Source organism: Adiantum capillus-veneris, chromosome 12 (assembly GCF_014529385.1).
Source record: "Adiantum capillus-veneris isolate H3 chromosome 12, ASM1452938v2, whole genome shotgun sequence".
NCBI classification, from domain to species: domain Eukaryota; kingdom Viridiplantae; phylum Streptophyta; class Polypodiopsida; order Polypodiales; family Pteridaceae; genus Adiantum; species Adiantum capillus-veneris.
Genome location: NC_140942.1, coordinates 153,670,014 through 153,791,909, shown reverse-complemented (window position 1 = coordinate 153,791,909; position 121,896 = coordinate 153,670,014). Strand labels below are relative to the sequence as shown.

General features: G+C 44.5%; 2 protein-coding genes across 2 annotated transcripts; both read right to left on the bottom strand.

The window, feature by feature from the left end:
• Window positions 1-1,108: 1,108 nt before the first annotated feature.
• LOC147446708 (putative 2-carboxy-D-arabinitol-1-phosphatase) lies at window positions 1,109-74,303 on the bottom strand. Its single transcript, XM_086525875.1, has 7 exons — window positions 74,082-74,303; window positions 22,475-22,692; window positions 22,279-22,398; window positions 21,768-21,867; window positions 21,554-21,693; window positions 21,353-21,432; window positions 1,109-1,513 (listed from the first exon to the last, which is right to left on the bottom strand). The coding sequence occupies exons 1-7, from the start codon at window positions 74,260-74,262 to the stop codon at window positions 1,390-1,392; spliced, it is 963 nt and encodes a 320-aa protein (XP_086382001.1). The 5' UTR covers window positions 74,263-74,303; the 3' UTR covers window positions 1,109-1,389.
• Window positions 74,304-95,650: 21,347 nt separating this feature from the next.
• Window positions 95,651-96,470, bottom strand: LOC147446707 (zeatin O-glucosyltransferase-like). The gene has a single exon (XM_086524739.1). The coding sequence runs from the start codon at window positions 96,468-96,470 to the stop codon at window positions 95,772-95,774; it is 699 nt and encodes a 232-aa protein (XP_086380865.1). The 3' UTR covers window positions 95,651-95,771.
• Between the last annotated feature and the right edge of the window lie 25,426 nt (window positions 96,471-121,896).

The following is a 121,896-nucleotide window of genomic DNA, read 5'->3' as shown; positions in this document are numbered from 1 at the left end:
ATGCAAATCTGCTCGCAAATCGTGCTGAGATACTGTCATGACAGTATCATTTTTCATGAAAGGCATTGAGTGTTGTTTTGGCAATATCTTGCTTTTGGGAGACCATATGCTTTAATGATCAGATGCTTTTAGACCAAGATGCTTTTGAGTTTGATGCTTTGGGGATGTGACTGCTTTTCATGGCCACGGGGGCCTTTATATATATGCCATGGGCTCATTCTCTGGCATGGTTCCATGTGAAGATGCATAGGAGGGAGTATCAATGTTGTACTGAGTTGAAGCAATATTAAAAAATTTCATAAGGGACACAAGGTAAGGGGCCAATGCTCTCTAGGATAGAGCTCCGCCACTCTATGTCTCGTCTGTTGTGCATCTCTTTCAGTTCAATTATTTTGAAGTGCTCAAAAGTCTGTTCAAGCGGTTTTGCAAGATGGATGTGCATCACCCACAATGAGGTGGAGTGCTCACACGTGTGATGAGAATTTGACTTTATAATTTATAGTATTGGATTCGATATGAATAACTTTTATGGATTATATCATACGTGTGAGTGTGGAGACTATGTACCCTGATTGCCTTGGAGATCATTGTTTGTGCATATACAAAGTGATATGATATGGTTCAACTCATGTGTTATGTTTCTCATGACAACGTCAATACAAGATTAGACCACTTGCATCGCATAGCTTTAAATAAAAGGATTGATAACCTCAATTTTTCTGATTCGAGGGTGTTGCTTAAATCTTCTTTTTTGTAACGATTAGTGCATTGGAGGTTGAACGAGCTTCACGACTTATGCGTCGGGAATCTTTCCTTGGCTTGGACTAAACACCTGATGTGACACACTAGAGGCGTGTTGCCTCAACTCATATGGTTGATATTGACATCCTACTACGTGCTGGTACTCGGAAACCTTTCAGAGCTCTGGTTAAGAAAAGTTTCACTGCAATTAACAAGGTCACAAAAAGCGTCTTATGTCATGAAGAAGAGGATGGCTAGTACATAGCACAACCTTCAGAGAGAGGATTTCTTGTAGCACTCATCGTCAACTCTACATAAATGGTTGCGGAACATGTGCTAAATCAATCATTACAAGCTTTTAGACGCGTTTTGTGCTTCCATGATGTTTAAATTTTCCAAGAATCCATAAAATGGAACATTTTTACAAATGACATGGCTCCAACACGTGTAGCCATTTCTTACAATGCCATTAGTAGAAATAATACATGCACATCATACAACCTTGTAGAGCTTGTATCATCACAACAAAAGGATTGTAAGATGTGCTTAATTTTAATTATCACACTAGCAATACATCAATAATGTACAACCTTTCTTAATAGAAGCTGAGTGCGTCCCCTCCTCCAATCAGCTGCAATGACGATCTGATTAATACCTTAGAGAATCAACGTGAAGGTGTGCAGTCATGTTGAGACTCTGCAGCAAGGGCTCTCCTTTCTCATTTATCTTGAACAAACATATCCCTCCATTATTGATATCAACTGCTCGAAACCTACACAGACAAAGCATGTGACTTCACCACTCTCTCTCTCTCTCTCTCTCTCTCTCTCTCTCTCTCTCTCTCTCTATAGAATAGGGGTTAGATATGGAAGGGCTGCTTGCGGGGCAGCTAAGGGTTTTTGTGGAGGGGTGTGTGTGTGATCATACAATGGCTGAACGGCTAGGTTCTGAGAGGACTCGTCTCAATAAAGAAACATCCTGACATAGGCAAATGCAGGTCGATATCCCAATGCAAGTAGCTACACGAGGAACAATTGTAGGGGCTATGTCTTTGCGACCAGGACGATATATTTTTGGTAGTTGGTACAACCAAAGTGTGTCAGTGCCAGAAATGGTGGAAACAAATCTATGGATGCTCACAGGTGTGTGCCAGAGTGTTTGAGCATGTGTGAAGACCCATTGCAAGTAAAGGGATCCAAATGTGTACGTCTTACGTGGTTTCACAGGTCAGAGGGTATGGGTTTGGTGCTACATAATTGGAGTGCTCAAAATCGGTTAAAGTGCAAATTTTGGGGTGGATTTTGTGCTACTCGATGTGATTTTTGAGCTTGTTCAAACGGCTCGTTGATCGGAGCCGAAGTGTGCAAGTTATGACAAGGTGAAGATCTAAAAGTGTGTTACACATCTCCACCGGATGGTGCGCATATGACGAGGGCTTCCATGCTGTATGAGATTTTAGGATCAAAGCTGAGTTTTCTTTCCATGCCAGTCTTCTCAGATCCCAAGTAGGAGTTCAAACGGCCGAGTTATAAGCATTTGAAGTTTCTCAGAAGCCCGGATTTGCACCAGATTAAATCGCCTTGCGATGCGCCCATCTAAAGGTTTTCTCAGCTCATTAGGGTTTTTGGAGGTGATACTCAAAGTAAGATGCAAGCCAGAAGTTGTTGCTCGCCAATTGGAGTTGTATGCACAAAGAAATCACCAGCTGAAGTTGGCAGTGATGCATGGAGGTTGCAGGGCAACATATGTTGTTTTCCAGTTTTGGGACGCTCGGTTCAAGCACCGAGATATCTCAGAACAATGCCAGGAGGATGGGGTTGGAAGCCCGAACATTGGGTTTCTACTGGTCTTTACAATGCCCCATTAGATTTGGGAGCAGGAGTAAATAGTGGGACAAAGAAGGCATCAAAAACAAAATTTTTGAGAAGGTTATAGTCTTTTTTTGGGAGGTTCAAGCAGGCCCTCTCACCTCATACTGCCATGTGGCGAGGGTAAGATCCCATATGCGAAAATGAAAGGCCAACTTGCAAGGTATAAAGCCCAAACCGGGCTCATTGTATTGGCATCAAAGGAAGAGACTCCCCTTGCAGAAGCTCTCACCCCAGCCGGCTATGGAAGACTCTTGTGCTACTTCGTGTGTGTTGGGGGAGCTGGCGACCTGCGCCGAGCATGGCTGAACTGCCGTCGACAAACGTGACTGGCACTTGGTGTTGAAGTTGATTTTGGGGGTCCCACCTCCTTTTTCGGATGCTTGGGTGGGACAAGAAGCCAAGTTTTTTTTTTGAGGGGGAAGTTGGAAAGCAAAGACGGTGCCGTGGTTGCTCCCACTTGCCTATGCCAAGCTTGGGAGACAAGTTGAAGTCGAAAGGTAAAGAGTGTTGGTAATTTGCATGACATGCAAGAAGCAAAAATAGGAAAAAAAAGGGGAAGACCCCACGTTTTCTTAGGAGGTTTTGGATGCTTGGTGGTGTGGGGGGGAAGGAGTTTTTGGAGAGAGGAGGAAGAAAGAGCTCAATAAGGGGCCATCATTGTAATACTCCATTGTAGTGCACCGTTTTGGCAAAGCAAGCTACCATAGCCGGAATTTGGCTTCATCTCTCCCTTCTCTTCTTTTTTGCAAGCGTGTCAGGTTGTGTGCGTGTGTGAACCTGTTGTGTGTGTGCAAAGATAGATTGATAGATTGATCGATTATCGTCCTTGGGGGTCAAATATGACCTATGGGACGAAATAAAGGATGCTTAAAACTCCTCAATTGGTTGGTGTAGAGACTGGATGTGGTAATACTAGCTTTTAGGGTGATCATATTGAGGGTGATCATATTGAGAGACACGTGAGCCAACTAGCATGAAATGAGAAAAAGGGGGAGTAAATGACAAAATGAAGAGAAAAATCTAAGGGGTATTTTGCGTATGCAGAACACCAAGAGTGAGATGCAGATTATGCCCTTGGTGATGCCAGGTAATGCTAAAGCGTGGCTCGATGCTTTCAAAGGTGAGCCCATGCACGCGTGGCCAGCATTGGTACGGTTTCTGCAAGATTTTTGCGAAGATGTCTCTCCAATCGACATGGATGCTAAGTTGAAGACCCTAAGACAGGATGTAAGTGAAGATTTCAATATTTTTCTTGACCGTTTTGAAGAATGATGGACAAAATTGGCGACGACTAATTAGCTAACGGACAGTATTTAAACTGGACAACTTTATGGCATGCTTGCACCCCAAAGTGCGAGAAAAGGTGGACTTTGAAAGCCCGGTATATTACAACAGAGCTATGGCGATTGCCCGATCAAAGAGTCGTAAAATCAGAAATCGTTGCTCGTTGTGCCCCCTTCCTCCTCGCGCGTTACCGCCTCCCCTCCCTTGGCGCTGCTCCCCACTCGCCCCCTCCCTCCCTTCCCTATCGCACTGCCCGCCAGCCCCCCCTCCGTGTTTTGTGTTGCACCCACCCCCACCCCGCAGCAGCCCTATCCTCTAGCCCGCCACCCCCTTCGCCCTCGTGAGCAGTCTGCGGACTGTTTTCAGCCTACTGGTGGCCGACCTTGGCACCGTCGTCCTCTTCTTTACAACAGTAGACACAAAATGGTGGTCCCGATTTCAGGTGTGCTTGAGGAGGAGGCAGATTTTCCTATCTCAATCTTCTTCCTAGACCTGAGGCGAGAATATCTGCCCTTACTTTCCACGAGTGGTTCCATGTTTGCGACGGTCTTGGAGACCTCACGCACTTTAGCATCAGTTGTGGCCAAGGTCGCACGGTTACGCATTGTGCGGGTTCTTGTTCGGGACACACATACACTTCCAAAGGTGGTTTACTGCCTTGGTGGTTAGATCAGACAAAGTGTCGAGTATTTCGGTCTCCCGAACCAGTGCTTCATTTGCAAGGGCCTGTCCACGCAAGAGAGCTCAACCAGCTCCAAAGACACAGACCCCTAGGGCCAACCCTCCACAGCTCTGAGGTCCCCCAGCCGGGGCTTTGGAGACCCCAGAGATCCAACTCAACAACGACAGATGGCCAGAGTGAGGAGAGATGGCACCAGGTCCGTGTCCGCCATCAACAAGGCCAAACACCTGGCCTCGGTGGCCATTTTACCGTTCCTCATCAGGAGTGGGTTCCTACGGGAATCCGCTTTGGACCTTTATAGCAGGAGACTGCCTTGGACCCCTCTCCCTTTACTTCTTTGGGATCACTCTCCCCCTCCCAGCCTCCTCTAGCCCTCCCCCACCCCCGCCCTTGCTTTCCCACACCCAAAATCCCCCCTCCTCCAAACCCCCCTCACCCTCACCCTCACCACCATGAATTCCCCCCTTTCTTTCCTCCAGTTGCTCAATCCGAGCACATTCCTGCTCCATGCCGCTCCCTGGGCAGCTCTTTTGTTGTGAGCTAACTGGTTCAGGAGAGGCAGCCCTTCCTTCGACCTCCTCTCTTGGTTGAGACCTCGGTCGGGCCTCTACGGTTTCGACATGAGTAGACGGTGGAACCTCTTCAGCTACGCCTTCATGGCGACCCCCATGATGACTTAGAGGCAGCTTGCTTTCGGGTTCATGTCCTATTTCTTGCGGCACGCGGTACAGATGCTCTAGACTCTAGAGTGGGATACTCTTTTCCACTTTGTGGTCAGGACCAGCAGGTTTGGACCTTGGATTTAACACTTGGTTGCCTTCACACTCAAGCCCTTGAGGTCTCCCATCACACGGGGGACCGTTGGGATCACAGATTTGGTGCAAACTTTATGGCCATTGGTCAAGTTCACAGTGACATTGCCCAATGCCACAGCTTGCAGACACATTATTATTCACTTTTTACATATGCGAAGTTCTGCCCTTGCTATGTATACATTCATGAGGACTCTTGGGTAGAGGATGTCGCTCAAAGAATTGCACTGTCATCTTGTGCCTTTGTGGGGCATGTGATGCACACTCGTTTGTCTCAAGGTCGTTCGAAATTCGAATACAGATTACTCCCCATCCAAACCGGCCTCAAAGATTGCTTGTTTGGCTGTTGCAGCATCGATTTTCTCTCACTGACCCCATGAGGATTGTCTCATGGAATATGCAAGGCCTTGGAGGGCCACAATTTGTGCACCATCGAGGTTGGCTAAGACCAGAGCTCCAAAGATGCCTTGTGGGTGGACCTATTGATATTCTAATGCTACAAGAGCATCATCATCTGTGTGAGAGCCGCATTCGGCATTGTGGACACGTTCTGCGAGGCATATATGAGACATTTTGGTCAGCTGCTTTTGGGCCCGGTTGCAGGTAGGGCCCAATGGGCCACCATGCAGATTCAAGGTAGCCTTGTGTGCTTCTTGAACATTTATGCACCAATCATGTGAGTGCACGGGCTGAGTTTTGGTCACATATTGAGGAGTCCTTGCCTCACGCAAAGCAGCAGTGCGTTGGGGGGGGACTTCAACATGTTGTTGGAGGACCCCTCGGATAGGATGGGGGCAGCCATGCTATGGTGCACGGGGCTGAGCTAGCTGCTTGGGAGCGCCTATGTACGACGTCGAGGATTCGGATATATGGCAGCATGCAGGCTTTATATGGCCCTGAAATAGCCTTTCTCTTTCTCTTGGTCTAATCGCAGAGTAGGGAGCGTGAATCTATCTAGGATAGATCGTTTATACGCTAGTGACCACATCTGTGACATGGGAAGATTAATTTTCATTCTAGCAGGGACTACTTTTTCCAATCATTTGCAAATGATTGTTACTGTGTCAGATAGACAGAGGAGGGGCATTGTCATGCTACACATCCCAGAGAGGTTTTTGCTAGATACAGAGCTTAGAGAGCAAGTTGTGATGTTGTGGACAGAAAGTTTGGACATGCAGGCAGACCCTACTCCTAGAGCGGCCACTGGCTTGGTGGAGCTTAGTCGTTTCTTTCTTTAGGAATCTGCAACTCTCTTGGCTACGACCAGGGAGGAGGAGAAGCGACTACATCGGGGCATTGCCTCCTTACAATGGATGCAAGAGTGTCACCCAGGTAGTCCTTGGACGGACGAGCAGATGCAGCAAGCTCGACAGGAGCTAATCACCATTGCGGAGTGGCGTCACGAGTTTGCCTTTCATCATCAAGCTTCTCAGTGGACTCAGGTGGGAGACAGAGTTACTGGTGAGAGCCTTGTTTAGTCACTGAGGAGATGCACCAGAGGCTTGCGAGCCGTACCCAGTCAGAGGAGCTATAGGAGGCCCTCAGGGCACTTCTCAGGGGTAGCTACTCGAGGGAAGATGGTTTGACTCCCAGCTTCTTGTTGGAGTATTGGGAGGTGCTTGGTTGAGACCTTTGTAGCGCTTACCAACACATTCTGCACATTGGGGAGATGCCATATAGCATGAGTGAGGGATTAATCTATCTTATCCTCAATGAGAGAGGCTCCTTGGATGAGATTCGGCAGTGGCAACCCATCACCATTCTCAACTCAGCCTACAAAATCTTAGCAAAGGCTCTGAATTTGAGAATTCAACCGCTATTTGAGAGCATCATACATGAGACACAGACGGGCTTTGTCAAGGAGTGAAACATCCTTGAAAACATTTATATCTTCTGGGAGGCGACTACCCTCGCACGTCTCCGAAGAGAGGATCTTGTGGGACACGCCTGAGGCTCTGATACCATTGTCACAAGACGGGCACCACGTGCCAACGGAAAAGAACAGATTGAACAGACTTTTAGCACTTCAATAACAACTGAACTAAAAGAGAGAGAGAGACGACGCGGGGAGTGGCGAAGTTCCACCCCAGAGAGCATTGGCTCCAAACCTTGGTGCCCCTTTCGGTATTTCTTTATATTACTTGAACTCAGTACAATGCCGATACTCCACCCTCTGCACCTTCGTACTGAAGCATGCCAGAGAATGACCCTCCTCACATATAAAGGTCCTTGGCCTATGAAAAGCAGTTTACCTGAAAATCTTTCAAACTCAAAGGCAAATGGTCCAAAAGCATCTTGTCCAAAATCTGCCAGCCCAGAAAACACGAAAATCCGTACAAGTGCCACGTGGACTGCCAATGTAAAACACGGAATTCCGTACTGCTTGCCACATCAGCATGACAATGTAAATCGCGGAATTCCGTACATCTACTGCCACATCGTCAGTTGTGTATGTGCTAGTCCTCCTTTATTTTAATGCCTTCATGTCACTTGGGCCCCATGGGACGGGGTCTCATAAGTTGGCGGGAACTCCTTTTTAAAAATAGGTCACTTGGCAAGACTTTGCAAGTTGGTAAGACTTCTTCTGCTGTTTCTACTTCTTCACTTAGGGTTTAGGCCCCTCAGCTGGGACTTGCAAGTCAGCTCTGTTCTTCAGTGGCTTGACACCTCATCAATTTGTGACAAGAGGAGCTTTGAATGCTGAATTTCCTGATGACTCAAGCCTATTTTTGGAGAGTCGAGACGCCAAGTTGCACAAGTGTGAGCAATCTCTTGACGTGTTCTGTTGCACGTCGAGAGCACTGATCAACTAGCGGAAGACAGTGGCTTTCTGGGTTGGTAGTGCTCTCGTGTCCAATTGGGCGCTTGGAGAGGGCTTTAGATGGATCCCCCAATACGCTACTTGGGCTGTCAGATGGGTTTGGATCTCTTACCAAAGCAACAGATTGCTCCTCTCCTCCTCTTCATCATGAGGAAAATGCTCCAATGGAGCTCAACACGGCTTTCTCTTGCTGCCACGTTTGTGGTGGCCAACCAGGTGCTATTGGCTACTATCTGGTGCATCACATCTTGCTGGGTTTTCTTGAGCTCTTGCATCAGCCAGCTAGAGAGGCTCATTAGGAACTTTTTGTGGTCAGGGCAGGACACACAATGGCTCGGGCCAAGGTCTCCTGGCAAGTCATCACTTCACCTTGCTTTTAGGGTGATAAGGATCATCGAGCAAGCACGGCAGAGTAGAGCCCTCCTTAGGAAGCTTGTGGTCAGAGGATTTCTTCCATGGGAGGAGCTTGGAAGGAGCTGTTGCTACACTGGATTCAAGCCTGGGTCCCACAGCCCCATCGGGAGGACCGCTTTGTTGCGAGCCTGCTTAGATCTTGGGAGCACCTCTGGAGTGGCCTTGAGCAACACCAGCTCGCATGCATTGAGGAGCGCTTGAGGCAACCACTCGTTTTGAATCCTAAGGTCAACACACAGCAAGGCCGCATGGTTGGTCGCAGACCTCATGTCTCTTGGGGTCCCATGGCACAGGGTCTTGCCCGCTCTTTTTGGGACAGGCTGCAGTTTATAGTACTTTTTGAGGAGATACAGGGCACTCAGCTGTGAGACATGAGGGGGGTGCAGAGCATGTGCCAGGATATTGTAGAGGCTATACTTGCAGAGTGGCACACCCCTATGGAGCAGGCAGCCCCTTACTATATGGGGGCTTTCATGCGACTGGAGGTCCTCATTTCAATTAGGGCTTTGCTCACACACAGGTTCTTGCATGTTCTTCGAGGTTCAGGGGGAGGGCCACCTCCACAGATTCACTGTCGAGGCACCAGACGTGGCCAAGTGCTCCTTGCAACGAATCAGAGTTGTGGGCACCAATGGAAGGACTTGTTTCATACACCCCGACCCGTCAGATCTTGAGTCAGGACACTGGCGGCTCTAAGCTTGGGAAAGCCGCCCTTTGCAGTGGGACCCGGGGGAGTGGTTTTCGTAGGATGCCTTTACTCCAGCTGATCACCCAGGAACCCCTTTCTTCTAGTACACAGCTCGGCTGGATCGCCACATACTGATAGCGAGAAGAGAGGCTCGTCCTGGTGCAGCGATTCACTGGCAGGAGGAGGGTCTCACATCCAAGTTCTTGGCAAAAGTTTGGGAGCGCTTATGGGACAACATGCAATCGAGGCGAATCACCATGTTTCAGTGGCTAGTTGCACATCGAGCTCTTGCATCGCGAGTTGGTTGGCGCATAGTGGTATTTCTGCAGTATGTGCCGCCTCTGACCACCCACTTGAGACACAGTGGTATTGTCTGTGGGACTGCCCCATGGCACAACAGGTTCGGCTTCAAATTCTTCGGCCGATGCCTGCACTTTCTACGCCTAGCCAGTACACTTGGGGTGTTGTGGAGCTTGGTCCACACTCACGCGCCCATCACTTCGTTTTGAGATGGCTTCAATCGGCAGATAGTTGTAATACAGGAGAGCCGGCCTACACTCCAGCCAGCCACCAACTAAGTGCCCCAAGAGTGGAGCAGAGATAGAGAGTGGTGTCGGGAGCTCATCTGCAGCCTAGCACTGTGGTTCATCTCGTGCCCACCAATTCCACATCTTCGAGGCTCGACCCGTCCATCGGCCAAAACTGTCCGTGACATTTGGCTGGAGCTGATCCACACACATTAGTTTGAGAGACTCCAGGGCAGCTCCAACCACATGTGAGAGTGTCGCGAAGCCTTCTTGCCACTTTGGCGTCCGATGCCCTTCTTCACCATGATCCACGGTGCGCCTAGATGGCAGTACCGTCCACCAGTCTGGTTGTTTCCTCCTCCCATCTCCTGATTTAGCCATCATTGTACATAACTTGTCTTTCATTGGGAGTCTCCCCACATGTTGATAGCCCTCTCTAGCAGGGACAGATTGTAGCCCATTGGATAGTTTTCTTAACTAATGGAAGGATCTTTTTCTTGCCCCCCAAAAAAAAAAAACTCAAAAAGAAGATTGAGCACGGCACACTAGACGAAGCAGTGGCCTCTACTCAACAACAAAATTTGCATGATGAAGCTCAGATGGAAAATCAAGCAAACAGAGGTATGGTAGTTATTCCACAACAATGGGTGCATACTATTCAAGGTTTGTTGCAGTAAATGCAAGAATTGTAGCTTAGTGTAATGGACACAGGACAACCAAGAGGTGGAAGAGGCCAAGCTAGGCCTTTGCCTGGTTATTGCTACAATTGCGGAGAAGAACATCACTATGCTCCTAATTGTCGACATGCACCCAAGGAAAGAGGAGGTATGTATCCGTTGTTTGGCAAATGCACAGGGCAAGGGCCACTCAATGGTCCAAGAAGGCAACCAGCTGATAATCCGGAACCACCACCCCCTCCAGATAATGAAGAGGTTCTCCATGTTAACATTATTATAGTTGACAAACAAAATGTAGACGTGTTGGCCAATACGAGAGCTCATGACGGAAGAGAAACAGAGACGAAGCGAGAGACTCACTGTCGAAAAGGGAAAGAAAAGATAGATGCAAGCACGGAGAAGGCAAAGACCAATAAGAGGAGAAGGCACCGCAGGATCAAGCAAACAGATTTCCAACTTAGGCGTGACCACATCCAGAATACGATCTCGTGAGTGATGTCAAAAGTTAGAGAGCAAATATCACTTTTGGTCAATTGTTGGTATTAAATCTTAGAGTGAGGAGACAATGGTCTACCAATGTTAGAATCAGGCTTCGACAAGCCAAGAAGGTGGTGCATGCTGTGCAAAATATGCCGTTAAGGGTGGAAAATCCCACTAATGTGCTTCCTCTTATTAGTGCCCTCATTGATAAGAAGATTCAAGTCCAAGTATGCGTCATGACGGAGACTGTTATGAGAGATGCAAGTGTTAAAGTGGTTCCCAAGTCAAATGTGCTCATGAGAATGGCTAATCATGCTAAGGCAAGGTGCTTGGACATAGCTCATGATATGAAGGCCAAGGTTATGGAAATTGAATGGCTTGTTGATTTCTTGCGATGAAAGCAAGTGATAATACTTATCCTAATCTTTAAGGAGGTCGTGGGAGCTAAGCAGGATGAGGGGAGTGGCATGTTTATATTGCCCAATAAAGAGAATGGCAGACAAGTAGTATTGGAGTTGAAGACTAAAGAAAGCCACTTTCATTCAATAGCAACTGAAGACGAGGGAGATTTGACAATGAGTTATGAGTACGAGATGGAGATTGCCTATGACGAAGGTTGCACAAGTACTGAAGAGGGAGATAGTGATGATGATATTTTGAAGATTGATACAAACTTGTTTAGGGTTTCCATAGACACGCCCCACACAGAGAAAAGTATATCGTCTCATGTTCATGGTATGGATGCCGTAAAGAAGGCTGGTATATTGGGTAAAGAATTGACGGAGTAGGAACGAAGAGAAATGCCCAATTGCGTGCAAACTCTCCTGAGCTATTTACAACAAAGTACAGAGATCTATGAGGAGCAAAGGGTCTAGAGCACAAGATTCGGCTCAACAAAGGGTGCAAACCAAAGGCACAGAAGCTACGAAGATTAGGAGAGATTTAGTAGGACTCACAAGTAATAGGGAACGGGTGGAACGGGTTCTCGGAACGCGTTCCCAAGCCCAGTGCCTCCTCGAAACGAAAACGGGAACGGAATGCCGTTCTCTAGAACGGGGCGCGGAAAAGCCGAAAAGGCATCCCCAGGGAGGTCACCTAATAAAAATGTAACCTATCACGTGAGTTCAACAAAAGGGTATTTAAAGTTCTTGAAACTTACAGAAATATATATACAGAAGGGCATTATTTTTTCAAATTTGAAAAAAAACTTACAGATTTTAAGAGAAAAAGGTATATTATATTCCTAAAAAAATTCACAGCTAAGGGGTTTTACAAACATGTCTTGAACGCACGTGATATGGTAGTTTTATACATAGTGAACCCCTTGAGACGGCATCCGAAACGCGGAACGGCAGTATCTGGAACGCCAAAGTTTAAAAAAACGACAGTTTGGGACAGGTCTTTCGAACTTTTGGGGGGGTGTTATTTCCTTCCTCTCCTTATAAAGAAGGGCTTTAAACCCTCTCTCTCAAGCTCTCTACCTCACGCTCTCCCTCAAGGCTCTCTCCCCCTCTCCCTCTCCCTTTCCCTCCAAGCTACCGTTCCGGCCTCCGTTCCTGTTCCGTGTAACTTTGAGCAGGAAGCCTCATGGCTAAAGGTAAATAAGTTACTTGAAGCAAGTTTCATGTATCCCTTGCATGAATCAGCGTGGGTTTGCCCGGCTGTCATTACTCCCGATAAGAATGGTAAGTGGAGCATATGTGTTGACTACAAGCCACTTGATGCTGCTACACTACGGAACCATTACCCTTCGCTCTTTCAAGATGAAGTTTTAAACCAGGTTGCAGCTCATGAGAGGTATTCGATTATGAATGACTTCTCAGGGTATTTCCAGATTGGTATAGCTCTCGAGGATCAACTAAAGATCACTCCTTGAGGATGTTTTGCCTACCGTAAGATGCCCTTTGGTTTGTTCAATGCATATGCCACTTTCCAAGGCTGGATGAACCGGGTGTTTGGCTCCTATCTAGGTAGGTTTTTTAGAGTGTTTATGGATGAAATTGGGTGTGACAGTTCCAAGTTGGAGCATTTGTAGAAGTTAAAGCTGTGTTTTCAAAGGTTGAATGAAGAAGGCGGCCAATTGAATCCGAAGGAATGTAAGTTGAACAACCTCGAATTCATTTGCTAGGGCATGTGGTCTCACAAAATGGTGTAGAGATTGATTCTAAGAAGATAAAGACTCGTGTTAATGGAGCCCCCATCAACAGCTCAAAGTTTGGCTTTATTTGCGCATAAACTAAAGTATTTGTCAAGGTTTTTCTGAACGCTTTCGCAATATGTATATCCTATTTAGAAGATGGGGCAACATCCATGGACTAAAGATGCACAAGAGGCTTTTCACAGGGTTAAGGAGATCCTTTGTCAGTTGCCTACAATTTGTCCTCCAGACAAAGAGGATGATTTTTATGTTGCTATGACAGTGGGTATTGTTGCCATTGGAGTTGTTTTATTGTAGAAAGTGGGTAAGTGCTATAAGCCGATCTATTTTGACAACAGGGTAAAAAGTCTTGGGGAGATGGCCTATACTGAGGCAGAGCAGTGGGTGATGACTTTAGTGTTTGCATGCCGGAAGTTTAAAGTGTACTTTATTGTCCGCAAGTTTTATGTGTTCACTTCCAATAATATATTGCCTGAAGTGGTTCCACATTTGAAGCCAGGGAAGCGTATTATGAAGTGGGTGTTGGAGTTGCAAGAGTTCGAGTTTCAATTCAAGATTGATCATACAAGCAAGTCTAACTTGGTAGACATTTTGGTTAACAAAAGCACAGATTTTCTTGTGTACCCAAGCGTGGTAAAGAAAGAAGCAAGTGAAGAGCCAGAGACAGAAAGAGCATTTGTGATGTGGTTCGATGGTGATTACAAGAGAGTAGTGCAGACACTAGTGGAGGGGTGGTCATTCAAGATCCTCAAGGTAAAGTGGTATTTTCCAAGTCCTATGACCTTGAAAATGTTCATACAAACAACCAAGCAAAGTACTTGGCCCTTCACTTGCGATTGAAACCATGTACAGAATTTGACATTTCCAGGCTCACTACGAAAGGTGATGCTCTTTTGATCATCAAACAGCTTTTGGGGCAATGGGAGATGCATGTAGCACGTTTGTATGTGGCACCAGTCATGTATGCAAGAAGAGAGACCTTGTTGATGATTTTTAGCACAGGTCAACATTCATCCACTATGTCAAAGTTGCAAATGAGAAGTTTTGTTCAAAAAGATCGCAAGTTCAATCTTGTGGAAAAGATCTTCTGGTTTATGGTCGTGATGGACTGCTAAGAAGAGTCCTCTACGACAAGGAAATCGAAATTTGTGTCATGAAAAAAATAGGCATCAAGGCAAAGATTATGTACTTTTTAGTATTCTTCGAGTAGGTTTTTGGTGGCTTTCCGGTATACGAGATGTTCATTATTGGTGCAAGACTTGCGACGAGTGCCAAATCATGGGAGAATGAAGATTGGTAGCAGAGTTGCAAGGGACTATTATTGCAGAGTTGCATTTAAAATATGGGGTTTGAATGCTATTGGTCCTCTTCTCAAATCATCCAGTGGTAAGAAGTACCTTATTGTTGCCATCTTATCGTTTAGACTGCCATTCAAGAGTTCTGAGACTTGGACAAAGTAGTAGTTCACTGCCTTTGTTTCTCAGCACACAACACGTGCAATAATCTCCAAGCTAGGGGAGGTGCTGCCTGCCATTTTTCCAACCCAGTTTCCACAGTGCATTGGAATTATGCAGTGGCTGGATACTTAGACCCGCTTTTCTGCCATTTATATTCTCTGCCAATCCCTCTTATACATGCCCAATGACCAGGAGAGAATGGTTGAAGCAGACTGCTATTCAGGCTATATACTGTGGTTTCTTATTACTCATCACGGTACCAGACTGCTCAGTCCTTCACTCCGGGTATGCTTGTACGGGCCTTGCCACCGGATATTGATGTCCTGCCTCTAGTTGTTCGGTCCTAGTGCAAAGGCCAAACCCGCTCCAGACTAGCATGATGTATGCCCTTGTGGTGTCCCATTCTAATGTAGTTTTATGGATACCACGTAGTCACCTGGAATGCCGACGGGCTGCATCATACCACCAACAGTGGTACTTTCTTCTGAGACAGGATTAGGGCAGGCATGTAGTGGGAGATGTGCATGTACTTTTGGTGCAGGAACCCAAGCTCTGACTCGCCCACAAGCACTATGAGAGACCCCCTCGTACTAACCAACCCCTATCATATCTTGCAGCTGAACTCAGCCAGGGATACACACCTGAATGCGCGATGTGGAACTCTGAATAGAGAGAGAGCCAGAAATAACAATGGCCCAATGTCCCGTTAAAGTGGCAACCCAAATCGCGACAATGAGTAGGCAAGTTGGGGGGTGCTAAGCGAGTCGTTCTGGCGCGACCAAATTGGCACCCCGGAGCTGCTCCCTCAACAACATTAAATCGTTCACGCAACTTGAAAGAGAAGCAAAAGACGGAGGACTAGATCTCTACATGTAACGGTGATGGGGTTGTAGCAATTGAAAACGATAAGAGGACATAAACGATATGTATAGTTTTTTGGGGTGCTGGAAAGATTTGTAACTAATAAAAAAAAAATGCTTGCAAAAAATAAAACCTTGAAGAACTCAAAGGCATGTGATTGTAGAGCTATGCTTGATTAAGAGAGATTGCACAAGTGAAAGATACTCTGTTTAGTGAAAAGAAGGATGATTTATCTTATATATGTCTGTGCTCAACAGCCAACATTGAAGACCCCACAAATAAGGATGGGAGCACATTGTCCAAGAATGCCACAGAAGTGAAGATGGTGCATAAATTAAACGACCTCGGCAAACCGACAAAGCTAGAAGAGCTCCGCATCAAGAGAGAGGGAGCATCACCACTAGCATGGTCAATGGACCGTGCCGCTGAAATTCTCCAACCTCCAAGAAGATATGCAGAGGGAAAATTGAAGCAAAGGGGAGAGGCATATGCTCTGGGAGATAATGAGCTGCTTGGGTACCCCCCACACGGAAGGGGGTAATCGTAAAAGCGATGTTGAATTGACGGACTTGACTTTGCCACTCTCACGCACATGCGGGTGCCAGTTTGGGTACTGCGTTTGTTTTGCAACGCAGTTAGTGGAGGGGGGAGGGGGTAGCTCAAAACAGTTACCCCCCTAGCGTGTGGAGGTACACTTACCCTAGTACATCTGGAGGGCTGGGTGCTTTCGTATTGTGAAGAGGTGCCCAATGCCTCCTCTTGAGACTACCGTATGAGGCCAATATGACCAGTTGCATGGCCTCTCTAACAACATGCAATGGCACCACCAGACCATCAGTCCCTAGCAAGCAAGACCCTTCATAAACAAGGAGGGCTCTATGTGCTGGCATTACAGACCACTTGTTTGGGTTTTTACTCCCATCATTGCATGGCAAGCCTTTCTTTTTTCAATTGCGTGTGTGTGTGTGTGTGTGTGAGTGAGTGCGCCCTGCCCTATGTGGCTTGAGCGCGACCTGCACTTGCTGCCCCTGCAGTGTACGGTACCCTTGCGCCAGTGGACCTTCCCCGTGGTGACAGTTTGCAGCTTCTGCGCTGTCTTTTTCCAGCTCCGCGCCGCGTACAGATTGTTCCTTGCATTTCCTTTCTGGGGTTTTTCAGCTCACAGGTGTTCTACGCAGTTTTGGCTTTTTTTCCAGTACAGTTTTCCAAGCAGTGATATTTTGCAGATGTATGCCCTCTGTGTAAATAGCTTATAATAATCAAATTAAAAGAAACACAAAAAAATCAAAGCCTATTGTAGTGTAAATCTGATTTTTAATTCGGCCGTGGTCTCGTTGTTGCATGTTAGAGTTCCCGTGTGTTTTCAAGCGTCGCAAAGCCATGGACAATGCTTTGGGGATTGCCTCTGAAATCAAAAGTTGTCTGTATGAAGACTTCAAAGAGGCTCGGAAAGCTTGGAATGGTCAAGCACTTGCCCTTGAGGTGCGTATTCCAGTGCAAGACCTTATGGATCCGGTTGCGCAATACGCCATGAATGCGGTCATCTTGTTTTTCCCCAGCAAAATGCCCACTACGCAAGATGTCGGACAATGGGTTGATTTCCTTCTCAAACGCCAGGCTATCCGAGGCGTTTATTTTGGTGCTCGTGGGTTCTATAAAGTTTTATTGGCAGATACTGAAGCTAGAAACCTTTTGCTAGAAATGTCTCCCCTCTTTTTTGGCACGTAGGTGACTCATGTTCTGCCATGGGCACTCACGAAAGATTATCTAACCCTTATTCGTCACAAATGCCCTGTGTGGGTGGAAATTGTTGATTTCCCTCGCACGTGGAGACATTTCTTTCCGCTGTTGGCCGCCTAGCTTGGTAAGGTGATTTGCCCCCCGAAATTGGATGTAAACACCAACAGGTTTTGCATTCTTTGGGATACGGACAAGCATACCCCCAAAGGAATTATGGTGGATTTAGGGGACCCATGGCTGGGCAAGCGTCCTTTTAAACTCATTGGGGCAAATTTGCGAACTCCTGTTTCCGATGTGGTAAATTCGGTCACATGCGATCTGAATGTCCAGAACCAATGTTGCAGCCCCCTGTGGCGGCTGTTCCTTCGTCTAACCCTGTCCCTGTAGGAAAATCTTGTCGGTGAAGCTAAACAAAATGGAGTCTCTACTATGAAGGTGATTCCCAATGTGGATAAAGGGAAAAATAAGAATCCGCAGTCTGCTCATGCTGGGAATGGAAACACTGTGAAAGGCAAAAATGTTGGGTCAAGTGATGTCAGCTCATGGGTGGTGCCTAATAAGGCAGTGAAAATTCGTACTCCACCCTCCTCCCGTAATTATGTTCCTCTTGGTAACGCCAATAAGAATGTATCGTTCAAGAAACTTCCATACAATGACAATCGCACGTTGATTGATGCTTAGGAAAAAGCGATGCACTCTTATAAGGATGAACTTCTTGCTCAGACTTCCACCTCTCATGTAAATTTTGTGGACACGTTTCCTGCTTTGACTCAGCGCATGGATTCTGGATGGAGATGTCCATATGGGCACCTCCACTTGATCCCTGTGTTTCTTGTCGTTGTATATATGATTCCTGATGCACAATGCCATTGAATGCATTTCATACAATGTACGTGGTTTATGTAACCTTGATAAATGGCGACTGCCCTGACACTATTATGTACATACAGGTAGGGCAAACATAGTTGTTTTGCAAGAACACAATCAGCATGACTTTTCTGGTCAATGTTCTTATTTTGCTGGTTATTGGATTGCGTATGTTGGTTTACAAGATTAATCATGTTTATTGATGCTAGATCGACATGAGCTTCAACCTCTTCTGTTGTATAATGATCCAAAAGGTTGCTGGATGGTGGTTCAATGCTGGTTGAATGGTCAGGTTAATGAATTTCGAGGCATTTATGCACATACGGCTTCTGGGCAAAGGGCTGCCTTATGGCGAGACATCTCTTCTCCTCATGGACTTCCAATGCATTCCTTTGCAACGACTTTAATAATACCCCTGGTATGGATGATAGTACCACAGGTAATTCACATATGTTGCTTGCGAAAAGGCAAGAATGGGATCATCTCTTTGCTTCTGCTCAGATGATTGATTTATGGTGGTATTTGCATCAATGTCTCTCATTTTACTTTTCAGCATGTTGCTCACTCTTCTTATCGAGCGCGGTTAGATCGATGGTATTTGCTTAATTTGCAACAATATGAGGATTTTGTATGTGACATGAGCATGGATTACACCTTGCAGTTGTCGGATCACTACCCTCTTTTGTTGACCTTGAGCTTTGGGCAGTCTTTTTGTGATCGGCCTCTTTCTAGAAAACGTCTGCTGCATATTAACAATGCTTACCTCACTCATGAGGTTTTTCGTGACATGATTTCTGATGTTATTCCCCCTCTGCTTGCTCACATGCATCTTGATCTTGATGTTGCCTCGTATCCCTTTGTTATGAGGGTGCAAAGTGTTATCTATGACTATGGCACACACTACATGTAGTGCACTCCGGGGGATGTTAAGGTTGCGAAACAGGCTTGTTAACGATTGCAAGTATTGGCTGATTTGCGGCCCTTGTCTACCTCTGACACATCGGAGTTGTGTGAAACTTGCGTGTATATTCAACACATCGATAAGCGAAAACTTGCTAAATGGCAGGCACGTACCCGTCAATAGGCTTTTATGGATAAAAGTTGCGCTTCGAAGCAATTCTTTAAGCATTTGTATCATACAAGGGTCTCGCAAGCAATCAAGTGGGTTATGCTTCCCTCAGGTGTTTCGACTTCTTCGAAGTAGGAACTTGCTGATGCCATGGTTTTGCATTATCGACAAGTGTTTGCTGCTCCTTCTCAGGCATCTTCGGTTGCTTGCCATGCGCGTCAATTGATGCTCTCTTTTGTTCATCCGATCATATCCCCGCAAGATGCACGTTGCCTTGAGGAACCATTCATTGATTCTGAATTGCATAGTGCGTTGCTGGCATTGGGCCGTTGGCGGTCTCCCGATTAGGATGGGCTTACCGTGGAATTTTTCCTCTCCTTCTGGGAGGATCTTGAACAACCATTGCTTTACAACATGGGAGAAACAGGATTTGCCTCTTTCTTGGAAAGAAGGTCTACTTAAATTGTTGCCTAAGCAAGCACTTTGCGAGCGATTCTCTCATTGGCACCCTGTCACTTTGATGCCGGTGGTTTACAAGATATTGGCTAAGATGCTAGTGCACCGCATTAAGGATCATCTATTTGCAGGGCTCCATCAAGCTCAATATGGTTTCATTCCACATCGCCAGATTATGGACAATCTGGCTAATGTCATGATTGGCATGTAGTATGCTTATGCAAGTTGATATTGAAAAGGCCTTTGACACTGTACAGTGAAACTTCATTGTTGCCATGATGTGGTGCCTAGGGTTCGGTCCAAAGTTGGCCAATGTGGTTTATTTCCTGTATGCTTGTAGAACGTCTTTGGGGATCCTAGAAGGTGAATTAACAGAATATTGACCTCTTGATTGTTCGGTTAGGCAGGGTAGGAAAGCTATGTTGTTGCCTGCACTCGTGCAACAAATTCAGCCTTGGACACTGATGTTTGCATACCTCAGTCAGCATGTTGTTACTTCCTCATTTGGCCATTGGCAATCATCTATCTGGGAGGTGGTATTTGGCAAGATGGAAGGGCACATTCCTGGATGTCTGCTTGCTTCCACTTTGGTTTCTGCATGGATAGAGGTTACGATTCATCTATCATGGGATGCTCGGTAGGAAGGTGATTCACTTCGTTTGGAGAGTCTCCATTGGAGCCGGGCATTCTCTCTTACTTTGGTCGACCGCTCGCCTCGCCAGGCTTACTTTCTCTCTGGTTGTGGCATTCGTGTGGTTGAGGATGTGGTCGATGAGGTTGGATATACTTTTGACTTTCCCTTCGCCACTCGCCGTTTTGGATTGGGCATGCATTACTGTCCATCAGTTTTGGAGAGAGCTTCAACCCATGTTGCCCGACTTTTTGCCTCTTACACCTTTGCCTAATGGAGATTGTATGTCTGATTGGAATCTTCGGGAAACGCCTTTTCGAGAAATTTCTGCCAGTCGAATTTATGCTCTTCTTCTACCACAATCTTGGCTTGCTAATCATTGTAATGCCCTTTGGCACATGCACAAATTTGATCTCTGGTGGAGGAAGCTTCTCTCTGCCTTGTGAAAAAACCGTTTGCCTTTGAAGGAGCGACTATTTCTTTGGCGTTGTTTGCTTGAGTGCTCCTAGTCGTCTTTTTTTTAGGGCACGTCATATTCGCCCTTCTTCTTGTGTCCGTTGCTCAACTGCAGAAGAGAAAGTCTGCCACTTGTTGTGGGATTGCTGCATTACTAGAGATTTCCTTCGCCGTGTATCGGCTTGTCTGTGGCTCTGTTTTCTAGGGATTGTCTTTCGCAAAAGGTTTTGGGCATTTGGCATTTTCTCACCGATACTACATCGTTTCGCGGTTTTCTTTATGTGAGTCAGATATTGGGCTTATTGGACCCTGTGGCGTCGGCGTAATGCTTACATGTTCCATCGACTCATGTAGACCCATTCCCGCTCTTCAAGCTTTCTCTTACGCAATCGTTACGGTTTGCCTTGGCAGTTGGTGATATTACCGAAGAGATACATCAGCTTTCCTATGAATGTTTCTAGCTACGCTGTACAGCTGGCCACTTATGTGTTCTTCCCCTTGTATATGATCCTTTTGGTGGGTTTTCCTTGCTTTGAGGTTTCCCACTAATAAATTAATCGATCGATTTACCAAAAAAGAAAAGTGTGTGGTTTTTTTGGGAAGGGGGGGGCGGCTATAATGTGCCTAGACAACGTCTGAGTTATAGTAATATAACGTTACCTGTCAGGCCCCATGCCAAGAGCTGTGCATATTAAAGCTCTCAATATTGACTTGTGAGTCACCACAAGAACTGATTGTCCCTGATCAATAAAGAAGATAGTTGAGTTATACAGACAATTACAAGGAGCATTTAACCAGCTTTTTTTTTTTTTTTTTTTTGGGGGGGGAGGGGGGGGGGGGGGGGGGGGGGCGGGGGCTTACCTCTGCAGACAAGATCTCCTCCCAAGCCTTCCTTGCCCTGTCCCACAAATCAACAACTGGATAACCTCCTCCTATATGAAAATTAGAAGGATCCTCTCTCCATGCTCTATAAATCTCAGGAAATTGAACTTTCGCATCCGCTAAAACAAACATGTATGAATAGTTAGTGTGGCGCTCTAAAGAATACATTTTTCTAAGTAAACTTTTGACAAACCATTTCGCATTCCCTCCAAAAAGTGTAAGTGTGCTTCTTTCAGGGTGTCCAAGAACAGAAGAGGCTCCGACCTTCCTTGCCAGATCAGCTCTGCCATTGACTGTCACAACAGTTCAACAACACTAAAAGGTTTGCTTCATTCAGTGATGTAAAGCCACAATTGGTATATCTATACAAGGCACATTTTTACACTATGATATCAGGCGCTCTCTCTCTCTCTCTCTCTCTCTCTCTCTCTCTCTCTCTCTCACACACACACACACACACACACACACACACACACACACACACACACACACACACACACACACACACGAATTTTAGTCACACAAACATGCCCACACATACGCACAGAGTAACATAACAAAATGATTTGAAGATCACAGCTTCTGAAGCTATGCTCATGAAGAGGTCAACATGGTCAAGAGTCTACACTCATAGTTCTGACTAGAGCTTAGATGAAGAGATGCAATGCTCTTTACCTCTAGGGAAGCAGAATACTAAGGTGTACCTTAGCACGGGATATGGGACTTGCAAAGCATTGGTCGAAGTTCATGTTTTCCAAAGCCGCCTTGCATTTAAGAGCTTGCATTGCTCCCTTCTCAGATAAAACCGATAAATCTGAACTGCCCTGCAACCGACATGAGAGTTTACAACTCGGACTAAATACTTCTTGCATAGTGTAGTTATGTGTCTCTAGTTTAAACCTGGATCCTACTGTCTTCATTCCACGTGCTAAGGCCATGTCGCACAAGCACCACATGCTTGACCTTCTTAAGAGGTTTTTGTAGGAGAGGCTTTGCTGCACCAGTGAAATCAAAAGCTCCACCAGTCAAAGGTAGACGACTGACCAGCTCGTTTGCCAAAGACTGCTCCACAGTATCAGTTAATACTTGTGCCCCGCCCACTCTGTGATTTACAGTCCCTTCAAAATCCAAAGACAGGTCAGCAGCTCACTATCTCTCTATTTTCTTCCCTTTTAAAAAATAAAATAAAATTGTGGGCTTTAACCCATTGTATCACATAACGCCAAAACGGCAATAGAAAAGCACAACAGTAGGCAAAAGTAGATCAGTAAAGGATAAAGTATACATGTTAGTGGGGTAAATGAGGAAGCTGAGAGACAAAGACCCACAAACGACTCTCTGAATAATCCTGATTTGCTGAACTTCGCAGACTAACCAATGGCCGAACCACTCGGATAGCTCACACATTAAACCCCATCTAGTATTAAAGTTATGCATGTCAAGTGAATGCCCGGTGCGATCAAAATGATTTGAATGCCGATCTGCCTTTAAGGCATCCTTTTCAGCATCACCCTTCTTTGGATTGTTGTTGTTTTTCTTCTTACCCTTCTGCTTGTTGTTGTTGTTGTTATTGTTGGAAGAATTAGCCAACGCTTTGGAGCCTGATTCTTCCCTGCATTGAACCGCTCCTCTTGGTCCAACACCATTGGAACAATCTCGTCCCAAGAAATAGTATTCAACCTGCCACTCGTAATAAGTGAAGCATAGAAATTGGAATACCAAGGAGGTAACTGCACCAAAAGCTGGATGGCCATGTCCTCTAAACCGATCATCTTTCCCATAAGAAGTATCTTCTATTGGAGTCCTTGCATCTTGTTGGATGACTGCTTTGGCATCCACGGTCCTCAAGTGCACCTCCAAAGCTACCCGCTTCATCAGAGATATAAAGATGAAAGCCAATTCCAAATCTACTTTGTGTCCTTCATCAACCGGCTGATTGATGGTTTACTATTGAGGATAAAAAATGATCAGGTTCGAGCATTGACATGTTCTCATAGCTTCACTCCCGCAGGTTCCCTTGGCTTTAGAAAGTTGTTGGTGACAAAACCTCCAAGCTCGTAAGAGTCGAAGACTGCCATCATGGTCGCTTTCCAAATGGCATAATTCTCGCCATTCAATTGCCGATCCGTGGAAAAGTTGTCACGTGCACACTGCACTTGCGCCACACGAACAAGATTCTCCTACAGTCTATCATCAATCCTAGTTAACATATGCCCTAACCGGTCATAGTTGCATACCCTCACTTGCACATTAGTCACCTAAGCATATAGGCATATGAGCAGTCACTTATTAATAAGTGAATTTGACATAAAAGAAGCCCTTTGGGCGCTAGAGAAGGCAAAAGAGGCAGAAGACGAAGTAGTATCGACACCACCCTCTTCTCAGCAGTACCCATCAGCCATCAACGTTTTCAACCAGGCTTGGCGTTTTCCCACAGCCTCTCCCACCAGCGTTTTTCAGCTCTAAGCATCTTGAATTCAACGATCAACCCCCGCATATCAGTAGCGTTGTCAGTTTTTCAGCCATCACCGTCTTTGGCGATAGCAGATCAGCCCACAGCCTTGTCATCGTCGATACCAAGTATCTCCAGCAATACCTTTTAGTACCTCAGCAACACCGTAGCACAAGTACCCCTCGTCATCGTCGTCATCATCATCAACGCAATACCCCAACATCTAGCACCCCTTGCGTTTTGGCTTGGCTCTTGCCTAGCTTAGAGTAGGGATCATCAAGACCGCCATGTCCTTAGCACCCAAGTACCTTCGGTACCCAAGTACCCGCAGTTACAAGCACCAATAGTACCCTGGAGTACCCGCAGTATCAAGCTCCAAGTACCAGCAGTACCCAGTCCTTAACCTCGCGGTATCAAGCATTTACACAGTACCCTTCAGTATCTCGTCAGTACCCAACATCGGTAGTTTCAAGTACCCATTAACATCTCAACATTTAGCATCATTGTATCAGCATTTGTACGAGTAATAAAGCAAGCACTTGCTCTGGCAACAGAGCAAGGGGGGACCTCGAGGGTGATTGCGACCCGACATGCAGTGTCGTCTCTCTCTCTCTCTCTCTGCATTCTCATGATTGTACTACCTTGAGCATACAGACATGCATATACCCCTAGAGATAGAGCTCCATCCCTCCTCAGATACTCCACTACCTACTTTCAGCTCAGTTTTGTATCAATTTTGTTTCATTTGTCTTTCCGATAGACGGATGACATACACACAATGTACATTTGATTTGTCTCATAGGCCGATTTCGGCCTGACATAGACGTTAAAAATCTTTCTTTCTTTCTTTCTTTCTCTCTCTCTCTCTCTCTCTCTCTCTCTCTCTCTCCCCCCCTTTGTGCTTCCACGCCATGGTTCGCTCCATTGGGCTGCCCATTGACATGGTCTCCCTCCATTGGCCTACCCATTGACACCTTTCACACGGCCTCCCTAGTGGCTAAAGCCCGCCCCCCTCTCAACATGAAGTTCTCAATCACCAACAAGCGGATATCAACACTTGAGGCTGAAGTGAAGGAGTGGAAGAAAGAGATGGATACAACCTTTCTTCGAAATTTGGAGGAATGGAAAGAGGAGAAGAGGAACCTATGCGAAAGGATTTCTCGCATCGAAGAGCAAGCGGCTTCACAAGAAGCCACAATCCGAACTCTCCAAGGTGAACTTCTTGCAGCAAAAAGTAGGCGGCTCAAAGAAGGTGAAATTCAGCCATCCATGATGGAAGAATTGAATACCATGAGAAAAGAAATACGGGTTATCAAGGAAGACGAGGAGAAAAAGTCATGGACCACGGTCATCTCCACAACACAAAAGAAAGCAGAGGCGGCCGAAAAATGGATTGAGATCGCCAAGAAAGGGAAAGGTAAGGAAGCTCCTTGTACACCCACTCTTATTAACATGACCCTCGAACTTCGAAGAGGAACAAAAGAGGAGGATGCGGGCTCTACATGTAAGGGTAATCGGCCTCAAGGACATAAACAATGTGGAAAAAGAGGTCACAAATCTCACAGCCATGATGGGAGTGGACAAGCCTTCACACAAAAAAACATGGAGAGTGGGCAAGAAGAGTGATGGCCCGGGAGAATCTTCAAAAGGGAGAGCTCTCATATTATGCTTCCCCTCCTTGGAAGAGAAGAAGGAATTCTTGAAAAAGAGGCCTACTCTCAAGAAGACAAGTATTTTCCTCGGTGATGATCTCACTATCTCACAGCTTGCGCATATGAGAGAGGTAATGCCAGAGATTACGGCGGCAAGGGAGAAGGGAAAGATGACCTTTTACAGAAATGGTCCGGTGATGATTGTAGAGCGGCGCTCTACATGACGGTGTGAGACTATGGGACCACACTGAAGATGGCTACTTGGAATTGTAATGGATCTATGAAATTGGACGTTGGTGCCTTTGAGGATAGTTTCAGAGACATGGACATTGTTTTCTTCTCAGAGACTCATCAGGCCCCTGGACAGCTTATGCCACATATGGTGGGATACAGATGAGAGACAGCCCACAGAACTCGAGAGATTTGAGCATGGGAGAGAGGTTCAGGAGGAGTAGCAGTGCTATTTATGGAGGAGTTACAACCACTACTACATATTGTATGGAGAGACGGTCATATGCTAGATACATGTGGGTGAGACTGAGAGTTGACACAGACCGATTTCTGTACATTGCCATATGTTACTTCCCCCTAGTGTGTCAGTATATGCTGCATCTAGAGGACAATCACCTTTCTCTATACTAGATGATGATATATGGGAGTTTTCAGAGTTCTAGGGATGGTGATATCATCCTCCTAGGGGATTGCCCGAACGGACAATTTTCAGATAGTCCTCTCCGACACTTCAGATGTGATGCTAAGAGAGCTGGATGTTGGTGAGTTGGAGCTTGACAGATGCTCACATGACAGAGTGTAGCGCGGATAATGTGTCGTGCTCTCTACAATGTGGGTGCCCCTCAGTGCAATGTGCGTGACGATCTCACTCAACAAATGGAAACTCACTCAAACAGAATGAAACACAGAAACAATGGATAACAACAGAACAACAGACACAACAGTGGACCAGAACATGTGGACTCGACTATCTCAAAGAACCATGTACAGACTCTGGCGTGGCATCACACTCAGCTCCAGCCCAGGACTCACAGGTACAAATGGGGTGTCGAGGCTCAGATGTGCAGGGTGAGTGCGGAGGTGCTCTGTGTAAGACTCACTACCAAGCCAACTACTACAAGATAATAGAACTAGCCCAAAACGACTACTCATATGTACAACCATAAAGAGCCACCAACGGCTCATAAATGTCCAGCCAGCTAAGTCTATCTCCAAACTGAGTGGTGGTGGTGACCTGGCCACGATGTCCACTAGACCACCGTAGGTACCCTGCCACGTGTCACTCCCAGCCCAAAAGGGTCCGTCCAGTGTGAACCAGACCAACTGTAGCTATCTGTCCAACTGTCTGTCCTGTGAAGTGACGCTGTAGCCCTGCTACAGGTTGCCCGCCACAAGACCGCTCACCGTCTCGGTGAGAGGAAGACTGAAACTGTGAAAGAAAACTACTAGTATGTACAATGGTGAGCTCCTGAATCTGTCATCCAAGAGATAGAGTGGTGGCCACTGCTGCATCCGAAGTATCAGCCTCTGGAGGTGGAGCCATCAAATCGATTGTGGGGCCTTGTTGTATGTGAGCTCTCCTGTCAGTAAGTGTGCTTCCTGAGAAATGACCAGCCACCTACTGCTGGGCAAATGGTGGCACCTGTCCTGTAGTGTACTAAGGACGTCGAGTAACACAGCCATGGCGATGTGCTCCAGCAACTCCATCACTATTTTGCATCTGAGGCAATGGTGAAGACTGAAACCCCTGAGGAGGAGGATATTGTTGTTGTTGTTGATTGTAGTACTGAATGGGAACTGGAGTCTGTGAGTAAAGTCCCATAAACTGCTGAGAAGGACCCGTTGGTGCATGCTGCACTGGTGTACCTGCTCCAGTCCACCCATATCTCATACCCATCATCGTAGGTTGTGTTGCCCTATTTTCATGTAACAGCAATTCTCTAAATCCTTGTAGTTAATTCTGAAGGTCACTAATCACTTGAGACTTTAACTTCAGGGCCTGTTGGAGTGCGAAAATAGTGGCATCCCTATCAGCGATGGCGCTCTCAGCAACCTTCAGAGCTCCCTCCATAGCTGCGTAAGTAGCTGCGTGATGCTGGTGTGTAGCTGCTAAACGCTCTGCTCCCAGCTCAATGGTGGCAATGGCTTGCCTAGACTCCTGCAATATATCCTCAGATAGCCGAAAAAATGATGGAGAGTCCGACCCTGTGGAAGGTCCTGTAACAGTGTCAGGGTGAAGAGAGCTGGCAAGTGGTATAGCTGGTGGGACTGGTGTGACCAATGGCACTGCTCGTGGTGGACTAGGCGCATGCCTCTCTGTCGAAGTAGAGATGGTGGGAGTGGTTGCCGCAGGACTATGCATAGGAGAAGAAGCAACTGCCATTGGGACGTGGGAGCTAGTCACTGTGGTAGGGGTAAAAATAGCAGCAGTAGAGAGAGAAACACACACTGTAGAAGCCACATCTATGACATGCATAGTGTGATCTGCACCACCTGAACTTACCATCGAATCAGTAGCGACCGTATGCGAGGAACGTCGAACTGGTTGCTTCACTCGAAGCTGTTGGCTTTCCGAAACTCGCAGGGATACTAAAAAGTTCTACTATGTCCTTCACTACCTTTGCTCTCTTTTTCTTTGGCTTTTCAGATAGATCCATTGTCTGTTCAATATCTTTCCCTTTTCCCTTAGAGCTTTTACGCCGCATCGCCGCATCCACATCCATAGGACTAACAGGTATATTAATGACCCAAGCCAACATCGGAGCTGCGAAGCATTGAAAGCTAGATTGCACAGATTGCACCTGAGCTCTGAATCTTTTTGCCCGCGACTGTAAAGAGGTAAATAAAATTTGATGAAAGCCACACGGGATGGTGTGGATGAGGCAGTATAGGCCTTCGCAGTGCGAGAATATAGTAGGCACGTCACATCTGGCCTTGCCCTTGCCCTTGCCCTTGCCGTGGCTGACTTTAGGATCTCTGACCAAAAAGTAATACTTGAAAATGGCCCAGAGCTTTTTATTCCTTGCATAGTCAACATGACTCGTACTAAGTAGCTCTTTGCATGCCTCGATTGTCGCATCTTTCAAAAGTTGTGAATAGGTTCGCGTAGCCGGTTTTACTGCAGGAAAGGTTGTCATCCCCAAAGCGTTACCAATTCGTGTAGCAGTCAGTGGGTGTCCTTTGACTTTGGGAAAAAACTTGAGTGCATGCACCATATCCATGGGAATATCAAAAGGGAGATCGGTGTCTGCTAATGCTGACAGACCTAGCTTGTTTAGCTGGTCTTTTGATAAGACTTCTCGAAGAGACGGATGAGGCTGCTGCAGATGGAAGTTCAGTGTGAACTTGGTTTGGGTCTTGGAAGAAGGAGGCCGAGGAATTTGATGACTCAATACCTGCATGATGGCTTTCCTGTTCTTTTGGTTCTTTACAGCTTCTTCTTCTTCATCCTCTTCCTCTTCCTCTTTGCTAGAAGACTCTGAGTCAGAAACAGAGCTTGAGTCGGACGCCTTGTAATTTTCATCACTGTGATCAGTGGAAGAAACATTGGTGAGGCCATGGCTGGAGGTATCCACATCCTCTTCCTCTGCAGAACTTTGGGATGTCTCAATTGGCCTCTCTGGAGAGAGAGCTTTCTTCTTCCTTACTTGTTTGCTTGTACCAGCCATCGTAAAGCTAGCTCCTTGGCTTGGTCAATGTGCAGTGTGCAGGGTGAACTCTGGATGAGAGATGTAGCGCTGTAGTTGGAGTATACTATTTCCCAAAAGCTGTACCTGGAAAAGCTTATTACTTGGAAAATCTTGATTAAGCAAGAAGCGAGTAGCCTGTACTTTCAAAAAGCGATGGATGCAGACTGATGATCTTTCAACAAAGCGATGGATGCAGGCGGATGATGCAGGAAGAAGAGTTTGGGCGAGGGGATTAGTGAGGACGAGGGATTTGGATAGGGTAAGGGCGAGGGAAGTAAGGCGAGGGTTGGGTTGGGTTGGGGTAGGGGCGACGGGTGCAAGGAGGAGGGTAGAGATTGGATAGGGGCGAGGGAAGAGGGAGGGTAGGGACGAGGGTAGAGAGGGAGTGGGTAGGGGCGAGGGGAGTAAGGTCGGTAGGGGCGAGGGGGTGAGGGTGGATAGGGGCGAGGGGGTTGAGGGTGGGTAGGGGCGAGTGTGGGTAGGGTAGGGGCGAGAGGGGTGTTAGAGGGTAGGGGCGAGTGGTAGAGGGTAGGGGCGAGGGGGTGGTTAGAGGGTAGGGGCGAGTGGGGGTGGGGTAGGGTAGGGGCGAGGGGTTTTAGGTAGGGTAGGGGCGAGAGGGGGTGGTTAGAGGGTAGGGGTGAGAGGGGGTGGAGTAGGGTAGGGGCGAGTGGTTTTAGGTAGGGTAGGGGCGAGGGGAGTAAGGGGAGGGTAGAGTCGAGACTTTAAGGGGAGGGGGTTAGGGTAAGTTAGAGTCGAGGGGGTGAGGGAGAGTAGGGCGAGAGGTTGGGTAGAGGGATAGGGTCCAGGGAGAGGGTAAAGGCGGCTCAGATAACAGAGAAGAGAAGGATGCAGTGGTCAACCGAGAAGAGAAGGATGCAGTGGTCAGATGCAAGGAGAAGACAAGTGGTCAGATGCAAGGAGAAGACAAGTGTAGGTTCTCAAGCAACCAAGCAAGTTTTGGAGTCAAAATCCAGAACTCTAATGGCCCCTTCCTGCAGCTAGAATACTAACTGCACTGCTAATGGGACCAAAAGATTTTTGACATACTCCGCCATATTCTTCACATAGAGAGTTTTGCATTGTGAGCCTCATCAAGTCCAAGTCCTTGATTACATGTGATCCCTGTCTCAATCGCCATCTAAGCAATTACACTTGTTCAAACTGAACAAAACCACGACTTTTGGAGACTCCCGAACTGGAAAGATCTTAGTACTTAACAGCAATTAACATTGAGGATAGAAACGATTAGAGGAGTGATTGGACTGTAGAAGTTCACGACACTACCCAATTACCAAGACTTAGTGGAGAAAAGATATCTTAGAGGAAAGGCGGAAACTTACAGACATAGCAGAAACTGAGATAGTAACAGAACACCATACTGATGGAAGGATAGTGGGGATGAGAGAGATGGGAAATAAAACCTACAGATGGCGGAATAGTTGCAGACCCTTTACTCAGAGGAGTAATAGCACTTGATTCTGGAGCCATTTACCAGTGGCAAAGGAACGCCTTCCAACGTGACTAACTGGACTGCCCCCTATGATAAAATCTCTTCCACCACGAAGGGCCCTTGCCAAGCTGGAACCAGCTTCTTTGCTTTTTTCAAATATTTTGCCTGATAGAGTAGCACCAGTGTGCCTTGCGTTATTTTCGTCTTTCTGAGGTGGCGATCATGCCACGCTTTGCGACGAAGTTGCTCCGCTTGCAGAGCATGTGAAGCTAAACGGCGGCTTTCATCCAATAAGGTGAGACGGGATATAGAAGCAGATTCCATGCCCCAACTTGCACGCAGACTGCCCACCCTAGGGGATCCAGAGTTGAACTCAAATGGAGCTATGGCTTCCAAACCGAAAGCGAGTTGAAAAGGCGTGTGATTCGTTGTTGCTTTGAAAGATGTGCGGTATGCCCAAAGAGTGCCGTGCACAGCCTGAGCCCACGATGCTGGATGGAGATGACATGCTTTCCGCAGGAGGGTGATCACAACCTTGTTGGTGCTCTCGGCCTGCCCATTGGCTCTAGGGTAATAAGAGCACGACTTGCGATGAAAAATCTTGTAATTGGCCAACAAAGTTGAGATCATGTCATTGACAAAATGACTGCCTCTATCACTGGTGACTCTAAGGGACATCCAAATCTGCATAAAATATTTTCATATAAAAATTTGGCTACTGTATTGCCTGTGCAATCTACTGTCGCCAGTTCCTGTGCCCACTTTGTTGCATAGTCTGTAGCCACTAGCAGATATTTGCGATTACCTGGTCGAGCCAGGGGATATATTGGACCCACAAAGTCCAAGCCCCATCTCTCAAAAGGTAGCCACATCATCGAGACCTGCAGAGGACGGTTGGATTGCTTACTTGGCTTCGGCCCACAGCGCTGGCACACATCACAAACCTAAGAATATGCTATTGCATCCTTAAAAACGTAGGGCCACCATAGACTACTTTGTAGAATCTTCTGGGCGGTGATGTGACCAGGGTAATGGCCACCAGTGGGACCATTGTGGGCATCCTCCAGAATATGCTCCACCTCATGAGGCGAGACACAACGCTTCAGAACACCATCTGGTCCCGATTTGAGCTGGCCCCCAATCAGAGTGAAAGGCCTGGACTTCAAAAGCAATCTCCTCTTCTGCAATGGAGATACCTTCTCTGGGTACAGCCCAGTAGATAGAAAATGTAAGACCTCGCCGTACCATTCCGGTGTTGTATCTATTTTAAAAAGACTGCTATCTGGAAAGTCATCTGCAATCCTGGTAGCTTCTTCACCTTTGTGAATGCGAGAGAGGTGGTCAGCCATTACATGATGCTTGCCAGGACGGAGTACCACTTCAAAATCAAACTCTTGGAATAGGAGGAGCCATCGCCATACTCGACCTACGACCTGTGGCTTATTAAGCAGATAGCGAAAGGCATGGTGATCAGTAATAATTGTGAAGTGGACCCCTAGCAAATAGTGACGAAATTTTTGTAGAGCATACACTATAGCCAAACCTTCCCTCTCTCTGGTGCTATAGTTGCTTGCGCTCGGCTTTGGTGAGCAGGCGACTTGCATAATGTACAGGGCGATCCAAGTTGAACTCTTTGCTAGGCTGAGTAAGCACATCACCCACAACCAGCAGACTGGCATCTGTATGCACATGAAAAGGTAGGGCCCAATCCCGGGCAACTAGAATAGGCGCTTCAGTGAGGCGTTTTTTGAGGTATGCAAATGCTTCAGCCTCGGGTGTTGACCACTGGAAGGGAACAACAGCACTGGTGAGCCGGGTCAATGGTTGAGCCACCTGTGCATACATACGTATAAACCTGCGATGATAGCCGGTGTGGCCCACAAAGCTCTGAACACCTTTGGGATTTATGGGAGGAGGTAACTTCAAGATGGCCACTATCTTCTCTGGGTCAGGTGCTAAACCTTGAGTAGACACCACATGGCCCAACAGTGTGCCCTCGGTGACCAAAAAATGACACTTGTTCGGATTGAGCTTCAAACGTGCCTCTCTGCACTTGAGGAAGACTGCAGAGAGCTGAGAAAGATGCTCCTTTAGATTTTCTACTGGGGTCGAACATTGAGCACCCGAGAAGGTGGAAAAGTCGTCCATGAATATGCGAAGGTGATCAGTAAGCAGAGGACAAAAGATGAGATATACTGTGCGATTGAAAGAAGGCGGTGCATTTTTAAGCCCAAAAGACATTCTAGTGTAGATGAAAATACCCCAGGGAGTCACAAAAGCTGTTTTGATTTGGTCGTCAGGATGTATTTCTAACTGATTGTAGCCGCTAAACCCGTCCATAAAACTATACAGTACATGGCCAGCGACATCTTCGAGGACTCTCTCAGTAAAAGGGGTCGGAAATCCATCCGGGATTGTGACCTTATTCAGAGCCCGGTAGTCGACGCAAACTCGAATTTTGTTGGACTGCTTCTTTGGGGCAATAACCATAGGGAACAACCATTCTGAGTACTCTACTGGTACAATAATACCTGCTTCTTGCATTTTTTCCAACTCGATTATGACTGATTCTGCATACTTCGGATTCAGTTTGTAAGCCCGTCCTCTAACCAGCTTAGCCCCCTCAACCAGAGGAATTGTGTGGACTCCTAGCTCTGCTGGGATTCCTTCCAAATCGTGGTAAGACCATGCAAACACATCCTTGAAACAACGCACGAAAGAGATTACCAGGTTGAGTAGAGCGGGGTGATCCCATAACCAAGCGGCTAAAAAGATGGGCTGATGGTTGTCAGGGCCGCCTAGGTTGACCTCTCTGACTGGGTCAGGCGGTGCAGTGGGCGAGGCTGCGTCAGGGAGAGAAGACGTGCCGCCTCTCTGAGCTTCTGGACATTATGAGCTGGCGTTTGATCAATGTTGAAATCAGCATACTCTTCCTGCAACCATCCTGATGGAAGCTCTGCGAATGGTAAATCCTCAGATACCTCAAAGTGCTCCGGCATGGGTGGAGAGCTAGATGGAGTGGAGGCTAAGGAAGGAGCTGGGGTGTTGGCCAACTCTTGCAAGGGAGACTTTTTCCCCCTTCTATGGTGGGTTATAGGCTCACCCAAGCCGACGGTTTCCATCAAGGGACCCTCTGAAGGATGGTCACCAGAGACCGGTCCACTTGGTTCTGGCGCACTTGGTTGATTGGGATTACTGGCTTTGGTGTAGCTTGAGATGTAGGATCAGGGGGAGAGGGTGAATCTGTTGGCAAAGGTTGAAAAGAGACTACATAGCATGGCATCAAAGAGGTAGCTTCTAACCACTGCAGTAAGTCTTCATTGGACCCATTAGGAGGGACCGACTGCTCCACGTCAGGGTTGGACTCTACTGACAAAGAGCTATGCTGAACGACAGGATCCATACCTCCTTTGAGACGAATTTGTTGCATTGGAGAGCCAAGAGTATGTATCCACATGGCGTCGTTTCCCAATCGTGAAGTGCTTTCGTATGTCACAACCATGGCCTACCAATGAGCAAGGGATAACCTCCCTCTACCTGGGGAAGATTAACTACCACAAAATCCAAGTTAAAAGTGAAATCTTGTACCTTCAGAGGCACCTTGTCGACTATGCCCACTAGGTAGACTGTTCTCTGATCGGCCAATGTAACAGTGAAAGGAGCAGGTCGGGTAGGCTGTAGACCTAAGGACATCATCGTGAATTCGGGCATCAAATTGATTCCAAATCCACCATCAACGATGACGCCGGATAGCTGGTGCCCAAGAATAGATACAGTGAGACGAGGACTTTTATAATCGGTGAGGGGAGCAGTTGGATAGGAAATCAAATAAGACGCTGAGGGCTGTACAGGGAGGTGCCTGCCACTAGGCCCAACCCCCGGGTACAAAGACTGAATGACTGACAGGGTGTCACTTCTGAGTGTTGCGTCGAGCCTTAGCATGTCGTATAGTGACACCTGCTGAAAAGTATTCTTCAAAATGGCTTCTGCTGTGGGCTTGGCGCCTTCGAACTGGGCTCCCTTTGGGACCTTAATCTGTTCCAAGTCAGCCACTGCTTCCAAGAAGGCTCCATCAATGTCAGATAACAGGGAAGTTGGTTTGCTCTGAGCAATTTTGAAGGACTCGTCCTTTGGGTCAAGTAGACAAGATTGAGGAAGTGGGGACTGGCGAGGTGAACCTATGGGCAGACTGAGACCAAGAGCTGCTCTTTGTGCCCGAGTAAGGACACCAGCAAGCTCCTCCACTTGCAGTGGCTTAACCACATGAGTAGCAGGTGATGGTTGAGGCACGGTGTTCATAGTAATCAAGTTTATCTTCGGGAAGGTGAATTCTTGCTAGTTTTGAGTCGAGCCTGAAGACGTGGATGTCCTTTGTGTGGGACAATCCTTACTGTAGTGATCCTTCGAATCAGGGCAATGACGACAAGGAGGGGACCCCTCAGGTAAAGGACACTTGCTCTAATAATACCCATATTCTCCGCATCTGTAGCAGAGTATGGGCCGATTGGAAGGACGAAACGGGGGACGAGGTGGTTGTTGCATGGAGTTGGAGGCTGAAGTGTAGAAGCTCTGAGGGGTTGAGGTGGCATTAGCATTATAAAAACTTTGAGTTGGGAAAGTACTTGACATACCTTGGACAGCAAGGGTATTGAGCAAAGGTGGCATGTAGTTGGGATGGCCGTAGTGGGAAACCATGTTGGATGCTGGTGCTAATGTCACCAGCGTGTGACTACTATCTATCCTTTTTGTTGATTTCTTTCTTATTATCTATTTACTTTCACTTTTTGGAAACACCCCTCGGGAAATCTAACTGCCCTGCATTGCATAGCTAGTGTGGAACTATCCAGAGGGAGTCCAGGTCTGAGGGCAAAAGAGCACTAAGGTTGGACAAAGACTATGGTTAGCCAAAGTGGGGTCATTGACTAGCCAAAGTGGAATCCTTTGCTACGGAGGCTACATTTCAATTCTGGGTGTGGCCACAATGCACAAAGAGGGTCGGATGACCTAGAAAGATACATGGCAGCATCTCCTAAAATTTAGGGAACTGCTATTTTGGGACCTGAAAATGTGTTGACGTCATTACCTCCGGAATGACAAGGGGAACATTTTCTTACTCTGCCGTGAAGTCAACTGGGCAACCGGTTGGGATATTTTTAGACGGCAACCCCGAAACGGGAAAATGCTTATAAATGTGCCAAGTGGCACCTTCTGGTGCACTTGCCTCATGCAACAAGAGTTGGCGCTGAATTTAGGAGGGGGAGAGCCTCATTTTCAGTTTTGTCACAGGTTAAGAGCTATGGAATGCTTGCTTTCCCTCTTATGCACAGTGCGGTGCCAGGAGTGATGCCCTGCACGGTACGCACTGCCCTCTCTCTCCCCTTTGGCAGTATGTTATGCCCCTCTAGTGGGCTCTTCATTTGACCAATGTACAGTTGTGTGGGTTCATACGTGATTGCCGAGGCAAGAGCCTCTTGCACAGGTACTGGATTAGCTAGCGGCTAATCCCCCCGAAGGTACAGGTGAATTCGGAGAGGTTTCACGCCAGAAATCTCGTCCGATTCAAAGGGCAAGTAGCCCTACAGGTGCGGGAGCTCGAGGACTTGCTACGGATGCGACCGGCACGCGAAACGGAGCCCGAAACAGTGAATTACAGCCTGCTGTGTATTTTTGCAGGTTTAGGGTTTTGGCCCTAAACGGACCCTAATACCCCCAAAAGGTTCGGGGACGCAAGGGGACCGCTGTACAGGTGATCTGGCGTATTTTCGGGGCTGAAAACAGAGAATTCAGCGTGCTGCAGATTCTCGCCAAGTTTTGCAAAGTGCCCGTATGCGTCGGGAAAGTCATTTAATGCCTGGGAATACTGACCGTGAAGGGTTCTAGTACAGTTATGCTGCCGAAATCAGGCCAGAACAGTCAAAATTCAGCCAAGGTTGTGCGGGGCAGCTTGGAAAGAACCACAGCGTTTATTCCCTCTTTTAAACAATAAAGAAATACCGAAAGGGGCGCCTAAGTTAGGGGCCAATCTGGTGTCGGTCTTCTCATACAGGTGCATTCTAGCATCTGTATCCCATTCCCCTCTCTTGTGTCACTATAGCGTAGGTATAATAGACGACTAATAATGGGTGAAAGCTAAATCAAGGTTTGAAGTAAAGTCTACCGCCCTCTTTGGATTGAACAGGCCGGTTTCAGCTAACCCCTGTTGGAGAGTAGGACCAAGACTTTGTTGTATTTTGTGCAATCCCTTTATATAGTAGCAATCCTTATCTTCATGACCCGATTTTTCGCAGAAGTGGCAATAAGAGCGAAGGGGACAGTCTTGTGGAGGGTGTCCTGGAGAGCGGCATGAACTACACCATACCATAGCCTTAGTCTCCTGCTGAGACCTGAGCTCTTCTAACTCTGTTTTAAGTTGATCATAAGCCTCTTGATGTGGAGGCTTCTCCTGGCTGAGAGAGAAGGATCTCTCTTCTTGAAGGGCCCGTTGTAACTTAAGGGCTTCCAGTTCCCTTCGTAAAGAAGTCAAGGGGTCTGACTGATGGACTGTCCACAAGTACAGGGGCAGTATCTAACTGAGGAGAGGCAGTGAACTGCATTCTTGCTCCCTCTATTCTAGTAGCAGTAGCAACAAAGTCTTCCAAACTGGCTTCAAGACGGAGGCTTTCTCTGAGCTTTTGTTGAGAAGTCTTAGGCAGAGCCTTCTCTACCCACTTCTTCACCATGAATTCCCCTGGTTGCTGAGGCAGCTTGGCGACAAGAGACTTTGTTCTGGTCATGAGCTTTGCAAATGTCTCCTTGGGCTGGAGCAACAGGTTGGCCAACTCATCTAGAATCTTCTCTTGATAATCCCTTGGTCGGAAAGCTTCACAGAACTGCTGTCTTAACATGGTCCAAGTAGTAAAGTGGTTTTTAGCAAACTGACTGTACCATTTATCTGCAAGACCATCCAAGGTGGACGGGAAGAGCACCAGGTATGCGTCTTCTCTGTTGAGGCCACGACCTCTGCAAAGAGAGACAAACCTCCGAGCATGGTCGTCTGCATCCTCTGTGGAGAGACCCTTAAAGGTAGGGAACTTGATGTTCACCTTTGCCAGAACACTTGTGAGCTCCTCCATGGCCTCTTGCTCCTAAGTCTGTTGCTCACTAGCTTGCTGTAACAAAATGGGGGAGAGCCTTACCGGAGAAGGTGACCTGGAGGATGTAGAACCGGTCAAAGGAATGGAGGTAGCCATATGAGTAGGTATGGGTGATGGGGTTAATATGCTTCTACTGGGCACCAAGGGTTGACGCCGTCTGTGGTAGTACTTCAGAGGACTCAGTAGTGCACTTTGACGCTCCAATGACCTCCTTGTATGTGTCATGCAGTAACCGCCAACCCCACCAAGCTTTGGGCAAGAAGACCTTCACTTGGCTGAACCTTGGTCTAGACTCTACTAGACCAGGGCGAGTGACTAGACCACCTGGCCTGGACCAGGACGAGGAAGGACTAGACCAGGACGAGGACTGGGTGGACCAGGGCGAGAGAGGACCAGACCAGCAAGGCGAGAGACTAGACCAGCTAGATTAAGCTGTCAAGGGTGAAACTGGACCAAACCAACAAGCTGCACAGGCGAAGCGAAGAAAACCAGCTACTCAACAGAGTGAGACTTCAATTGAGGTCCCACCGTGATCGCCAAAATAAGAGCACCTGTAGCGCGGATAATGTGTCGTGCTCTCTACAGTGTGGGTGCCCCTCAGTGCAATGTGCGTGACAATCTCGCTCAACAAATGGAAACTCACTCAAACAGTATGAAACACAGAAACAATGGATAACAACAGAACAACAGACACAACAGTGGACCAAAACATGTGGACTCGACTATCTCAAAGAACCATGTACAGACTCTGGCGTGGCAGCACACTCAGCTCCAGCCCAGGACTCACATGTACAAATGGGGTGTCGAGGCTCAGATGTGCAGGGTGAGTGCGGAGGTGCTCTGTATAAGACTTGCTACCAAGACGACTACTACAAGATAATAGAACTGGCCCAAAACGACTACTCATATGTACAACCATAAAGAGCCACCAACGGCTCATAAATGTCTAGTCAGCTAAGTCTATCTCCAAACTGAGTGGTGGTGGTGACCTGGCCACGATGTCCACTAGACCACCGTAGGTACCCTGCCACGTGTCACTCCCAGCCCAAAAGGGTCCGTCCAGTGTGAACTAGACCAACTGTAGCTAACTGTCCAACTATCATGTCCTGGGAGTGACACTGTAGCCCTGCTACACAGAGAGCAGACGAAGTATTGGAGATACCTCACAGAGATGACGACTACGAATGGGTTACCCATACTTAATGGATTACAACAATTTCTCGGAGCAGCCGGTTTCACGTGCTTTCTACACACACGGGGCCAGTACAGTGGACTATGTTAAGCCGAGCTTTATACCTTGTTTCCACGATTTCATAGTGGGAGCCAGACCAATGGACGTATCAGTGGATCATGCTCTTTTGACATTGTCCGTTTCATTTTAGTATAGTACAGCCCAGACATCAAGAGGCAGGTCACATACTGTTATACATTTACACCAGAGACTGACTCGGTTTATACAGAGGAGATCTATAGCCGTCTATGCACACTTGGTCCTAGCCTCTCAGTGGAGGAGTGCACCACTTAACTGACTGAGACACTGCATGGTGCAGCATCAGAGGCATACCCACACACTCAGCCGGGTCGGAGGCGACCATGCCCCAAAAGTTGGTAAGATGAGGAGTGCAGAGAGATGAGAGCCCAGCTTCAGTGGGATCTTCTTTTAGGAGTCATCACTTACAGATAGTCTCAAATTGCTTCCGACGCCTTGTGATACGGAAGAAACGAGGTTACTTGGCCAAGATGGACAGAGACTTGTATTAGTTGTTCTTGAGGAGAGACTGAGGAGAGGCATGGCGATTCTTTCATGAGCACTCCCCTCCCCCGGTGATTACTTCTCCTGATGTGTGGGGCCAGTATGCGTCATCGTTATATATGGTTCCTGGACAGGACCCCCTTCCAGATCCTACAGAGACATGCACACCTACCAGCACCTTCTTTACCACTGAGATGGTAAAGAGCCATTGACAGGATGAAGACGAGCACGGCATATGGCCATGCTGGTCTAGTAGCAGAGCATTTTATACATGCTAGAGATATGCTGGCAAAGGTTCTAACAGTGTTGCTCGATCGTGATATGTGTGAGGAGTTACCTGAGACTTGGAGGTTGTCTACTATTATGCCTATCTTCAAGGCAGGTGACCCTACAGAGCCTGGAAATTACCGCACTATTATGGTTGGGTACACATTTGCATGGTTGTATGCATCCATTCTTGAGTAGCATTTGAGTAATTAGGTAGAGGGTGGGTGTACGGACAAAGGGCCAGACCGGTTTCAGGAGGATTCTCCACTCTTGATCATATTCTGACACTCAGAGCCATCATTGAGGAGGGCATGTCACATGGGAGACGGATTTATTGTAGCTTTGTGAATTTCCTTACAGCATTTGGCATGGTACCGAGAGCTCGATTGATGCGCAGACTACAGGAGATGGGGGTGTCCATAGTGTTGATTTGGGGGATTATGGCTCTATACAGATCGGTGATGGGACATGTAAGCAGTGCGCACCCCGGAGGGGATATGTGATTGAGTTCACTCCACCATTGGGGTGAAACAGGGTTGCCCATTGTCTCCTACTCTATTTGGTATGTATGTTGATGAGGTGTTTGATTACATGGACAGAGAGGTGATAGAGCTGCCCAGTTGGCAGGGACGTTGATCATGTTGTTGTTATATGCTGATGATATTGTGTTGATCTCTGACTCACCAAAGGGTATGCAGAGATAGTTGTTGGATACATTACACAGTTTTGGAGAGGATAGTGGATTGTCTGTAAACCTTGGAAAACCAAGGTTACGGTGTTTAACACCACACCACAGTGGATCACGAGATCATCACCGACTTTCACATATGGTCAAGAGATTGTAGAGTATACAGATGCATACACTTACCTTGGGTTTGTCTTCACTAGGCAGAGGTTTTCTTTGGGGAGAGCAGCAGAGACTAGACTGACTAGAGCTTTTCCGGCCTTGGGAGGCTTGCAGAGGACGTGTTCGCAGGTTCAGTTCCCAAAAATTTGGGTTTATTTCCTTAAATCTAAGGATGAAGCCTTTGCTGCATTTAAGAGATTTCATGCATTTGTGACCAACCAAACAGGTAGGAAGCTAAAATGCTTGCGTACGGACAATGGGGGGGAGTTCACAAGTGCTGAATTTAACAAATTTTGTGAAAATTTGGGCATTAACAGGGAGCTTACTGTGCCATACAGTCCCTCTTCTAATGGTGTGCCTGAAAGATTCAATAGGACACTTTGTGAGAGGGTGAGATGCATGCTGTCCACAGCTAATCTCTCTCATGGATTTTGGGGAGAAGCTTTGAAAACTACAGTACATATATGCAATCGATCCACTCACATGTCTATGAAAGGTGACATCCCTGAAGAGGTTTCGTCTGGCAAGCCTGATTCGTATGATCACTTACGCATTTTTGGTTGTGAGGCTTTTGTGCATGTTAGACCTCAGTTGAGGAGTAAACTAGATGCCAAGTCCATTAAAGGCCTCTACATGGGATATGGTGAAGAAGGCGAAATGGGTTATACGATTTGGTTACCTCAGCTCAAAAGGGTTGTACGCAGCCGGGATGTTTTTTTTAATGAGGCAAGGCTACTTCAAAACAATTGTGTCTCAAAGCATGACCATAAAAGGGTCAAATTTCAGCATGACCAGCCACTTGTTAGGCCTATTTTTGACCCTCAAGATGCACCACGTCTGGCTGAAAATGTAGATGATCCAGTGGTTTTTGAGCCAAATGATGTTGGGCAGCAAATTGAGGCTCCTCAAGGGCATTTGCAGCCAAGAAACAATGCTCAAAATTATGTACAGCAGCCCATTGTTGATGATTTTATCATGCCACCTGATGTAAACCCATTGCCAGATAATGTGGATCATTGGGTGAGGCGCTCTACTCGTCAATGGCCTGTGAGTAGATATGATCCCTCTTTGCATTACATTCTGTTGACAGATGAGGGAGAGCCACTTACGTAGAAAGAGGCAAAGACATGTGAGCACAACGACAAGTGGGAGCTTGCTATGCAGGAAGAGATTAAAGCTTTGCATGCTAATCATACTTGGGATTTGGTGGAATTGCCCAAAGGAAGGAAAGCTATTCCTAACAAATAGGTGTACAAAATCAAGACTGTTGATGCAAAACCCAAGTATAAGGCAAGGTTAGTTGCAAAGGGATATGTTCAAACCAAGGGCATAGACTTTCAGGAAGTGTTCTCTCTTGTTGTGAAGATGACCACTTTGCGTGTATTGTTTGCCTTAGTGGCTGCTCTTGATTTGGAAATGGACCAAATGGATGTACATACCGCTTTCTTGCATGGTGATGTGGAAGAAGAGCTTTACATGAAGCAACCCGAGGGTTTTGTTATTCCTGGCAAGGAACACATGGTATGTATGCTCAATAGAAGCTTGTATGGACTGAAACAATCATGTAGACAGTGGTACAAGAAGTTTGATCGCTTCATGCTTAAACATGGTTACAAAAGAAGCCATGCAGACCATTGTTTGTATACTAAACGTGATGAGGATGGCAGGGTCTTACCTGGGTTTTACCAGCATGCTTTGGGACTGATCATGTTGTTATGTTGTGGAGATTCATCAATCAGCTCACTGTGTTTGTGGAGGCAGGTGCGTGGCCTTAACGTTTCGATCGGATGTTTCACCTAGCAGCACCAATATACGTCAATATATGTTGATGATATGTTGATAGCTGCAAAGAAAAGAAGCGCTGTTGATGCTGTTAAGGGGCAGCTGAAATCTACATTTTCAATGAAAGACCTTGGGGCAGCTGAACATATACTTGGAGTGCGTGTTACAAGGCAAAGAGACAAGTGCCTATTGTATTTGTCGCAAGAAAAGTATATTGAAAAGGTGCTGGACAGATTTAACATGGCTAAAGCAAAGCCCCTTGGTGTGCCATTACAGCCATATGTCAAAATCTCCAAAGATGATTGTCCCAAGCCAAAGGAAGAAGCCAATGACATGCAAAGTGTGCCTTATGCTTCAGCTTGTGGTTCACTTATGTATGCTATGGTTGCTACTAGGCCTGACATAGCCCATGCAGTGGGAGTTGTGAGCAGGTTTATGGCTAATCTAGGCAGGTTGCATTGGGATGCAGTAAAGTCCATTATGAGGTACTTGAAAGGGACTCAAAACAAATGCCTCTGCTATGGTAAAGGACCATTAGAGTTGAAGGGATTTCGTGACTCTGACATGGCTGGTGATGTGGATACACGGAAATCCACAAGTGGCTATGTGTTCACTCTTGCGGAGGTGTTGTTTCATGGTGTTCTAGATTGCAAAAGATTGTTGCATTGTCTACGACAGAGACTGAATATATTTCAACCACTGAGGCTTCTAAAGAAGTTATTTGGTTAGCACGCCTATGCAAAGAGTTTGGTTCGCCTGCCAAGGCACCTATGCTTGGTTGTGATAGCCAGAGTGCCATATGCCTGGCAAAGAATGCCATGTTTCATGCACGCACAAAGCATATTGATATGCGGTCTCACCTCATACGAGAAGTGCTTGAGGATGGCCTTATTACATTGGTTAAGGTCCATACATCACAAAATCTAGCTAATGCTCTCACTAAGTGCTTATCCAAAGCACAACATCATCTATGCATAGAGATGGTGGGAGTCACGTAGCTTAAAGGCTTCATTTATGCCTTTAAGTGGAAGGTTGTTGGGTTAAAGGCCCAAATGGCCCCCTTTAATGTATATTTTAAAGGTTACTAACCTTTGGCCAAGTTCACATTGAACTTGGCCACTAACTTATTAATTGGTCCTATACCTTTTAATAAAGGAAATGTGAGTTCATTAATAACTCACTCACTTATTCCCCCTTCCAATAGCGTGCCGTCTCTCTCTCTCTCGTTCTGCTAGCGCTATCTCTCCTGCTGGCTTTCGCCACCTCTCTCTGCACACACTGCACTTCCTCGCGTGCTCTATCACTTGCACACACCGCCGTGCACTCATCAGCCCAAAGAAGCAAGCGTTGCAAACCTTTATGAAGTTCAAGTACCGCACGACCCACACATCAGAGTGGGCCAGTGAAGAGTCCCTTCCAGGATACCGAATGCTATTGGCGATCTCCCTCGACGCCATACAGTTCGGTACCAGTACCTCACTTTGAAAAGGAGGGGATGTCACGTGACACATCCAACCCTCTGTGTCCGTGGACAACCTACACCATAATAGGGTTTCCGTCAGTCCAGTCAGTCTAGATTAGAAGTGATCTGGAACTTTTTGTGAGTCTATTCGTAGGCAGTGCATGCCCAGTCACTTAGTGTAGATGCATATCCTCTGGTTGCACACAGCATGATCATTTTATTCCCACCAGAATCCATCAGATTCCATCAGGGGAATTTTCCAGTGCATTGAGCCTACTTTACCTATTTTTGGCATTTTTCACTTATTAATTTAAGTGACTGTCCAACAAAAGTAGGTAGGACAATTTGGGTAAGAAAATATATAAGCAAACCAAAGTTAGCACTAAATGGCAGATGAGCAAGGAGAACAGCAGGCTTCGGCGACAGGTTCCCTCTCTCTTAGCAAGACTCCCCATGCCTTGGCGGTTTTCAGCCTAGCGTTTCCACTCCCCAGCAGCTTGGCATTTTTGGTCCCAAGCATCATCGCCAGCAGCTTCAGCCCTAGCGTTTTGTAGCATCGCCAGCAACCCTTTTGCCTTTGCGTTTTCCATAGGATCTGGACCGCATTGCCCCCTTTGCATCTAGCGTTTTCCCATCGCAAGCAGGACTACCAAATCAGCGTTTCAGCAGCAGGTAAACCAGCGTTTTCAGCCCTAAAACACGGCAGCCATCAGCGTTTTTATCAAGGGAACTTCAGCGTTTTTTGCAGCCTAAATTCAGCCTTGAAAACCAGCCTTTTACTTGCAGCAGATTTCAGCAGATAACGTTTTTGGACAGCAGTTAGAACCATCCCCATTTCAGCCCATTGTCGTCATCACCATCTCGGTTGTCGTCGTCGACATAGCCTAGATCTGCATCAGTTTTATGCATCATCATTGTACCCGTTTGTGCGATCAATCGTAGAACACTCTCGCCAACGAGAGTGGGGCCTTCGGAGGAGGGTTTTACGTCGTCTCTGGTGTCGTAACTCTCTTCTCTCTATCTCTCAGTCTCATACACTTGCACGCACAGTGTCCACTCACTTTGTTCGTGATCATAGCACTCTCCATTAAGAACGGAAGGCTCTCCCTTTCATAAGAAATAAAAGGAACCTTGAGCAAATATGGATCAGTCATCTTGAGAAAGTACAACATTCATTCCGCTGCACCTAACAGTTTGAGCTACATGGAATCTACATGCACAGACTACCCCCCTTCCGGTACTCATTGGATGCCCCCTCTCTGACTCTTAAACACTCCGAGATCACAAGGCTCATTCACATGGACATGACTCAGCTGGATACCAAGACTTGGATTCAACCGACACAAAGGAGTCATAGCAGCTAAGGTACGGGATGGGACGTCTTATACGAGGCGTTTAATACGCGTACTAGACGTATTTTTCAAGGATCAAAATAAAATACGTCGGTTTTTTTTTATTATATATTTTTTACAAGTATTATATCATATGGATCCACACAAAGGTATATAATTTATTGAAGTCAAATGTTGCACATAATTAAAGGGAAAGTTGACATCTATCACCCTAAACTCTAAGGAAAGCCAACTTTTATTAAAGTCTATAAACTGTCCACGTTTTTTAACAAAGCAACGTTCTGAATGTTTTAAAACGTCGAGTTTTGTACTATATTTAAAAAACGTGTTTTTTAGCTGCTATGACAAGAGTTGGGCACGAAGATGGCTCACTATAGAAAGCATCTTCTTCAGCTCACTGAGGATGGTTTTGTGGTGAGGACCAGATACATGGACACCCACTTATCTCACGAGATTTGATGTGCTATTGGCCAGATACGCACATCTTCACACCAGCTTCGGGTGTCAGTAGAGGCTAGGATATGTCTCCTATGTCATACGGAGGCTGAGACAGAGTTGCACTATGTATGCCATTGCCCAGTTTACTATGAGATACGAGGTCACTTCCATTGCTTATTCAGAGAGGGTTTTGGACCGCTTTCTAGAGTCATGGGGTATGAGGACCAGAGATGTCTCGGATTGTTCTTGCTGGAGCCACGAAGACACAGAGAGAGCTTGTTGAGAGGAGAGGCTAGCCACTCTCAGAGACGGATTACAGCCTTCTTCTCTAGAGCGAATATTGTGGAGCCGGAGGTGCAGCGACAACCACAGAGCTCATACTCTCCTCACACTAGAGGCACGCTGATCCACCAAGCAACTGAGCTCGGAAGATCCAGCCCCCACGACTGAGGAGGACTACACAGCATCCACGGAGACTACATCAGCGGATTCAGGTCACGCTGGCCTGATATGCACGACGCCCGGTTAGACTATTGACCATGGAGGACATTGATGAGATCCGCTAGCAACCGATGATGGACTTCCTGTGATCCTGATGAGGATTGTATATCATGCTCACTCTTGTATCTGCCCTTGTATCATCAGCCCTGCATCAGCCTTTGTATCAGATATTGTATGAGCCCCCCCACCCCCCCCCCCCACTTACCATCTAGTAGGTAGGGGTTTTTTATATTTTTTTCAGTCAGTTTTTATCTTTTGTACCCAGACATTGTACTAGATTCCACCATGTTGTAACTTTGAGGTCCCATGGGTCATTTCTGGCACCCCGCGGACGTTAATACCAAATCAAATCTCTCTCTCTCTCTCTCTCTCTCTCTCTCTCTCTCTCTCTCTCTCTCTCTCTCTCTCTCTCTCTCTCTCTCTCTCTCTCTCTCTCTCTGTGTGTGTGTGTGTGTGTGTGTGTGCGCGCGCGCGCTGCCCATCGCACTGTTGCTGCTAGGCCTTTTGCATTACGCATCCCCCCCTCCCCCCCCCGCATCGCGCTGCTGCTGCCTATCAGCAGGCACCCCTCCTCGCGTTGCTGCTGCCCATCAGCAGGTAGCCCATTTGCACCTGCTGCCCATCCCTCTCGCTGTTTTTTTGCTGTTGTCCAGTCCATTCAGTCACACGCCCCCTACGCGTGCGCACGCGCACATGCTCGCGCACGCACACACACACATAATGGCATCCCCATTGTTGGGTTAAAGCCCAAATGGCCCCCTTTAATGTATATTTTAAAGGTTACTAACCTTTGGCCAAGTTCACATTAAACTTGGCCACTAACTTACAAATTGGTCCTATACCTTTTAATAAAGGGAATGTGAGTTCATTAAAAACTCACTCACTTATTCGTCTAGCTAATGAGTAGCGCTCTCTCTCTCTCCCTCTTCGTTCTGCTAGCGCTACCTCTCTACAGGCCTTTGCCTCCTCTGCACGCCACACATCCTGCACTTTCTCGAGTGCTCTATCACTTGCACACACCGCCGTGTGCTCATCAACTGGTGTCAAAGCCAAATTAGGGTTTTCTCCCAAATCTGCAAACGCTGATTTTCAGCCAAGAAGGTCAACTTTCACGCGAGATTTTGCAATTTCATCGCCAAAGGACTCGTCCCCGGACACTAGAGAGCTCCTGGCAAGTGAAATTGACCTAAAACAGGCTAAAATTAGGTCAAAATCAGCAAATTACAGGTTATGACAGCAAAATACAGATTTTGCAAATGATGTATTATGGTGTGGGAACACTTTTGCTAAGTCCCCGCTACCCGAAAACATTGCAATTGCCGAAAAACAGGCCCTAAAACAAGTGTTTTCAGCAGGTTTCAGATTTACGCAGGTTTTTGCAAGTGTTTTTATGATGCGACTACATTGGGGAAAGTGCAAACTGATGCAATCTACGCACGTTTGACAAATTTTGGCTATGTATGACCGTTCGTGGCTCAATTTCATGCAATTTGATGCTACAAATTGGGGCTTTTGCTCTTACATGCTTCTAAAGGCTGTGCATTAGCCTTATGTATGTTCTGTGAGCCTAAAAACAACTAGATTCGTTGTTTTTTAGCACAAATTTGCTCGCTGAAATTTCCTGCGCATAAATTTCAGAAATTGTTTTTTGTGCCCAAATCGACCTATTTTGCCCCAAATAGCTCCTGTGACCATTTGGAGCTGTAGTGCACACCTCTGTGAGGCTATACTCCCGTTTTTGTGCATTTTGCCCAAAAATTCAGCGTATTAACCCTCTCATTAGTGCAACTATGGCCTCATCTTCTTCGGATGTAAAGAATCTCATCGAGATTAGGAGGTTCGATGGAACAGGTTTCCACCTTTGGAAAGACGGGATCCAAGGAATCCTATTTCTTAAGGATTGTGAAGGGGCACTTGAACAGGTAAAGCCATAGACTATGACGGATGAAGCATGGGTTAGCCTAAACGGGAAGGCTGTTACATGCATTAAAATGGCCATGACCGATGAGACAGTCATTGATGCGAAAGGTCTCACAACTGCTTTTGATGTTTGGGAGAAGTTAAAGGGAATGTATGAGAATACAACGCCTGTCAATCGAGTGCATTTGATGCGAAAACTTGTTGGCATGCAACTCGATGAGTCCAAGAGCGCTACAGAGCACTTGTCGTTGTTCGCAGGTACTTTGTCATAGTTACAGGATTCAGGCTTGCCCCCTTTTGATGATAAGCTGAAAGCTATCTTCTTGCTTATGATCTTACCTGAGTCATGGGAAACTTTGGTGGTTTCATTGTCCAATAACCCCAATTTGACCTTTGATGGTGTTAGGGGTTCTATCTTGAATGAGGAAATCAGGGGAAAGCAAGTGGAGAGGGAGAAAGCTCTGCCAACATGGTTAGAGGCAGGACAGAAAAGAAGAATGCTTATGCACAAAGGAGTAAGAGTAAGAGTAGAAAAGGGGAAACGCCAGCAAAGACAAGGGTGATGTGACTTGCTATCAGTGTGGCAGGAAAGGTCACAAGAAACCCGACTGCAGGTACTATAAAGCCGAGTTAGAACGGAAAAAGAATGGCGGAGACAAAAAGAAAGAGAAGAAAGAAGTCGAGGTAGATGCACAGGATAGCTCAAAGGACAAAGAGAAGGCCAATGTGGCTTCTAGTGTTGTGATTGAGGAGCTGTCAGATGTAGAGGACATCTTGTGTGCCACTTTGTCAGATCATGATGCTTATGACATTGATGCCTCTCTTAATGTTCAATCACAGGACATGCAGATCACCAAGAGTGATCTTATTGATGCTTTGTTGACTGTCAATCATGCATTATCCCAGACTTGGATTGTTGATTCCGGTGCTTCATTTCATGTGACTCCTATTAAGGAGTGTTTCTCTACTTTTGATGCAGGCAAGCGTGGTCATGTATACCTTGGAAACAATCATGCATGTTCCATTGAGGATATTGGCACTGTGCATCTCTCCATAGATGGCACAAATCAGCTTGTCTTGCATGATGTTAGATATGTGCCGGGAATGAAGAAGAGTCTGCTTTCTGTTGGTCACATGGATATGCACGGTTACAACATCTTGTTTGAGAGAGGATCATAAAAAATGACTAAAGGCTCAAGGCTAACTGTGAAGGACACAAAGAAAGGGACACTTTACTGCACGCATGGAAAGGCCGTGTTGGGCAAGTTTATTGCATTGGCTGAAATTAACTCTCATATGGAGTTGTGGCACAAGAGGCTTGGCCATATGAGCCAAAAGGGTCGTTCTAAACTTTGTACTTTGAATAAGCTTGATGCTAAAGGCACAAAGCTTGACGTTTGTAATGAATGTCAATATGGTAAGCAAGTAAAGCGTCCTTATTACTGTGGTGTCTCGTAAATCTTGTGTGCTTGATCTTGTACATTCTGATGTGTGTAGCATGCCTACTAAGTCAATGGGAGGTGCATGCTATTTTGTCTCCTTTGTTGATGATCATTCTAGGAAAATTTGGGTTTATTTGCTCAAGTCTAAGGATGAAACCTTTCTTGCGTTTAAGAGATTTCATGCATTTGTGACCACCCAAACAGGTAGAAAGCTAAAATGCTTGCGTACGGATAATGGGAGGGAGTTCACAAGTGCTGAATTTAACAAGTTTTGTGAAAATTTGGGCATTAAGAGACAGCTTACTGTGCCATACAGCCCCTCTTCTAATGGTGTGGCTGAAAGATTCAATAGAACACTTTGTGAGAGGGTGAGATGCATGCTGTCCACAGCTAATCTCTCTCATCGATTTTGGGGAGAAGCTTTGAAAACTGCAGTGCATATATGCAATCGATCCCCTCACATGTCTTTGAAAGGTGACATCCCTGAAGAGGTTTGGTCTGGCAAACCTCCTTCATACGACCACTTAAGCATTTTTGGTTGCGAAGCTTTTGTGCATGTTAAGACCTGAGTTGAGGAGCAAACTAGATGCGAAGTCCATTAAAGGCCTCTTCATGGAATATGGTGAAGAAGGCGAAATGGGTTACACGATTTGGTACCTCAACTCAAAAGGGTTGTACACAGCCGGGATGTTGTTTTTAATGAGGCAAGGCTGCTTCAAAACAATTGTGCCTCAAAGCATGACCATAAAAGGGTCAAATTTTAGCATGACCAACCACCTGTTAGGCCTATTTTTGACCCTCAGGATGCACCAGGTATGGCTGAAAATGTAGATGATCCAGTGGTGTTTGAGCCAGCTGATGTTGGGCAGCAAATTGAGGCTCCTGAAGGGAATTTGCAGCAAAGAAACAATGCTCAAAATGATGTACAGCAGCCCATTGTTGATGATTTTATCATGCCACCTGACGTAAACCCATTGCTAGATAATGTGGATCATTGGGTGCGGCGATCTACTCGTCAAAGACGGCTTGTGAATAGATATGACCCCTCTTTGCATTACATTATGTTGACAGATGAGGGAGAGCCTCTTACGTAGAAAGAGGCAAAGACATGTGAGCACAGCGACAAGTGGGAGCTTGCTATGCAAGAAGAGATTAAAGCTTTGCATGCTAATCATACATGGGATTTGGTGGAATTGCCCAAAGGAAGGAAAGCTATTCCTAACAGATGGGTGTATAAAATCAAGACTGTTGATGCAAAACCCAAGTATAAGGCAAGGCTAGTTGCAAAGGGATATGTTCAAACCAAGGGCATAGACTTTCAGGAAGTGTTCGCTCCTGTTGTGAAGATGACCACTTTGCGTGTATTGTTTGCCATAGTGGCTGCTCTTGATTTGGAAATGGACCAAATGGATGTACATACCGCTTTCTTGCATGGTGATGTGGAAGAAGAGCTTTACATGAAGCAACCCGAGGTTTTTGTTATTCCTGGCAAGGAACATATGGTATGTATGCTCAATAGAAGCTTGTATGGGCTGAAACAATCATGTAGACAGTGGTACAAGAAGTTTGATCGCTTCATGCTTAAACATGGTTACAAAAGAAGCCATGCAGACCATTGTTTGTATACCAAACGTGATGAAGATGGTAGCCCTATCATTCTTGTGCTCTATGTTGATGATATGTTGATAGCTGCAAAGAAAAGAAGCACTATTGATGCTCATAAAGCGCAGCTGAAATCTGTGTTTTCAATGAAAGACCTGGGGCAGTTGAACATATACTTGGAGTGCGTGTTACAAGGCAAAGAGACAAGCGCCTATTGTATTTGTCGCAAGAAACGTACATTGACAAGGTGCTGGACAAATTTAACATGGTTGAAGCAAAGCCTCTTGGTGTGCCATTATAACCATATGTCAAGATCTCCAAGGATGATTGTCCCAAGTCAAAGGAAGAAGCCAATGACATGCAAAGTGTGCCTTATGCTTCAGCATGTGGTTCACTTATGTATGCTATGGTTGCCACTAGGCTTGACATAGCCCATGCACTGGGAATTGTGAGCCGATTTATGGCTAATCCAGGCAGGTTGCATTGGGATGCAGTGAAGTCCATTATGAGGTACTTGAAAGGGACTAAAAACAAATGCCTCTGCTATGGTAAAGGACCAATAGAGTTGAAAGGATTTTGTGACTCTGACATGGCTGGTGATGTGGATACACAGAAATCCACGAGTGGCTATGTGTTTACTCTTGCGGAAGGTGCTGTTTCATGGTGTTCTAGATTGCAAAAGATTGTTGCATTGTCTACGATAGAGGCTGAATATATTTCAGCCACTGAGGCTTCTAAAGAAGCTATTTGGTTAGCACGCCTATGCAGTGAGTTTGGTTTGCCTGCCAAGGCACCTATGCTTGGTTGTGATAGCCAGAGTGCCATATGCCTGGCAAAGAATGCCATGTTTCATGCACGCACAAAGCATATTGATATGCGGTCTCACCTCATACGAGAAGTGCTTGAGGATGGCCTTATTACATTGGTTAAGGTCCATACATCACAAAATCTAGCTAATGCTCTCACTAAGTGCTTATCCAAAGCACAACATCATCTATGCATAGAGATGGTGGGAGTCACGTAGCTTAAAGGCTTCATTTATGCCTTTAAGTGGAAGGTTGTTGGGTTAAAGGCCCAAATGGCCCCCTTTAATGTATATTTTAAAGGTTACTAACCTTTGGCCAAGTTCACATTGAACTTGGCCACTAACTTATTAATTGGTCCTATACCTTTTAATAAAGGAAATGTGAGTTCATTAAAAACTCACTCACTTATTCCCCTAGCTAATGAGTAGCACTCTCTCTCTCCCTCTTCGTTCTGCTAGCGCTACCTCTCTGCAGGCCTTTGCCTCCTCTGCAAGCCACACACCCTGCACTTCCTTGCGTGCTCTATCACTTGCACACACCGCCGCGCGCTCATCACCCATTGCCTTGATACATCTCCGGTCAACCACGAAGACAGGAGGGGAACACGGGAAAGATGGCCAAGACGAGAGAAGCAGTCGAGAAGGAGATGAGCAAATTGGACGACAAAATCAAAGTGGGTCGACCAAGATTTCTTTGCAAATTTCCTAGAGTTGTTGGCGGACTACTCGGAAGCCATGCAGCTCGGTACCAGTACCTCACCTTGAAAAAAGCGGAATGTCACGTGCACATTTAACCCTATGTGCATGTGGACAAGCTGTAACTCCTATTTTTGGGATTTAGGACAGCCTAGGAAGTGTTCTGGCACCCTTGTGAGCCTGTACGCGAGACATGCATGTCCAAGCACTTTAGATTAGTTGCATACCCTCTGATTGCACATGAGCACAGCCAGTGTCAACTACCTGTAGATACTGGGGAGTGTTCCCATACATTTGCATTAGTACCCAGCCTAGGTATTTATCTGCATGTGAATCACCTCTTATTGATAGTTAATCAACTTATAGTGACATTTTTGCATTATTTTAGAAATCATGGGATTTTTAAGTTGCATTGCCCGACCAGCTTTAATCTTATATATAAGTGACCCTAGGGGTCACTTCTCAACCATAAGTCTGTACCCGCAGTACAAGTACCAAATACCCATGGTACCTCAGCACGTCTCTGGCGTTTTTGCACCAAACCAGCCAGCGATTTCAGAATTCAGCCATCATACCAAATCAACCAGCCTTTCCAGATTTCCGCATCAGATCAACCAGGTTCACAGTTTTCAGCCATCCAATCAGCCAGCAGCCTTTTCAGATTTCCGCATCAAATCAACCAGCATTTTCAGTTTTCAACCATCCAATCAACCAGCATTTTTCAGTTTTTAGCCCATTGCCGATAGAAAAACAGCCCATAGCCTCATCGCAATTGCAGATCACAACCAGAATCCCTAGCATTTTTGCATTCCCGCCTTTAGCCTCGCAGAAGCAAGCATCTACAGCAAGATCCCATCGTCATCTCATCATCTAGGACCATTGTATAGCATTAGTGCAATCTAAAGCAAATGCCTCTCTAGTGATAGAGAGGGGGGCCCTTGGAGGGGGGGGAGGGGGGTTAGAGACCCCATCTGGTGTCGCTCCTCTCTCTCTCTCTCTCTCTCTCTCTCTCTCTCTCTCTCTCAGGAGACCAAGAGCAACTCACCCGTGTGCAAGTCTCCTTCGACGGTAAGGAAGGCAACATCCATGGTCACGAACAAGAGAATAACATAGGTGGAAAAAGAGATGAAAGAGTGGAAAATAGAGATGGAAGGATGGTGGAAAGAAAAGGCCAACCTCATCCAAATGGTCTTCAAAGAGGCAAGCAATGGAAAAAGAAGAAAGAAGACTTTCAGGCACAAGTCAAAGAGCTCCGAGAAGAAGTCTCATCCCTCAAGCGAGAGCTTGCAGAAACTAGAGCGGGGAGTGGACTTGAAGAAGGAGAAATCCAGCCCTCAATGATAGAGGAATTCAAAGTCATCAAAGAACAAGTGCGGAAGATCAAAGAAGAAGAGAAGCAACAAGACATCATCGTGGGTAGATGTAATCACGAAAACACAAAAGAAGATAGATGAGGCCGAGAAATGGGTAGAACCAACAACCATACCCACTCCCACAATCATCAAGATGATCCTAGAGGAAGAGCAAAGGAGGAAGGCTAAAGCTTTACATGTAAGAGTGACCACTCTAAGAGACCTTGATGATGTGGAGGGGGAAGTCAAAGAACTTCTAATTATGATGGGTAGTGAGGCCACTCACACAAAGGTATTGAGAGGGGGGAAGAAGAGAGAAGGAAATGGGGAGACTTCCAAGGAGAGAGCATTGATTTTTCGCTTCCCCTCCATGGAAGCAAAGAAGGATTTCTTGAAGAAGCGTCCTACACTAAAGAAGACAGGGATATTCCTTGGGGACGACCTCACACTCTCACAGCTTGCTCATATGCAAGAAGTTATGCCTGAAATAAGGACATCCGAAGAGAAAGGAAAATTGGCCTTCTATAGAGACAGACAAGTGGCTATTATGGAGAGGCCCTCCGCATGACAGCGCGAGACCTATGGGACCACACTCAAAGGTGCTACTTGGAATTGTAATGGATCTCTACGCCTTGATGTGGGTGCTTTTGAGGATAGTTTCCCTGGGAGGGACATCATCTTCTATTCAGAGACCCATGAGGCCCTTGGGCAGTCTATGCCACATGTCAGGGGATACAAATGGGAGACAGCTTGCAGACAGGAAACTCAATCAGAGCACAGAGAACAGGGATCCAGGGGAGTGGCAGTCTTATTTAGGAAGAGTGACAGCCATTGATACATATAACCTGCAGGACTAAGCAGGCTAGGTACATATGGGTAAGACTGAGGACAGAGCCAGGCAGATACCTCTACATTGCTATTTTCTACTTTCCTTCGAGTACGTTAGTATATGCACCACCTAGAGGACAGTCCCCCTTTTCTATTTTGGATGATAACATATGGGAGTTCTCTAGGGATGGTGACATTATCATTCTGGGGGACTTCAATGCTAGGACTGCCCATCACTAGACAGTATTTTATGATACTTCAGAGGAGATGCTGAGGGAGCTGGATGTTGCAAAGATGGGCCTATCTAGAATATCACAAGATGTGGAGCATACTGAGTATGGACGGCACTGGATAGACATGGGGACTACACATGGATTGGCCATTTTGAATGGTCTACAGAGATTTCCTGTTGCGGGAGGTTTACATGCTTTCCACACACACATGGAGCCAGCACAGTGGATTATGTCATGGCACAGCCGAGCTTTATCTCTAGTATCCAGGACCTCACAGTTGGACCTAGACATGTTGGTGTGGTAGTAGATCATGCCCTTGTGTCGATGACCATCTCTTTCCGATTTAGTGTAGCACACATACCACGGATAGCAGCCCCTACTCGCTACACCTTTACGGGGGAGACGGCCTCTGTCTACATAAATGGGATCTATAGATGCCTATGCATTGAGGAGCCAGGGCGACCTCTGGAGGAGCTTACCACTATAACACAAACATTGCATGATGTAGCAGCAGAGGCATACCCACACGCCTAGCCTGAGCAGAGACGATGTTCTGGGAGCATGCCCCAAAACGGTTGGTATGATGAGGAGTGTCGTGAGACGAGAGCCACACTTCAAAGGGAGGTGCTTTTGGGGGACTTCACTCATAGACAGTCATAGATTGCCTTCCGACGCCTAGTGCGGCGGAAGAAGAGGGTATTTTTGGCTCGACTAGAGCAGGATCTATCTCAACTATTCTTGAGTCACGACTCACGTGAGGCATGGCACAGCCACCTCTTCCCGACCCCCCCGAGCCATGCCCACACACACGCTTTTTTCACCGTTGAGATGGTGGAGAAGGCCATTGATAGGATGAGGACTAGGAGAGCATATGATCATGATGGCTTAGTGGCTGGGCATTTTATACATGCCAAGGATCTACTCGTTGAGCTTCTAGCAGTGATGTTCAACCATGCCATGTATGAGGGTTTACCTGATACTTGGAGTTTATCTACTACTATACCTATCTTCAAGTCAGGAGACCCTATGGAGCTTGGGAATTATCGCACTATCATGATTAGACACACATTGGCACAGTTATATGCATCCATTCTTGAGCGGCAGCTGAGTACATGGGTAGAGAAGGAGGGTGCGCAAAAGGGCAGGCAGGGTTCAGGAGAGGTTTTTATACTCTTGACCACATTATGACACTCAGCCATTATTGAGGAGGACAGATCACATGGGAGACGGGTCTATTGTAGCTTTTTGGACTTCCGCAAAGCATTTGGCACAATGCCCAGAGCTAGATTGATGCGCAGACTATAGGAGATGGGAGTACCCACAAAGCTGATTTGGGGTATTATGCATTACGCAGGTCAGTAGTGGGACATGTACACACTCCACAGGGGTTATCTACATTAGTTCACTCCACTATCGGGGTGAGGCAAGGCTGCCCGCTCCCTCCTACTCTATTTGGTATGTATGTGGATGAGGTTTCTGACTATATTGAGAGAGAGGGTGATAGAGGTGTACAGTTGGCAGGGACATGGATTCCACTATTGTTATATGCTGATGATATTGTGTTGATCTCTGACTCTAAGGAGGGGATGCAACGTCACTTGGATGCTTTGCATAGGTTTGCTCACGACAGTGGTCTGTCTGTCAACCTTGGTAAAACCAAGGTTATGGTGTTTAACACCACCCCACAATGGACCAGAAGATCAGCACCCACATTCATATACGGCCATGAGACAGTGGAGTATACAGATGCTTACACCTACCTTGGGGTGGTCTCTAGTGGACCAGCATTTTCATTGAGAGCAGCAAACACTAGACTGACTAGAGCACATGTAGCATTGGGTGGACTGGAGAGGATGTGTTCAAAGATTCAGTTTCAGGAGCCTCGGACGAAGCTCTGGTTTTTTGACACTCTGGTGGCTTCAGCATTGCTCTATGGAGTTCTGATATGGGGGCCTTCATTGGACCATCATGGGAGGTCGGGTCGCACTGATGGATGGGGAGACATGGAGAAGCCTCTAGTCTCTATGATCTCGCGGCTTATTAGAGCCAAGGCTTCAGTACCACATGACATTATTCAAGCATAGCTAGCTGCCCCCCCCCCCCCCCCCCCCCCCCCCCCCCCACTAGTGGTTGAGACGCTTACCAGACAGTCTCCTTTTTACACCGTTTGTGGGACCTCCCCAGAGACAGATATGCCCGCCTAGCACTTGAGTCCTCTCAACAGCTAGCTCTGCAGGGAGACATAGCATGCTGGTATGGGGAGATGACATCACGGTTTCAGGTACATGGGTTCAACATGGACAGATTGGCCCCCTTCCAATACTCATTGGATTCGCCCTCTGACTCTTACACAGTCCGAGATCACCACGCTCATCTGCCTAGACCTAATTCAGCTAGATACTAGGACTTGGATACACCCGGCTCACGAGTTGGGCACGAAGATGGATTTCTATAGAGAGCATCTTATCCAGCTTACTGAGTATGGTTTTGTGACAAGGCCCAGATACATGGAAACCCACTTATCTCATGGCATACGATGTGCTATTAGCCATATACGCACATCTTCATACCAACTTCGGATCGAGACTGGTAGATACAGTGGAGTACCAGCAGAGGCCAGGACATGTCCCCTATGTCACATGGAGCCTGAGATAGAGTTGCACTACACATGCCACTGCCATTTTACTATGAGATACGAGGCCGCTTTCACTGCCTGTTCAGAGAGGGCTTTGGACCACTCTCTAGAATCATGAGGTATGAGGACCAAAAAGTCTGGGTCTGTTTTTGCTCGACTTGCGTAGACACACAGAGAGCTTGATAAGAGGAGAGGCTAGCCAGTCTCAAAGACGGATCACAGACTTCTTTAGAGTGGACACTGGGCAGCCAGAGGTTCAGCTACCACTACAAAGCTCACATTCTTCTCACACAAGAGGCATGTTGATCGATCGAGCGACCGAGCTAGGGAGATCTAGACGCTCATTCCCAGCAGAAGAGGCAGCAGAAGAAGTTCTAGCAACATGCAATGCACCTTCTCAGCAAGACCGGCAGAGAGCCCTAGCATCTTCAGCCAACAAGATCAGCCCAGTGTTTTCTGTTGCAGATCAGGCCTAGCATTTTGTGATTTCCATCATCGGATTTAGCGCAGTCAGGTAGCGTTTTCAGTTTTCAGCCATTAGCCATTGGAGATCCAATCCTTAGCTTCGCAGATCTCTCCTACCCGCAGCAAATCCTCGCCGTACCGTCGGATCAGCCAGTGTTTTCAATTTCAGCCCGCTGTTTTCAGATTTCAGTATCTGCGTTTTTAGCGCATCGTCCTCGAGTCGTCGTCATCACCATCCTCGCCGACACAGTGTTACTATTCAGCAAAAAGTCAGAGTTTTCCAGATTTCAGCATTTCAGCCCTAGCGTTTTCAATTGTCAACCCGTCCTCATCCTCGTCATCATTGTCGTCGACATCGTCGGCAAGTCCATTGCATCTAGACCATTGTACCAGATTTGTGCAATCTATAGCATAGACCTCTCTCGCCATAGAGAGGGGGGCCCATGGAGGAGGGTTTGAAAACCGTCTCGTGTCGTATTCTTCTCTCTTTCTCTCATTCTCAGCACTTTCATTCACAGTAGCATTCACCTTGTTTGTGATCTTTGCACTCTCTTTAAAGGAACGAAAGGCTCTCCCTTCCATAAGAAAAAGGAACCCTTGAGCAAAGTTCCGAGCTCTAAGGTGCAGCGGAAGTGAATGTTGAACTTTACAGTTCGGAGCTCTAAGGTGCAACGGAAGTGAATGTTGAACTTTGCTCAAGATGAGTGCTCCGGACTGTGCTCAAGGGTTCCTTTTACTTATGGAAGGGAGAGCCTTCCATTCCTTTAATGAGAGAGTGCAATGGACACAAACAAAGTGATGAACACTGTAAATGAAGGTGCTGAGACTGAGAGATAGAGAGAGAAGAATACAACACCAGAATGTTGTCAAAACCCTCCTCCGAATGCCCCACTCTCTATGGCGAGAGCAGTCTACTTCTGATTGCACAAATCTCCACAATGCTTTAGACTTGCCGACGATGAGGACGACGACGAGACGGGCTAAAATCTGAAAACGCTAATGGTTGAAATCTGCAAATCTTTATCTGCTGAATTCTGACTCTATGTCGGTGACGATGTCGATGGCGACGATGCGACCACGATGCGCTGAAAACACAGATGCTGAAATCTACGTTTTCCGGGCTGAAACTACAAACTACGCTGGATCTTACCGTGCGGCGAGGATCTGTTGCAGGAAGGTGAGATCTACGAGGTTCGGGAGTTCTACTGCGGAGTCTTGATGCTGAAAACTAAAAACGCTGATGCTATTGGTGATCTTGTCGCGATGAATCTGCAAATTGCCGAGGCTGATCTACAAACCAAAAGCACTAGGGCTGATCTGGGCTGTTCTGCTAACGCTAGGACTGATTTGGGTCCTTGTTGCAAAAACGCTAGGTCCTGCTGTGTCTTGCTGTTGCCAGGTGGATCTGCAATGCAAAAACGTTGGAGGCTCTGCAAGGCTGAAAACGCTGGTTGTTCTTGTGCCTGAAAACGCTAGGAGTTCCGGGGGGGGAGGGGGGGGGGTCTTGCTGAGAAGGTGCCTGATGAACACAAGGTTCTTGCTGCCTCTTTTGCCAGAGAATGCTAGCGCTAGGTTTCTTTATATACTTGCTTGCTAAAATTGCCCTACCTAGTTCCCAACAAAAGTCACTTAAAAATAAAAAGTGAGAATTGGCTAAAATAGGGAAAATAGGTCTATGCACTATAACAATGCTCCTGATGGGTTCTGACTGTAATCTGATGGTCATGCTGTGTGCAACCAGAGGATATGCATCTACTCTTAAGTGTCTGGACATGCACGGTCTGCGAACAGACTACAAAAGTGTCAGAACACTTCCTAATCTAACTGAACTGAACCCATGTCATGAAGTAGCTTGTCCACGTACATATGGGTTAGATGTGCACATGACATCCCTCCTTTTCAAAGTGAGGTACTGGTACCAAACTGTATGGCATCGAGGGAGATTGCCAACAGCGTCTGGAATCCTGGAAAGGACTCTTCGCCTGCTCACTCTGATGCATGGGTCGTGCGATACTTGAACTTCATAAAGGTCTACAACGCTTGCTTCTTTGGGCCGTGCCGAAAGCGAAACAAAGTCATATGTGGCTCCTTCAATGCTTCAACGTCGTCTATAGTCATGCGTCTACGTTCTTCAAGAATCTCCAGGATGAAAATTCCTGAAACCACTTCCAACGCAAAGACATAAACATACCCATTCCATGTACAGACTGTAAAAATAATAGTCTTTCCAAAAGACTGTGCATGCAATGGAGATGAACATATAGACGGAGTGCCAAAGCGTTCATCAAACACACGCAAACAATGGGGTCGAATCTTGACTTTCTGATCTAAATCAATCAACTGTGGCAAATCACAATGGAAATGCCGATGCTTGATGCTCAATCCTTCTTGTGCTCTTTCAGATACTGTGTCATGCCAAGGAAGATACATGAAATGTGAATTCCTTGGGTGCAAACATTTCATCTTTCCATGAGTAATCCGCATACATCCGTGCTCATTCATGAGTGAATCGTGTTCAGTGTACCATATGTCATGCCTATGAAAAGAGATCACATAAGGACGGTGACTAAAATACAGGAAAGCATCACAAATGAAACACTCGAACAATGCGTGCTGACTAATCATTCGAACACATAATACTTCCTGTGGGGGTTCTTTGGACCTCGACTCGGGAGCCAAGATCGGTTCTTTGTGATCGATCGAATCTTCCTGTGGAGGTTCTTTGGACCTCGACTCAAAAGCCAAGATCGGTTCTTCATGATTGACCGAATCTGCAATGAGGTTAGCTTCGCTGAAAAAGGTGTCAACTAAACTATCATCTTTGTGAACAATCACATCATCTTCCTACAAATCATCATGCTTGTGAGAAATCGCATCTTGATCATGCAAATCATCATACTCGTGAATAATCACATCTTGATCATGCAAATCATCATGCTTATCATTATCAAGCAAATCATGTGTGTCGTGGTTTGGAGAAGACGAAACTGAGAGAGTCTCCTTCTCCTGATCCTTTGCTATCTGTGCATGCACATGAGAAAAGAGTCGGAACAACTCTTGCATGTGTTGAGCTCTCTGTTCGGCCGCCAAGCGTGCTTGCTCACGCTCACGCTCAAAGGCTAACCGGCTTTCTTCGCACTCGCGATCCCGTTTTGCTTTTCTTTCTTGGTGTTCGCGACCATTCTGCTTTTCTTTTTTCGTATTCACGATCTATGACTGTCATTCTTTCTCCGGCCGCCAAGCGCGCTTGCTCACGCTCACGCGTAATAGCCGCCTTTCTTTCTTCGCATTCTAACTTCCTTGCTTCACATTCTAACTTCCTGTCTATCATCATCTTGTCGAAAGTCTCCATAGGAGTTAGTGCAATCCTTGGCGTAGATGGGGAAGAGGGAAGGTCAGAAAAACCTCCTGGTGGTGAAAATTCTTCTTCGCCACTCCCATGCTCACCACCTCCATGCAAAGTATCCATTCCGCTTCGGGTGATGACCATCCACTGGAGTCTTGGGTTCTTAAGTTCACGAGGAACTTGAGTTCTTGTGGGTCTTGGGTTCTTGGGGTTCTTGAGTTCTTGAGGGTCTTGAGGTTCTTGAGGTTCTTGAAGGTCTTGAGGTTCTTCTTTAGCTTGCAATCTGTGTTAGAGAAGATTTTCTCTTCACCCGAGCTCTTCTCTTTCCCGCAGGCGCACCCCTTGGCGGCCTTGCGCTCACACCAAGGTTGCTTTTTAGCACCTCACGTCGATTGGCCGGCCGCTAAGTACACGGTCCACTCTCAATGAGTGAAAAGAGGCACAAGGGGAGGCTGGACAAGACCTTCTTTCTTGGGTTTCTTGTCACTCTTCAAAAACACGATTAGGAATCGACACGTCCACGTGGACTTGGGTTACGTGCGACCGCAACAAGCAAAAAATATTATGTGGTTCTTTCCTTGAGTGATACAGATCACTGCCAAAGCTCTGATACCAATGTAAAGTGTGGCGGAAGTGAATGTTGAACTTTGCTCAACATGAATGCTCTAAACTGTGCTCAAGGGTTCCTTTTACTTATGGAAGGGAGAGCCTTCTGTTCCTTTAATGAGAGAGTGCAATGGACACAAACAAAGTGATGAACACTGTGAATGAAGGTGCTCAGACTGAGAGATAGAGAGAGAAGAATACAACACCAGAATGTTGTCAAAACCCTCGTCCGAAGGCCCCACTCTCTATGGCGAGTGGTCTACTTTTGATTGCACAAATCTCTACAATGATTTGGACTTGCCGACGATGTCGACGACGATGAAGACGATGACAAGACGGGTTGAAATCTGAAAACGCTAATGGCTGAATCTGCAAATCTTTATCTGCTGAATTCTGACTATGTCGGCGACGATGTCGATGGCGCTGAAAATGCGGATGCTGAAATCTGCGTTTTCCGGGCTGAAACTGCAAACTACGCTATATTTGACCGTGCGGCGAGGATCTGATGCGCGAAGGTGAGATCTGCGAGGTTCGGGAGTTCTACTGCGGAGTCTTGATGCTGAAAACTGAAAACGCTGATGCTATTGGTGATCTTGTCGCGATGAATCTGCAAATTGCCAAGACTGATCTGCAAACCAAAAACGCTAGGGCTGATCTGGGTTGTTCTGCTAACGCTAGGGCTGATTTGGGTCCTTGTTGCAAAAACGCTAGGTCCTGCTATGTCCTGCTGTCGCTAGGTGAATCTGCAATGCAAAACTGTTGGAGGCTCTGCAAGGCTGAAAACGCTGGTTGTTCTTGTGGCTCAAAACGCTAGGAGTTCCGCGGGGGGGGGGGGGGGGGGGGGGGGGGGGGGGGGGGCCACTTCTGCCAAAGAATGCTAGCTCTAGGTTTCTTTATATACTTTCTTGCTAAAATTGCCCTACCTAGTTCCCAACAAAAGTCACTCAAAAATAATAATTGAAAGTTGGCTAAAATAGGGAAAATAGGTCTATGTACTGTAAACATACTCCTGATTTGTTCTGACTGTAATCTGATGGTCATGCTATGTGCAACCAGAGGATATGCATCTACTCTAAGTGTCTGGACATGCAAGGTCTGCGAACACACTCACAAAAGTACCGGAACACTTCCTAATCTAACTGAATTGAACCCATGTCATGAAGTAGCTTGTCCACGTACACATAGGGTTAGATGTGCATGTGGCAGGAGCACTTATCTTGAGCAATATCAACGTTCACTTCCGCTGCACCTTACATTGGTATTAGAGCTTTTTTGGTAGTGTTATGTATCACTCAAAGAAATAATCACAGGAAAAATTTTGCTTGTTGCCGCCGCACGTAACCCAAGTCCACTTGGGTGTGTCGATTCCTAATTGTGTTTTTGAAGAGTGACAGGTAACCGAAGCAAGAAGGGCTTGTCCATCCTCCCCTTGTTCCTCTTTTCACTCATTGAGAGCAGACCATGCACTTAGCAGCCGGCCAATCGACATGAGGTGGGAAAAAGCAACTTTGGTGTGAGCGCAAGGCCGCCAAGGTGAGCGCCTGCAAGAAAGAGTCAAGCTTGGGTAAGAGAAAAGCCTTCTCAAACACCGATTGCAAGCTAAAGAACTGAAGAGCCTCAAGAACCTCAAGAACCTCAAGAACCCAAGTTCCTCAAGAACTTAAGTACCCAAAATCTAAGTATATGGTCATCATTCAAAGCGGAATAGATATTTTGCGTGAAGGTGATGAATCATGAAAGTGAGTTGGTGAAGAAGAAGTTTCTACACCAGGAGGTTTGTTCCTCGATCCTCCCCCATCCCCATCTACGCCACAGATTGCACCAAATTCTATGGAAGCTTTGGTCAAGTCGATGATGAACATGATGCTACAACAGCTTTGGTCAAGTCGATGATGGACATGGATCGCAACAGCGAAAAAAGAAGGGCAGCTATGGAGCTTCAGCGCGAGCAAGCGCGCGAAGCTCAACGCATAGCGGCCGAAGAAAGGAGAGCGGCTTTGGAATTAGAGCGTGAGACGCAGAGAGACCAACGCATGCAAGAGTTGGTCCTACCTCGAAATCCAAGCCAATCAAGGATGTGGGCAGTTCCTCAGGTAGCACAAGTAGAGATGCGGTGTCCAACAATCTAGTCACTAAGAAGGTGACGTTCAGTAAGTATGACGGTAAAATGGATGCTAATGGTATTCATTCTTGGTTGCACCAATTTCATGCTTACTTTGCGAAAACTAAGAAAACAAGAAATAGCAAAGTTTTGATGGCAGCCGTATATTTTGCCGGTGATGCCATTAATTGGTATCACGTATGGCAAGAGGCACAATTGGCCGCGCACCTAGAGGAAGCCGAGGAAGGCGTGCCCCTTTCTTTCAATTGGGCCGAATTCCAAGACAAGCTCAAGGCGCGGTTTATGCCACCTCAGTACTTAGCGCGGTTGAAAGAATATTGGCGCAATCTCAAGCAAAATGGTATGCCAGTTATCATTTATGTCTTTCTCTAACCCTGTTTTGCAGCTCACCACCCAACTACACAAATCGGATAATGAGCGCAAAGAGGCATTTCTTTTCAAGTTGGACGAGTATATCAAGTTTGATGTAGAAGTTCTCGACCCCATAGATCTCAACAAGGTGGTAGCGATTGCTCTTGCACAGGAGATGAAGCACAACACAGGAAAGCCTAAGGAGAACAAGTCTTCTCACAATACCTCTCAAACTCCTCGGAACCCACCGAACGGTAAGAACGGTAAGAATGGTAAGAATGGTATCTCTTCTAGCCCATCTTTCTCTAATCCTTCGGAAAAGAACTCTCAAAATGAATCTAAGGGTAAAGCTAAAACACTTGCTAAACCTAAGCTAACCCCAAATGAAAAAGTTGCACAAGGAATTATAGGAGGATACATAACGCCAAAAGAACAAATCATTTATGCAAAGGAAGGTCGATGTTATCAATGTCACGTCAAGGGTCATATAAAGAAGGCATGTCCTAAGACAGCACCACCTAAAGAACCCAAAGCACACCCTGCTACCACAAGCACTCTAGTGAACCAATCTGATTCTCCACATGTTTCTGACACACACATTGATGAGTCTCTGTTTAAATGTTATGGTCATGTGAAGAGTCGTTTTGTCATATTGTTTGATTCAGGCATTATGCATGATTTGATTGGTGACTCTCTTGTAGAGAGAGCCCACTTGGAGGTTAGCCAAACAACTCTTCTCGAGGTGTTGTGCTTCGCTCCAGATATATACTCTCTCATTACGCAAGAGTGCCTTGATGTTTTATTCACTGTTCAGCAAGCTTCCTTCCGTAGAAAATTTGTTGTGTCTCCTCTCTCAAGATGTAATATGATTTTGGGCATTAGATGGTTTTGTGAGCATAACTGTAAGGTGCAGCGGAAGTGAATGTTGACAAGGTTCCTTTTACTTACGGAAGGGAGAGCCTTCCGTTCCTTTAGTGAGAGAGTGCAATGGACACAAACAAAGTGAACACTGTGAATGAAGGTGCATGAGACTGAGAGATAGAGAGAGAAGAATACGACACCAGAATGTTGTCAAACCCTCCTTCGAAGGCCCCACTCTCTATGGCGAGAGTGGTCTACTATTGATTGCACAAATCTCTACAATGCTCGGACTTGCCGACGATGTCGACAATGATGAGACGGGCTGAAATCTGAAAACGCTAATGGCTGAAATCTGCAAATCTTTATCTGCTCAATTCTGACTCTATGTCGGTGACGATGTCGATGGCGACGATGCGACGACCACGCGCTGAAAACGCAGATGCTGAAATCTGCGTTTTCCGGGCTGAATCTGCAAACTTTGCGGGATCTAATCGTGCGAGGATCTGTTGCGGGAAGGTGAGATCTACGAGGTTCAAGACTTGTACTGCGATGTCTGACTGCTGAAAATCAAAAACATTGGTGCTATTGCTGATTCCGTCGCGGAGAAACTGCAAAACGCTAGGGTGTCTGCAGCTCCAAAAACGCTAGGGCTTATATGGTCTTGCTGTTGAAATCTGCTACAAAAACGCTATGGCTTCTGCTTGGTCTGTTGTCGCCAGGAGATTTGCAATTGCAAAACGCTGGCTGATTTGCATTGCTGAAAAACGCTAATTTCTTGTGGCAGAAAACGCTGGGTTTTGCTACCGGGGGTGGTCTTGCTGAGAAGGTGCCTGCTGAACCCTTGGTTCCAGTTGCCTCTTTTGCCAGAAAGTGCTAGTGCTAGGTTGGCTTATATATTTCCTTAGTGAATTTGCCCTACCCAGTTCCCAACAAAAGACACTTAAAGATAATAAGTGAAAATTGGCTAAAATAGGGAAAATAGGTCTATGCACTGTAAAATGCTCCTGATGGGTTCAGATGGGAATCTGATGATCATGCTATGTGCAACCAAAGGATATGCATCTAATCTAAGTGTCTGGACATGCACGGTCTGCGAACAGACTCACAAAAGTGCCAGATCACTTTCTATTCTAGATTGACTGAATTAACTGAACCCATATCATGAAGTAGCTTATCCACGTACACATAGGGTTAGATGTGTCACGTGACAATAACCCTCTCACTCATTGGACAGACAATACGCTCACTTTAAATGCCAAAAGTGACTCTCCCATGATCATTCGTGGGGAGGAGGGTCTGCATTCTTTACCTCTCATTTCTAATGTACAGGCGAAGCGTGAATTATGAAGAGGAGCACAAGCGACATTCATCTATGCCTCTCCAGTTACTCAAAGCCTCAAGGCTCTAGACAGATATTCAGCTTTGTTTACCAAGTACAAGCACCTCTTTTTGCAGGATGATCTTCCTCCCCGTCTCCCCCCCGAGCGGCCGGAGGACCATCGCATCAAACTTACGGAGGGGGCACAGCCAGTCAGTAAAGCTCCCTACCGTTTGAACAAGACTCAAGAAGAAGAGTTAGAGCGGCAACTCACGGAGTTGGTGGCCAGAGGTTTCATACGTCCTAGTGTAAGTCTTTTTGCTACTCCTATTTTATTTGTCCGCAAGCAGGATGGTTCGTCTCGTTTGTGTGTTGATTACAGGGCTTTGAACAAGATGACGGTCGAGAACAAGTTTCCAATGCCTCGAATTGAGTATATCCTCGATAGGCTCAATGAGGCAAAGGTTTTCGGTAAGGTCGATCTCAAAAGTGGATATCATCAGGTAAGGGTATTCAAAGGCGATATCTACAAGACCGCCTTTCGCATTGAGTGAGGGCAATGGGAGAATGTGGTTATGCCTTTTGGATTGACAGGTGCCGTGGGTACATTCAACCGTCTCATGGAAAACCGTTTTGGCGATATGATTGGTATGTGTGTTTATCTTTCTTGATGATCTTCTCATTTTCTCTGCATCGTGGGAACAACATGAAAAGGATGTAGAAAAGGTTTTAGCCCGTTTGAATAAGTGTCAGTTGTACAGTGCAGCTAAGAAAATTAAGTTCTTTCTCACTGAAGTTACTCATCTGGGTTATATTATTTCTGCAGATAATGTCAAGCTTGATCCCGCAAAGGTGGAACAGGTTCGTAATTAGGATTTGCCCAAAGCTACATATGATGTGCGTTCTTTTCTTGGTTTATATCAAGTATATAGTTCACACATAGAGAATTTTGCACGCATTGCCGCATCTATGACAGATGTTTTCAAAGGGGTGACAACTCGCCGACATCGTGTGGTTTTGCTCGAAGCAGCCGTTGAGGCTTTTGCAGCTCTCAAGGTTGCGGTGACAGAAGCGCCGTGTCTCATCCTTGCCTCTTGGGACGACCCCTTTGAGGTATGGACAAATGCGAGCAATGTCGCCATAGGTGCTGTGCTTCAGCAACAGAGCTGTCCAGTTGCATTTCTCAGTCGAAAGTTAAATAGTGCCAAAAAGAATTATTCAGTTTATGACAAAGAAGTTTTGTCTGTTATTCACTCTCTCAAGCATTGAAAGCATTTTTTGTATGGTAGAGGGTTCATAGTTCGCACAGATCATCAATCCCTCAAGTGGCTCCAGTCTATGCCTAGTGCACGTTGGAGTGATCACCAAGCACGGTGGTTACAATTTTTTGAGCAATTTCGTGGTTTGATTGAGTATGTGCTTGGTAAAGCTAACACTTTTGCAGATGCGTTAAGTCGCAAAGGAGAGATCCTGGCTCTGAAGTCACGATCCACAGTTTCTAATCAAGGTGTCACTTTTGACAGCATGAAGAACCAATATACGGATTCCGAGTTTGAGAAGCAATGGTTGCAGGTTCTTGCTCCCCAAGGGCCCAGCAACTATGTCATTCGTGAAGGTTTGTTGTATTTTGTGACCGTCTATGTGTGTTGCCCTCTCTCAGGACAGCCATATTGCACAATGCTCATGACTCTCACGGGAGGGCAAAGGGGAATGAACACCACTTTGGAAAAAACAGAAAGATTCTTTTATTGGCCTAAAATGCGAAAAGATGTGTTCGTTATGTCACACAGTTCACCATTTGTCAAAAAGTTAAAGCTCCTCGGGGTAAGCAGCAAGGCCTCTTGCCACCGCTGCCTATTTCCGATGGGCCTTTCAAACATTTCTATGGATTCTGTGACTAACCTTCCACCTAGTTTGCATTCAAGGAACACTCAATGTTTGACAATTGTTGACTGTTTCAACAAATTTTGCATGTTGATTCCTTGTAAGGCCATAATCACTGCATAAGATGTAGCACGGTTGTTCATTGAGCATTGGTACCCCCTCTGTGGTTTGCCAAAGTCAATCGTTTCAAATAGGGACGTTAAGTTCACGTCACATTTTTGGCGAGCTCTCTTTAAAAATTTTGGCACAAAGTTAAATTTTTCATTCGCTTTTCATTCACAATCAGATGGTTAAACAAGAATTTACAATCATTTTGGCTTTTGATGTTTTGAAGTCATGTACATGATCAACAGTCTCATTGGCAGCTCTATCTCCCATTGGTCCAAGCCATTTTGAATGACTCTTATTCCTCTACCATTGGTAGAACTCCGTATGAAGCAGCTTTTGGCCGTCCTTTCCATTCACTTTTGAATCGCTCGGTCAGTCAAATACCTGATGCCAATGCTAAAAGTCAGTCGTTGGATGAGATTTCTGAGAGTGTAAAGCTTCGGCTAAGCAAGGCTCAACAATCTTACTCACGACAGGCTAACAAGCATCGTCAGGATGTTACTATGAAGGAAGGGGATTGGGTCTATTTGAGAATCATGAAGCAACATCTTAAGCAAGTCGGAAAGAAGTGTCCTAAGTTGTCTTTCAGAATGTATGGTCCATTTCCTGTCATTAAAAAGATCAATGAGGTTTTGATGAAATTATAATTGCCTAACTCATGGTCAATGCACAACGTTTTCCATGTTTCTTGGTTGAAAGTGTTTCATGATACACCTCTACAGGATATTTCCGAAGAAGAACCAGAGATCATCGATGAAGCCGAAGTCATGGAGCCGGAGCATTTCTTGTTGAATCTGTTTCGCCATGGCTCAAAGAAGCAAGTGCGACAGTACTTTTTGAAGTTCAAGGATCGAGGAACCCACGAGGCAATGTGAGTCGATGAAGAATTTTTCATAGATTATCCACACTTGTTGGAAGACTACAAGGAAGCCATGCACCTCAGTACCAGTACCTCACTTTAAAAAAGAGGGGATGTCACGTGCACATATAACCCTATGTGCATGTGGACAAGCTATCTCAGGTCTAGGGTTCAAGTTAGCCTAGGAAGTGTTCTGGCACCTTTGTGAGCCTGCGTGCAGGCCGTGCATGTCCAGGCACTTAAGAGTAGTTGCATATCCTCTGATTGCATGCCCAGTACCGCCCACCACTTGCATTATCCAAGGCAGTCACCCAAATTTCCATGGCATTTTAGGACAGTTCAGTTGCAGGCATTTTACTTATTTATTTATTTATTATGCCAAATTTTATGAGGTCGTGGGGCTGTAGGGATGACTGGTCGACCCGGCCTTTATTGAGTATATAAGCGGAGGAGGGGGCGCTCATTCCCAGTAGAAAAAGCGGCAGAAGAAGTTCCAGCAACTTGCAGTGCACCTTCTCAGCAAGACCGACAAAGAGCCCTACCGTTTTCAGCCAACAAGATCAGCCCACAGCCAGCGTTTTCAGTTTCAGCCCGCTGTTTTCAGATTTCAGCATCTGCATTTTCAGCGCATCGTCCTCGAGTCGTCGTCATCGCCGTCCTCACTGACACAGTGTTAGTATTCAATAGAAAGTCAGCATTTTCCAGATTTCAGCATTTCAGCCCTAGCGTTTTCAGTTTTCAGCCCGTCCTCGTCGTGGTCATCATTGTCGTCGACATCATCGGCAAGTCCATTGCATCTAGGCCATTGTTGTCAGGTACAGCGGAATGATTGTTTGCGCTTTGCTCAAGATGAGTGCTCCAAACTGTGCTCAAGGTTCCTTTTAGTTCTTAGGGAAGGGAGACCCTTCCGTTTTTAATGGAAAGTGCTATGATCACAGACAAAGTGGATGGACACTGTGCGTGTAAGTGAATGAGACTGAGAGATAGAGAAGAGAGATACGACACCAGAGACGTTGTAAAACCCTCCTCCGAAGGCCCCACTCTCGTCGGCGAGAGTGGTCTACTTATGATTGCACAAAGTGGTACAATGACGATGCAATGGACTGATGCAACTTGGGACTATGTCGGTGACGACGACGGGGACGACGAAGTCAACCTAAGGGCTGAAATCTGCAATCTTTCTACTGCTGTCCAAAATCGCTATGGGCTGAGATCTGCTAATCTTCTATCTGCTGAATTCTGACTCTATGCCGATGACGACAATGCGACAACGATGCGCTGAAAACGCAGATGCTGAAATCTACGTTTTCCGGGCTGAAACTGTAAACTGACCGTGCGACGAGGAACTGTTGCGGAAAGGTGAAATCTGCGAGGTTCGGGACTTGATCTGCGATGTCTGACTGCTGAAAACTGAAAACGCTGATCCTAGGGCTGATTCTGTCGCGATAGATCTGCAAAACGCTGAGGTTGCTGGCAGATGCAAAAACGCTAGGGCTGAAAATGGGGTTTCTGTCGCCGGGATTTCTGCAGATGCAAAAACGCTAGGCTGATCTGCTGTGGTCTTGTCGCCGTGGCTCTGCAAATGCAAAACGTTTGCTGATCTGTGGTGTCTTGTCCAAAAACGCTAGCCAAGCTGCTGTGAAGCAAAAACGCTAGAAGCCTTTGGGGTCCTGCTGAGAAGGTGCCTGTTGAGCGGTGCTCCTGCTGCCTCTTCTGCCAGAAAGTGCTAAGTTGGGTTTGCTTATATATTAACTTAGCAAAATTGCCCTACCTACTTTTGTTGGGAAGTCACTTAAAAATAATAAGTGAAAAATGTCAAAAATAGGAAAAATAGGTTAAATGCACTAGAAAATTCCCCTAACTGATTCTAATGGATTCGATGGGAATTCTGATGATCATGTTGTGTGCAACCAGAGGATATGCATCTATGCTAAGTGAATGGGCATGCACGGTCTACGAATAGACGCCAGATCACTTCTAAATCTAGACTGATTGGACTGACTGAACCCTGATCATGATGTAGCTTGTCCACGGACACATAGGGTTGGATGTGTCACGTGACATTCCCTTCTTTTCAAAGTGAGGTACTGGTACCGAACTGTATGGCGTCGAGGGAGATCGCCAATAGCATCCGGAATCCTGGAAGGGACTCTTCGCCGGCCCACTCTGAGGTGTGGGTTGTACGGTACTTGAATTTCATAAAGGTCTGCAAAGCTTGCTTCTTTGGTGCTCGTTCGGAAACTGTGTCATGCCAAGGAAGAGACATGAAATGTACGGACAGGCCCGCTTTTTGCACTGGCAGTTGTACGGAATTCCGTATTTTGTGCTGGTTGCTTTTTGGGGCAGTTTTTAGACCACATGCTTTTAGGAGTTGAATGCTTTTGAGCCTAAAGCTTTTGGGACTTTTGCTTTTGAGTTTAACTGATAATGGGGCTCTACTTTTGGCATCCCTTGTAAGAATAAAAGAGCCCTAAGAGCCTCAATTCTCAGAGCATCTGGACGCAGAGTCTAAGAGCAGAGGACCCTACGGGAGTTGTACTTTGCTTAAAAATTAATATAAAAGAAATACCGAAAGGGGCGCTAGTCTTTGGGGCCAATCCCTCTGGGCACGGAACTACGCCGGGCCGTGTCAACCAAATTGAACTGTGATTTTAAATTTCTCAAGTATTTTAAGTGATCTCTCTCGTGTCGCGACAAATTTTAGACTTGGGGTGCCCAAGTTTGTTGCAAACTCCCCATCAGACTAGTCAAAGGGGCACATTCACTCACCAAAATTAAAAATAAACTACGCCAAGGGACTCCCTCGCAAATCCATAACCGCCAAAGAGGTGCCTCCTCTGAGGGTATCATAGAATCAACAGGACCCCTTGCCAAGGGAACCCACTACTCGAATAGGCTGCCAACATAGATCCGGGTCTTAAAGAGCAACCAAACCTCGAAAAGCCGCCCGTATAGAATGACCTGGTGGTAATCGGCCTCGGCAATTGAGAAAATAATGGTCCCTTGACAAGCGACAACCAGGTCGCTGGAGGACCAAACAAAGCCATCTCTCATAAGAGGCATGCCGGTCTCTCCTCTAAGCGCGGCATGCCAGCAGGAATAGCATTGTCAATCTCTAGCATATTTAGCAGTCCCTCATTAGATCCCATACTCCATGCCAATGAAATCTGCATCTAGCAAAGAGGCCTCTGACCAGCTATGTAAGGATGAGGCCGAACCGCAATCAATGTGCTTCCTCTCTGCGAGCTACAGACCCTCCTGGTCCTCGACATATCCATTCCAGACGAGGCGTTGCCTCTCAAGCTCCTCCAAGCAGCACACTAGCTGTAGTACCGATGCACGAGACACAGTCAATCAAATCCTCAACAAGCAATGCATGAAAGGTGCCATATGTGACATGCACCAAGGGCCATCGCTATCCACAAAGCAAACTAGGCGCAAGACAAGGCATGGTACAAAGACTGTTTTCAAGGTTCTGTCCAGAAAACAAACCTCCGACTATGAGCTTGGAAAGCAATGCATTACTCTGCATCTCTCGATTAACGCCTCTCTCCTCTCCAGACATAATAATACTACACCGCTGGACTCTAGGCTTCATGTCTCGAGAGACATTCTAACAACTGGCAAAGCAAATGCTGCAAGAAGAACTGGCAAAGCAAATCCTAATGCTGCAAGAAGAACTAATGTCTCAAGGCATAGAGCAAACAGGCCCCTGTGGACTCACATTGAGCAACAGTCAGTGCAGCAGTATTCTAGCAAGGCAGCAACAAGCAGGTGCCATCGTTTCAAGAGAAGCCTACAGTGAGGGGGTCAGCACAACACGCAAGGGCAACTCCACGCTAGGCATGGCCCCGTTAAGGCATCTCTCTCTCTCTCTCTCTCTCTCTCTCTCTCTCTCTCTCTCTCGCTATCAGGAGAGGGTGTCACGTATCAAAAGAAACAAGCTGTGAAGGGCATCCATAGACATAGAAATCTATAAACCAAAGTGAGCGACTGTCACCGCCAGCCACCATCCATAATAATTTGATCAATATTTACAGTTATCATCCATGACAAGGGCCAGGAAGAAAAATTCCTCGTTTAACTTTTGTCTCATACGCCCCTTTGGCCATTAGCAAACTTCTGATTGATGTCATAGCCTGATGGCATTCCGCGAGCATTAATATGATCTCTCTCTCTCTCTCTCTCTCTCTCTCTCTCTCTCTCTCTCTCTCTCTCTCTCTCTCTCTCTCTCTCTCTCTCTCTCTCTGTGTGTGTGTGTGTGTGTGTGTGTGTGTGACCAACCTGAGGAAGAGTCGACGGGTCTACTAATATTTGAGGAAGCGTGAGCTACGAAGGCCCGTCGCTGCTGCTTATGTTGGTGCTTCTGACAACGTATGGATAATGAAGGCAACGCTGCGTCATGGATGAGGAAATGAGGAATGGCGAGCTTGGAGGAGGCCGAGTGAGAGAGATTCATGGCCATGCTCGCTCGCTCAGTCACTCACTCTCTCTCTCTCTCTCCCCCCCCCCCCCTCCCCCTTGCCACGTGGCGAAAGAAGAAAGTTTGAAATATCACAGTGGACGGACGCCAAGGACCGTGGACGCGTTGATTTAGGGGTCCCGGACAAAAACAACTCAAACCACACAATTCGGTGGAAGAGGGGAGGGTGTGGCTCTTGACTTTTTGACACCCCCCTTTGTCGAGTGGGATCAACGGTCCACGATGTTGGAATGATGTGGACCATCTGTTTATTATCAAGATTTCGATCAGTTGATACCCCGCGAATCAAACCCACCACCTACTCCATCGAAGGCCGTGACTCTCCCATTAAGCTATCGCGCGCCGTGGAGGTGGGAACATAGAATTATATAGCAAAAATGACGGGGTGGGTATCACATGGTGCTCACTTGGAGATCACTTTGGGATGGTCGGGTCTGGTGGGTTCACAAGGTGATCACATGTTGGTTGGGACTCACATGGGGATCACTTGGCGATGTTCACATCAAATTTACTTGGGGTTCACTTTAATTTTGATCACTTGGGGATTAATCCGCCATCGAACGGTGCAAAACCAATCATGCCACCCCCAATTAATAGGGACCATTGATCCCACCTGACAGAGGGGGTGTCAAATAATGATGAGGGAGGGTGTGGCTCTGATCTGCCGTATCCAATTGACGGAGGTGGCAGGTACGCTTTCGGATATTAATGGCGATCTTTGTTCTCTACCAAGAAACTACATTGAAGCTTTGCTGGCACACTCTGATTAATTTTCCCTTCGACGAGGGCCAAGCATTCTTCTTTCTTTTCAATGCACCAGAGGGCCCATAGGGGGAGGTGCTTATCCCTTCCAAATATTAGCCATGAAACATGGTCAAGTAGCAAGGGCCATGTACCATCAAGCAAGAGCCACACGTAGGCATCACCTTGGGCACCTAATTGATGCACCACATGCTTGGAACGACGGAGAGAACTCGTAGCAACCAAGCATTCTTCTAAGGGTGGATATCAAGAGAAAAACGTGGGGCTCTGTAATTGATGAATTTTTCGATGGCCAATGCTTTTCAAGTTGACATCTTGTTTAAACCTAGCATGTTTTAACCTAGCCTAATTCAATCACAAACTAATTAATGAATTTTTCATTGGCCAATGCTTTTCAAAGAAACACTACAATATCGTCATCTTATTTAAACCTAGCCTTATACAATCACAAACTAATTCCTTGAGCATGAGTTAGCAGCCTACCAACCACACTCTAGGGGTCGAAGATTTGGCTCATGCAGGTTCACTAAGTTAGACCAGTACTCTAACCATCTCAAGCACACAAAAGTTTTTTGCTCTGGGAGAGAGGAAGAGACATGTCTTGTCCAATGCATGTGGATGCACCAATGGTCAAGTGTTTGGCTACCTATTTTAGGCCACCTTATGCGGATTTCAAAGAATTGTTTTTGTAAATGTAATCTTGCAAATTCTTACAAATTTTGCCCAATAAAATGCCCCATATTTATTCGGTTAGCCTAGGGTGATTTACGGCAACGTTGCAAGTAAAATGTGTCATGTGGGTAGACCTTGGCTACCCGTTAATTCAAAAGGTAGCGTTCGCCTCAAGCAATTGCTATTTCTTTTTTAGAGAGTTTTGGCAAATGTAGTGACTATTTTTCTTTTCTTGCCATTTTAGGTCAACATATGTCCTTATAATCTCTCAGGAGAGCATTGCATGCCAGTGCCAAGACAACATCGGCATGTCTTTGACCCACCTTGGCCATATTATGTTTATCAGCAAAGGTGTCACATAAGGATGATGGGCTTTGTCTAGACTATACTTGCCAACACAACAACTCTTTGAAGGGCTTAGATAGAGGCATATGTGGTTGGCACTCCAATGTGGCATGACATTGACCACCCCACCCTACACAAGACTACTACGTACGACCAAGAGTCGACCTTGGCGAACACTAAACAAATTTGATGTATTAGTTTACAAGAGTTTGAACTACAATTTGACTATTGGTTACGGCTCATGTTCTTACATAGAAGTTCCCATGACAAAAGCTTGATCAATTTTGATGTGAGCCATGGTCAGTCAAAGGGTATCATGGTCTAGAATATTTTGAGCAAGACAAACGTGCCAATGCAATTAGGAGTATTAAAAACATTATTGGACATGTACCTTCATGGAAAAGCTCTTAGGATGTTCACTCTCAGGAAATTGACGAATAACCAATACCAACACATGTTTAGTGAGGAGGATTCAAGGATATATCACAACTAGAAGGTTCACTTCAGTATCTTCAACAAAGGGAGTACAGTTTGTGGGAGTTGACTGAGCATATTAGACATGTAGAGAGAGCACTATATCCACCTCAATTTTGAACCTTTAGTAGCATATTAGTCCACAATAGACATCAATGCTAACAATGTCTCCCCATTTGTTTATTTTGATGCAAATACAATTGTAATGATCATCTTGAATATCTTTGAAAAAGGCCTAAACTCCATAATGTATGCCTAGGCCCTGCCTATGAAGTACCACTAAGACACTATTCAATGCACCACTATATACGATTTTCCTAGAGCAATGTCTCGCATTGTAGCATGAGAGTTAGATACATCAACTTGTTGTGGATGCCTACTAGCATTTTAGGGCATTGCTATAAGAGTTGGTGTGCTGGCCAATAAGTGTTGCAATACATTATGTGGTTGTTGCTAATGTTTACAGGGCCACTTTTAGTCTTGTTGTACAAGATACCAACACCACTAGAGTGCAATGTGTAAGGATTAGGGGGGATAAGAGAGAGAGTCGTTCATGATAATGCCATGCTAATTACAAGCTTAATCAACTAGGTTTAAGCAATAGATATTAGGCTATAATGTAGACCCAAATGAAACTAGATAATTAAGCATAATAAAAGAGGCTACAAGAGTGCTCTTATATTAGTGAGCTGGAGGGTAGTACAACCTGTAGTACAGGCTTTCCACATCACCGTCCACCTAGGTATCCACATGTGCTTTAGGCCAACTAAGCATTTTAGTAGACTAGAGGTAGTTCCCACTCATAGACTAAAGACCACAAACCCAACAAGTCTCCCCTTGGGCTTTGGGCTATGATGATGACAATGATGACTCTAAATGCAATCCAGGAGTCCACTCCAAACAGGAGCAATACATGACGCCTCCAATCCAGGAGACTCAACATCTCTAATCCAAGAGACAATGTATCTTCCCTTGACTTAATGAGGTCAAGTACCATGACTACATTACAAGGGGTAAAAATTTTGTCGGAGTTTACAAAACATCAGTGTAAACAATATTGTTGTTGCCGATTCCTTTCACTACCTCCTCTTCTTCTTCAATCATATTTGTTGATGCTCGGTTGCTGCTGCTGCCACTTCTTCTGCTAGAATTGGCACCTCGATCCTTGAAGAAGTAATTTGAAGCAAGATGCCCAGTCTTCCCGCAATTGATGCATGCCTTGGAAGAGAGGCAATCTTTGGCAATGTGTCCTTGGTTCCCACACTTGAAGCATGCCTTGATGTTGTTGTTGGATGAGGCCGCAAAGGCTCCTCCCCTTGCAATGAAAACTCCTCCTGATGATGATGTTGGACTTGCATGTTTCTTCGTCTCCTTCTGCAAAAGAACTAATCACGTCTTGAAGCTTTGGCTTTGGCTCTCTCTCCTCCAGAATGGTGACTACGCTGGCTTATATGTCTTCGTCATGCTCCATAGTTAGCTTATATAACTGACGTTTCAAACTCACTTTGAAATTCTTGGTCTTGGCACCAAAATTGGTCTCTAACACTTCCCATACTTCTTGTGCACTTTCACATTCCCTAATGAATGAATGTAGTTGTCGTGTAGTGAAGTGATATACCTAGTGCTTGCTCATCCTTGGCTAAAGCTTGTGCATTAGTGGCCCTTGTCTTTACCCCTTCACTCCTTTCTTGGTTTTGCTTAATGACTCCCCATATTCCCTTTTTCATTAAGTAACCGTGCAATTTTATCTGCCATGTGTGGAACCCGACCCCATTGAACTTTTCTTTCCCTTTTCACTCATTCTAGAGAGGTCTTATCACTTGGAGACTCTGCAAGGACAGTGTCTAACTCCGTACAGATGTGTAAAATAAAGTATACCTTTTATGGTGTTAAGGGTATCCTAGCAGGAGGTGGAACCGAGTCTTTGGGTGGGAGTGTTGTTGAGACCTTGAGGCCTTGTGTGACAACCGTCTTACTTGAGTGTTGTAGTGGGAGTGCTCCCTTGAATGGGCTTGGCACTTGGTGCCTAATGGTGCTCTAGAGGCCTCGGGCTCTGGCTACGTGAGAGAGCGCCCTTGCTGGGATGATCTAGAAGCACTAGCCAGTCGTCGTTGGTGAGCACTAGCGGGCACAGTTTATACAGAGTGGCTGAGCACCGGTTTGAGATCTGTCGGTTGGCGCTAGTTAGAGCCCTTGACCACCTTCAACGCTCTTGGTTTGGCCCTTTTCCAACTGGACCAATTGGCTCTTACCAGCGGGTTCCCACCCGGAGAGTAGAGTCAACACACACATAGAGTTTTAGGATAATGATTAGGTTATCAATTAAAAATTCAAAAAAAGAGGTTAATAGCTCAAAAGCGAAGCTGAAAAACAGAGGATTTGTGTGGGTGATTGAACCACCAAAGGACTTCAATCGAGATGCGTGAGGGCTCAATAGAAAGACCACGCTAAGAGCTTTCTCCACACACAAGTGGCATGTCCAACATGTGCTAGATGAGAGAGTAATTGGAGCTCAAAGACACCAAAAAAATGCACTAAAATGCACCTAAATGAGATGAAATTGATTAGAAATTAATTGGGATTAAGGAGATTCCCAACTAATCTAGCACAGAGTTGATGCAAATGTAACCCTAATCAATTCTAATTGACCAATGGAGAGTAGTGGCTCGTTGGATTACCAAGAACTTTCCCACACATAAAGTGCTTAGGAAATTGATTAAGATGATCCTAACTAATGAGATTAGGAGATGCTAATCCCTTACAAGCTCTGATACCAATTGTAAGGATTAGGGGGGATAAGAGAGCAAGTCATTCATGATAATGACATGCTAATTACAAGCTTAATCAACTAGGGTTAAGTAATAGAGATTAGGCTATAATGTAGACCCAAATGAAACTAGATAATTAAGCATAATAAAAGAGGCTACAAGAGTGCTCTTATAGGAGAGCTGGAGGGTAGTACAAGCTTTCCACATCACCGTCCAACTAGGTATTCACATGTGCTTTAGGCCAACGAAGCATCCTAGTAGACTAGTGGTAGTTCCCACTCATAGACTAAAGACCACAAACCCAACACAATGTATTGACTCGAAAGCTATGTTTGAAGGGGTAAACTTAGTGTAATGAAAAAGCTAAAGTTATTGTGGAGTTTCCATGCCTCAAAACCAACCCTTTCGATTCTAACCTTGTAACTAATTGAACACCATAATCACACTTAATGCGCTTAGTGATTATCTCTACCTTTACATGTCAAGTACTTAGGCAAAGGTCATGCAAAGCATAGTGATGAGTTATTTTACATATAACTATGCCTCATTCATTAGAATAGTTTCTAGCTCGGTAGAATCATGCAAGCACGTTTGAAACCATGTTGATTTGGCATAGTTGCACCAAGCAACATAAGTAAGAAGGCAACTCCTAGAAGTAGGTAGCACAAGGACCTTGCAAGATCCAATCAAAGTCCATGAAAACTAGTGTTGTTGTGATCATCATGTGAACATGTGAAGCATCGATAGGTGATTTCCAAGAAGATTCCTCCCAACTTATTCTAGCCAATAATTGCAAAACTTTAGTGTGATTGCGATAAATTTTCAACACTCGCTTCCGGCTCTCTCAACTTTGATATACCTTCAACGGTTCTTTTCTATCTCATTACCTCTATCACTCAATATTTCTTCACCTCATCTAGTCCATTGTCATTACCTCCCATTGTTTAAATAAGTATTATCACATTTTGTACACATGTCATACATATAAGATGCACCACTGGGTAATGACAAGCACACATCTCATGCACCCTTTATGTCATATGCTGATCCGCCGTCAGCAAGTCAAACACAACCAAGTTTCCCACTAAAAAAACTACTAAACTATTCATGACATGATTTTGACATGGAAAGCAACATTATTATCTAGTAACCACTATGGAGAAAGTGTGCTATCCATAGACATATCTACAAGATGTATACTAGAGGTAAACACGACATCACCATCACTAGCATATGAAGCCACCTCTCTAGATTGTGTCAAAATCGTCTTTGCATCATGCCTACATCTACACCGCTGCCTCATGGGTCTAAAACAATGACGTCTAATGTGCCATGTGTGACCACAATGCCAACATCTCAAGTGTCAACATGAACGAGACTACTGTCTCTTGTGAGTTATCATAGTGGACTCAAAATTGGCACAACTATGATCAACACATATACAACTTGTAGCAACATAGCTCTACCAAAGAAACATGTAGAACTGGTAACCTGTGGCTACCTCTAATGTGTAAGCATTAGACTCACGATTGGAATATACATCGATAAAAAATAATGCATAACCCATAACTTGTATCCACGATGAGATGCTCTATAACTCGACCACTATCACCAAACAAATAGCCATCGAAATGGGATCATCAAGAGCTATGGCTCTACAACATGTACAAGGGCAATGTGCATAAACCAATGCGGAAGAGAACTGCACCAAAACTGGACCGAAAGGATCTCTCTATGGGGATAAAATGCTCTCAAGAAATCTCACCAGCACTGGTAGTGCTCAAGCGCATCAATGCATAAAATCGCACACAGTAGCGTAACCACATTATGCTCTACAATCATCACATTGATGCAAATCTCAACAGCCAAAAGTACATGGGATCTGTGCCTGGAACATGTAGACCGAGTCGGAGGATGACTCACCCACTGTCAAAGCTCAAATCTAGCTACTTGTAACTTGTGTTAGGTAAAGGCGGTGTGCCTCACCATGCTTTACTCATGTCCGCCGGCCAATGTCCGGCTGCCCACATTTATCTCCTTATTCTTTATACATACAAAGAATAAGGAGCTCTCACTCACACACATGGTACTCATACAGTGAGATTTGGGAGCTCCACCCACATCCTGTGTCCTGCTCTCTGTCCCTCTCTCTCTCCTTCTCACTCTCCGCACACGCACCGCATCCGCGCACTCACATTTGGTATCAGAGCTGGTTTCATTCCCGAAATCGCTTCCGCGCGCGCGCACTTTCAAGAGTGCAAACAGGCATCGGCAAATTCAGCTTTTCGAGAGCGTTTCCACCAGGTGTCCTAGCGTTTTACCCCCCTTTTGAAGCCATTCGAGCCATCAAAAACTTCATTCGAGCTACGGTTGAGGAGCTGCATTTTTCAGCCCTCTTTTGGCAGTTTATGCTGCGTTTTTGGGTCAAAACAGAGGTTTTTGGCATAGCTTTCACACCCGGACTCAGATACATGTGATCCAGGAGTCTACCTTGGGGTTTTGGTACGCTCCGAACGTGCTCGTTATATCAAAATTTTAAAATTCTGCACGCTGAATTTTCTACAGCAACAGTTGTTTATTGTGTGTCGAGGATTCCACACATGGTTTGCTCTCAAATGTGAGAGTGATATTTGCTGCAAGTTTCCTCACAGGTGGGAGGATACAATGTATGCCTTATGTGGTTTGATGCTCAGGGAGACTAATGTGATTGCATTTTGAGCTCGACAATGTATGCCTCGAGCATGTTTTTTGGCAGTCACAGGTAGAGCAGATATTTGTGTACTAGATTTGCAGGTGTTTGCAATGATGTATGCAAAGTGTGGAGATTGGTGCATGCATTTGGAGTGCGGTTTGATGCGCTTTGGTTGCTCATGGTTTTGAGCGTGCAGTCAGTTTGGTTACTGGTTTTATGGCCGTTTTACTGACAAAACTCTGGCGAAATTTTCCCAGGAGTTTTATGCGCATTGTTGGTGCGATCAAGATTGCGATTGCTTATAGCACTCAGGATTTGTGTGCAGTGTTTTTCCTTTTGGGTGGTGCATTGCGAGCATGTTTTGCTTTGCTTTTTTGGTCTTGAGCTATGTGTGCTCGGCCATTTGGAGCTTCCAGTTTTGACTCCCGGCTACAGGTTGAGTCTAGTACTCCCACAGGTGTTGCCATTTGCAGTTGAGGACATCTTTTGCAGTGTTTTGGCTTGCATACCGGTTTCGACACAGCAGGTGTCTTGAGCTTTTGCTTTGTGTATGCTTTTGTGGGATAGTGGTTGGAGATTACTCGCCATAGTTTGTGATCGAGCTTGGCTCTCACATTGACAGGTTTTATCAGTTTGGACACAGATTAGTGTTCTTGTACCCACTCTCGTAGAAGTGAGGATTTGTGTATGCTATGGTTATCTGGCACATTGGTCATTCATTGACACATTTTGGCAGCAATTTTTCACTCACATATGTATGTCATTTGTAGCACCGTTGAGTGATACTCTGGCTAGAGCGGTTTGGCTCTGTGTATGACTTTGTGAGGTGATTCCGGACGAGTAGATTCCAGGATTGGCCATTTGGGCATTTGTTGTTGTCTCCATTGCGATTTACTGCTGAGTTTTTGCTCCAGCTACAGAGGAGACTCTGCCGAAATTTTGCCAGATATGTATGCCTATTGTAGAGGCTAGTGCGCTTGACCTCTTGGTCACCTTCTTTGCTTGAGACAGTGGTTTGCTCTCGGGTGGGAGAGTTTTGTTATCTCGAGCATTGTTTGCCATAGTGTTTGGCAGTTTGGATTGCGGCATGTATTCCGCATCCATCTCTTTTGCCCGCAGATTGTGGTTCTAGTGGGAGACCTTCTGCGTACTTTGTGCATCGAGCTATTTCGCACTTGCTTTTTTGGTTCTGTCTCAATTGTGTGGTTGCCGACAGTTTTTTGGATTGGTTTTACTGCTCTTTGGTTGTACAGGTTGCCAGACATGGCAGTACGCACGTCAGAGTTTGAGCTCTTTGTTACGAGATTTGATGGGTCAAATTTCGCTTGGTGCAGCTCGCATATGCTTGATGCATTGACTTGTTTGGGCTAGGCATTGCCACTGCAGGGCAAGGATGCGAGGCCAGAGTCCATGTCTGACAGTGTGTGGGAGGACTTGGATGCACTAGCGCGGTCGACGATTATGTTGAGCCTAGTAGAGTCAGTCTATTGCATAGTTATGCATGCACGTACAACTAGAGATTTATGGCAGTTGTTGTGTCAGAGATATGGCACCTCACAGTCCAGAGATGCGCCTAGAGCGAGATGCAGGTCTCAGAGACGGAGACTGCACACTTGTTGGCATTGTGGACACACAGGACACATTCAGAGGCGTTGTTTTCGTAGGATGCGGCAGCGCAAACGTCAGTACAGGTTGGATGTTTCAGCTTTGACTACATCGGAGGCAGATGTTGTGTATGAGTCTACACACGACGATGAGGTCGTTCTTGCTTCCATGTTTACTCATGAGGTTCTCATGTCATGTGATGGCACATTACCTTCGCAGTGGATGCTAGATACTGATGCTTTATTTCACGTCTCGCTGAGACGCGAGTACTTTTGCTCGTATGCTAGCGGTTTTCTTGGACATGTGCGCTTGACTGATGGTTCATTCCATGACGCTTCGGTTTATAGTCTTTGCGAATGGATTTGTATATGGTTATGGTGCATGGTTGATGCCCATTGTACTTGCATTTTGGCAATCACTTTTGGGTGTTGGTGAGCTCTCTTGAAAGCATTGTTTTTGCATTGATGAGTTTTCCAATTTGCACCTATTTAGCGCTTGCTTATGTGCCGTCACTCCGTCAATGTACGTTGAGTGGAGATTGCCCTTGTGTGTCACATTGTGGAGCCGTTTTGGCATCTTGAACGATGCGATTTATGGTTTGAGAGTTTGCACTGAGATTTTACTTATTTTGCAAGGAAGACTTTATCCGATTTCCCCTAGATTCTCACCATAGTTTTGGCTTGATTTTCATACACTCACATTGACAAGCATATGATTGTTTTGGATAATTTTCTATATTTAAACCCCTCTTGTACATGCAATTATGTATCTTTGGCATATAAAATACCCCTCTGGGTGAACTCCTCACTATGTTCATTTTCAACATGAATGGTTCGTTGTGCGATACTCCATAGCTACAACATTCCTTTTAATAGGTATTAGAGCCATCACCATGTCGGCATGAGCATAAACCCTAATCTCTATATATTCTCTATGCTAAATTGAGCATCACTACATGCTTAATTGCTAATCATAATTTTCCATTAGACTCTCTAGATTTAATCAAGGTTTGGGCATGTTCTTCGTAATTTCGATAAGACACTATCCTCGCTTGTTGTAATCACTAGTGCTTGGTGTGATTAGGCTTAGTTTTTTCTATCTTTTATTGCATTGTACATAAGCCATCTTATTGGTGAGCTTGCAACTTTGGACTCATTGGACCTTTTCAATCTATAAACACTTGTGTAGCCCATCACAAGAGCTGTAATCGATCTTTCTTATGTCTCGTTTGGATTAAAGTAATAGATTGATTAAGTTTATCAACAATTGAATCTCTTAGGCACTCATTCTTTGCTCATTCTGCTCATTGTGTGTGTGTGTGTGTGTGTGTGTGTGTGTAGCTGTTTTATCATAAATAATAGGACATAATTGAACTTTTACATTCGAAAGACAGCTAGCTTCAGAGAAAGAGAAACGATAAGTACAAAAACAACTCAGTCTTAGAATTATCTTTGTACAATGTTTGTATGAATGAAGCCTCATTCCAGTATACAGATATCAAAAGTACTTCCCTTGCAATAGGTGTATGTATAATCTTGTATTGGACAATTGCTAAAAGCCAAAAAACCTTCCAAGAGAAGTTAGAGTCCTTACCTGCACACATCCAACAAGACAACAGATATGTTAGCCTTGGATGTGTTTTACAGGTATCAATGGACTATACCAGTTGTTATCCATGTCCATCTTTTTGAAGGAGTACGAGCGGAAGTGCGACGCGAGAGAGAGTGCGAGAAGAAGAGCACGACGATATGGTGAACTCGCTCTACTGTAATGTGTAGAGCATAGTGAGTTCTTATTAGGTTTTTACAAAAGAATATGTGTACATACCTGGCGGCCCGCCCACTTACCTGGGCGACCACATTGGGCTTTATACCCCAACAACCTCCCACTTAAAGTCCAATGTGGTACTTTAAGTGTGAGAGAAGCTACTATACAAGCTAATATACAAAAGATGTAGAGAAGTGATGTACTACCCTACACCTAACTGCTTGCGAAAATGCGCAAAGCTCTCTGAGGGAAGTCCTTTTGTAAGTAGATCAGCAGGATTTTCTGAGGTGGGAACTTTGATAAGCTGAATTTGCTTATCCTCGAGCATTTCCTTGATGAAATGAGACTTCACATCCACATGCTTTGTCTTTGAGTGATAAACTGGATTGCGAGCCAATTGTATAGCACTTTGACTATCACAATATAACACAGGCATCTCTTCTTTGATTCCCAAATCTGTTACTAGTCGATTAAGCCAAATTGATTCTTTGCATGCCTCTGATGCTACAACATATTCAGCCTCTGTAGTAGACTGAGTAACACAATCTTGTAATCTAGAACGCCATGATACTGCTCCACCAGCCAATGTAAAGACATACCCTGACGTAGACCTTCGGTTGTCTAAGTCACCTGCATAATCTGAGTCTGTAAAACCCTTTACACTTAGCTCCTGACTCCCATAGCATATACGCATACTCTTTGTAGCTTTCAGGTATCTCAATATTCCTTTCACTGCCTCCCAATGTTTCTTGCCTGGGTTTGACATGTATCGACTTACTACTCCCACTGCAAATGCAATGTCTGGGCGAGTAGCAATCATTGCATACATCAAACTACCCACTGCAGACGCATATGGAATCTTATCCATTTCAGCCTGTTCTTCCTCAGACACAGGACAATCTTGTTTGCTAAGTTTCACATATGGTGGTAGTGGAACACTCAGTGCCTTTCCCTTCTCCATATTGAAACGTTGCAAAACCTTGTCAATATACTCTGTTTGAGATAACCAAATCAACTTCTTTGATCTGTCTCTCTCAATGCGCATACCAAGTATATGAATTGCCTCACCCATGTCTTTCATGTCAAACGATTTTGCCATCTTTGACTTCAAAGTTGAAATTTCTTCCAAGTGCTTGCCAGCAATCAACATGTCATCCACATACAAAATAAGGATCAGCCAACTGCCATCCTTAGCCTTCTTTGTATATAGACAGTGATCGAACTCACTACGTTTGTAGCCTTGAGAAAGCATAAACTTGTGGAATTTATGGTACCATGCCCTCGGTGATTGTTTTAAGCCATAAAGACTCTTTAACAACTGGCATACCCAATCTTCCTTGCCTTTCTCAACAAACCCTTCTGGCTGCTGCATGTAAATTTCCACATCTAAATCACCATGCAAGAACGCTGTCTTGACATCCATTTGGTGCAACACCAAATCTAATATGGCAACCAATGCAAGAAAGCATCTCAATGTAGTCATCTTGACCACCGGAGAGAAGACTTCATCAAAGTCAATGCCTTGTTCTTGCTTAAAGCCCTTGGCAACAAGCCTTGCTTTGTACTTTGGCTGACTATCATGAGCGGTGATCTTATACCTGTAAACCCATTTACAAGGTAGAGCCTTTTTGCCCCGTGGTAATTTAACTAGCTTCCATGTCTTGTTTTTATGCAGAGCTGTCATCTCTGACTGCATGGCCAATTGCCAATTCCCGGAGTCCTTCATTTGCACTACTTCCTTGTAACATGAAGGCTCATTGCAATCAGTCAACATGACATAGTTCATAGATGGAACAAACCTATCAGGAGGTCACGTGACACGTCCAGATCTACGCACAATAGGTGGCTCAGGCTCAGCCACAACTTGTGGTTCCACTCTATCCTGTCCTTGCTCCTCTTGAGCCCTGACATTTTGTCTTGCACGTGCAAGTCCATCTTCTTGGAAGACAACTCTTCTAATCTCCTCAACCCTCTATGGTTTAGAATGATATTTGGATTCATTAAAGTGAACATCATTGCTGCGGATAACCTTTCTGGATTCGGGATCCCAAAGTCTATACCCCATCTCACCAGAATTACCATAGCCTAGAAAGATGCACTTTCTACACTTTCTTGGACATATGTCCTAACCGGCTATGCCACAAAGAAACGTTCAGCTGCTCGGTTACATTGATTACATTTTTAGAGACATTTGATACATAAATCATGTAAAGTCCTCCAGACTTTACTCCATGTGCTACTGTCATAGAACCCTTGGATATCTTCCACATGTCCAAAAGTGGTGACGTAGCCAGCATCATCAAGTAAACCTGTGCTGATCAAGCTCTTTGTAATTGCGGGAACATGTCTCACATTCTTCAGCGTGAAAGAAGAGCCATTCTGAAACTTCAATTGAACATCTCCAACACCTAAGATCTCACATGTCTGCCCATTGCCTATCCGAACATGATCTTTAGTGGTCACATAAGAGGTAAACCACTCCTTGTTTGGAGACACATGAAGTGATGCCCCTGAGTCTATAATCCAGTCACTCAGTGCATTTCCATCAGATGTTGTAAGAAGAGCTGAGTCCATTGTATTCTTCAAGAAGTAGATGTCTCCTGACACTAGACTGTCATCCTCTGCAACAGTGTTTGTCACATTTATTTCTTGAATCTTCACTGAGGACTTGTTCTTCTCACCATGGTCTTCAGCTTTCTCTTTGCCTTTTTCTGCTTTCCATTCTCTGCTGTCCCTTTTCATGTGACCCTTCTTGCCACAATGGTAGCATTCTATGTCACTCTTGCCTTTAGCACTGCGGGACTTGCTACAAGACTGATTCCTCTTTCCACCTTTGTACTTTTCTTTGGTCCTTCCCCTGACAACTAAGGCCGTTCCTTTGCCTTTGTCCATTGTCTTTCTATTGGTTTCTTCCGTAAGTATACTTCCTTCTACACCTGCTATGTTCAAACCATCTGGAGGTACAGAATTACTCAAAGCTGTGCGAAAAGTGTCCCAACTTTCCGGCAATGTGATCAACAGGAACATAGCTCTAACAGGTTCATCAAACTTGACACCTTGAGCTGACAACTGACTATAGATTGTGTTGAATTCATTCAGATGATTGGACATAGGTGTCCCTTCTTTCATCTTCAAGTCAACAAGCTTCTTAAGCCAGTATACCTGTGAAGCTGCACTCTGCTTCTCATAAAGATCACTCAACTTTAACCATGCTTGATAAGCCGACATCTCATCTGCTACATTGAAGTAAACGCTTTCTGCCAAAGTCATCATAATGGTAGAAAGTGCCAATTCATCCATTTCGCTCCATTCATCTTCGTCCATATCTTTTGGTTTTATCCCCTTGAGCTTTATAGGTTTTATTTGCTTCTTTTGTACCAACACGTGCCAAATCTGCTTCTTCCACAATGGGAAATTGGTTCCATCCAGCTTCTTGATATTGTAAAGAGCAGTGTCCTGTGATCCAGCCATAGCTACGCTTCATAGTGGTTTACTTTCCTGGGAAAAATTCGGCAGAGTTTCCCCTGTAAACTGACCTCTGAACCAATATCAACCTGTCAAATGAACCAAGAAAGCTTCAGATTCTGCATAAATTTCGGCAGAGTCTCCTTTGTAAAATGGCTCTGGTGTACTCAAAAAACAGACCAAAAAACAACTCAAAAAACACTATCTCTCTGACACTGTAAGCTGCGGGTAAACCTGTCCTGCACCTGTACTGTCTCTCACTGTCCTGTCACTGTCCTGTAAGCATAGACTGTGACAATGCCTCAACGGCAGTAAAGCAAAGATGCAATCCCAACTGTCTAACTCACAGTCAATACATCCTAGCTGCCTATCTAAGGGTGCTCGAGGGATCGCTCCAAGACCTGTATCACCGAAAGGATCTCAACATTTGAGAATCCCCCAGCTCAATAAAACCTCACTCGACCCTCAACAAAGGCTGCAGTAAATCTGACAGTACATAGACTTCCCACAAAGTCATACACCCACAAAATTTCCCACTGTATGCTGTAACCGCTGCGGCGGTTGTTTGCTGCGTGACTCACAGCCAGCAAACCCTCAACAGACATACATCATCTCTGACAATACATCCCATGTGGAAGTTCCTGCAATGTCAGGATGAAATCTGGAATATCAAGCAGCAAACACAAGCTACCTGATGAACTAGTGGATGTCGCCTACAGTCTGTGTGTAGATGCACCCGCGTCGTATGTGACACGCCTCCAAGAACTGTGAGCCGTCCTTCGATGTGTAGACAGCCACAAATCAACACTCTCGGAGTGTCGATATCCTCAGCACCTGCAGTCGTAGGCCGAAAACCCCAAATTTGCAGAGTCGGATCTGCACCCGTCGAGACCACGTAGTCGAAAATGGCCTGCGCAGACCTTTGTCGAAGCCGAACGGTGGCCGAGATGACCTCAGAATGAAATTCTGAGAACACCAAGCCCTTAGGGCTTTCCCACAGGATTTGGGGCCGTGTCTTCGCCTGTCGAATTTCACTCCAATCTGAGCTGGTGACTCTAGCCTCCTGCAGTGCTGCCCCGAGCCTCGATCTGAGCTCTGATACCAGTTGAAGGAGTACGAGCGGAAGTGCGACGCGAGAGAGAGTGCGAGAAGAAGAGCACGACGATATGGTGAACTCGCTCTACTGTAATGTGTAGAGCATAGTGAGTTCTTATTAGGTTTTTACAAAAGAATATGTGTACATACCTGGCGGCCCGCCCACTTACCTGGGCGACCACATTGGGCTTTATACCCCAACACTTTTAACATTTTTTTAGAAACATTCTAGCTTAGTCCAAAGTACTTATGTTCTTTTATATATAAGGTTTTATTAACTTAAATTTTTTAGTATTTTAGTCTTAGCATAAAGGGCCATACCCACTACTACTTCAAATGGTAAGTTACCCAGCACAAACCAACTTTGAGTAAATTAATGGAGCTCCATTTGTGAAGAAGTTTAAACATGCTATAAACGAGTATAGACCCATTGTAGAATAAATTCAGAACCGATATAGTTTACAACGTAATCCGATCCTTCCTATTTACTATAAGTCACAAACTCCCATCAAGTGGTGAATGTAAATAGAGCTATGCATTATCCCGTCTTATCAAAAATAGGTGCCAATATGTAGTGTAACTAGGAAAATCCCCCCTAGGGTCACCCAAAACAGCGTGTTTTAGCATAAAATGTACAACAAAGCAGGATTCCCAAAGTACATCCAACCATAGGTGTTTATACTAGTTTCAAAAAAGCGACATCTTTTTCATGTCAACGAATTACAGCGACAATACCAATCATAGAAGCCAATAGTCATCCAGGGAACACCCCCATCCCAAACCATCTTACTGTAATGATAGCGACACATCCATATGTAAGAAAAAAACCCCTTCGGGTTGTACCAAATCTATAATGCGAGATACTTACCTTCATAGTGGGCAGAGATTTTACCAAACCAGTGAGCCAGTTATCACAGAGTTACCGAATAGCTTAAAGTGTAAAGCGGTATCAATTACCAGCCAGATCATTTAAGTACAACCTTTCCAGAACATCTTTGTTAAGTTCATCCTTACCTTAGGCTAATGTGTGTTTATATGTAAAGAACCGAAACCTAGCTGAGGGGTTTAGCCAAAAAAACCTTTAGGTAGTGCCATTAATTGTTAGAGTAAAGCAACCATAAATTGGTTTTTATCAGAGAACGCAGCAGGTTATGCCCCCATATTTTAAGCTGTTTCCAAGCATTGTCATGTGACTGAAACCAGTAATCACCGGGTGAGACCCTTCCCTTTTTTTTAAAGTTTATATCGTACAGTCTGCAAAAAAAATTATACTGCATGGTCCTTCCAGATGGTAGTACCCCATTATCACAAGCAAATAAACAGTTTTCTCACTGCAGCCAAAATATCAGTAAGTTAAGCCCAAAGAATCAGTCATTGACCATATGATGCTATGGGGTTAATTTTATTTACGAGTTAATCAATTCGTGTTTTTTGGCTAAAGGTGATGCTTTTTCGAGTTTATATCTCTCATATGTACGCTCTCTATGGTGGCGTTGAGGTAGGTGAAATAAGTACCGAGAGAAGGAGAGAGAAGATGGATAGACGGAGAGAGAAAAACATATTTGTGGAATAGAGATAGGATATGGGTGTGAGAGTACCGACAACGAGAGAAAACAGAGAGAGAGAGAGAGAGAGAGAGAGAGAGAGAGAGAGAGAGAGAGAGAGAGAGAGAGAATGCCAAAGTGGAAGTGATAGTCAAGAGAGAAAATCATTTGCACAATAGTAGAATTGTCATTTGTGCAATGATAGGGGCATAATATTCATAGCGCATAAATAGGGCATATATTCTTGCACAGTCCACTAAAGCAGTTAATGGTGGTCACTCATGGCACTAGTAGATGCTTTTTGAGATTTGGGACTACTCATGGTACTAGCATATGCTTTTACGGGTTGCCTAGCAATATTGTGAGTATGCAAATTGGACCAACATCTAAATTATTTCCGAGATATTGTGGGCCTTTTAATATACTCAAGTGAGTTAGAGATATGGCTTACAAACTCTCTGTACCTGCGCACTCTCATATTCATCCAAGTGCTTGTGATCGGAGACTAAAGTGGTCCTTTTTAAAAAAATTACATGTCCATGAGTGAGCCAAAGACATAAAGGGTGTTGTTAATGAGAGGATGTATGAGTGGTCAATCATATTTTTATGCACTCATATTTGGAACACTTGTTGGTGATCCACAAGTGTATCAATCTTTTGTTGATTACAACCAATCATATCAAGTAATTTTTTTTAATTTTCTAATTGATTCCCTCTATATAAATTCTAGAAGGCAACACCACATGCATTTACAAGTTATCCTAATTCCTTTTTTGAGGGAGGTTTAATTCAGAGCTTTCTTTTATTAGAAAGACCTTTTGTTGTTGCAATGAAGAAGATAGACTTTCGTGAAAGTGGAGGAAGTTGTTTTCATAATCTCCGTACTGATGAACAACCCATAATTTTTCCTTTTCACACATAGAGTAAGACCTCATCAAATTTGTTCATTTCTCAAATGAGCATAACAAAAAAATATCAACCTAATGTATGTCGATCAATAAATAGGAGTTAGGGTCTAAATATGACCACAATGCATGGTTTATGATAGTGAACATCAAGCTAGGAAATTCTTTTAAAAAATAGTACTACTAGAAGAAATCCCTGAGTCAAAGGTAATGAGCATTCAAACTTCAAAAATTCCCTATTCAAATAATATGACATCTTTTATAGCCAAAAAATCACCTAAATAATATCCATCCAACGTGAAGAATCCAAGGCATTAGTAATCTTAACAGCATTAGTAGCCAAAGGCAGGTAGAAGCAAATGAAAGGCATATGAGTATCATACTACTACCATGGAATAAAATTTCCTAATTAGAGCCCATGTGAAAATATGAGGGTGTTTAAAAAGGGAGCTTTTCACTTAGAGCTTTTGCAAAATTATAGAGCTTGACTAGAGGGCTCATCATGATATTTTTTGGCATATGTCAATGTCTTGCAAAATTTCCTATGCCTTCAAAACAAAAAAAGAAAAGTTGATTACATTTGGATAAAATCCCTTGATCCACAATCGTTAAAAGTAGCTCAAACCTACTTACATGTGCCCGTGTTAAGCATATCTTAGATTCTGCTTTGAAAAGTGCATCACATTTGGGATGCATGCAGACCAAAGCATTGCAATGCACATCCCCGATTAACAATCTCATCCCTTTTCTTTGGACCATTTCAATGTTTTGCATGTTGCTGCATGCTGACATTATAGACAAGAATCAGGGCTCTAGTAAGTATATTTTTCTTATAAATTGCTATTCTTTCCTACTTTGGAATAATATAGTATGTCACCTAGTATGTATGAACATTTTTGAAATATGCTATGGGAGCTCGCTAGCTGACATGGGTAGCTTTCCAAATGAACACTCCATAATGTTATTTGCAGATTGTCCTACACACCATGACTTGGTGCTCTCAAGGTTAAGGAGCAGGTTGCAGCAGGATGCCAGGTTGAGCCAAAGGCTCTTTTCCTAGTATCTGAATGCAGAAGCCACCATGTGGCATTATATATATATAGATTTTTAAACATCACTGCCATGAAAAGCTCTAAATAAAGAAGACTCCAGTACGTGAAAAGCTAGTTTCTCTCTCTCTCTCTCTCTCTCTCTCTCTCTCTCTCTCTCTCTCTCTCTCTCTCTCTCTCTCTCTCTCTCTCGCACTTGCAAAGAGTGTACAGAGACATACCTGCAGACAAAGCTCGAAGCTTCTTGGAACCTGCGAACTCCAGATCGAATTTCTTTTGAGAGCAATTCAACAATGCAAAGTGCTTTTTTTATTTTATTCACTTGGTGAAATCGGCCTTCTTTTGCAGTGAAGCCTGAATACCTAGCTATAAGCCTACCTGCACCTTTCCCGCGTAGCGATCACTGCGCCTTCCCTGCATAGCGATCATAGCAGCTTTGTGTGCAACAAGACCCAGTGGCCAGCTGAATAGTATGTCCAACTTCAACTACCATACTCAACTCGTTTCTGCACGTGCAACTAGTTATGGCTAGCATTATGCCGCTCCAACTATAGCTCATGCTTAACTGTTCAATGTTCATGGAAATGATATATTGTAGCAGGTCCCCATGCCTAATTCTCAAGATTCACACCAATTCGTTTCCGCGATGTTTGTCCGTGCAAGCAGCAAGCCCGGAAGAACCGGAAAGGAGTACAATTGTTGTGAAAGTACAATTCTGTCTTTGCTGTATGACCTTTCAAACTTGGTTATATTTTGTAGATCATCAAGATGGAGGGTACTTTGGCCGCTTCTTGACGTGATGAGCACTCTCAAAAGAATAGTACGGTTGGAACAGGAAAAAATACTAAAAAAAAGAATGCAGGTTTTGAACATTAGAGCCATTAAGCTTTATACATGGCACATTTGGAGACTCATAATTATGAAAGAGCTAGGTAATTTTGTCCTATAACCATCTAGAAGCTCAGCTAATGTGGTGACTGAGTGGTCTCCACAGCATGCTCATGGCAAAGACCATAGTAAAGGCCACACATAAGCCCACAAAGATTGCCTCTAATTGGAAGATCTCATCACCATCTTCCTACTTATTTGTAGTTGTATAAGTATTACCACTTCCTTTTCTAGGGATGCATTGTTGCTGGAGAGGCGATCCGTAGATCCCTTTGTTCCCAAGAAAAGGCTGAGGTGTATCGAATGTGCTCCATTGCCTCCAGCGGGAGATTGGGTCCTCTAGATAGTTATTAGAAATATCCACCACACTGAAAAATGTAAGTGTGCATAACGCCTCTCTAGGGATCTCTCCATCCAGTTCATTCTTAGCAAAATCCAGGGAGAGCAACTGTTGAAGCTTGTAGTGAGATGGTTCAAGTGAGATGATTGTGGGATAAGTTCAAGAAGATCAAACCAGTATGTGAACCTAGCTGTTGGGGGGGATACCTCCCAACAAGAGCATTGTTAGAGAGGTCTATACACACTGTGGCTCTGAGGATGTAGGTCAAGCGCAGCTCGCCCCCTTTACCCTCAACTGTGATCTTCTCATTGTACAAGGTAGTGCTTGAGTCCTTGCCAGCTTCCAGGTTGTAGAGAAAACCCTGTAGCAATTTCTGGTCAAGGCTTTCACCAGGAATGCCTCCACTCAAGTTGTTAAAGGAGAGGTCAAGAACCTAAAGCAGAGAGGTATCCCATTTTGTGTGTGGGAGAGAGCCAAAGAAGTTCTTGTTGACTGAGACTGAGGATCACAACACGCAGAGATCGCATGTCCTGAAACCATGGAGGTATCCCACCCTCAAGGGCGTTGTGCAAAAGATTCATCACCTCAAGACTTGCGCTAAGATTGTGAAGAGAACTTGGAATAAAGCCCACCAACAAGTTGTGCCGAAGAACCAATGACCGCAGTTGCTGGCAATGCCGGCCTATGTTCGTGTGATCAATCCATGGCAGAGGTCTGTTCTAGTGCTACTGAAACAGAAGATATCAAATTTCAATTGATGATCAACTGGCCTAATCTGGAGTCGAATGAATGCACATTTGGACGATGCCTGTACATGATTACCATAACAATAGTGAACTAGTTCAGTTTTTAGACTTCATCAGTACTTTTGTGTGGTTTCATTTTCAGGTATATTGAATCATATCTCAATTTTTGTTTAATCCATTATTGGGAAACACAAAGTTCCTCACAACATTCTATAGCAACGCCTACCAAACAAGAATAATTAAGCTCACTTGGACAATGATAAAAGACTCATTAGGGCGCTGGGCTACTAGCGAGGTAAGATAGTTTCAACAAAAGCTTGAAGGTTTTTGGAGGATGAACCAGAGGCATCGAGGGCAGCATGGCAAGCGATGTCTCAAGTCCGAGCAGCTGAGCTTTGCAAGGGGTTCGACCTACTAATCACCTCTCGCATGATGCATTCCACCTCAGCTCTGCTCACAATACCATTCTCACCTTCTGTCTTCAACAGCTTGCCGATGTGCACAACCTCGTCCACCCACTTGCCATTCATGCCTTGGTCCCCAAACGTGGGGCAGCATAACATGAGCACACCCTTGCACAGTGCCTGCAGCATCGAGTTCCAGCCACAGTGCATGAGAAACCCCGCTATCACCGGGTGCGCCAATATCTTCCTCTGTGGCGCCACCTCCCGCATCACCAACCCCCTCTCTGCAATCCTCTCCTCAAACCCGCTCGGCAACTGCTGCGTCCGCGCCTCTCCCTTTTGCTGCTGATCTGGGATCCTCAACACCCATAGAAATTGCTGCTTACTGGCTTCCAGCCCCGCTGCAATCTCCTGTGCCTGAGCCTCTGACATGCAGGCAATCGTGCCAAACGCTACATACAACACTAATGCTGCCGGCTGCTCATCTAGCCACTTCAAGCACGTCGTCCTCCACACATCCACATCCGCTGCCTTCACGAGGAAAGATGCTAGCAGAAGCGGAGCCACAACCTTTATGTCCATCTCAGGGGCTTTCTCCCCATCAGACCATCTATCATCTAGGCCTATCAGTCCAGGTTTTGTATAGCTCACACGAGACCAGTTTGTCATTGTCAGTAAAAACGATGTGAACCCATTTATGAATGACCTAGTATGTTGCCACGATTTTAAAAATGACATTTTTAATGTGAATCACTTTGTGAATCAAAGGCGGTGCGAAGGATTGCACGAGCAATGAACAACAAACAGGGAGCTTCCAATGTGTGTGTGTATGCATTTTCGCCATAGAAGCTTCCAATGGAGCTCCATTGGGGCTCCATTGGAGCTCCCCCATGCCTTGAAAGGCATGGCATGCTGCTCTTGCAGCATGCCTTTCAAGGCATGGAGGAGCTCCATTGGAAGCTCCTACGGTGAACCTAGACACGCATGCGCACACACACACACACACACACACACACACACACACACACACGTGGAAATAGCCATTTGGTGCAAGACTTTATACACACACGCCTTTTTGGTATTCTCAACATAAACAATGTCTGGAAACCAATTTATACACTTTTTTGGTATTCTCTATGTCACCGCTATCGTGTCCAGACGTATAAGGATCTAGTTTCCTTTGATTGTTTAGATCTAGTGATTGCGTACAAGGTTAATTAAAAAAAGCTATAACTGATTAATCCATTTAAAGTTCTGTGAAGAGTCAGATACCCGTCGCAAATCAGTCATTACTAACGTGTTTATCCCTTTGGGCCTGAATTTATTCATGTATTCAAAGTGGCAACTAAAAGTTTAAGTGCTTTCCTGTATCTTTTTTTCCTAGCCAATGGTATTGGAATGTTTGGAAACTAATTTATACACCTTTTTGGTATTCTCGACATAAACAATGTCTGGAAACTAGTTTATACACCTTTTTGGTATTCTCGACATAAAAAATGTCTGGAAACTAGTTTGTACACCTTTTTGGTATTCTCGGCATAAACAATGTCTGGAAACTAGTTTATACACCAATTTGCCAATAAACCAGTATAGCATTATAACAATATAGACGTGTAGCATTATCAACACCAGTACTGCCAGTACCAATACTAGCACTGAGAGTATGAGACTAGTACCAATGCTAGTATACCAGTTGACCATGATTGCAGGATAGTAGTACCAGTACTACCAGTACTGGTACTGGCACTGAAAATGACTGTAAAAAGTTTGTTTAAAATGATGTAATTGGCTACCAAAGTCTCTTAAAATTTCGCTTTCAATTATAAGGTTACTTACACAAAAAGGTGTACCTATGTCAAATGGATAATAGCTAGAGTACCAATTTACCAAGATAGCGGTACTACGAGTACCAGTACTACCAGTACCAGTACTGGCACTAAAAATGTGAGACTCGTACCAATACCAGTACCAATACCAATACTAAGTACGTCAGTTGGTATACCAGTTTAGAAGTATCGCAATTTCAGTACTAGTACTAACAGTACTAGTACTAATAGTACTAGTACTAGCACTGATTGATACCACTACCAATACCAGTATACCAGACTTGTATTAGTTATTTTAAAATTATAATTTACCAGTTTGAATGCACTTACATTCACAACCGTCATATATTAAATGACGTACCTTTTAGAGTGACCATTACATTTATGGAATTTATGTCTTTTTTGTACTCTAATTCTGGTCCTATCCTGTGGTAGATTAGTAAATGTACTTACATCCGCAAACTTACTTTGATTCAAAAACCTCAAGCTTGGGAAAAATGGTATTATCTCTATTTGGCATGATTTTTGACTTTATCGCATGCATATGCTATGGACTTATTTGACTTTAATGGCATGGGCTACAAACATATTTGACTCTGATGGCATGAGTTGTGGAATGGGGATTTTTTTTGTTTGCATTGCCATTATGCTGTTGGAATTTTGATAGCTTACCAATGTAGTCAAGGTTTAGAGTTTATTTGGCTAGTCGAAAGTTTTATAATCTTTGAATTGGTGTGCATAGTGATATACAACTCTAGAATGTTACTTTGTCTCTCTAAATATTTTAGAAGAGAAGTCATTCTCTCTCTCTAGCTTTAATAATCTCTTCTTCCAATGGTAACGCGCATATATACTATCTCTCTAGAATTTATACTTTCTCTCTCCGTCAACCACACATATATGGAGTCTTATGATGATTGAAAATTATATTAAATAGATACTTTATGCTATGACACATGTTTGGTTATAAAAAACTCAAAAGTTTGATGAAATTGTCAAAAAAACTTGAAATGAAAAACTCTCAAATGTTAAATCCCCGATGCTATGCATAGCCAGTAAAAATCGGGGTTATAGCAATTAACAATACTCCTTAGTGGTGTTACCAAAGCAATGCCATCCCACACTATGGTTTTTATTGATTAACCAAAACATAGCATGCTCTGTCAAGTCGAGTCAATCCACCCATACACAGAGAAATACCATAACAATAACCTCAAAAAAATGACTGTAATGAAATCAGTGAGACCAAACATGGTAGCCAACCTGTGTTGTAGCTGTTGCAAGCTCCATTGTAGGTGCAGTAGAAAAAAAATATAAACAGTCCTCACACTTTACATAAGCAACACTCACACAAGGCTAAGTGAGGGGCAGAGTGCGTCCTCACCTCTTAAATAGAAGAAGGAGGAAGGCCGCCATCCTTGAATATGTGTAGCGTGTAGGTAGTATTGAGTGGAGCGAGCCCCTCTTGGGGATCTGATCAAGCATGGCCGCCTGTGATGCAGTTTTGTTATGGCAAATACTACCATAGCGCCTTCATAGCAGGGTTTAAAGAGGGCACTAAACCACTTAATTTGCAAGCTAAGGGTTTTTAAAAAAAACCTATTATACTTATAAGGGCAATATCCCACGGTGGATACCTATAAGGTAAACTAGGAAGCTAGTTTAACAGAACTGCTATTTGTGCTACATAATCACAAAGGTAAGTACCACTCTGTGTGTGTGTGTTGGGGGGGGGGGGGGGGGGGGGGGGTACCCTTTGAAAGGGTGTTGAGGAATTCAAAAAGGCCTTTAATGCACTAGAAAGTCTTGCAGGACCCACTCCTTCTCTAAATTTTTGAGGCACATGGCCTAAGATCCCCTTGGCTTCACACATCCAAGCACTCAATAGCTCCAAGGTATCCTCCAATGGCTTGAAACCCAAGAAGTTCCAAGCCATGCAATTGCACAAGTATTTTCGTATTTTGTACAAATCTATTGCATCTATGTTTGCATGTCTACGAGGACTATGTCCACCAAGGTGTGCCCTCATCAACAAGAAGGGACATGCACCCAACGATGTTTCTTCAAAGATAATGCTAAGAACCAAAAGAATCCTAGAGATTCCAAAGGCAAAGTACACATTGTGGAAGAAGAAGAAGAAGAAGAAAGTGGGGATATCCACACTGTCCATTATAAGGATGTATTGTAATGGGTTTTAGACACTCCCCCAAATCCAAACTTTGGTAGTAAGACCTACCCTTTTGCATTAGACTCATCTTATTAGCCATATGTAGTTACCCTAAGTAACCCATATTAGACTCCTAAATTAGAATCCATGCATTTCGTGTAGCGTTAGCTTATGGGGGCATCTGTTGGGGTGAACGTTTAGCTTACACTCAATACACAATCAACCCCGAAAGCCAATCATACTAAGCATGCACCTTATGTGCATGTAGGCATCATACTTCATAATTTTTCCTAACACATGCTTCTTTATAGTTGCATGCTATTTGACCGTTTTTCCACATGTGATGAATAACACTTTCTAGCATTTAATTCCACCTTTCTTTTTCTAGCCTATATAAGCCACATGCTAAAGTTGTATTATCTGAAAGAATATTGCAATTACTATGTTCATTTTCAACTTGTGTGCGATCCACCATAGCTACAAATCTCCCTTTCATCAGTCGGCTAACCATACATCAACATGTAAGATTATGGACATAAAACAAGTGAAATTGACTCACCAAAACAAACCATAAAACATATATGAACTTCACATCAAACCCACGACTCTATATGGCACCCCTCCTGCACTCCTATAAGTATAGCTAATCCCGTACAAAAAGAAATTAATAACTCAAACCTTATGAAACGATAACGGTGATCTAAATATATTTATGAGAATGTTCAATTGAGTTCCTTACTTATCTAAGTGCCCATTTGATGAATGCTAAAATATTAACTAATTGAAGTGGACAACAAGCTGTATTTTGACTATAACTCTTCACTCAAGCAAAATTTTCACATGATTTATATATGAGAAAGCGCTCTAAATGATGTGATTCATCTTTGATTGAGAGGGTTCAAACCGATTGATAACGGTGTGGGAGATACGGACAAAACAATGTCCCTACTGTCTACATCATTTAAAATCAATGTGTGCTTTTTGGGTATTTACGTGATCATAAACACATTGTATGTATACAATAGCGTGCTGAAAATAATAAAACAAGCAAGAGTCAACCTTGTACACTTTTGACAAACTTATACATGTCTATGTACACAAAAAAATCTCTCGAGAACAAGTTTACCTACACATAAGAAAATGGAGGCAGAGAGATAAAGATATGATGGCTACGGAGTTTAGAGCTTCTTACTGTGAACGAGGAGTAATTATCGGTGGTTGAAAGACTTCTTGCTTTGCCACAAGAGAGCGGTGAGGAGAGCTACGTAAAGGATTCCGCCACGAAGTTGATGGTGATCTCGTACATCGTGAAAAGAAAAGAGAATATTGTAAGAGTATAGAGAGAAATGATTCTTCTTCTTCCCGCAAATGAGAGAGAGATTCTTATGGAGATGGTGATGGAGATCTTGAACCACCTCCATAGAATACATACATAGATTTTCACTATATTCTATGCAACTCTCAACACATGAAATTTAGATCTAGTAAGAAAGTTGTAATGTCATCCGTTTGATCAAGCTCCATATCTTCAGTGGCAACCAAAGCAAGCAACATTCTCAGTGTGTTCATCTTGACTATTGGAGAAAATATTTCCTGAAATTGACACCATATTATTGCTTGAAACCTTTGGCCACTAAACAAGCTTTGTAATTGTCAATGTTCTTCTTGTAAACCCATTTACAAGGCAATGCTTTCCTACCTTTTGGCAACAGAACAAGCTCCCATGTTTTGTTCTTTGCAATACTAGATAGCTCCCTGTTCATAGCATGTTCCCATTGAACCTTATCATTGGCTAGCATAGCCTCTTTGTAACAAGAAGGCTCACCACTATCTGTCAGCAAAACAAAATCTACGCTTGGAACAAAACGTTTTGGCGGGTGTGAGACTCTTTGAGATCGCCGTGGTTGATCAGAACTTGTACTAGCCTGTGTACTAAGTGGCTCGAGAGCTGTCTAAACAAGAGGTGATACATCGAAAAATCTCACTTTCCAAAATTCAACCTCTTTCACTGGCTGTCTATGAATCTTAGTCTCATTAAAGACAACATCACTGCTATAGATCACTGATCAACTTTTCGGATCGCATAGACGATAGCCAAATTGACCATCTACACCATAGCTAATGAAGATGCATTTCTTGGACTTGGGATCTATCTTAGCACGCAACTCCTTGGGTACATGTGCATAAGCTTCATAGCCAAATGTGTAGAGTTATTCATAAGACAATTTATGTCCTGATTATAACTCCAAAGGTACACGAAACTGTATTGAAACATGTGGTGATCTATTGATCAAGTACATGGCTGTGTATAATGCTTCAACCCAAAATGCTTGCAATAAATTAGCATGTGATAACATAAACATAATCCACTCTTGGATGGTCCTATTCATTCATTCCCCAACACCATTTTGTGTAGGGGTATAAGGAGCTGTAAACTCACTCTTAATTTCCCAACTTGAACAAAAGTCTGTAAACTCTTTGGAGACATATTCTCCACCATTGTCTAAGCGTAAAGCTTTCAACTTATGTTCAGACTGAGTTTCAACACTAGATAAGAACTTCTTGAAGCAATAAAAGGTCTCATCTTTAGACTTCATGGCGTAGACCCAAACATGCCGTGTTGCATTGTCAATGAATGTAACATAATAGGACGCACCACCATGGGATTTAGAAGGCATAGGCCCACATAAATCACTGTGCACAAGCTCTAAGGGTTTTCTTTGAATATGTACGATGTGTCCGTGTTTTCTTTCCATATTGACAATGCTCACAAAAGTGAAAATAAAAAAATGACAAAGACTGTAAGTAGCCCAAACAAGAGAGTGTCTCCATTCGCTTCTTTGACATATGTCCTAACCTGCTATGCCACAAAGCAACGGTTGGCAGCTCGGTTACAAAAAGAACACTAGTTTTTATCAAATACATAAAGAGGATAAAGTGAACCAACTTTAGAACCATGGGCTATAATAAGATGACCCTTTGCAACACACAAAAACTGATGATGAAAAGTGACTTTGTAACCCAAGCCATCAAGAAATTCAACCCAAATCAGATTTTGTGTCAAGGATGGAGCATGATGCAGATTATTGATGATAAACTTCACCTCATTTGCCATAACCATGGCAATATCACCTACGCCAACAATGTCACAAGAGTAACTGTCACCAAGTGTAACAAAGCCAATGGTTTCCTCGTATGTAGTAAACCAATGCCTATGTGGTGTGACATGCAACGAAGCACTCAAATCAAGAATCCATGTATGGGATACTTCACCACTAACAAGGAGCTCAGTTGGCATAGTACTCTGCAAAGATAGAATTTCGTGTGCATCATAAAAGACATCATTATTTTCAGTCAACATATTAATGTCTTGTGCATTACTGTCATCCTGAACTATGTTCAGTTCTTCAATCTTAACTGAACTCTTTGGTTTCTCCTCTTTATCATCATGATCTTTGCCTTTACCTTTGCCCTTCTCTTTGTCACGCTTCTAAGCATAACAATCCTTCTTTATGTGACCAAACTTATCACAATAATGGCATTGAACATTGCGATGAACACGATAATTTGATCTACCCTTTGATACATCTCTATTACCCTCTTTCTTGGATTCATGTTGCAAAGAATGGCCCTTATGTTGCTTATCATCTCTTTTCACATAATGAGCTTTGCCACAATGCGAGCTAGTCATGGTTTTTGACGCATCTCCTCTAACAAAAGTGCAAGTTAGTAACATCATCGTATTTTAGCGTACCATTAGGAGCAGAGTTACTAACATCTATGCAAAAGATATCCCAAGAGGGTGGCAACGAACAAAGCGAAAAGATTGCTTTCATCTCATCATCAATGTTCATGTACTGTGCACGAATTTGGACAAAAAGAGAATCAAAATCATTGATATGGCTGGCAACGCTAGCTGACTCCTTCATACGAAGGCTACCTGTATCACCGACGATATCTTCACATTTGAGAATACCCCAGCTCAATGAAAACCTCACGCTATCGACCCTCAACAATGTAGGTTATGCAGCAAAACATATAGCCAAGTCTCAAAAATGGCTATGATCCGGACCAAGTCTCAGAAATGGCCGTGACTGCCATACTAGCCAAAAGATGGCTCCACAAAAGCGGAAAATGGCAGTATCCACAAAGACATACAAGTCTGTCACGACGCTCAAGGAGGTGCCAAAAGCATGTGCATGCGAAGAAATATCACTGCAGGGAGTCAAATTGCTCTCAAAAGAGCTCAAACACTCTCAAAAGTGCCAACATATGCATGTACATATAAAAAACTGCTCCCACTGGAACCAGAATATCGCAAGCACTAAACCCTGTAGCCTGTGAGTCGATGCCGACGTCGACGCCGTAGCTGAAGCCAAACTCGAGGCCGTAGCTGAAGCACAGAGGAAGCTAAGCAAGCTGTTCTATGTACCTGTACCTGTAGTCGAAGAAGACAATGCTGCCAAATTCCCACTCTATGTGTGTGTATGAGGCCACTCCGAAAGAGGCTACACACTCTCGAGTGAGCCGTGGGCTCTTGTAGATGGAAGAAACTGCAAAAATGGTACTTGTAATGGCTATGGAAGCTCTGCAGCACAAACTACCAAAAGAGAGCTGAAAAATGCAGCTAGCTCGAAATGAGGTTTTTGATGGCACAAATGGCTCCAAAAGAGGGGTAAAACTGTAGGACACCTGCTGGGAATGCTCTCGAAATGTTGATGCGAAAGTCAGAACCCTATTTGCACGCTTGAAAGTTCATGTGCGCACGAAAGCGATTGCGGGAATGAAATCGCTCTGATATCAGATGAAGGAGAGGAGGCGAGAGCACAAGGAAAGAAGAAGATGAATACGCACACACACTCACACACACACCACCATAGCCACACACACAGGTTGGAGGGGGAGAGCCGACACACATTGTGTGGCCCCTTTTTTTCTTCTCTATCTTATTCACTTAGACACAATACACACTACTTTGTGTTAGTGGCTCACACAAGTGTATAGTTGTACACTTAGGGTTAGTAGCAATTAGTGATGGGCGTCGACCACATGGCCATTAAACCTAACACTAACAAAACATAAAATTATTTTTCTTTTCACTTTAAACATCACAACATTGTACAAAGCATTTTTAAAAAATAAAGTTATGTAGATTAAGAATCTATATTTCTTATTTTTAAGAGACGCAAAAATAAGAGATCTTACACTCTTAGATCAAAGAGGTTTTGTATGTCATGAAGTAGTACAAACTCCTTGTTGTTTATCTTGTAGGTATGTAGAGTTGTTGTGTATAGCAAAGGATCAAGCTCATCCTCTGAAATGTCAATGGTGGATTCCTCTATCTTTGTGATATCCTTTGCCTTTAACTTTGCCACATCCCAAATCTCTTTGCTTTGTACTTTCTCCATTTCCTCCTGAAATTTGTAGGTGTGTTTTTGACTAACAAGTATGCAATATTTTCAATCAAAAGATTAGAATCCTACTTTCCTTGACATTGACAAGGGTTATGTACCATCTTTCGTTCACTAGAAGTGATTCCCATTTCTTGGACCAAGTGCACTTTGTTCTGTTTTCTACCTTCGATATGTCTAAAAAATGTACAAGTTCCCAACCTTCTGCTCTTTTGTAAGATTAGTGTACACCTTTTGAAAGTTTGAGAGATAATTATTGAGCCTTTCAAGGAAGCTCACCAGGTGGAAGGGGACATTGAATTTTTTTCCAACATATACAAACTTGACAACTAATTCACTTAGTAGAGTAGGGTCATCAATCTATCATCATTTGTCTCTTCAAACTCCTCAATGTCCATGCCTTCCATACTCTTCTTGTGCTAGAAGACTTTTCTAGAAAAGAGGAAACTTTAGTTTAGTATAGTCCTCCTTAGTTGTTCCATCATCCACCATAGTCATCACACCATCCTCCATAGTTAACTCATAACAAAAACTATTTGGTGAAGGGTTCACTACCTACATGATAAGTGTACACTTTTGTACATGAATTTAGTATGCATGGAGTCATTCTGGTGAACATTGAAATCACGTAAGGAGGACACTCTATGAAAGCAATTTAAAAGATATTATGCGCTTTGATGTCCTTTTAGCGTCATCTTGACTAGATAGTGTAGCTCAAAATTTGGGAGAAAAGTATGTGGACTAGAGGAAAATTTTGCTTAGAGGAGCTTTGGGCTTTATATAGCTCTTGAATCATGTGCTTTAAAAATTAGACCAAACAATCAAAGTTATACCCAACGGCTCCTTTTTTTCCTCAAAATTTGTGTCCATGCAAATCATTGCTTAGGTATTTTTGCACACCCATATAAAGGGGAGGATGGCATTGAATTTGATTTTTTACCATCTCTTCATTTGCCTCTCTCATCTCCTCATTTTTCCTAAACATAACTTCCATCCCTTCTCACCCATCAAAGCTAGCATTTTTCAACACCCATAATCCTCCAAGCAGATTTTAAAATGTGGTGGGTATAATCATCCCACAATAATCTCCAAGATAATGGTATATTCCTATGTAACTCGAAGGAGGTTTGATAAGCACGGGTGACACTCATTGACAAAGACAAAAAAAAATTAGGGTGTTGTCCATACACAAATTTAGCTTTGACGGATGGGCCTTCATTTATTGATTTCGTGCAAATATTCAACCCACTGTCTACACTGTCAAGGACTCCTCATTTTTCATGTTTGCTCCAAATTCTTGAAATCACTCCTCCTTTGAGTCTTGTTTCTAGAGGTGGCTTAGTATCCCCTCTCCCTACCTCATTCTTTTTGGCCTAATCCACCATGCTCGGAAAGGTTCAACTTATTTTCCTAAATGTTTGCACATGACCTACCATAGTTGCTAGACATCTCTCTCAAATCCCTTGATCAAGTCAAATTCAACAAAAAAGCTCAAAATTTGAGGATTTTGACCCTGTTAGCACATCCAAAGGGTCCAAAAATCCTAGGAACGACTCCTGGCTTGCCTCCTTTGGACTCTCAAAGAGAGAGAAACACCTTTTTTGGGTGTTTCTTCCTCTCTGAGTGTCCAAAAAACGTAAGCTAGGAGTCATTCCTTGGGTTTATGTGCCTCCATGTTGTTCACTTACACTAAATTTGTGTAAGGATTCAACCCCGATTATTTTTGGCGTTTCTCCCTCTCCGAGCATCCAAAAGTGGCGAGCCAGGAGTCGTTCCTAGGGTTTTTGGATCCTCCAGACACACTTACGAGGTCAAAATCACCAAATGTTAGCCACATTGTTAGTTTTGATTCATTCTTGTGAATTTTAGTGCCTTGCCAAAGGAATTTTAAGAGTACTTTAATTTCACGAAAGAGGAACACCCTTAATACAATACATATTTTTTGATTGGTGTTAATCTTGCAGGAACTTAAGCTAGTTGGCTTCCTCTTTGAGTGCTCTATTCTTGCATATTGGTTTAACCATCTGCTAAACAATCTTTACCTTGATATGAGTTGTATCAAACATCGAGCAAAATTCCTTGAGAAAATAAGAAAGCGAGCAAAGTTATCACGTAAATAAATAAGTGAACGAGAAACTAATATATAAATAGAGAGAGAAAGAGAGAGAACCCAAAGCATAAATTTCGGCACCATTGCTAGGAAAAGCTATTATTTGGAAACTTAGGAATGCTTCATGTGACAACTTCACATGTTTTGAGGTTACATCACCATTCTACAGCTTTAGTCATTGTTATACATGTCATCAATTTTCCTATGAATATCAATAAGTACAAGGAATATTGGCAAGAGTGTAATGCGTGCTACAAGCAAAATTTTTACCAAATCAGACAGCATGTGATTGTGCATTTATTCTCTCAACAGTTTCTCTCTTAAGGCCCCTCTCTTTCTCTCTCTCATTTCTCTCTAGTGTAGCAGTTCAAGACTCGCTCGATAGATACATGAGCTCTCTTGTAAAATGTTCCTACGACTTTAAAACTTCTCTCCTCCTCCTCCTCCTCCTCTCTCTCTCTCTCTCTCTCTCTCTCTCTCTAAAAAGCAGCATCGTCACGATTAAAAAAATTAAATTCATAAAGCACTAGGGTAGAAGCCCCCATTTAGAGACGACGAAATTGGAGGGGCAATTGCGCACGATTTGTTGTTCCATTTTGATCGGCCATGGGCTCGGCTGATAGCCAGTGAGTTGGGGCATCTGTAGCAAAAGGTGTCATCGCCGGCAATGGCTTGTAGCAAAAGCGGCATAGGCATCTTCGTTTTCCTGTGTAACAAAAGTGCGCTCTGATAAGGGACCTTCCATGGGGGTATTTAGAGCCAAAGGCTCCAGCAAGGATCGAACCCCCTCATGGACCAACCACAAAAGAGCACGTCGACAGTCCGCTACCAAGAACTCAAACTGCACTATTCTACTTCTGGCGCAGCTCTTGCATTATTTATTGGGGTACGACTAGCTCTAAAGAGGGGCCCGGATTTTTACTGGCACACTTACCCTAAGTGCTTGTTCGACATCCAAAACACAACTTGAAAGTCACAAACATCAAGCATTCTAATAGACATAAGTGAGACCACACTTGCCCCGCAATAGAAGCTTGGTTGGCTAGTCGTGTATTGAACTCAAGATTGAAAGCCTTAGTATAGGCTAGTGTGTTGCTTTAACGATAGAAGTATTGACGAGAGGTTGCATGCACGACCAACATTTGACAAAACGTTGTAGACCAACCAAACAATGAAGATCGTCCTGCTATGTGGTACGAGGGATGGAGGACATGACCCGCATCAATATGTTTTAATCATCCTTATAAGGTGCTTGCCCATTCCTTTCCCAACCTAGTGTGTTTCCACCTCTCTCAAAAGGATTGTTCGTTGTTGCATCAAAAGCCTCAATTGTTGGGTTTCAAGCCCGTGGCCAGTTATGGCCGGGCCGGCAATCGCCCACTTATTTATTTAGTAATAAGGAACAATAAGGAGAGTGAGGAATTCTCTCTCACATGCTCCACCAAAGGTCTTTCTCATGCATCCCCTTCCCCTTCTCTCCATCCCTTCTCTTGCTCACCGCACAACTCCTTCAATTGGTATCAGAGCCCAGGAGCATGGCTCTCGAGCCTTGGCATCTCCGGCCTCCCTAACCGTGTGTGCACATACCGAGCAAGGGGAGTTTGGAAGCTATCTGCAGAAGAGTAGGAAGAGTCAGCCAAAGAAAATCAGAGCTTGAAAGGTAGTGCAAGTATGAGCAAGGCAAGCTAGTTGGAATCAGTAGGGAACACAAGAGGCTTAACCAAGGGGGAGCAGGCCCATGTGTCTAAATTGGGAAGCAGCAACCGAATACAAAATTGGGGCAGTAGAGGCTTGGGGGAGTTGAGCAAAGGAGGAGCATTCGAGAGCATTTTGAGAGCTGCAGCAGGTGCAAAATCGGGATGCAATCTGCCAAGAGCAGAACCGGGGGCAGCAGAGAAGCTTGGAAGCAAAGCTTGAAGGAAATCTAAGTCTAGTTGAAATTGGCAATTAGTAGAAGCTTGAGAGCCAGTGCATTTCGAGCAGCTCCAAGACTTGGAGCAATCGAAGACAAAGCCAGGCAAGTCGGACCTGCAGCGTCCTAGCAATTGAGGACGAGAGCAATCGGCAGCCAAAACCAAGCTCACACGCAGGACCCATACACATCCTCACTCTTATGCTCTGGCTCATCAGAACTGTCAACAGTGCAAGAAAATCATTAGAACTGACAGTGCAAGAAAATCTTTTGCTCTGGCTCATTAGAACTGACAGTGCAAGAAAATCAATTGTTTGAAATTGACCCTTTGTGTGTGCAAGCCTCCGTTCCCACTGCTGCGCCTCCAAACTCCGACTCTTTGACTCCTCACCCTGATTTGCTAGCAAGTGAGCAAGTGATTGAGAGTGTGAGAGAGAGAAAGCAAAGATTTTTCCTTCAGTATGTCCCTACGATAAAAAAAAGGAAATGAACATGAGATCAGCATTGATTCTGCCCAGTCCAGAAATTAAAGCACTAATGAAGGGAAAGTGGGCGAGGGGGCGATGGAGGAGGTCTGCAACAAGCAGACGGGGTCCCGCCCTGCAGCTCTCTCTCTCTCTCTCTCTCTCTCTCTCTGTGTGTGTGTGTGTGTGTGTGTGTGACTGTTGACGATGGTTCTCTGCAGAGCGCTCTGTGGCTCTCTCTCTCTCTCTCTCTCTCTCTCTCTCTCTCTCTCTCTCTCTCTCTCTCTCTCTGTGGCAACGAGCGGAAAGAGGAACGTTGAGGTGGGCAACGTGCACGAGCAGCATTTTTTTTAATATTATTAAGGCGTGCACTTGTGAGCACTATTTGCGCGGGTGCTCGGTGGCTAGAGCCATCACTACAAGTCTTTCACGCCAGCTGCGGGAGTTCAAAACCCGTTTGCGATTGAAGTTTTACTTGGGCAAGGCAAGTGAGGTAAAGAATCTGCGAAGATTCCTAGGCAATATGATATGAAACCTACCAGTATGTGCCTACGTTTCCTTGAGAGAGAGAGAGAGCGAGTGAGAGAATTGTTTTTTCTCTAGAGAGAGAGCAGGGTTTTGCCACATCTCCCAAGGAGTTCGTCTCGACTTTGGAGGCTTCTGTCCAGCGACAAAAGACGACATCGACATAGACATCATCGACATCGTCACCACTCTCAGGCATTGTGTGTGTGTGTGTGTGTGTGAGAGAGAGAGAGAGAGAGAGAGAGAGAGAGAGCTTCGACTCCGGCTTTGGCACTGACATCGGCAAGAGCGTCTTTGACATCGACGATTTGTTGTTTTCGACACCGACTTCAGAGTCTTGCACCGATTTGACTAGGTTCGACAATGGCGACACTCTTTACATGGGCGGATTTTTGACATCCGACCCCGACACTGAACGTTCCCATGGTCGAGCGTTTTCCCACGGACGATCGTGCTTGCCCCACACACGAGTGAGGTGCCTCTACCATAGAGGAGTGACACCAGGCATCGGCATCAAGCACACCGATCGCGCTCTACGTCATGATTTTTGGCTATGAACACTCTTGGCGGCTATTCAACTAGCACACTTCCGCCTGGCGGCAAAAATCGGTACATAGAGACACCGAGACAGAGATTACAGGTTATAGGGGGCTTTTCAGCCCGTTTACACACAAATTCTCGAGGTTTCCAGACACAGCGCTTTCACAGGCAATTTAGCAGGCTTTTTGACAACAGTTTCTCTACGGACAAATGCGTTGACAGATACTTTTTTGTGTGAGCACACCTAGTGCTACTAAGTTCTTTTGAGAGCAGATATCCCCGCAAGGATCACTTTTACTGCATGAAATAGTTCTTGGCACCTGTTTGGGCGCAGTTCACTCATGTACATTGAGTTGCGGACACTGCCTATTGTACTATGTGTAGAGCCATTTTTGGCTTTTAGCAGTTTTTCCCAGCCGTTTTTGAGACTCGGACCGGAAGAGCCCTTTTTAAGACTGTGGCTAGTCCTTTTGTGTCTGCATTAGCCTTTGGAGGGTCGATAGCGTGCGGTTTTCTTTGAGCTATGGTATTCTCGAATGTTGAGATACCTTAGGTATGATACAGGTAGCTGGAGTTTCCCTTTACGGTACCTCTCGCCATAGGACATGTATCTGGACAATTTTTTGTGCTTTTGACACTGAGTTGGCGGTCACACAACAGTGGTTTTGCGTAGTATATGGCAAGTGGTTCTTTTTTGAGCAATTTATGCATTTTTTGAGTTGAGTTTTGACTCATCGTACAAAGGAGACTCGTCGGATTTTTTTGCGAGTCCGTTCTATGCGTTCTTGGCACTTCTAGCTATTCTTACACAGTGTGATTGTACTACATTTCGGTTTGTGTTTTTGCTCCTATTCTAGGAAAACTCTGCCAAAATTGTCCCAGGCAATTTGCCATAAAATTTTTGGCTACATTCTCTTAATCATGGCTACGAGTAGTGCTTTCGAAAGAGAAGAGTACTACATCACAAAATTTGATGGCTCAAACTTTGCCATTTGGCGACAGCGCATGCAAGATGTTTTGATCAACAAAGGCTTGATAGCACCCTTGCATACAAGAAGAGAGAATGCGTACACTAATGATGAGGATTATGCGCAGAATCAGATTGTGGACTCATGTGCTAGTTTTCATGTGACTCCTCACAAAGAGTGGTTTTCTACATACATTGCCACGCATGTCACGGTGAGGCTAGGGAATTCTTATGAGCTTGAAATATGTGGTGTGGACAATATCAAGTTTTCTATGCGTAATGGCACTGAATTTATGTTGCTAATGTTTGACATGTGCCCAAATTGACAAAGAGTTTGATGTCAGTTGGACAACTGGATGATTTGGGTTACACTACCATATTTGCTCATGGTTCTTAGATTATCAAGAAGAGAAATCTGGTCATGCTTAAAGGCCAAAAGTCTAGCTCATTGTACTCACTTTATGTCTCTTGTGTGAAAGAGAATTCTATTCTGTACCTGAACTACCATCTACAGAGTTGTGGCATAGCCCGCTAGGAAATATGAGTCAAAAGGGAAGGAAAGTCTTGCAGCGTTCATGTGTTAGATTACTCTAACTTCTCTTTATGTGAGCATTCTATCTATGGAAAACAAACTAGGTTGACATCAACACCTTTGGACAAGGAGTTAGGAAGTCCTCTAGATCTCGTTCATAGCGACTTGTGCGGACCTATGCCACTCAAGTCTCTAGGGGGAGCATTATACTTCCTTAACATTCATACATGACTCCACTAGAAACGTGTGGGTTTATCTCTTGAAGTAGTAGAGCGGTGTATTTAGTTCCTTTTAGAGGTCTTAGCATTGGCCAAGAACCCGGTTGACCTAAAAGCTTAAAGCTTTGCGCAGTGACAATGGAGGCGAGTACATCTCCTCCAAGTTCAAGGACTTTTGTAGTAAACATTTGAAGACAATTTACCACACCTATACACACCTACCCAAAATGGTGTGGCTAAGAGGATGAATAGAACCATTTAGGAACGGGTCACTTCTATGTTGTCTACGGCCAATTTACCTCAAGAATTTTGGGGAGAAGCTGTTACGACAACTGCTTACTCGATTAATCGATCACCTAGTACACCACTAAAGTACAAGTTTTTGTAGGAGATGTGGATGGGCAAAGAGCCCAATTATGACAGATTACACGTGTGAGGAATTCTCACATGTGCCAAAAGCGCTTAGACAAAAACTGGACCCCAAATCACACAAGTGCATCTTCAATGGATATGGTGTAGACGGAGAGATGGGATATCATCTTTGGCACCCGGAAATAAAGAAGGTCATATGCAAATCACAGGTGATATTCAACAAGTCTAAGATGCATAAAAAACCACTGAAAGACATTGAGTATCGCAGAGTACGATTTGAAGATGTTTCTTCACTGCTAGTTACACAGAATGTTGGACGTTCTAGTGATGTACCATCCACTAGTACACACACACATGTTTCTCCAGAGAGAGCAGAATCCAGCGGTCAGGCACTTCAGAGGTCTACTCCTACGTCTCGTGCACCTCAACATTTTGAGCCAGGATTGAACTATTTACTATTCACTGATTGCGGTGAACCCACTTGCTACAAAGAGGCCATTCAAATGGATGATAGCCTTAAGTGGGAAGAGGCTATGCAATCTGAGTATAACTCAATTTTAGTCAACGAAACTTGGGATTTGACAAAGTTACCTGCAGGTAAATAGGCATTGCCGTGCAAATGGGCGTACAAGAAGAAGTATATCATAGATGATCCCGAGCCTAAGTATTAGGCAAGATTGGTTGCAAAAGGGTTCAAGCAAACAAAAGGCATGGATTTTGATGAAATCTTTTCTCCAGCAGTGGTCAAGATGACTACATTGTGTCTTGTGCTTGGTCTATTAGCCGAGGACTTCAAATTGGTCCAAATGGATGTGAAGACATCGTTTCTTCATGGGGATCTTGAAGAGGATGTTTACATGAAACATCTAGAGGGTTTTACGATAAAACTTGAGAAGCCAACACGGGCAGAACTGGTGTGTAGACTCAAGAAAGATTTGTATGGATTAAAGCAAGGATCAAGGCAATGGTACATCAAGTTTGATAAGTACATTCAGTCCCAGGGTTATATAAGGAGCCAAGAGGATCACTGCTTGTACACAAAGAGGTTGAACGATGGTTCCTCATCATTCTGATTTTGTACGTTGATGATATGATCATAGCCGGGAAGTCAAAAGATGAGATTGCACTTCTCAAGGATGCCTTAAGCAAGAAGTTTTCTATAAAAGTTTTGGGTGATGCACATCATTTTCTTGGTATGCGTATCAAGAGAGATCGCAAATGTGGTATACTTGAACTTTCACAGAAAGAGTATATTCACAAGGTCTTGCAACGTTTTAATATGCAAGGGGGGAAAGCATTGAGTATCCCTATGTCTGCATACAAAAAACTTAGCAAGCATGATTGTCCCAAATCGGATGCTGAAAAGGCAGAAATGGCAAAATTTTCGTATTCCTCGATTGTTGGTAGTCTTATGTTTACCATGGTTAGCACACGGCTAGACATTGCATATGCAGTGCGAGTGGTCAGTAGGTTTATGGCAAATCCAGGTAGAAAGCATTGGGAAGCACTGAAGCACATCTTGAGATACGTCAAGGGCTCAGCTGGCAAGTGCTTACGCTTTGGGAACAGTGATGCATCCATAGTTGGATACACTAATTCGGATTATGCGGGTTGTGTGGACACTAGGCGATCCACATATGGCTACGTTTTCTTGTTCGCTGGAGCGGCAGTTTATTGGAGGTCATGTATCCAAAATTGCACTTCGTCTTCCACCACTGAGGTAGAGTATGTTGTAACTTCTAGTTTCTGTAAGGAAGTTATGTGGTTATCTTGTATAGTGGAAAATTTTGGCATACACCAAAATCCAATGCTACAGTGTGACAGTCAGAGTGTGATTGCGTTAGCAAAGAACCCCATGTTTCACTCCAAGTCGAAACACATAGAGGTCAGGTATCGTGTGGTATGGGATATTTTGGCTAGAAAACACATTGAGTTAGTCAAAGTTCACACTGATGAAAACCCAGTGGATGCTCTAACAAAGAGCCTAGCCTCAGAGCGGTTCGCACATTGCATAGAGATGATAGGCGTAGGGTGAAGCTACAATCATGCTTCACGATTTTGTACATTTTTACAAAGTAGTCCCTACATTATTTAGCCACTTGGGCCACATTGGCATTCAAGTGGGAGATTTTTGGGTTTCAGGCCCGTGGCCGATTGTGACTGGGCAGATGACCACCCACATATTTATTTGGTAATGATGAACAATAAGGAGAGTGAGAGGAATTCTCTCACATGCTCCACCAAAGATCTGTCTCCTGCATCCCCTTCCCCTTCTTTCCATCCCTTCTCTTGCTCACCGTACATCACCTTCATCAACATGGTCATAGTACCACTAGAAATCTTGAAGAGCTTTATAACTAATTATCTCAACAAACAGTCAAGCTGAGATTTGTTTTTTACAGCCAACCCTGTTGCCTCAAAGTGGCACAATGCGGCTGGTTGTAGTTGCCAACAAGGTAGTCATCGCCTCATAAAGCAGTGAAAGCACATATGAATACTGAGAAGGCTTGATGCAAGTACCTTGTGAGATGCTTAGGTGGATGCAATTGAGCTTGTTCGTAGTGCAAATTCTACAAGACAAAGCACCACATAACATGGGTGGGAGGAATAGCCACATCGGGCAAAGCCAAGAAGCGACAAGACATGGAGGTGTTGTTGTAGGTCGAGATACGGAAAGAATCAAGGGATTACTTGCCAATAGTGTTGTTAAAAAGAAGCCTCACTCTCCCTATAAGAAGCACTTGCCATAATATTATGCCCTCAATGCACCCCCCCCCCCCCCCCCCCCCCCCCCCCCCCCCCCCCCCCCCCCCTTCTTTAAAAAAAAAAAAAAACACACACACACACACATATACATTCACACTTGTATAAGCATCTATCATGGCCTAAGTATCTACAACCGATTGTGCTTCAAATGGTTAAGCATAACCTTACATTAAATCAAGTAATTAGTCTTTCGGTGGATGATTGAAGCATCTATGGTGTTTAGGGACAATGATAGATAAATACTTTATTGATGCTACCTATAGCCTCTTATGATTCAAGTTATATATGCATCTTGCTACGTTTTGCTTGGTTCTTTGATTGCTTGAAAAGCTTCGCCTGGAGTTTGAAATTCCCTCCTTGATATCAAACTTGGATGGTGTCCACCTGCTTCTATAGTTAAATATGAAGGCAAATATTCTTCTAAAACATATGCTTCTTTTCACTTATACTTTGATTGATGATACAGGCAGTGAAATTCATTAATGGCAAGGGCCAAGAAAACTGCTAGGAAGGTCTCTAAAGAAGAGGTTAAAAAGGAGGAGCGACCTAGTGAATCAAAATCAAACCAAGGAAAAAAGCCTATAACTAAAAAACCACCACCTACGGAAGGAATTGATATCAAGAGCCCACTTAAAACTCTTCCAAAGAAGAGAATATTTTTTGAAAGAGTGACATGCTTGAGGGAGATTAGAAGAGCATAGAAGGTACTGACTATGGCAATTCCTAGGCTTTCTTTCCAAAGACTTTGCAGGTAGGTTGTAGAGCAGTTCAAAATCAATATGAGGTAGAAAATTTTGTAAGAGCACAAAAAAGTTTGTAAAGAATGTGAAATATACCTTTTCAAAAACCAACATTTGTATAGCTAAACATCACTTGTAAAATTAAACATTTTGATCATAAATTGAGAAATAGAGAAAATGCAAGTAAATTGAGCCAAAGGCTACCATTGGTATAATTTCATTGATTCCAACTCTTGTGTAACTCCCAATATAATCTTTTAATTTTGCACAATATTTGCGTCTATCTCTACACGTTCAATCCAATCTAGTTGTGTTGAAAGTAGCATGTCAAGCCTCAAAGCACAATCCATGCCATCTTTTAACCCTAGACCTAAAGGACTTAGATACTCTACCAACAATGGTGGGAGTTGTTTAAGGTAAGTTGAGATGATGAAATTTGGCTCTGAGTCTGGCTCTACCTCCTTCCTTTACGTCTTCCTCTTCTTTTTTCTCCTCTTTTTATGTTCCTCTTCTTCTCATGACCTTTGTACTCTTTATTCTTATGCCTTTTTCTCACAGGGCATGAGAAAGAGGAACGTGCACCCTTGGCCATATTTCTTTCCCTATTGCTTATTCTAAGTGTGAATGGATGAGCTTGGAAAATTGGGGTAACCTATTTATAATTTCATGAAGCAAACGAGTGACAAGAGTGTGGTATGATATCATTATGGTTTTTTGGGCAATACAAAATCCTTATAAAATTGAAAGCATGGCATTATCATATCTTTTCACATCCAGCCGCATTATCATATCTTTTCACATCCAGCCACACAAAAGCCTTTTGAAATTGAAACCAATATGATGAGCCATTTGCACCAAACGATTAATTGCCACTTCTATCAAAATGTATTGTATAAAAGGCTTGCTGTAGGTAACAATGGGTATAATCTACCGACATCGCTGGTGATGGGGTGGAACTTTAACTAGAGAGTAGGATTTTTGTGAGACCTTGTGACTTCACATGCTAATCTCCTCTCATCCACTGCTTGTATAGACTTCTATTCAATCCCTCTTGACTCTGCATGTCATCCACATGGAAAGCGTTATCCTTAAAACTTTTTCCCATGCGGCCATGTGTGTAGTCTCATGTCAGGACCCTTGGCCTGACAATCTTCCCCCTTTAAAGAATAGTTTTTTTCCTCGAACACAAAAGTGAAAAATCATTGTTTAATTACCGTAATGTTTTCCCAAGTGGAAACCTCTTCAAGCCTATCTTCCTACTTTACCAAAACTTGGTAACATACATGATGCTTGGTATCTAAAACGTGATAATCGAGGATATGTTATAGTTCATGAGGCAAACTTGGTGGCTTGATAAAATCAACCAACATGTCTGGATCAACCACATTTTCATCTGTGCTCAATTGTTTTCTCAAACAAATAGCATGGAATATGATATGGACACGTGAAGAGGATGGTAAATCTAGTTTATAGGTGACTTCATCAATGCATTCCAAAATTTTTAAATGGACCACAATAGCGAGGCGATAGCTTGGGATTGGTCTAGTCTTGAGATTTTTGGAAATTTTTGAAACTCGCAAAACTTGTGTCATAAAATCTAATATCTAGCCTACCCAAATGATTTTCTCATATTAAACTAATCATTTAATGTGGGAGAATAAACAAGAACAAGGGTTAGAACATAGACATGTGCTTATAGATCTATCTCAACATAGGGCCAATGGTAAAGGGGTCCAAATGAGAGATGGTCTATCAAAGAACAAGGCTAGCTAACGGAGCTTAAAAAGACCTTAGGGTTAACCTTATTAAAGACCTCCAAAGGTTCGTGTTAAAAGTCCTTTGACCTTAGGCAACACCTCAAGCTAGGGTTGAGTTGAGCTTGAGGTGGGAACCCGGACCAAGCTTGAGGTGATTGTCGTGCTTGCTGACTAAGGTGCTTAAGGTGCTTAATGGCTAAGATGCTAAGGCACTCCATGACTAAGGTGCTTGAGGGGTTAAGGTGTTCACAAATTTAAAGCACATCCCTACTCATGAGGGTGCGAGCCCTCTTTGTAGGAGCTAGAGAGAGAACACACACACCCTCACACAAGGCAAGCTTGGTACAAGAAAGCAACCAGGACACTTGTCAAGTTCCTCGTCATGTTGCCCTCATGGTGTGCCTAAAGCCTATCGGTTAGCCTCCCAAGGGGTCCAATGATAATTTAGCTAATTTAATTAATTGTGCATGCATTTATCAAGTCCTCTCTCTCAAAGGGAAAGGGGGACACTTGTCCCAAGGCTACCCTTGTTGCTTGAAATGCACTAAGCATGTGATTGGCCAATCTTGACGAGGTCCAATCAAGTGCAAGCTAGTGCTAGAAGAGGGGGTCGACCAAAGCAAGGAGGGGGCTAGCTTTGGGGGTATACTCTCCCATGCACGCACGCACATATGCGCGCGCGCGCACACACACACACACACACACACACACACACACACACACACACACACAAACACACACTCATTGTGTGAGTTGCAAAGTGCAAGAGTTCCTTCTCCTTCTCCAAGCTTGTAGAGAAGTTGAGAGCCTACATAGACACTCTTGGCTATGGAATGCAAATCCAACCAAGAGCCATGCTCCAATGCTTAAGCTTGCCATCTTCTCCATCTTCATTACTATGCTATTATGTATGCTAAGCAAGAAGAGTGATGATAAAGTGATGGACTAATTCTTTCTCCTATGGATGTTTCTTCTTCCTCTTCCCTACCCTCATTCCCCACTAGCTTTCTCCACCTTTGAAGCTATTTGAGGCCTTGAGACTAAGGCTGGGGATGGTTAATGCTTTTTACAAATTCTATGTTATGCTCGAGATGCATGAAGCTTTCCATCTTCATTGCATCACCTAGGTCACAAGGAACACAAAGATTGTATTGTACCAAGTCTCTCTTGATAGAAGAATCTTAATACAAAAGCTTATTGGAGGGGGGACTGGCTCCACATAAATCCAGTCCTCAACTATTGTCAAGTTCTCTAAACTCTCTCTCTTGCAAAAGTATTATTCATGCCAATTTAATTAAGTATTATGGTTATGTTTCTACCGCTAAATAAGTTCACCCTCTATGCTCTCAAAGTAGTCTCACAAAAATGCTCACTCTCTTCTCTTAATAATCTATTCTCAAAGTTCATAGGCCATTTCCATTACATCGGTATCAGAGCTATTGGTTTCTCTTTTCTTCCTTAAGAAGAGAGGTCCTTAAGTTGTCCATGAAAGGTGGCATGTTTATTGCAATAGCGTAAGTGGGACAAGGATCTATAATCTTGGTTGAGAAGGACTTAGTTTGATGTACACTGTTGGGAGATATAGTCTTAATAATGGAGCCTCTTGGGGCTTGCCTTTGCTTAACCATTATTGAGCTACAAACAAGCTCAATAGGAACCATAATCAATTGAGCAATGTTAGACCCTCTCCACTAGTCTTTGTAATCAACAATGTCTAAACCACGGGCGTGGCTGCTTGAGAATTGATTTTCAAAGGTAAAGAAGAGTAGCGACTAAGGTTTTTGAGGGTACCAAAGCACAAAGTGATTCTATACATAAGTATAATTAGCATGGCTAACAATAACCAAGAGAGTAGAATGAACATTGACAACTTTGATTTGGCACATGAAGGTGCTAATGATGATGTCCCCCATGTTTGTTAATTACCTTGTTACTAGGTTGCAGCAAGCTATGGGCAACCCTGCTTTGCAAGCCGAAGTTACTCAACAACTTCGTGCTTATGGGATTTCCCTTCTTTTCCAAGAGGAGAAAGATCTTAGGAGGCCTCTTGATGATGAGACCCCCAAAAGAAGACTCTCTTCCATAAGAGAGGAGGAATCCAAAGAACGAGAAAGAAGCGAATCCCTAAGTTCTTTTGAAGATGTGGCTCCACGAAGATGGTAGTCTAGACGATTGCCAACTCCTCCCAAGAGGAAACGGTTAACCCATAGTCCTTCTCCTCCTCACTCCAAAAGGGAAGAGAGGAAACAAAGGAAGAAAAGGGCAAGAAAGAGGTCACCCTCTTCTCCTTCTTCTTCACCTTCCTCCTCTTCCGACAAAAGCTACAACTATTCTCCTAGAGAATACGAGAAGGGAGAACATCGCAAATCTTACCTTTGCATGGCAAAGGTCCCAAAAGATCAAGAAGTTCAAAGAGGGAGGAAAGAGTTCTTTTTTGTCACCTATGATGGCACCTTTGGTGCTACTGACAAAGTATTGGCCTTCATCCAACAGTTTGATGCGGCTTTTGGAGATGAGGGCTTCACGGAGTGCTCCAAGCTACTCCATGTAGCTATGCACTTCCAGAAGTCTGATCGTCAATGGTGGGCTAGCCTTCGTGGCAACAACGAAGCCCCAAAGACATGGAAAACTCTATGAGTTTCCATCATGAAGCAATTCCTTGCAAGCGATGCAAAGGACAAAGTGCTTACCGAATGGCGGAGTTTGAAGCTTCTCTCCCATGAGTCTATCCACAAATATGTGGACAAGTTTTGGATTTACATCTTAAGGCTACTCATTAGTATTTCAAAAGATAGACTTTGCCGAGCAAAAGCAACAATTTTGCACGGGATTACCTGAACAGATGGCCGAGTAGGACAACTCCCAACAACCTGGTTCTATTACCAAAGTAATCCACCACACTATAGTTGCTTCGCGCATCAATTTTCCAACAAGGATAAGGGAGTCTACAAAGGTAAAAATAAACTCTCTCCTGAAGATCTTGAAGCTTTTCACAAGGACCACAAGTGTTTTAAGTGTGGGAGCAAGGACATGGCTATCGTTCTTGGAGAAATGCCCGCAATGAGACTTCTAGAGCTTCCACTACCGAAGCCTCAAAAGAGGATGCTCATTGCAAAGGATCGCCTCTCTCCTATGCTTGGGGAAAGGTAAGGGAGCATGATGTCTTCATCTTGTTTGACCCTAGCTCTACTCACAACTTCATATCAATGGAGCTGGCCACCAAGTTGGATATTCAAGATTTTCAGATGGGAGATATTGTAATTGTTGATATAGATTTGAAGGGATAGCAAGCCTTCGTTACTCCTTTGATTGGGAAGCTAAGGCTTCATGTCCAAAGTTAAGGCGACAAAGAAAACTTTTTCATCTCTCCTCTCCAACATGAGTATGTTATCCTAGGGGCACGATGGTTCACCCGCATGGCTGCCAACATGAAGTTCCCTAAAAGGAGAATCTACTTCACCTACAGGGAAAAGAGCATGTATATAGATGCTAGTGAATCTGGTCATACTATACCACTTGTAAATTCTCTTGCTTTTGACAAATCAATGAAAAGCTCAGTTTTTGCATATAAGTTTTTTGTCAAAGAGTCCCTAAAAGGTCCTAATGTTTCATCAAATGTGAATGGTAGAAATCAAGAAGAGTTAGACTTGTCTAATTTTCTAAAAGGATTCCAAGATGTGTTCATCAATGATATCCCTATGGACTTGCCTCCAAACCAAGGGATGATGACCATCAAATTGAGCTCCTACTAGGAAGCTCACTGTCTAACAAGCCTCCTTATCGAGTTT

Bases quoted from the DNA above. Each gene is read 5' to 3' on its own strand.
- LOC147446707 (XM_086524739.1), bottom strand. From the start codon at position 96,470: ATGACAAACTGGTCTCGTGTGAGCTATACAAAACCTGGACTGATAGGC.
- LOC147446708 (XM_086525875.1), bottom strand. From the start codon at position 74,262: ATGGCCATGAATCTCTCTCACTCGGCCTCCTCCAAGCTCGCCATTCCT. The intron at 21,868-22,278 runs GTACACCTTAGT...CTGTTGTGACAG, and splicing joins GTCCCATATCCCGTGCTAAG to TCAATGGCAGAGCTGATCTG. The intron at 1,514-21,352 runs GTAACGTTATAT...TTGTCTGTGTAG, and splicing joins CTTGGCATGGGGCCTGACAG to GTTTCGAGCAGTTGATATCA.